General features: G+C 36.5%; 3 protein-coding genes across 5 annotated transcripts in view; 1 reads left to right on the plus strand and 2 right to left on the minus strand.

Annotated features, from left to right (window-relative positions):
* LOC138807413 (ATP-binding cassette sub-family A member 6-like) overlaps positions 1–27,713 on the minus strand; it is a 60,173-nt gene extending 32,460 nt beyond the window's left edge. Inside the window, exons 1-13 of one of the 3 annotated variants that reach the window (XM_069993163.1) lie at positions 27,630–27,713; positions 27,183–27,308; positions 23,547–23,647; positions 22,236–22,440; positions 20,252–20,407; positions 18,663–18,766; positions 15,672–15,898; positions 10,994–11,135; positions 10,206–10,391; positions 8,351–8,498; positions 3,866–4,034; positions 3,261–3,319; positions 624–734 (exon numbers count right to left, since the gene is read on the minus strand). In XM_069993163.1, coding sequence (XP_069849264.1) covers positions 624–734; positions 3,261–3,319; positions 3,866–4,034; positions 8,351–8,498; positions 10,206–10,391; positions 10,994–11,135; positions 15,672–15,898; positions 18,663–18,766; positions 20,252–20,407; positions 22,236–22,440; positions 23,547–23,642 — 1,603 coding nt within the window. In that variant the 5' untranslated portion in view covers positions 23,643–23,647; positions 27,183–27,308; positions 27,630–27,713. Of the gene's footprint in view, positions 1–623; positions 735–3,260; positions 3,320–3,865; positions 4,035–8,350; positions 8,499–10,205; positions 10,392–10,993; positions 11,136–15,671; positions 15,899–18,662; positions 18,767–20,251; positions 20,408–22,235; positions 22,441–23,546; positions 23,648–24,163; positions 24,203–24,634; positions 24,803–27,182; positions 27,309–27,629 lie in introns of those variants that run through there. The other 2 variants (XM_069993162.1, XM_069993164.1) reach the window with 2 other exon arrangements.
* Positions 27,714–33,891: 6,178 nt separating this feature from the next.
* On the minus strand, positions 33,892–121,295 carry Abca5 (ATP binding cassette subfamily A member 5). The gene is made up of 39 exons (XM_069993165.1): positions 121,202–121,295; positions 107,081–107,200; positions 105,467–105,671; positions 103,123–103,284; positions 100,810–100,898; positions 99,670–99,899; positions 97,916–98,057; positions 96,454–96,642; positions 94,428–94,575; positions 93,092–93,260; positions 91,570–91,628; positions 85,480–85,590; positions 83,655–83,830; positions 82,987–83,106; positions 80,892–81,030; positions 78,718–78,808; positions 78,393–78,532; positions 68,580–68,699; positions 66,240–66,441; positions 62,902–63,071; positions 60,247–60,374; positions 59,779–59,916; positions 56,300–56,413; positions 51,082–51,252; positions 49,583–49,696; positions 49,065–49,199; positions 48,043–48,117; positions 47,314–47,405; positions 46,700–46,826; positions 46,032–46,149; positions 45,846–45,937; positions 44,901–45,076; positions 44,068–44,143; positions 43,850–43,944; positions 42,580–42,699; positions 41,365–41,514; positions 40,723–40,802; positions 38,905–38,960; positions 33,892–38,191 (listed from the first exon to the last, which is right to left on the minus strand). Exons 2-39 carry the CDS (start codon positions 107,180–107,182, stop codon positions 38,084–38,086), a joined length of 4,929 nt encoding a protein of 1,642 aa, XP_069849266.1. The 5' UTR covers positions 107,183–107,200; positions 121,202–121,295; the 3' UTR covers positions 33,892–38,083.
* On the plus strand, positions 120,295–120,978 carry LOC138807269 (proline-rich protein 2-like). The gene has a single exon (XM_069992829.1). It carries the CDS (start codon positions 120,295–120,297, stop codon positions 120,976–120,978), a length of 684 nt encoding a protein of 227 aa, XP_069848930.1.
* Positions 121,296–143,943: the final 22,648 nt, after the last annotated feature.

Genomic DNA, 143,943 nt, shown 5'->3' on the forward strand with positions numbered 1-143,943 from the left:
ATTCACTTAAAAATCTAAAATGAAGTGGTAGAGTGCTAGCCTTGAGCACAAAGAGACTCAGGGACAGCATTCAGGCCCTGAGTTCAAGCCCCAGGCCTGGCAAAAACAACAACAAAATTAACAACAAACCTATAGGTCTGGGAAGGTGGCTCAGTGGTAGAGTGCTTGCCTTGCTTTCATGAGGCCTGGGTTCGATTCCTCAGCACCACATAAGCAGAAAAGGCTGGAAGTGGCGCTGTGGCTCAAGTGGTAGAGCACTAGCCTTGAGCTGAAGAGCTGAGGGACAGAACCCAGGCCCAGAATTCAGGCCCCACAACCAACAAAAAAAAATCTAAAATGATGATTTCATGATTTGTTAGCAGTTATTAATCATTATTAGCACAAATACGTGTTTATAGTGAAGCACATTTTCTCTGAAATATCACACAATAAAATCAAAGTGATTTTCATGGGAACTGAAGAAATTGGCAATATATTCAAAGTTATTTAGTTCTGGGCAACAAGTTTAGGGAAACCAATGTCTTTCAAGCTATCAGATTAAAAAAATTTTAATGGCAAGTGTATATATGTATATATAAGCTCATTCTTTATCAGGTTGCTTTGAGAGATAACTTTAAACTTACCTTCTGTTGGAACAGATAGTCCAGTAAAGATGTTTAGTAGTGAAGATTTGCCAGCTCCATTGTGACCCAGAATTGCTGTGATTTGGCTTTCATATATATCAAAGAGCAAACCTATTTTTGATACAAGATATTCTAAATAGGAGGGCATTTCACAAGATGGGTCTTAAGCATTGAACAAGACAAATAGGTTTCACAGTGTGCTTATCAAGCATGTCAGTACTTTACATCTTTTCCAACTGCCAAGATAAAATGTAACTAATTTAATAACTAAAATGACGCTAGTGACAGTGAAATGCATTTAATAATTAAAATGATACTGATGCAATGTGGCATGATTAACAGAAGTCTAAAATTGACCAAAATAAATATAAAAATTAGTAAAATGAACTTAAAATTCATCAAAAAGGATGAATTAATATTAACAACTTTTATGTTTGTTATTAAATATAATACACAGTGTTTTCATGGGCTAGAGGGAACTGACAATATCACTACAAAACTGAAATATGTGACTCAATTTCCACATCTACAAAGTGATGGAAATATTATATGATTTTCAAAAACCAAATGAGAGAAAAAAATCCATGAAAATTACTTAGCATAGTTCCCAATACATACTTACACCTCAAAAAATTTTGTGTATTTATAGCTATTATCTTGTCATAATTTTAATTATGTATTGCTTATTAATATGGATTTAATATTCATGGAGGAAAATTAAATATGAACTAAGAACCTTAAAAATATCATCCCTAATAATTCAATTTCCAAAAATTTATCTTTATGAAATAAGGTCTTCAAAAAGATTGCACAAGAAGATTCATTCTAGGGGCTGGGAAGGTGGCTCCGTGGTAGAGTGCTTGTCTTGCATGCATGAGGCCCTGGGTTCCATTCCTCAGCACCACATAAGCAGAAAAAGCTAGAAGTGGCACTGTGACTCAAGTGGTAAAGCGCTAGCCTTAAGCTGAAGAGCTGAGGGACAGCACACAGGCCCAGAGTTCAGGCCCCATGACTGGCAAAAAAAAAAAAAAAGGAAGATTCATTCTAATTCTAGTGGAGTTTTTATGGCAGTAAAAACTTAGAAATAAACTGAAAATCATGCATCATATGTTAGTTGAATGAATCATGCCAGTCATACAAGACAATGGATGTACTCACTTTAGGCTAATGATAAAGGATTTCAAAAGTGTGCTTTTAAAGGTATCCTAGAGTTGGCAGAGACTAGCTGCAGGAGCAGAAAGCCAAGAGAGTACAATTCTAATTCTATCCTTTCCCCCAAGGAGGAACTCTAGCTCTCTCTGATTTCATTTTCCATATATTGTGTTTAGTTCTCAAGACTACTCTATTTTTATTTGTTTATTTATTTATTAATTTTTCTGGTCCTTGGGCTTGAATTCAGGGCCTGGGCTCTGTCCCTGAGCCTTAAGTAGTAGGCTAGCACTCTACTACTTGAGCCACAGCATCACTTCTGGCCTTTTCTGTTTATTTGGTATTGAGGAATTGACCCACTAAGCCACATTCCCAGCCAAGGCTACTGTATTTTTCGGAAAGCATTTCTTTTCCTTCTGAAAGTCATTAGGATTAAAAGCAACAGGACCTCTGTGAAATGTAGACGCTAACTGTAATGTTTTCTTTAAAATTCATTGTAGAAACTGTATCCTTATTTCAGCATTTTCTTATTTCCCTTCTCCTCCCCAAATTAGAAAAATGTATATACAAGATGCAGGACACTGAATCAGATACAGTGAAAACAGGGGTTATACCATGGGGGAAGAACATACAAAAGAATTTTAAAAAATCACATAGTACATTATATATATATATATATACATTAAAAACAACAGCAAAAAAGATAAAACATCTTGGGTAAAATTAAATGTACAAGACACTATGTTGAAAATGAACTTTACAACTTTGTAGGGGGGAAGGAGAGGAGTTAGGAAGGTGTAGAGGGAAGGGGAAAAACAAAGGGTAGGGGAAAAACAAAGGAGGAGGTAACAATGCTCAATAGGAAATGTACTCATTATCTTACTCATATAACTGTAACCCTTCTGTACAGTATCTTTACAATAAAAATATATACAAAAAAGTTAAAAAATAAAATTCATTGTAGAAAACTATACTTTCTAGAACAGTGTTAAAATGTTTGTTTCATTCCAAGTTACAAACTATTCTGTCACAGGAAATTGTGCATTTAATTCACTCACTGTCAATGGTTCTACTGAGACACCTTTTAACTACTATACCAGTATTTTTTAGCCTTATATCCCTTAAACATTATTGGACTATAAGTGTAGATACTCCTTCTTCACAGTAGAAATGTATCATTATGTTTTTATCCTAGTCATACTAAAACACAGAGAATTTTCTTGTTTCATTGTACCGGCCAATTTTGCAAAATAGATCCATTAAATATTGGAAAAGATTTTACAATTTTATTCCCAAAATTTTATTAGCATAAATTAATTTATAATAAATTCTTAATAATTAATAATATCCAGTGGAAGATTAAGATTACTTGCATTCATTTTCATTTCTTTTTTTTTTTTTTTTGGTATATTTTCAACTATCACATGTTGAGCTTTTCTCCTGTTTTGGTAATAAAGTCAATGACAGAATTAAGTCTTTTTCCTTTACCTTTCAATGCTTCCACTTTTCCAGATTTTCCTTTATATTCCTTTTTAACATTTCTGATTCTGAAATGATAAAGATGTTAATTTAGCTGCAACAGAGATAAAGACAGCACAGATAATGTGTTCAGTTTGAGTGATACAAGCAATTGGTCACTTCATGTAAAACGGATGATGTTATAAGCATGTCATGCAGAAAACTTCCTAAACTATCAGCATAAGGTAGATTACACTATGGAGAAAGGGGTTCAGGAAATGAAAACAGCAAATATAAAATAGAAGGGGTGGCACAAGAAGCAAAGCAGACACAAGGTGCCACAAGGTGACAGTGAATGGTGGTAATCAAAACCAGAGAGACTTTTCTTTCAAGTAGCATTTAGGAGAGCTTGCTGGTGAGGGAAGTAGAACTGCTCAAAGGGATGTAGATAAAGGAAGTGGTGCTATGGCTCAAGTGGTAGAGTGCTCGAGTGCAGGGACACTGCCCAAGCCCAGAGTTCAAGCCCCACAAAAGTTGTTTGGCAGGGATGTAGAAAAAGATAAATTCTTCCCCCTTCAATAGTTTTCCCTATTCTCACTCAATCTCTTGCATCTGTGTGGTTCTCGTGTGATTACCTGATGGCTTCTTTTCCCTGTAACTCAGGAGCTACAGGCTCAAAGTAATCATCAGAGGGCTGTTCAGGACTTAGGTTTTCCTCAAGAACATTATTTTTAGTCCTCCAATGTTGGAAACAAAATGATGAATTCAGGAAAAACAATGGAGAATGATGGAGTTCACTTCCATCTAATTAATCAAGAGACAATAAAGTATCCAATCAGTAATGGTATAATGAGAAAATAAGACTCAAAATAATATGGAATGTATTGGTTTTTGTTTGCTTGTTGGCACCCTTGTGCTTTCTATCATGTACTATGTCTTTGAGTGACACTTTTTACTTTAGTTTTTTTTAAATATAGTCTTGCATTTATGCCCTGTCCTGCTAGACTATGACCCTCCTATTATTCACATAACTGAGATGATAAGCATGTATCCTTGCTTCCAACTATTGGTTGAGATGGGATTTTGTGAACTTTTTACCTTGGTCTCATACTATAATTCTCCCAGTCTCCATCTCCAAGTAGCTAGATTACAGGCATGAGACACCACACTCAGCTTGGAATGTTGTGAACTTTTACAATAACACAGGAAAAAAATTCTCCTTCAAAGTGGCTATGAATTCAGAATAAAACAAATGCTACACCATTTTTTAAAAAAAACAGGAACAATTTTAAAGTATGTTCATATTTATCCTAAACACTATTTCTCCACATACTTTTCAATTGCATATCTAAATACAAATATACAGCTTTTAGTATTACCTTTAACTCTACTGGTATGATCTAATATTTACATCTACACACATAACTCTAATTATTTTTATTTGTTATACTAATGCTTGGTGCTTTCACAACTTATTTTCTCAGCTTGGTGTTTATTTTATCCAGTTGAAATCATTTTATTCAAATTTTTATTTATATTTTTTGAAAAGTTCCATTATATTAACTTTTACAATATTATTTCTTTTGAATTTTCATTGTTTACTTCCTTGTCATAAATGTTGTTTCATAACTGAACACATGCTTCATTCCACAGCTGAATTCTGATATCTTTAAAGCACAACTAACACCAATATTCATCAAACTCTTCACTGAAGTAGAAAGGGAGGCATCATTTACCACACATCTTCTATGAACAAAGCCAACTAAAAAAGAGAACTACAAACCTATCTTTTTGATGAACATAGATGAAAAACTTCTCAAAAGAATACTAGACAATTGAATAAACAACTAATCCAAAAAAACATACACTACAATCAAATAGAATCCATCTTCGGAATGCAAGGCTGGTTCAATATATGTAAATCAATAAATATAATGCAGTGCATCAACAGAAGTAAAGACAGGAATCACATTATAATTTTAATAAATGCAGAAAAAATCTGGCAGATCCAACATTCTTTTATGTTAATAGCTCTGGAGAAGCTAGTAATACATGAAATATTCCTTAACATAATAAAGGCAGCTCATTACAAACCTACAGCAGGCATTATACTCAGTAATGAAAAACTAAAACCATTTTCTCTAAAATCAAGATCAAAACAAGGATAACCACTTTCTCCACACCCCTTTAATATAGTACTGGAATTTCTAGCAAGAGTAAAAAGGCAGGAAAAGACAAAAAGGGGATACAAATATGGAAAGAACTAAAAGTCACCCTATTTGCAGTTGACATGATCCTATATTTAAAGGACCCAAGAGATTCCACCCCCAATCTCCTAGAGCTGATAAAAAAACTTTGGCAAAGTAGCAGAATATAAAATATGCCCATAATGGGGGGAGGCTGGGAAGGGATGTGAAGGGTAAACAAAGGAGGAGGCTGCAATGCTTGGTAAGAAATGTATGCATTATCCTGCCCATGTAATTGTAACTCCTCTGTACAGTATGTTCACAAATAAAATAAAATTAAATTAAAAAAAATATGCCCATAATGAGAAGATTGAGACTGAGATCAGGGTAGCAACTCCATATGCAATAGTTCCCCCAAAACAAAATACCTAGAAATCAACTTAAATATGGATGTGAAGGACTTCTACAATGAAAACTATAAATTTTTAAAGATGGAAATCAAAGAAGACTTAAGCAAATGAAAAGAGCTTCTGTGCTCCTAGATTGGAAGAATTAATGTCCTGAAAATACAACTCAAAGCATTCTACAAATTCAATACAATACACAGCAAAATCCCAACATCAGTCCAAAAAAATCAAAGGTCCCCAAATCTCACAAGCAATCCTGCACAGAAAAAAATAATGCTAGAAGTATAACAATTCCAAACACCGAACTATATATAGTGATATAGTAATGAAAGTAGCTTTGTACTGGCACAAAAACAGGTCTGATGACCTATGGAACAGAATAAAAGACCCAGAAATAAATCCACAGACTGACAGCCATCTAATATTTAATAAGGGTGTCAAAAACATAAGCTAAAAGGAAGATAGTCTTTTCAACAAACAGAGCTAGGAAAACTGGATTAACCTCATAAAGAAAACTGAAACTGGCTCACTAATATCAGTTCAAAATGGATCAAAGACCTCAAGGAAAGACTTGACATGAAGCGACTACTACTACTTGGCATAGGGAAGAGTTTTCTAATACAGATCTAAGAGTACAGCAAGTCAAAGAATGAATGGCAAAGTAGGACTGTATCAACTAAAAGTTTCTGCATGGCGGGAGATATAGTTAACAAGCTAAAATTCCTACAGAATGGGAGAGGATCTTTGTTAGCTATATATCAGATAGAGGGCTAATATCTACCATATACAGAGAGCTTCAAAAGCTAAGCCCTCAACAACCCTCTTCATAAATGGACAAAAAAGCTAACTAGAGACTTTTCAGAAGTAAAAACACCCAAAAGATAAATGTAAAAATGGGAGGGAATGTGGCTCAGTGGTAGAGTGCTTGGCTAGCCTGCATGAAGCCCTGGGTTTGATTCCTAAGGACCATATACAGAAAAAACCAGAAGTGTTGCTGTGACTCAAGTGGTAGAGTGCTAGCCTTGAGCAAAAGAAGCTCAGGGACAGTTCCCAGACCCCTTAGTTCAAGATCCAGGACTGGCAAAAAATAAAATAAAATAAATGTAAAAATGCTCAACATATCAGACCATAAAGGAAAAACAACAATGAGATTCCATCTAACAGCCATAATCAAGAATACAAATAATGTGGCCAAAAAAGAATCCTAATACACTGTTGATGGAAACGTATACTAGTATAACCAACTCTTGAAAGCAGTATGGAGGCTCCCAAAACATTAAACATAGAATTGTGCTATGATCCAGCAATTCCACCCCTGGATGTTTAAAAGATTCCAAACTAGGATACAGTAGAGCAACTAGCACAATCACATTCTTTGTAGCATTATCACCATAGCCAAAGTATGGAATTAGCCAGATGTCTCTCAGGGGATGAGTGGGTCAAGAAAATTATATTTATATTGGAATATTACTCAACTATTAGAGAGAATGATATTGGGGAAAAGATCATATTAAGTGAAGTAAGTGAAGCCCAGAGAGACAGAGGATGATGTTTTCTCTCATATGTGCAAGCTAGAATTAATCTATAAATATATAAATATACACTTTAGGGTGGTATCCAAGTGAAAACAACAATGTAATCCTTAGAAAGGCTAACTCATAATCAAACAAAATAAACATCAGGAATGAGGTATTCAAAAATGGGGGGACTGGACCAACAAAAGGGGAGTTTAGGGGGGGTAGTCATAACACCCAAATGCATGTAAGAAAATTGAGGGAAAGGGTGGGGTTGGGAATGATAGAACAAAGTGATGAAAGGGGCGACATTGATCAAGATCCATTATATCCAAATACTACTTTGTTGAAAGATAAAAATTATGTTTTTAAAAAGAATCTCAGATATAAACCCAGAGTCAATGAAATGTACAACTAAGTACAAATTACAGGAATGTATACAGTTAATTCAAAGGAACATATAAGACAACATTAACTGTAGGCAAAATGGCAGGAGTACAAAAAGTAAGAAGTAAGATTGCATGGGAAGAAAAGCATTCTAGTTCTAATCTGGGTGAAAGAATTCTGTGCTTATGTGAAAAATTTGGTTGTATCCAAGAAAAAAATCTAATAATCATAATCAACAAAATTTGTTAATATGACCAATATGTGAAAGAATATTGGCAAGAACTATACTAATCAAACCTGGCAGGGGGAATCTTTCATTTTATCTTGTTCTGATGCAAGTATCCCTTTCAGAGATACTTTAAAATATATCATTATTTATTACATTTTTAAATTAGTATTGTAATATGATTATACTTTTATTATATTGAAATCCTAATAACACTGTTTCTACACCAAAACTTATTTAAGAACATTAAAACTTTAAGTAGAAATACATAATTCACTTGGTCTGAGAAAAGGAATATTTATTCCTTATATATAAAAATACATATTTATATAGCTTTAAGAAAAGCCCATCAATATAATTGGTCACTAAAAAAGTTAGAAAAACATTCACTTTTACTTACATGGTAAGAGTTTGTCAAAGTATAATGCCAATAGCAAGTAAACTACACCATCGAAAACCAGAATAGAGCATTTTGCTATCATTACATAGGACTCTCCTGAAGGGTCAAAAAAATTGACACCATTGAAGTTGTAATCCTGATGAATAATCTAAAATTAAACAAAAATAATAACAGAATTTTAAATTCATAAAGGGTTTAGCAGAATGGCAATAATTAAGCTACTAACCTCCTGTCTCACAAAGCCCTTATTAGCTGTCAGTCTAATACATAAGTAAACAAACCTGTTAAAATATTTCTATTTTATTGTGACAAAGGAATCTTAGTACAAAATGTTGAATTTTTAAAGTACAATGTTCTAAATCTAGAAATTTAAATTCAAATGTTTTCATCAAGTTATTGCAACTAGTGAGTAATTATTTGCTACAACATATGATGTGCAAATGCAAGAAATTATTTGAGTCACTGAAGCACTTAATTAAGAGTTACTACTGAAAATAGATATTTATATTTACAATAATATTTATTTTGTTCTGGAGCCTCTTATACTATCCTCCTTAATCTCCAGCAAAACCCTCTATTGTGAGCTTTGTTACATTTATCTGATTTGTTCAGAGTATGAAATTAAGGTATGGTAAAGTTGAGTGACTAAACTAGACAAAGACAAATCACATAGTGAGGAGAGGCTAAGCTGTGGTCAGAACTTAAAAAACCTAGCAACCTAAGTTAGGTGCCAATGGCTCACAGCTGTAATCCTAACTACTCAGGGGATTGAGTTCTGAGGGTCATGGCTCAAAGCCAAATCAGGAAGGAAAGTCCATGAGACTTTTATCTCCAATTAACCTCTAAGATGGTTAAAATGAAGCTGTGGCTTGAGTGGTAGAGCACTAGCCTTGAGCACAAAAGCTCAAGGACAGGACCCAGGGCCCTGAGTTCAAGCTCAGGCACAAAGGATCCACCTCTACAAGCAATTTTTTAAAAAGAAAAAGGTAAAAAATTCTTGAAGCATCTAGAAAGGTATTCAATTTCATCAGGAGTCGGGAAAGTACAAATTACCAGGACATACATCATTACATATTCATTAGAATGAATAAAATTTGAACAACCAACCAACAATATCATCAAAATTGTCAAAAACTGGAAACGTCATTTATCAATAAGAAAACTGATAGCATATTTATACAGGATAATACTGTGTAGCACTGTATTATAACTTATACAAAACCTTGAAGGACACTTAAAAACACAATTTCGAATGAAAACAGCCAAATTTTCAAAAATACATTTGAATTTTTATATTATTCATATAAATTGAAAAACAGGAAACTAAAAAATCTCATTATTTAGAATCGCAAACTTAGCTGAAAATGAAAAGCAAGGATATAACTATCATAAACCCTTACCTTTTGAAGGATATGTCCTAAAGTTGCTTCAGAGTTAGTGCAATGTCCTTCTTTTTAATCAAGTTCATAAGCTTGGTCTGACTTTATAAAGTATTTGTTAAACTATATATTTATGTTTTAAAAGCTCTTCATATTTGAGTCATAGTTCATCAAGTAAAATGACTTAAAATAAGTTTAAACAACAATTTTAAGAACTAGCAGTGTGCTGCACTGTCTAAAATGAAAATACTAAAATATTTGTATGCAGAAAAACACCTCAAGAAAAATAGATCTCAGAAGTAAAAATATGTAAGTTTTCTTACGAGAAAACAATTATTCCTGCACTGTAATAATAATTTTATATTTAGCAGAAAAATTGCTTAACGCAAATTCTCTTGGTGAGATGGGTTAACTACAAAGTGTCATGAAGTGTTAGTTCTTTTGAAAGTTTATCAATGAGTGAACTAAGCTTTTACCTGACTCATTCCAGAAGTAAAGGCAAAAGGGCTACAAATACTCAGAATCCACTCCAGAGATGAAGGAAGTTGTTTGTACAATGCAGTGAATCCCACACAGCCCCAAAAGAGAGTAATAAGAAACATCATAAAATTGGTAAGGGCAGCTTTCTGCAACAAAACACTCATCAGGAATGATAAGGCTATCTGAAAGAGAAGACATTTAAGCTGTTATATGTATTGAATTCATTGGGAATTTATGGGAGCACAATAAAATGAGGCTGTATATCACAAAAGATATTTATCCATGAGAAAGTGATAGGAACATTAAAAATACCATGATCTCTTCTGCTCTCAAATCTTACCCCTCCTTTTTTATAAAGAAGGATTATTTTTAAAATATGCTGAGTGTTGCTGAGAAAGAGGTGGGGGAAATCTGGGAAAAAATATGAGAGTAGGGTGCAAATGCAAAGTTTGAAAAATTGAAGGAAGCTAAATTAATGTATTAAGGGTGCTTATAATCACTACAGAAAACATCTTAGAAGGTAGAGAAAACGAAAGCCATGTTCAGAGAAGGACAAAAGCAATGAATTAGAGGGAGAAGAGATATTCTGCAGAATAATTCATTCAACATTATAGGATGCACTAGCAAAAGCACACACACATATTCTCTCAAAAACTTCCACTCACAAACATTTACCCACACACGACAGACATGAAGAGATCTACTAGCCTATTGTTTCATTTATATTTGCTGCACATAGTTAATATCTAAAGTGGAACAAATGGTGACAAATGTGTAAACTTACCAAAGATAGGCCATATAAGAAAAAAAGTGTAAATATGACGATGAAGCCAGTCATAACTATAGTTTGGGTGGTTGTTATGATAACTGTAATGAATATGGAAAAAATGAAGACAAAGCCAGCATAAAGTAAGCCCCAGGAGAGCCTAAATAAACAAAAAAGTTATTTTCATTATTTAACTTTGCTAAAAATTATTTTAGACACACAAAACATCTAAAGAATATCATTATCCATGTATCTTAATGACTATGGTATTGTTAGAACAGCAGAAGCCCTCTCTATACCCTTTTCCTGATCACGATTCACTGTTTTTCTCCCATTAAAGTAACTATTTTTCTAACTGTGATGGTTTTAATTCTTATGCATTTTGACTTCCTTTGAACACAGCGATATGGTTAAATACTAAATACTGGTAGAGTCACCAATCAATGGGAAAGGACATCAGAACCAGTTAAGTTATAAACAGCATCCTAGCCTTGCTGGCACCTAAAGATTATGCATCAGCTCTGTATGCATGAACAATACAATTAGTCTAAAAGTGGTAAGTTGTATAATACTGTACATATTCTTCTGTAACTTGCCTTTATCAGTCAACTTTCATAATGATATGTAATAACATAAAATATTTCACTGTCTGGTATACCCTAGTGTTTTCTTGTCCATAGATATTTAGGTTTCTTCAAAGCTATTTATTTTTATTATAATATTTATCAAGAAGATTACTGCATTTTGTTTTGGGGGTGGGAGATGCACAAGAATGTGTCTAAGGTGGAAATGGTGACTGAAACTTTGTATTCTCAGCATTCTCAGACATTAATAAATGGTACTAATTGTAGAACTGGAAGGAAATTGTTATAAAGTTTCTGTCAAGTCAACCAAGTAGTTACAGCAGAGATGATAATTTAACTATTGTTGACTATTTTTGGAGACAATATCTCTACTCTCTGTATGAGAAGAAAATTGAAGTTTTATAATCCCATTCCATTTTTCTACTCCTGTTCATGATTCTTCACTTAAAATGATCATAATGTGTATATACACACATTGTGGGACTCCTTTATATCTTCACACTGTCTTGCTTTATATGTGCTATATGTTTATTTAAGAAACTGTATTCAGTCTAGCAAAATTATAGGGTACACAAGTCCATGAATTAGAAAGCCACAATCTCTCTTATAGTTCATAGGCCTATCCAAGGTCACAGAATAATTAATAAGGATAAAGCTAGAGAGGGTGATTATCTATCTATCTATCTCTCCCCCTTCATTCTCTCTTCTACTTAAAACTGTATTATTCAATAAGGGTTCAACAGGGGAAGAATACAACAAGTGTTAACACCAGGAAGAGGCATCAATATAAATTGTGATAGAACATGTTTTACTATAGCTATTGCTGATTTGACTTTTTTTAAAGGTGCATGTCATTATAATGACTCAGACTAGCATTAGAAACAACAGCATTTTTAAAAAGCATATTCTGCAAAACTCATTTCCTGAGTACAGAGGGGCACTATATTAGGCAGGAATTGAAAACCAATACTAAAGAAAACTTAGGAGTTAAAGAGAATAAACTATTACATAGAAAAGGGAACCAGTCACAGGGTGGAGGTGGAAAGGAAATGTTAGTACAGTGCTTATTTAGGGGAGAAAAAAAACAACCACCTCTTGGTAGTCAGCTGTTAGTTGCTAACACCTGTAATCAGAGCTACTTGGAAGGTTGAAATGCAGAAGATAATGGTTCCAGGCCATCCCAGACAAAAAAGTTTTTTTGTTTTTTGTTTTTTTGTCGGTCGTGGATCTTGAACTCTGAAGAGGTGTCCCTCAGCTCTTCAGCTCAAGGCTAGCGCTCTACCACTTGAGTCACAGAGCCACTTCTGGCTTTCTGGTGGTTCATTGGAGATAAGAATCTCACGGACTTTCTTGCCCAGGCTGGCTTTGAAGGGCGGTCCTCAGATTTCAGCCTCCTGAGTAGCTAGGATTACAGGCGTGAGCCACCGGCACCCGGCCTCACAAAAGGTTTTTGAGATGCCATCTAAACCAAAAGCTGGATAGAGAGGTGTATGTCGTCATCCCCACTATGCAGGAGGCTGAAACGAGAAGGTCATGGTTCCAGGCCCTCCTAGACAAAGGTTCCCAAGACCCCATCTCAACACAAAAAGCTGGATGCGGTGACACATGACTGTCAGCCAGCTACAGTGGCAAACGTAAACAGAAGAGCTGCAATTCAAGCTAGCCTAGGGAAAAGGCAGGCCCCTGTCTCAGAAGTAACCAGAACAAAAGGTCTGAAGTTATGGTTCAAGCAGAATGCTTGTCCAGCAGGCATGAGACAATGAGTCCAAACCCCAGTACTATAAGAACAAAAAACAAAACACAAAACCCAAAATAAAACTAACCAATCCTTTCAGGATAAAAACAATGTAGGCATCACATTAAAGAATATTGTTACAATTCACATTTATATTAGCTCTTTTTTTTTTCCTGCAGGTTGTGGGGCTTGAACTCTGGGCTTGAGCTTTTCAGCTCAAGGTGAGCACTCTACCACTTGAGCCACAGCACCACTTCCAGTTTTTTGGTGGTTAATTGGAGATAAGAGTCTCACAGACTTTCAGGCCTGGGCTGGCTTTGAACTGCCATCCTCAGATCTCAGCCTCCTGAGTAGCTAGGGTTACAGGCATGAGCCACCAGAGCCCAGCTTACATTAGCACTTGAAAAACAAAAAAGCCTTATATCTCCAATAGACTCCTGGCACCTAATAGTAGTGTTTGAGACTCTTCCCTTCTTAGCTTTATTGATTCATATATAAATTAATTTTGCTAAGTTTTAGATTACATACATGCAAAGATTCATCCCCAAAATAAATGTTGATCCAAAGGTATGAAACCTTTCTGACTTTAACATGAGATTGACTGATACAGCGCCTGTCTCTGGTGGGCAAATTGTAGGCAGTGGGTCTTACAGGTCTTACAGGTCTTGTCCTGGACTGAGATCACTTCTAATGGACTTCATGGGGAGATTTAAATCTCTTCCTTTGTATTTACAAATGATCCACTTCAAAAGCTCTTCTTCCTCTTTCTTTGACAGTTTCCTCTTTGTGTATCTCACAAATCATGTAGAATATTAGTCTTAAATTATAGGGTAGTAAAATACATTTATGAGAAAAGTAAAGATGTCCTAATGATCCACTTCAAAAGCTCTTCTTCCTCTTTCTTTGACAGTTTCCTCTTTGTGTATCTCACAAATCATGTAGAATATTAGTCTTAAATTATAGGGTAGTAAAATACATTTTTGAGAAAAGTAAAGATGTCCTCAATCATAATTCTATCTCAGGGAACCTGTAGTTGGCAAAAGATTACTGAATAAATAATTATTCATCCATTCCATGTCCATTCATTTCATGAACACAGATGGATTTTTGTTTGTTTGATACTAAGACTCTATGTAGTACGGGCTGGCCTTTAAACACATTTTTCTGCCTCTGCCACCCTTCTGTTGAGATTATAGGCATAGACTACCAAACCAGCTAATGTGAGGAGTATATAAATTTCACTCATAATTCAATGTCAATAAAGGACTTGTTTTAGAGGTAAAGTAAGCAGGTTATTTTCCATTTTCATAGCTGGTATAAATTTTCTCTAATAGTCTTATGAAATTTTCTGTTTAGTTTCTTGGGAATTTGAAGCTTATACGATTGACATTTGTGTCTAATAACATCAACTCTTTATTATTTTGCTAGGTCCTTGTTTCTATGCAATTATTTGCTCTTATTATGATATGAAGGCATAAATAAATAGACGTACATATACTTATACAATGTGTTTATATAAATATGTATATATGCACTTTAAAGCACCTTAAATTATTTATAGAATGGGACAAGATATAAATAATACACTAATCAAATACTCGTTAAACCCTTCCTATGTGCCAGTCATTGTGTTATATACCCTAGGCACATGACTTCAATCTATGGTATTTTGTTCTTCCATAAAAACATGCCTTAGCCGGGCGCTGGTGGCTCACGCCTGTAATCCTAGCTACTCAGGAGGCTGAGATCTGAGGATCGCGGTTCAAAGCCAGCCCGGGCAGGAAAGACCGTGAGACTCCTATCTCCAATAAACCACCAGAAAACCGGAAGTGGCGCTGTAGCTCAAGTGGTAGAGCGCTCGCCTTGAGCTGAAGAGCTGAGGGACAGCGCCCAGGCCCAGAATTCAAGCCCCACAACCGACAAAAAAAAAAAAAAAAAAAAAACATGCCTGATAGCTAAGTACTTGAACAGAACTTGGCCTTCAAAGAGCTATTCTTTCTTCAACATGAGGAAGGTTTGAGATATCATCATGTAACTGTGGATGGGCCAGCATTGGAGATGCTCTCAGAGCTAAGGTTCCAACTGTCACAACCATTATCTACTGACACCAGATGGCCCTTATTCTCTTCTACCTTCACTATTTACAATATAGTCTCCAGAGCCTCTATCTCAAGGTCAGCATAGAAAAAAGTCACACAAACAGTTCAGTAAATGATAATTACTATTTTCCATAGCAAAAAATTAAAGACTAAATCAAAAAGTGAGAAGAAACATGTCAAGTGTAAACCATGGTATTCTGAAAGAAAAAACAAACAAATATGTTTTCAGATTCCTAATTTCCATGTATTAATTTGTACTACTTGGATGAGTCACTTACCAGAATGCTGAGTCATATAGTCCCATGATTTTCATCATATCCTTGTACTTTTTTCTCTCTCTTGTAACATTAAGTGATAGAAAATATATAATTGATATGAAGTAAAATAAACAGAACAAAATAAACACTTCATTTTGAAAGCTGTGTTTGGAAATAGAAGGCAATGCCCTCATGTTTATAGCTGTAACAGACATCAGCTCCTCCATCACAGAGTGGTTTGTTGTCATCTAAAGGATTGAAGCCAACAGAAGCCATTATGTATAGGATCTCAATGGTGACATCTGAGAAAGTGCTGTAGATTGTACTGGTGTTAGTATTTTACTGTAGGCCCAGAGGATGTTACCATTAGGGGGATAACTGGATATATTGTTTATGTAGCTTTGTATGAAAAATTCAAAGTTAAAAGTACAAAATTAATCAAGGTATTTATTTAAATGCCTGCTTCATCATGTAAATACAGGAAATCCTCAGTAAATATCAGTATATTGTGTTCCCTCTAAAAGTCATGTTAAAACTCCATCCCTATTATAGTGATATTAGAAGCCTGGCTTTTGGGGAAGTAACTGAATCATGAGGGTATCACTCTTGTAAATGGATTGCTGCCTTAGAAAAGCTGGAGGGAATTGGCAAAGACACTTTGTCCTCACATCCTTCAGCCAGGTTAAGGTGGTGATATCTATTAAGAATGGGCCTTCACCAGATGAGTAACAAATAACTTGCTGTTGTTCTTTATAAATTACTCAGTCTTACCAACAATGAGAAAAGTGTGGCTGAAATTAGGAAAGCAACTCCATTTGTAATAGCCCCACAAAAAATAAAATACCTAGGAATTAACTTAACCAAAGAAGTGAAGGACCTCTATGATGAAAACTTTAAAATCTTGAAAAAGGAAATCAACACAGAACTTAAAAAATGGCAAAACCTCCCATGCTCCTGGATTGGCAAGATTAACATCGTGAAAATGGCAATACTTCCCAAGGCTATCTACAAATTCAACGCGATACCTATCAAAATTCCACCCTCATTCTTCAAGGAAATAGAGGAGGCAATCCAAAAATTCATATGGAACAATAAAAGACCCCGAATAGCAAAAACGCTCCTCAACGGAAAGAACACTGCTGGAGGAATATCAATACCAAATTTCAAACTCTACTATAAAGCCATAGTAATCAAAACAGCTTGGTATTGGCATAAGAACAGACCTCAGGACCAATGGAATAGAATTGAAAACCCAGAAATGAACCTACAGACCTATAGCCACCTAATCTTCGATAAGGAAGCTAAAACAATAGAATGGAAGAAAGACAGCCTCTTCAGTAAATGGTGCTGGCAAAATTGGTTAACTACATGTAGAAAACTTAAGCTAGATCCTTATATATCACTCTGCACCAGAATCAACTCAAATGGATCAAAGACCTTGAACTCAAAGCAGACACTCTGAAAACATTACAGGATGGAATAGGAGAAACCCTAGGTCTCCTTGGCTCAGGTCGAAATTTTCTGAATAGAGACCCGGAAGCACAACAAATCAAAGAAAGGTTGGACAAATGGGATTGCATAAGATTGCAGAGCTTCTGCAGGGCAAATGACATAGCTGGCAAGATCAATAGAAAACCCACCGATTGGGAGAAGATCTTTACTAGCCATACAACGGACAAGGGTCTCATATCTAAAATATACATGGAACTCAAAAAATTAAACCACCCAACAACAAATCCTCAAAGAAACAACTGCCCAATAAATAAGTGGGCGAAAGACTTAAAGAGAAGCTTCTCTGAAGAAGAAAGAAGGATGGCCAATAGACACATGAAGAAATGTTCAACATCCCTAGCCATAAAAGAAATGCAAATCAAAACAACATTGAGATATCACCTCACTCCAGTTAGAACAGCAAAAATCAAGAACTCTAATAACAACAGATGCTGGAGGGGATGTGGACAGAAAGGAACCCTACTTCATTGTTGGTGGGAATGTAAACTTGTTCAACCACTTTGGAAAGCAGTATGGAGGTTCCTCAAAAGACTTCACATAGATCTCCCCTATGATCCAGCAATCCCACTTTTGGGCATTTACCCAAATGTTTACAAACAAGACCACACTAAAGCTACCAGCACAACTATGTTTATTGCAGCATTATTTACCATAGCTAAGATATGGAACCAACCCAGATGCCCCTCAGTAGATGAATGGATCAAGAAAATGTGGTATATATACACAATGGAATTCTATGCCTCCATCAGAAAGAATGACATTTCCCCATTTGTTAGGAAATGGAAAGGTTTGGAAAAAATTATATTAAGTGAAGTAAGCCAGGCCCAAAGAAGCATAGGTCCCATGGTTTCCCTTATTTGCAATATCTAGTATAGGTATGAGTCAAGCGGAAAAGGTCAGATAATGTGATGTTAGGAAAATGAACCCTTAAATATGTATTTTAATGTTTTTGTTTCTTTCATGCATGTATTTCTAATGCATTTATAAGATTATTTCTTTGTTGCTTTGTATGTCCCTCCCCCACAGTGTAACCCCCGTTTTCACTATATTTGATGTCAGTATAACATGTGGAGTAGATGGGGACAAACAAGTCGTTTAAGGATTCAGGTGGACCTGTTGCAACAATGAGAAGTACAAAATGTCATGTCAAAACCAGCTTTACAATGCCAGTGTGGGGGGGGAGGGGGGTATAATTGGGTGGGGGGAGGGGGGTAAAATTGGGTGGGGGGAGGGGGGAGGCGGGGAAGGGAAGTGAAGGGTAAACAAAGGAGGAGGCTGCAATGCTTGGTAAGAAATGTATGCATTATCCTGCCCATGTAATTGTAGCCCCTTTGTACAGTATGTTCTCAAATAAAATACAATTTAAAAAAAAAAATTACTCAGTCTTAGATCTTTACTGATAGCAGAACTAATGGACTAAGGCAAATATTTTTCATCAAAGTCTTGGTGTTTCTGGAATTAGTACAATTAAGAATTGGAAGTTTTTGACTGATCACTTACTTCTATAATAACAGCATTAATGAGAGTTTGTAAAGCCACAAAACCTCCTTTCCAATATAGGGATGATTCACATAAAGAATCATCATACGATTCAAAGCAATAACCTATAAATACAAAAAAGCACAATTTTGAGATGAGAGAAGTGGAAGAATAAGAAATGAAAATCTAAAAGAAACTCCACCCATTAGAACTTTTAATAACACAGACAAAAGAAGCAAATAAAATGTTTTAAATAAGGAACATTTTTCAATGCTTGGTAAGCAATGTACGCATTATCCTGCCCATGTAATTGTAACCCCTCTGTACTATATGTTCACAAATAAAATTAAATTAAATTAAAAAAAATAAGGAACATTTTTTACTCCCATATTAAGTGGCTTGGCAAATTCTTCTACTGCAGATCACAAGGAACCACCCATCTATAACAATTTTATTCATAAAAACCACAAAAGAAAATCTTAGCAAATAAAAATGAGTGAATTCTACTGCTCCAGCCATAGTAGATTCCATGTTATGTCTCAAAATGCCAAACATTTCATCCTTTGCTTTGCATGTAAAGGTTCTCCTTCCAGAAATATACATGGTTCACTCATTCCCAATATCCACATCCCTTTTCATCATAGAGGGTTTTTCTGCTACTATAAGTAAAATATAGAAACCAGCTTGAAATTCAGTCTTATAGCTTTGCAATTTTCTTTATATTATGTTGGTTGCTCTATCAGTTTCTTCCATCTTTTGGCCATTACTAGAATTATCACTGCAAATAGGCTCTGTGTTTTCTTTTTACCACAAACAGTGATATATGGTACAAACTCAGTAAATGAATAGTAAGAACTGATCCTACTACTCACATCAAGTCTATTTGCTAAATTGTCTAATCCATTGGTCTATTTCATAAGCTCACTAGAGAGTTTTATTGCAATTTCTTAGAACTCTTTGCACTCATTCCCTGAGCTATATCATTAATGCTCTGTTAATCTCAGAAACCTATTCGCATTTTTACATCATTGGCTATCCAATGGTTTAGGTTTTCAAAATATCACAGGAAATAGCCCTTAAGTATCTTCAGTTACATTTTCCCATTCGATTCCATTCCTTTTATGTTCATCTTCCAAATCTACTAACAAGATATTCTTTCTCAACTTAGTACCTTAACATTTGCCTCTTTTGCAACAAACAAACATTATCTCAACTTTCTCAAACTTGCTGTTATTCTTGTCTTAGTTTAAACATAACTTCCCTAATCTGACAGTTTACTAGGAATCCTTGGTAAGTCCCTACAAGTAGCTTCCCCTATACTTGTCATTAACTGTTCAATAACTGTCTTACTTAACTGGAACCACCTGACATTGGAATCCATCAGACTTGATTACTCCTATCTTCTTTAAAACATACACCTAAAAGTTCAATACATATATGATGAATCATTCTACAATATTTTCAGAGTTAATCTCTCAAGGGAATACTCTTGACCTAAAAATACGCTCAACAATAAAATTCTATTCTCTCTGGTTTTCCATATGCCACAGAAAATATTTGCTACCCATTCATTCCCCTATCCCATAATGCTATTTCATATAAAAATTTACCTGATAAACTTTTTTCAACCATTGGAACTGAATAGTCTTCAACTTTTAGGTTGTAAGAAAAAATGTCATTAAAGATGATTCCCAATGAATATGGAAGATGCTTCTGAAATATATCATCCATATAGGTATAATTTGGTGTCCCAATGATATTTGCGTCTGTATACCAAAGGCAAAAGTAAACATAGAAAATTTTTAGAGGGCTCCACCAAAACAAAACATGCTATTTGACTATCATATATTGTCATTAGATAGAAATTAAAATTTGCTTTCCATTTAAATGAAGCTTGAACTGAAAGGTAAGAAGACAATTTTAATGTTGTAGATTCCAGAATCAGAAGACAGATGTGTATTAAATGCTGTTTTTCAATGATGACAGGTATCAGGGAAAGTTTCAGATACATAGAAATACTATCCTGAAGTAAGCAAGCATGAGAGGATAAGGAAATGATTATGGTACTTACTATACAGCTGAGAATTCCAGATTTCATATTTACTGAAGCCATGACTATTTCTATGATCTCCTCCTTATGAAGGGACCAAGATAACAAATCAACACTATTTTTATTGTTTGTTTTTTTCAGGTTTTTGTTTGTTTTTTTTTAAAAACTGTATTTTTTTTTTGTCTTTTCTTTTTTGGTACTGGGGATCGAACCCAGGATGTTGCACTTGCTAGGCAAGCGCTTTGCCACTGAGCTACATCCCAGCCCATTTTTCAGGTTTTTGTTTGTTTGTTTGTTTATGTTGGTCGTGGGGCTTGAACTCTGGGCCTGGGCACTGTCTCTGTCCCTGAGCTCTTTGTGCTCAAGGCTAGCATTCTACCACTTGAGCCACAGCACCATTTCTGGTTTTCTGGTGGTTAATTGGAGATAATAGTCTCATGGACTTTCCTACCCGGGCTGGCTTTGAATCATGATCCTTAGATCTCAGCCTCCTGAGTAGCTAGGATTACAGGCATGAACCACTGGCACCTGACTTATGAAATTGAATTAAAAGAGACAATATTCAGCTTGCCCTTAAATGAAATACACCTTGTGTTCTTCTTATTATATGATGATCTAAGTTAAAATAAAGGCCTTTAAAGATGTGTAATATTACATTATATGCAGGACAGTTTTCAAATTGTTCATCCTTACTTCATAACTATGAAGTTACAAAATTATTGTTTAATAACCATAGTCTAATCTTTCTTATCTTTGCTGTTCCTGGGGCTTGAACTTAGGGCCTGAGCACTGTCCCTCAGTTTTTTTTTTTTTTTTTCTCTCAAGACTAGTGCTCTAGCGCTTGAGCCAACTCCACTACTCCACTTCTGACTTTTTTGGTAGTTAATTGGAGGTAAGAGTCTCACAGGCTTTCTAGTAGCAGCCTACTGAGTTTCTGTGATTACAAAGGTGAACCACTGGTGCCCAGCTAATGTCCTAATGTTTTATTTAGATATTATTTAAATATTATTTATTTTGTATTTTTATGTTAAAAACATAGTGGCTCTATATTTTCTAGTCACTATTTTGTAAATCTGAAATTGTGCAATATGTTGTTTTGTTTATATTCTAATAGAAATATGGGCCTCTCATACAAAAACTCAAGTTTAAAATATTTAAAAAGCTAACTGTTGTGACTTAATAAAAGCCTAATAAAAAATTTTTTTGGGGGGGTCCGGTCATGGGGCCTGAACTCTGGGCCTAGGCACTGTCCCTCAGCTCTTCAGCTCAAGGCTAGCGCTCTACCACTTGAGCCACAGCGCCACTTCCGGCTTTTTTTTCTTTTTGCTTATGTGGTGCTGAGGAATCGAACCCAGGGCCTTGGGCATGCAAGGCAAGCACTCTACCACTGAGCCACCTCCCCAGCCCCCTAATAAAATTTTTTATCCTGATATTTAAACTTTTTAGCAAAATGCATCATTGTAATTTCAAACTGGTATATGAAACTCTTATCAAAAATATATGTACTACTAAGAGTAATTCTTTCTTACCCTGAGTACACTTACCTTCCATAAAAGGAGAAAGTGCTATTCTACTCATTATCTCCTGGGTTGTATTAGAGATTGGCATATATACAACTGTCATAGAAGAGCTATTAAATTGATCTATCCTTCCCAGGTTCTCAGGAGGCTTTCCAGAAAAATGTGTATTGTATGTAAAATGTGCAATTGTACTCATATATACTCCTAGAAGTACTGGGATGCCACATTCCTATGACACATTAAAAATAAGAGTGAAAATAAATAAATAAATAAATAAATAAATAAATAAATAAATAAAAATAAAAATAAGAGTGAGTTTTGATCATTTTCCGGTCAAGTCAGTCAATATCAAAGAACTGTGGCAGATGATTACCCATTTAGTTTCTACTCTTTGGAACAAGAACCTCCTAATGAAAGATAAATTCTTAGGACATACACTTATCACTTTTGGATGCTAATACTAAACTTTTGCACTAGCTCAGGAGCTAATTTAGAAGTCATTGAGAACCTAAGGAGATACAGCATAGTGTCACAATCTCTATACAACTGGACAGCTGATTCTAGAGGTTATAAGACATGCAGTATTCCAGATAGGGTCCAGGGTAGCAAATCATAATTCTTAGAAATGATATTACATCAAAAATAATAGACTTAATAACACAAAACTAAAATTTTGCAATATATGCTAGGCAAATTTTTTATTATTTCTTGGATCTAAATATATATGTGGCAGCTTTAACATTTGCTAAAATTGACCATATAAAAAAATCTATAAGTAAACACATTGGGTGGTATGCAAGGGGTTACAAATGAATTAACTGAAGTATAGTAGACTTTTAGGAGAGCTCAAATCATGTAGCTTTTTAGAAAGGTAAAGTCAAAGCCCAACAAAATAAGCACTAGTAAATGGGTACATTGTAAGAGGAGGGATAGGAACAAGGTGAGAGAGGTAGAAAAATAAAGGGGGAAAGAGGAGGAGAATGCAGTTGAGAATTCATTGTACATATCACAAAATTAAGTAAAGGAAGGGGTGGTTGAAGAGGGGTGACACTGATCAAGATTCATTGTACTGATAAACTGCTTTGGTAAGTGGTGCCTCCTTTGTACAACTACTTAAAGATAGTAAATATTAAAATTTTACCACATATATTTTATGTAATTTCTTTTTTTAAGTATGAGCAACACTTTTAGTATTGATTGTTATGTCTCTCAATTAAACATACACAACTAGCGACAACTTCAAAATCAATTTCCTGTTTAAAATATAACATTTGAAATTACTAGGCAATGATAGAAGAATGCTAACTGTGGAAAAAGGCAAACTTTCAGACATACCAACAAGCTATTTATTTTCATTCTCCATTTCATAAGAAGATTCTTGTGCAGAAGCACTCGAGTTTGCTGATACAGACTTCTCTGCTTTATACCCATTTTACCTGCTCGGCAAATGAACAAGGATAAGTAAACCACAAATATCAGGATAAGAACCTTGATTTTATTTTTGAGAAACATATTTACTACTTTTGAGAACTAGTTTTAAAAACTATCAAACATCAGTACAATAAGTCATGACTAAACTCAACTATATTCACTTGAAGCTATATGGAGGAGTGGTAATAGTAGGAAGTAGTGATTGTCATTATGCTTTTCCATTGTAATACACACATATTACATACACTATTGTAATACATACAGTATTACAATGGAAAAATTCTTGCTAAAGTTCAGTTATCTAATAGAAGATAATTGCACATTTTTTACCTTTTATAAACTGAATTCAATAATGTAAATAGAATAAAATGCATCTCATTCTATTAATACTTATTTCTTGTTTCTTACATTTTAATACAAATATCAGAGCCAATCAAAATCCTGATTCGTTAAATTCATCTGAATCATAAGCTATATTCCTTAATTACAACCCCAACAAAATGTTTTCTTATAAAACTTACCTTCACATTGAAGTAAATGACTTTTAAAAAAGAACGAGGCTGTGGATTATAATACAAACTCAAATTACTTGAAAATTGATTCTAAGGCACAGGAAAAATAAAACATTTCTCTGAAATTTCTGAATTCTGAAGTCTCTGAATAACTCAGGAAACAAAATTAAGTTTATATAAGAGAGAAAACAGAAGTTACATAGGAAAGTAATTTTTCCCAAATACTTCCAAATAAACAGAAAGTATTTTTTCTAGTTTTTAGAATCACTAAGTTTAAATACTATGTCAAATTTGTATATCAAAATATCCCAATAATTCTCCTTCAGTTGAGATAAAGTAAATTTTTACTACTTTCCTATATTCTAATGCTATATCCACACAAGAAAAAGAAAAACAGTAAAAGTCTTCAATCTAAACATAAATACTGGAAGCATCAATATTGTACGAAAAATAGATTGATTTTTAACCATGTCTACTCACTTTATTTACTGTCAGAAAAGTCAGAAAAAAAGTACTCTGGAAATATGGTTCTCTTTTTGTCTAGTACAAGAACTAAACTTTTTTTCCCTATGTAGGTACTACTTCTTGTTTATACTCAGACCAGTTTCTGAAAAAGGATATAGTCAGCCCAGCTGCACACGATTAATTTGTTTATTTTTTTTGTTCTGTGCTCTTTTTATCCCCTAAGCCAAGTATTTTGTAGAGAAATGACTGCCGCATGATTGGTTGAGAAAAAAAAAACAACACCCATGTTTGTTCATTTGGCCTTTCAACTGCAGGAATTGGGGAGGAAATGGCAAACAAAGAAAAATGAAACTGGTCCATCAGACACCATGGCAACAAGAAGGAAAAAAAGGCAAGAAAAGCAAAAATAATCACACAAAACACTTAACTTTCAATGAGAAATAAGCTATGTTTCTTCACTACTTATGGCTAAATACAACTGTCAATTATAGACTTGGCAACTTCACACTATGTGGGCAGAACATGCTAGAGCTGAATTTCTTTTCTTTCCTAAAAAAGCTAAACAATCCATAGTGTGTCTTAGAAAAATTTCTTGGATGAACAAATGAATTATGAACAAATTTCTACCTTTTACTCTATTCATAATAGATACAGGATTTTATAAGATATGTAAACAAAATAAAGTATAGTGAATTGCCAATGCTCAAAAAACATTACAAATATTCAAGAGGGCTTTTTTTGCAGGAATACTAGAAAAAAGAAGTTTATCTCTCTGAAAAGAATTGTCAACTTTTCTTGCCTTGTCAGAGTAAATGGCAAAACAGGAAATCAAAGTCCAAAAGGTCATGAATTGCAAAATCTCAAATATTTGACATGCTCCCAATCCACAATCATAGGCTGAAAAATATCCTAGAGAAAGTAGGATAATTTTAAAACAAGTACAGTCAAAGCCATTGCATTATATATCTATGACTATACATGCATGCATTCATACATGCATTTACATACTACATACATCCTTGGCAAATATATAATGGATGTAGATGCAGCTTTCACAAAGAATGAAATTGTGTTGTTTGCAGGGTAATGGATGAATCTAAAAAAAAAAAAATCAGCTATGTGAGCTAGACCCAGAAAGACAAAAAGACTGCTTTCTCCTCTAACTATTCTACAAAGTACAAAGAGGAGTGACAATCCAAAACTATTCTATGGATCATTATTATCCTGATATCAAAACCAGATAAAGGTAACCCCCCCCAAAAAGAACTCTAAGACAATTTCCTTAATGAATGTGGATGCAAACATCCTCAATAAAATATCCAAATTCAATAATATATTTAAAAGGATCATGTACACTGATCAAGTTGATGTCATTCCAGGGATTCAAGGATGGTTCAATGTATACAAAAAGTAAATGTAATATAACATATAAACAAAAGCAAAACAGAAACACAAAATCTCCTCAATAGAGGCAGAAAAATACTTTCCTTTCATCCCTTTACAATAATGTCCCTATAGAAAATAGAAACAGAAAGCTCAAACATCAACATAATAAAGACTTTTATCAGTGTAGTTGTTTCCTAGAAATAATATTTTTGTCTTGTTATTAAGTTGTATTCTGAACTATAGGCCTTTTTAAAGGAAATAGTTCTGTTCTCAGATTCAATTATAATAAGTATACTGAAAAGCAAGATTTTGGAGTCTTCCTCTGTAACAGGTCAATTTGTTTCAAGGCCCTGAACAATTTCTTAGCCTACATTTGTTTTTGGTATAAAAAAGAAAATTACACTTCTTTAGGAAGTTAACTTCATTTTTTATTTCACATTTCCTTTCTCTGTTATTTCATATATGTTACATAATGTAAGCCATTTCAATATTGGTCTTTTTAAAAGTACTGCTTTAGTTATAATTATTAAGACTATTATCTTGAGGTCAATGATTTTTACTTTTATCATTATTACTTCCTTTACTTTTCTTCACTATCAAATACCTCTCACATATGAAAAATGTTGATATAATACAATGTATGCATCCCAATATATTTGATATATATGCTCCCCAAACATTAAGACTTAACATTTTGCTACATTTTCTTTAATTTTTTTAAATTGCATGTATATTTAATTATCTTTTGTAACTTTTCCAAAATCTTAAGTATTTTTTTCTCCACTGAAGGCATCTTCCCTCTTATTGGTTGGTTAGAACTCAGGGAATTAGCACCTCTAATAAAGTACACTGCCCCTTATGTCAGGTCTCCAGTCCCTTTTTTTTTTTGGGGGGGGGGGTCCAGTCATGGGGCCTGAACTCTGGGCCTGGGTGCTATCCCTCAGTTCTTCAGCTCAAGGCTAGCGCTCTACCACTTGAGCCACAGCGCCACTTCCTGATTTTTTTCTTTTTTGCTCATGTGGTGCTGAGGAATCGAACCCACGGCCTCATGCATGCAAGGCAAGCGCTCTACCACTGAGCCACCTTCCCAGCCTGAAAGGCACATTTTTCTTCTCCAAAGATTTTCTTTTTCTGGCTGCTATTTTATTTTGGATTTAAATTTGGTTTTTCTATTTACCTGTGTTACTGATGATCAACAGACTGGTGCAGAGATCCTGAGGAACTCGTCCAGGAGACAGGAAATACAATTCTGTCTTAAATTCCCAGTTCTGGTTATTTTGCAGAGAAAGCTCAGCAGTACTGTCTGTGCAATGAAAGAGTAAAAGAATGGGCTCTGAAGGGCAGGCTTGCAATGTCCGGCAATATGTAAATCTAGTCACGTGGGAAGCAGAGATGGGAGAATCATAACTCGGGGCCCGTTTGGCACAAAAACACAAATGTTAGCAAAATACCTCCAGTAAAACAAGGTGAGCATGGTGTTTCATGTCTGCAATCCCACCTACATGGAAAGTGGGACTTTACCTGGAAAAATCAAGTGAAAGGGGAGCCACACAGTAAAGTGCTTGCCTAGCCAGCACAAACCCCAGTAATGAAAAACAAAAATCTAGACTAATAGTCACATTACCTGGGTTCAAATCCTACTTGCACCATTTAGGAACTCATTGTCACTGTGTGTATCATTTAACCTTGCTGGTCTCCGATTCTTCAGCTATAAGGTAAAAGATGAAAAGAATGTTGTAAAGACTAAACGTAGTCTTCAGCACCAGTGGGTCTCAGTTTCCAACATCCATGATAATCACCTGGAGGACCTGTTAAAATGCAGATGGATGGACACCATCTTCGGGGCTTGTGGTTTGATAGATCTGGAAAGCCCTGGTTAGTCCACCCTTAAGCCTATAAAACAGTGCACACGGCTGTGGAAAGATGATCTCCACAGCAGCAATTATCACTGAGTTCAGTGATTGCTGTTTCTAAAGTTTATTTCTTACATACAAAGTCCCTTCTGTGGGAATTGCTTCACTTCTCAAATATTCCAATGAAATGATGCTTTTGTTTGACTCAGCTTGACTCATTCTCCCAGTGGGAACTACCAATGAAATCCTTAATAATGATTTATGTGGGGGAAATAAACTAAACTATCTGAAGTATGTGAACACTACTGGTTTCATTATTTGAGTCAAAAGAACTAAGAGAACTGAAAAAAAATCAGATTGGGGGATTACAGTCAGGTCTTTATTAACAAAAACCTTTTCTGAAGCTTTTCTTTCACTATCTTGGCTCAAGCTTCTTCCAGTTATTAACAAAACTTGCTTTGGGGATGAAGAAATGGTAACAGCTTTTCTATCATTTGGAGATCTGAAAAGTTTCAGAAAACTCCTTATCAAAGGAAGCCAGGTGCTGGTGGCTCATGTCTATAATCCTTGCTACTCAGGAGGCTGAGATCTAAAGTTCATGGTTACAAGTCAGTCCAGACAGGCAAGTCCATGAGACTCTTCATCTCCAATAAACTGCTCAAAAAAAAAAAACCTGAAAGTGGCACTGTGGCTCAAATGGTAGAGTGCTAGCCTTAAGGAAAAAAAAAAGCTAGGGACAGTGCCCAGGCCCTGAGTTCAAGCCCTGGGACAGGCAAACCATTTCTGTCCTTCAGAACTTCTGGCTGTTTGCCTTCTTAAGTTTCACAAGTAGTTGACAAGTAGTTGGAGCTATCTTCTGGCCCACTCTGCATTGTGTGTCTTTCATTTTGATCCCATGGACTCTGATACGAAATGGCAAATGATTTCCCAAGTGAACTAGTAATTGAGCGACCATTTCATTCAGTAGAGTTCAGCCTTTGGCTTCCCAGAGGCTACCTTGCTGGTTCTGCCAGTTTCAGCCGCCCCACAGTCCTTTCTGGGACAGACAGTCCTCTGCTGACATCTTGTGGTCAGAGCATTTCAACCATTTCTTACCCCAGCCTCTGCCAAGGCCTGGAGCTTGTACTAAGTAGGCTTCCCCTTGACAGGATTAGAAACATTTCCATGGCCTCTGAGCCTTTTTCTTAAAAGACAGACTTTATTTGTAAAGTCTTTGTAAATAACCTTGTCACAGACAATGGTAATGACATTCATTTTCCCCTAGCACAGGGCTCTAAATTCAAATTGGAAATTATCATGGTAAATCCTTTTGATTTTCAATCAAACAAAAAGGCCAAAAAACTGAAAAAGGTTTTCTACATGATTTAGTTCACCTTTTTGTCAGTAGTCTGCTGAATGTGTTTTGTTTACTCAGCAACATGAGAATATCCATGAAGACCAAAGTAGTACTGGGGTGTGTATCTTACAAAAATATATATGATTATTTTAATGGCCAAAAGTCAATCAGATAGTACCAATGTTTGTTGGTGATGGGTTTAAATTCTTAGCCTCTAGCTTACCAGGTAAACACTCTTACTACAGACATTTGCTAATTATTTTTTAAAGTCTTGCTTCCTGCCCAGGCTTGTACCTGGGCACATTTGAGATAGATGCAGACTCCTTGAAAGACATTTAGGGAAGTACAATTGACATGGTACTGCCTCTTCCTTTTAGAAACCTATTTCTTTCTCTGAAATAGAATGTAGATACAAGAATTAACTCAGATCCAGAAACTAGGTCAGTGACCATGACAATTTATTGAGGCAATTGCTTTTAATCTACTGGCCATCCACTCTTACATTTATAAAAGAAAGAACCACTCCTGCTGACCTACTCATTTGATACCCCTCCCCAAGGTTAGTGTTCATCCATTATCTCTGTAACTGTACAGGTCCTACTTTCTACTTCCCACAACCTACCTGTTGTCAAGGGAAGTATGGCCTCATATTAAAGCAGATAATACAATTTGATTTGGTAAATACCAATAGTATAAGAAAGAAGAGAGTTCCTTTCCAACCTGTACAGAGGTGATTTAGATGTTAAGGGGAGAGAGGTTCAGCAGTTGAAGAAGTAGAGAAGAATAAAGAGGTGCTCAGTGTGTGTGTTTGATTAGGCCACCTGTGTTTGGCAGCTGGCAATTACTAAAATTAGGATATCCTCCCAGAGCCTGGGAGGCAGAAGCTTTGTCTTCTTTAGTATTTATATTTAAAAGAAATGGTTCTCAGGTCTGTGAGAAGCATCAGAGTTGCTAGCAATGTACTTTCTAGGAAAGTATTGAGCTTTCTCTTGTTATGGAAGGCTGGAGTCATCCTACAAGTATGTGGTTTTGTTGCTAGAAGCCATACTAGTTTACCAAGTACAAAACTGTTGTCCATCACTGTTCATTACAATAATTGTATCCATGTGGTTTGGGGTTGTTAAGCACTGCCAGCTAGCCAGAATTAGTCAAAACTATCATTGCCTTTATTGTGAGTCCAATACCATGCCACCACTGAATTCAGCGATGCTAGTGTATTCCCAGTGCATTCATTGTTGCCTGGCATTTTTAGTCATCTTTGTTTTCCAGCCTTATGTAGCATACCCACTTGTCAAGCATGCCCAGTTTTCCAAGTTTATTCATCCTTTTTCCTCTACTGCATGCCATTTTTATGTGGCATTGTGTGGGCCATGGCCTCTTGTGCTTTTAGCCATGTTCACTCCATCTCCTAGGTTCTGGCCAAGAAAAATCCTGCATACCACAATAGCACTTCCTAGTAACTTAGTCCCTTCAACTTTATTTTCTGAATTACCTGATCAAGCACCCTCAGATCCGGTCCCAAGCACGTTCTCCAAGGAGTTGGTCAGGACCACATTGCATCTTTTGCTCTATTGTTCAGTTACCTGTTAACTCAGTTATGAGTTTGGAGACACTAGGTCTTCAGCTCTGGTATGATAGTCCCTTTCCCTCGGCAAGACTAGTAGAATTTTTACCAATATCTATGACTTATCCCTTATTGTTGGCCTAATGGCCAGGAAGGGAAGTGGGAGTAGTTTCTGGAAGAGAGCTTGGATTCCTAAAGGTGCCCTAGGGAGTTGAAAGCTGAAATCTTGTTTGCTGGGAGTGCTCTCAGAAGCTGGAGGGAAAAAAAAGTTTCTTTATTTCTGAAAGGGAATGAAGATGGCTCATTCTAGCATCCATTACCACTAACAATAGTGGGCCTTTCTCTGGACCATATGACAGAAAATAGAGTTTAGAGTGACTAACTCAATGTCCCAACTATAGCACTCTTCAGTTGGTACAGTGAAATGCAATTTCTTTTGTAAACAACAGCATATGGGGAAATTTTTCATGGTCTGTTGTCTGTGATGTTTTTGTAGAACTCTGGCTACCTAATTTGTGTTACCATGGATGGCTTTCCTTCCAAAGTTGTCTTTCTAGTCCACACAAGGACCTCAGAAAAATCATCTGGGCTAGTGCACATTACGATTTCTTTCCTTTCAACTCCTTAATAGCTAACATTTTTGTTCAGTTTCTCAGATCAGTTCTTAGGAGTTGCTGACGGACTCTTGCTTTCTTGACAGTTTCCCTCAGCTGATGTTATCTCCCTCACTTATTGTCAGGGCCACAATACACACTTTGCTTTACTGTTCAGTTACCTATTTACTCAGTTATGAGTGGACTCCAAAGCTAACAGTGTCTGCTGTTTATTTCCTTTGTCCACTGGACATCTCTACTTGGATAAGCATCTCAAACTTAATAAATCCCAAACTGAACTCCTGATCTTGCATTCACATCCTAAAACCAACTTCCTCATCTTCATCTACTTGATGATACTGGTAGAAGATGGAGTTAGACAAAAAAACAATTGATGATAATTCTACCCTGTTAGTAGTTGAGACAAAAACAAAGCAGAGTCAATGAATATTTTCCCTCACCCCATCTTCCTCCAAAACATTCAGAATCTGACCGCTTCCTACTACTTTACTGGTTTAATTCATCATCTCTTCAAATCTAACAGATCTTCCTTACAACACCCCTACACTCTTCCTGGCAGATGATATCACACTCCTCAGAACCCTCCAATCACTTCTGTTTTGATTCACATTTCATAAAATTTCCATGAGCACCCCTCTGTTGTCTTCCTACCTTATCTTCTACTAGTATCTATCCTTGATCAGTTCACTCAAGTCTCACTAGTCTAAAATGAACAAAAAAACAGTAATGGTAACAACAGAGTTTAGTGTTATCAATTTAAGCTTGACTAAAATTAATTTTAATCCTATTCAGTTACAAACTTGATTTCACATATAATAATGTTTGAGGATCCAAAGAGAGTCGATAAAACTATACAGTAATTACAAGTGGGCTGGAGGTATAGCTCAATGATTAAGTGCTTCTTTAGCATAAAGCCTAGGTTCAATACCCTGCACAATATAAACAATAATAGACTATGTAGTAATTATATAAAATATCAGACCATAACTGGGCCCAAGAAATTACTAGTGAACAAATAACTAGTACTCAGGATATTTTCCTTTATGTGACTCATATATGTATATTAATAACAAATAGATAAGGGAACCTCAAACAATAATGGCATCATTCTATCAAGAAAATAAACCAGGGGTGGGAAGGTGGCTCAGTGGTAGAGCGCTTGCCTTATATGCATGAGGCCCTGGGTTCGATTCCTCAGCACCACATAAGCAAAAAGAAAAAAGCCGGAAGTGGCGCTGTGGCTCAAGTGGTAGAGCACTAGCCTTGAGCTGAAGAGCTGAGGGACAGTGCCCAGGCCCAGAGGTCAGGCCCTACCACCGGACCCAAAAAAGAAAAAAAAAAAAAAAAAAAAAGAAAATAAACCATAGCATTATGGTTCATGACAGTTATAAGAATTAAAAGAGGTCCAGGGGACCTCTTTTAGTGGTACAGTGTATTTTCGTATGCACAAAGCCCCAGTTTAACTTCCTAGAACCAAGAAAAAAAAGAATTGCAGTACACAGCAGAATTATTATATTATGTTCCATAAATCAGCAGTTACTATGTATTAAAAATAATTTTAAGCAAAATTCTAAAAGTAAAACTGTAACCTCAAGTAAGGAATTCACTTAGCTATTCTTTAAAATTATGCTACAGCAAGAACACAGAACTTGAAAAATTCTATTTAATAAAGCTAATTGATATCTTGTCTGTAGGTAAAAAAATGAGCTGCAAAAACCTGAAACTGAGATTGCATCCATCACAGTTGCAAGCATAAATACGCAAGTCTGAACAAACAGGAAAGGCTAGCCCAACAACTGACAACTGAGAGCCAGGTTTCTGAAGGTAGATCCAGTTTATGTTTATCCTACTATTTACTTCACAGATAGCTGAATTTGACCCAATGATTAACTAAGCAACTTCATTAGGACCTATTTTTTGCTCTCAAGTATCGAAGAAGTAGATTTTGCTGTTTAACAGATCACCTTTCATTATCAAAAGTCTAACATGGGAAAGCATATGATAGATATAGGTGAAAAAAACTATTATTCTGATATACTGGCACTGTGATAATGCAAAAATCCTCTATCTTGATAGTAAATCTTATCATTGGTTAGTTTGTGTATATTGTCTAGTTGTACATGCTTGAAATTCTTGAGAACTTGATTTGCTTAATTTTAAAAAGCAATTGCTATGATTCACTAAAGTTGTTTATGTGCTTGTAGAGCATGTGGTCACTAAATTAAAAATATTGCCTAAATGTTTGAAAAAATAGATTTTAAAATTCTAAGGAAAGAGTAAGCAGTGCTAAATAAATGGAAATAATTGTTAAATGTAATAAAGTATAAGGGAATAACGTACAAAAGGGAATATTTGTACAAAAAGGGAATATTTGTACAAAAAGTGAAATCTATAACTTATAAAAAGATCTGTAAGATAGTTTATAGTATGAAAATGAATTAAAACTTACTTATTGTCAATGTTCTAATACTTCAAAAGTCTCCCCAATACTTAAAAAAAAAACTACTAACAAATTTCATGCCAGGGTTTTGCTTCAATTTTAATATGAGCCACTCTCCCAAATATCAATGCTAAATAACAAAGAATCTGTTTCAGTATACAAAATGAAGAGTTTGTCTTAATTTTCAGGTCTTAAGAGATTATTAACAGTATAAGCATATTCATTTTTCTTAAAGGACAGCATTGTGAATTGCACATAACACATTGTGAATAAAAATAAGTAATTTTTAAAATAGCTGATATAAAAATAATTCACCTGAGAATAAATTCATTCATTGTAATATACATTTTCAGAAAAGAAAATGTAAAACCAATGGGAACAATATTAAAAACATATAAGAAATAAGTAGTTATAAAGCTTATCTAGTTACAGAAAAATATAGATGTTATTTTAACCAACTCAAAACACAAAATATTGATCGACCAACAGAATCACAATAAAAACAAAGGCAATGCTTACCATAGATGGAATAATTGTACCTCTACAAAACACTATTAGTACTACTTGCAAAGCATTCATCACAGTATAGCTAGTTAAATGAGAATCTATCTTCCGTCTGCTGGATTTTAAGATCTTACAGGGCCAAACTGAAGAACCTATTGCTGGAAATACAATCTCTCAAATGTTTGCTGAATTAGAAAAGCTACTCCAAAAATGTTTTAATGAATCAAAAACACTGACTTAAGATAATGTTTTGCTAATTTAAAAGGAAAAAATGCTTTTCAAGAAAATTATAGCCTTGAGCTGGGAAGGTGGCTCAGTGGTAGAGCGCTTGCCTTGCATGCATGAGGCCCTGGGTTTGATTCCTCAGCACCACATAAGCAAAAAGAAAAAAGCCGGAAGTGGCACTGTGGCTCAAGTGGTAGAGTGCTAGCTTTGAGCTGAAGAGCTGAGGGATAGCGCCCAAGCCCAGAGTTCAGGCCCTACAACCGGACCCTCCCCCCCACCCAAAAAAAAAAACAAAAAAAATAACTATAGCCTTTTACAGAGAATAAACTAGAAAAACAATAAAAGGTACACTCAAAATGTTTTTCAGTGTTACCGAGTGGTTCTAAATGCAGCAGAGCCTTATTAATGATCAGCCATTCAGCAAAGCCCAGTCTTTACTCCACCTTTACAATCTGATTGTGACTGGACAATACAGAGTAGATAAGTAATGCTGGGTTTTTTTTTTCCATCTCTTGCCTAAAATATGTATTCATTTATTTACTTTCACTTATAAGAACATTACTAAGGTTAGTAAGTTAACCCATTTTAAAATAAAGACATGGAACAATACATATTGAATACAATAAATAATAAGCTTCTATTTGACTTTTTGTCTTTTCCCCTCAGCTCACTTACCCATGCTTTCTTAAGAATTATGTAAGTTACACCTGAGTTAGAACGACATTGTCACATTACAAAGAGGAACTGAACATCCCTACAAATATCTTAATTCATGACCAAAATACATTCCCTCTGAACATATAAACCTAAAAAAATAATTTAAATGTCTTATGTAAAATGCTTACAAGAGTATGTATTCATATACAAAACAGTAAAAGAACTGAGCCCAAGCATTAAGAACATGATTAGTCAGCATAATTGACTTTCATTTTGTAGGAAAATAATTTACTTTGTACTGGTCACAGATTCACAAAATGTTAATAGTTTCCAAGTCTACATGAAAGCAAAAAAATGTTCTATGTTAGTCATGCTGCTCTATTTTATAAACACATTGTAAGCCAGGCACAGAGGCTCAATCCTAGCTACTTGGGAGGCAGAGATCAGGGAAAGCTATTTGAGACCAGCCTGCAAATGAAAATTCAAGAGACTATCTCACTCAGTGGCTAGGTAAAGTGCATCTATTCTCCCAGCTTATTAAATAAACACTATGGCTTGGCTCAGTGGTACACATCTGTTATCCTCAGTGACATGGGGAAGTCCAAGTAGGAGGATCAAAGCTCAGACTCATCTAGGTATAAATCAAGACTTTATCTTGAAAATAACCAAGGCAAAAAGGGACTGTGGGCATGGATCGGGTGTCAGAGCACCTGCCTAACATGTCTGAGGCCCTGAGTTCAATTCCCAGTACCTCTAAAAAATAAAGTGAGTAAAATAACATTTCATTTTTTTTTAGAAGAGCCAGGTACTTGGGGGAAAATATTTTCCAGTGACTGCTCTAGCAAACAATGAGTATACACTTTTGTTTCATATACTGAGTATACATGCTCAAGGTTATATATAATCACAAAATCACACCCAAAGGAAGGCCCCTAGGTGCTTATGTAAGTACTGAATATTAAAGGCTATCTCTTTAGATTTATGGCACCATTTAGCAATGACTTGCTTAGAAAATATAATGTGCTATTTATTAATTTATCCACCAAGGTAAAGTTTCTCTAGTAAATGTGTCTTGATTGTGTTCTTCATGCAGTAGTATTAACTAGATGTAAAAGTAAGATTCTCGGGTAAAGAATCCAAAATTACAGTTTGGGTTCATGAAGCAAGTGCCTGCCAACTAAATCTTGTAAGGTGAAAACTTAGCTATAGGCTGTAAAATCCAAGTAGAGACTTGTAAGATGGTTCATTTAGATGAGAGTACCTTTGTAACAGTAAGTATCTTTAGGAATTGCTAAAGCAATTGTGAGAAATATGAGTTGTGTGCTTTGTGCTGAGATAAAAGCACTATTTTAAATCAGTTGCTATAGTCTGAAATCATGGATATTGTATTATACATTAGAGACAAAGAATTAATAACTTCACTGAAGAGGCTATTTAAAGAAAGTAAGTTCCACATCTTTCTGTTGTCAATATTGTTTTCTAATGCACTATTCACACTCCCTATATACTTTTTGAAAAGATAGTACTTTTATACACCTGGTTAGAATATAATACCAATAAAATTATTCATGTTATAGCAATGGTACATAAATTGGCTATGTAAGTAAATATTTCTAAGACTATATGACCCATATCTTATTTCAACTCTTATCACAGAGTGAATTTCTGGTTCTTATTAAATAAAATTATATATATTCTAGTTCCAACTTTTTTATCATGAGATATTAAATAAATCTACAGGTTGATTAAGTTTAAAACTATAGAAGAGAAATTTGAATAATAAAATTTACCAAGATAAATGGTGATACAATAAATTATCCAAAAATAAATTTAGATGTACCCTTTGTGAAGAAGAGAATAAAAAACTTCTATCTTCCATGAAGGGTTGGGGAGAAAGTCTTCAACCTCAATCATTGCAGCAGAGAATCATACTGCTGCATAATAACTGAAACATCTATTAATTTTACTATAAGCAAAAGAAATATAACTTCTAAAACCTAATGTCTAAAATCACCTTCTGGACCAACATTTCACCTAATGCATTGTGACTGATGACTGCCACCTAGTGGGTGTAACTTCTCTCAGCTTGCTACATTGAGAGTTTTATGGCTTACAAATTAGGATTTGGTGGGGACAGGGAGGGGAAGGGGCAGGAGAGTTGGTCAGGGGGCTTGAACCCAGGGACTGGACGTTGTCCCTGAGCTCTTTTGCTCAATGCTAGTGCTCTACCACTTCGAGCTCCACTTCTGGTTTTCTGGTGGTTAATTGGAGATAAGGTTTCATGGACTTTTCTGCCTGGGCTGGCTTTGAACTGCAATCCTCAGATCTCAGCCTTCTGAGTAGCAAGGGTTACAGGCATTAGCCACCAACACCTGGCTACACATTAGGTTTTAAAGGGTGAGAACTTCCACTAAAAGTTCCTTTCCAAATTTAAAAGTGGAAAATTAAAAACTTTCTCAATACCTTAGTTATTCTCTCTATGTATTAGTTATGTACTTATTTTTATTTAGACTGGGATGTTACATAGTTATGTAAAAAAGGGTACAGACTTTCAAAGATACCTATATAATGTGAAATTACTCTATTACTATTTCTTTAAATCATAAATTCAGAAACACTATTTTTCCAAAAGTGTAAAGGATGTTATACAGACTACATTCAATATACTCCAAGATATAAACATGCAGGTTGCCTTAATTATATATCAGTTTTATTTAGAGAAAAGTAAAATACACAACCACAAAATATCAATGAAAGAACTTAGGAAAATCCCAAATACTTTCATGTTTCTCTAGTTATTATTCAAATAATAAACTTTTAAATCAAAGTTAAAATAAAGTGAAAAAATAAGTTCAGTATCATTAATCAAAGTGAGCAACACAAACTCAAAATACTACTCTGTCTTCCTGTGTTCTTTCCCACCAAAGTGTGCTATTTAAAGTGCCACAACTATTGTCTTCTTCCTCTTGCTCTTTGGTGAGTTCAACAAAAACCTAGATGAAAGGAAATAAATGAATAAAGCATTACATATCTCAAAGAACTTTTAACTAAATTAGAAATGGTATAAGGGCATTTCTAATTATACTAACAAGTACTTTTAATACTATTCAAACAAAGTAAGTTTCTTCCTTAACTACATATGTGTGAAGATGAGTGGTTCTTTAGAAGACTAACAGATTATTACCCTAGTTAATATGTCATGTATGATTTGCATAAAAAATAATACATTTAGATAATTTAAGATGTTTTAATATGAAATACCATCATCATGAATTATTTTCTTTAACAAGCTGCAAGCTCAGCTATTCTTAGTAAGCAAATGAAAAGTAACTTCAATTATTCAATATTATATAAATTGTCCACTGCACCCCATAAATATATAGATATGATTTTCCAATTTAAAGTATTTTCAAAAATACCCAGAAAAAAAGAACAAAATAAGCAAAAAGAGAACCTAAATTATTCAAGTGAGGTGTGGTGGCTAAGTCTGTAATCCCAGCTACTGGGGACATGGAGACCGTTTGAAGCCACCTAGGGTAACGCACAAGACCCTATCTGAAAACTAAATGAAAAGCAAAAAGGACTAAGGGTGTGGTTCAAGTTACAGGCTCTGAATTCAATCTCTAATACAGCTCCCCCAAAAGATTATTCTACATAAATTCTTTAATATGAAACAAAATATTTTTTGTAATTAATGATGTGGTACCTGTTCCAATGTTGCTTGAGAAAAACTGTATTCTTCAATGGCAAAAGTATGTTTAGCTATTAAAACATAAAAACAGTATTACTTATCAATATTTTTAATGAATAAAATGGTAGTAACTACTAGGGTAGCAAACAGTGTTTTAAAAGCCTCTGTAAATGACTCATTTAAACTAGAAGTGGCCAAAGCAGTGCTCAGTCCTACTCTTCTTTCTTCCCCATGTTGGCTACTCCTCTGGAGCCCAGAGCACTTTTAAGTAAAACTTAATTGTCCTACTTCATCTATTTTCACTATGTCTAAGATTTTTCCTCCTTTTGTCCTTTTCCCTCATCCCTGTTACTTTCTTTCATTTTTTTTCTTTGTCTCTTTCTCTTTTTTTATCCGAGACCAAGACTCAAACATGGTATCTGATGCTTTGACTCATTAGCTGGTGCTCTAACACCTGAGACATACTTCTGACCCAGCATATCTTCTTTTACTTTCTGCTCCCTACCTCCCATTCCACAACTTCAGTAGCCTGTTCTTGGTTCTTGAATGAAATTCTTAATATTAGATCCACTTTTCTATATTACAGATCTTTCTGCGATCTAATAACATATGTTATTAAAATTATTGCCTTCATCTTAAGTAGCTCACCTGTTTTTTTAATCATAAAATCCCCAGGAAAGCAGGTACTTTACATAACTATGCAATTGCATAGTCAGGTCCAAAAGTAATTAATTGGTGCTCTTAGGCTGAAAGATATTATGCTAAAAGACATAGCTATTATGGGGATTTGTGGGATATAGGGAAATATTTTTGTATTCAGCACTTGAAAAAGTAATAATCAAAGAAGCTTTATATTTATGATACAGGTAGATATAGGTTGGTTCTCTACTTAAAAATGTTATAAAATAACCTGTATATGAAACTAGCACAGGCCAGAAACTTACCCCTTTCAACTGCTACCTGCATATATTTATTGTATCTACCATTTGGGGAGTGGTTTTGTTGTTTTTGATTTTTGTGTTGGTCCTGGGGCATAAACTCAGAGCCTGTGCACTGTCCCTGAGTGTTTTTACTCAAGGCTAGTGTTCTACCACTTGAGCCACAGCTCCACTTCTGGCTTTTTGCTGATTAATTCGAGATAAGAGTCTCAAAGTCCTGTGTAACTTGTCTTTTTATTTTTTTTTTCTTTTGTCGGTTGTGGGGCCTGAACTCTGGGCCTGGGCGTTGTCCCTCAGCTCTTCAGCTCAAGTCTAGCACACTACCACTTGAGCCACAGCACCACTTCCAGCTTTTTTCTTTTTGCTTATGTGGTGCTCAGGAATTGAACCCAGGGCCTCAGGCATGCAAGGCAAGCACTCTACCACTGAGCCACCTTCCCAGCCCCACTATCACTTGTTTTTTAATGCTAAATTTCAACACACTTCTTTAAAAACTTAGTGCCTACTTCCTGCACTATGAATTCTTTCCTCTGTCCTACTACCACTAGAGGCTTGATACTACTGCTACTTAAATGGCCCAGTAGGAATCAAGGATTCAGTAACATAATGCTCCTGGCTACTGTAATGAAATGCTCTGAGACTAGCTAATCCTTTCTGTGGGCTCTAGTTGTGATCAGCTGTAGCACTGTCCACTAAACATTCCAGGTTTAGATCAGAATATAGGAGTTTTATGAAGTCACTGACATTTGTTATCTCTGTCTTAGTCAAACAAAAGTTTATTTCTTAGATGTCACAGTTTCAATAATAAGAATGATTATCCAGTTTTAAACTTTCTAAACAAAAGATTTTATTAAGTTAAGAGCTATCTCTTACAATATTGCCAAATACTACTTACCTTCTTCTAGTTTAGAAAAACATTGTGAAAGAGACTGAACATCTTCCTTAGGAATTTTATAAGCCAGAATAGAAGAAAAACTGAAAATGAAGATAAAAAAGAGGAAAATTCAACAGCTATTACTATATTCCAGGCTAGTTCAATTTTCTTAATTCAAAATGAAACTCTACTAATCTCTTTGTATTTATTTAAATAAAGTGTGAAATGAAAGAATAAATCCATGGATAGTAAAATAATTATCATTCCTATTAAATAAAAACTAAATAAGAACTATCAGAGATAGTACTTAAGCTTTTTGACTAACTCTAAATACAAAACTTTATTTATTAGATTTCACTAGTCCTATATTAGATAGATGACAGATATGGTGGAAGTGGAGCTGTGGGTTAAGGTGGTGGAGCACTAGCCGTTAGTAGAAAACTCAAGGACAGCATCTAGGCCCTGAGTTCAAATCACAGGATCAACAGAAACACAAACAAATAAAAAGATAGATATGTTCATCATGTAAGACATATAGAGATATAGATACAACCTGTGACTGAAAAGACCTTTTTCCCGATCCTTAATATAACCTTTTATGATTACAGCTGTATAAAGGAAAATAAGCACATTTTAAAAGTTGTGTGTGTGTGTGTTTTTTACCTTTCCTGACGGCTTGCATTTGGGAAAATATATTGAATTTCTCTTTGAAGACGATCTATTTCTATGTTTTCTATCCAGTCTTTTAATTTAATTTCCAAAAAGTAGCCTTTTCCAAATTTACTCTTTAGATGTTGTACTGTCCCAATGCATCTAAAGTAATTTTTAAAAGAAAGATTAGATATAATATGGGTTGACAGTTTCAAAGCATGATTTCTCTTTTTTTAAGATACAACTATGTTGGGAAACTTTACACTTCTAGGAAAGTTGCAAAAGTAATCCAGCATCCCATATGCCTTATCAAGTTTTAGTTTCTCTACTATTTTCATTTTATATCCCTACTGTATACTTGCTAGTATCAAGAAACCAATAATATTATATGAGCATGAACTAAACTTGAGGCTATGTTTTCCTCTAGCATTCTTGCTTCAATTCTAGGATTCTGTTTCACATTGTACTTAGTTATGTTTCTTAGTTTTCAATAGTCAGTGATAATTTCTTACTCATTTCTTTGTCTTAACTGCATACTTCTGAGAAGTACTAGTGTGATGCTCTTTTGCAATGTTCTTCATTTTGAGTTTGCCTAATAGTTTTCTCCAGATTAGAATAGTTGTGAATTTTGGACATGATACTACACCACCATGTACCTACACTTCTTATCCAATAATATCATATTAAGGAGAACATGATATATATTCAATGTTGCTTAGTTAAGGCATTTGTCAGGTTTCTCAACTGTTAAGTTGGCATACTTCCTTTTCCCTATTAGAAACCTCTAATTGCAGCACAAACATGGAATTGGGGAAGATTAAACTTTCCCTTTTTGAGTGGCCAGTATCTACATATATATTTAGAATCATTCTGGAAGGCAAACTGCCTCTTGCCTCTACTAATCATTGACTGATTCATTCATTCAAGCACTGTGTATGTAAAAACTCTGATAAATCCAAAACGCCTACTTTTAAAAATAACAAGTATTAAACCTTAAAATGACATTCTAAGTTATTGCCAGTTACAAATGACGTAACCAGCCGTATTTTTGAAAAATTAATATATTTCTAACAAATTCTAAAGGAAATTAACTAGTTCAAAAATCTTTAAATAACCCTCTTTTTAACATTGAAATAGTAAATTTTTTTTTAAATGCTACTGAAAGGACCACATTCAAAATGAACCTCCACTCTCTTTCCCTGAAGGATGTGCTGTTTAGACATCTACCTTAACTGCCCGGACACCATAATAGCCACTCGGTCACAGACAGCCTCTGCTTCTTCCATATAATGTGTGGTCAGAATAGCAGCCCGTTTTTTGTTTTTAAAAGCAGTTCGAATTGCTCGCCTACAAAAGAGAAATAAAACCAAAAGAAGAGGAGCACAATATACGTTAATGAAAATAATGCTTTGAGTTTTTTTATTTTTCTCTCAGTCCTAGGACTTGAACTCAAAAGCCTAAGCTCTGTCTATGACCTTCTTTATTTTTTTGCCAGTCCTGGGGCTTGGACTCAGAGCCTGGGCAATGTCCCTGAGCTTCTTTTTGCTCAAGGCTAGCACTCTACCACTTGAGCCACAGCACCACTTGTGGCTTTTTCTGTTTATGTGGTACTGAAGAATCAAACCCAAGGGCTTCATGTATGCTAGGCAAGCACTCTACTACTAAGCCACATTCCCAGCCTCCTGAGCTAGTTTTGTTCAAAGCTAATGGTCTACCACTTGAACCCCAGTCTACTGCCAGCTTTTTTGGAAGGTTAGTAGAAATAAAAGTTTCATGTACTTTTCTGCTCAAGATGGCTTTTAACAGTGATCATCTCAGCCTCTTGAGTAGCTAGGATTACTGGTGTGAGCCACCAGCATTCAGCAAATCATGCTTTTATTTAAAACCAGTTATTTCACTAAAACTTACAAACATTAGTTGCTACAGTTATTATCATATATTAATTATATGTTATATAGCATACTACATATTCTATAATATATATTATATTATACATTATATATTATTTAATTTTTCCATTCTAATTTATTTTTTGTACATTTGAATAGCTGACAAATATCTCATGATTTCAAATGTTTATATGAGTTAAAAGTATAGTAAGTGGGCTGAAGTACAACTCAGAGGTAGATCACTTGCCTACCATGTGCAAGGCCCTGGTTTCAATGCCTAGCACCACAAAATAAACAAACAATAACCAGTATTTTTCAGAGAGAAGAACTACATATTTTAATAATTATCCATATACTAGTTTCTTCTCTGGAATATATAAAATACCATGAACACTTCAATGAAAATAGGATAAAATTTAAAAGGTTAAGGAAATAATTTTATAAATCTAAATTTTTAATTTTAATTTTGTCAGTTATATAGAATTTTAAATCAAGATGTACACTTAACTAATGTACAACTACTAGATAAACTAAAAGACACTATTCTCTTCCTCTACAGGGTAACAAAAGACAATATTTTTGTCAAGTGTTTATAATACTATACTCACCACATGTGTTGTTTGGCTTTAGGGTCCATGCCTGTAGATGGTTCATCTAACAGAGTAACTGAAGGATTCCCAAGCATGCTTAGAGCAAAGCATAACTAGATGGGAAGGAAAAAGAGAGAGATGTATGGGTAAGGATTCACTGTAACAAGTCTTATCAACTATTAGTTACAGGCACTAAAGTATCAATATAATTGATACATTACTAGTTTAAGAAGTACCTTTCGCTTAATTCCTGAAGGTAGTTTCTTTATGGTTTTCTGAAGATGTTCTTTTATATCAAGAGCATTTGTTATTCTGCAAAGTGAGTAATAAAAAATAAATTCACCATAATATATCTATATATATAAATTAAATACAAATTAAATGATCATTGGTATTTTTTCTACAAGTTACTTAGATGAAGCTTAGTTAATTACATTTTAAAAATCTTCAGTTTGTATCATTTAAATGAATTAATGATTCACAAACAAATGATTCACTTTAAAATATGGTTCACAGACAAGCATAGTGTACATATCTGAAATTACAGCTACTCAGAAGAATGGTGAGTAAATGCAGTTGACTTAAGGGTAGAGAAGGGAGGAAGTAAATGGAGAACAATTGAAGGAGAAAGTTGATCAAGATTCATTGTACTCATAACCTAACATACAGAATGTTAATCTCATTCTACAATTACTTATATTTTTTCAGGCAGAGGCAGGAGGATTGCACTTTGAGAATAGCTTCAGAAAAAGAGCAGGAAGAAGTCGTCTGCAAAAGTAAAATAATAACTATACTGGGGAAGAAGCTCAAGTGGTAGAGTGCTTGCTTAGGCTACTATGCAAGTACTGGGATTCAGTCTCTAGTAACAGAAAATAAAATCATAAAAATTTACTGACATGTTCATTTTATAATTGAAAGTAGAAAAAGTGCCTTTTCATTACCATCACAGTTTTGTAAAGAATATAGTAAAAAGTATGTTTAATGAAAATGATTCAGAAATGTCAGAAGTTAGAAAATTGTGGTGTAAACCTTCCCAAGTACAAAAGGAATCTAATGAAAATTACTTTACCGACTTATTACTTCTTTCATGTCACTGGCACTCATTCCTTTCACAGCTCCATAAACTTCAAAATGTTCCTGCAATGTAATATCTGGCCACAATGGGTTTATTTGAGGACAGTAACCCATACACTTAATGTAATTATCATCTTCAGTTGTGTCTGGAGTATAATCTCCCAGAAACACCTACAGAAATACAAACCAATTTCTAGTGAACATTTCTGCTTAGTTTCTATTGTGAAAGAAATAGGAAGTAGAGAAACTAGAGTATTATCAGGTCAGATTTCCACTGCTTTCTGATGATGGAAGATAAGCTGCAGTTCAGTGACATGGATGGAAACAGTGATTATACTGCAATTCTATGTAGGAAAGCAAGCCACCCTTGTAACTAGGAAGATCAGACGTCCTCAGCATCATATATCTGAGCCACGGAGTTAAGGGCATTTAGTTATTTAAATTTCTTAGGAATGAGATATATATATAGGAAACAACCAAGGTCAAATCCAAAAGAAAATAGCATGCCTGTTATTGTCCAGGAAATTAAAAGGGAAAGAGATGAGAAATAGGACCAGGATAGTTTTGTGAAAATTTTACCTAATGGTAAGTGACTGTCTTATAAGTAGGGACTAACAGATGGGTCAAGGCTAGTTTCCCTTATTTCCTAAAATATAATTGCTTCTCCCATTAAATAAGTAAATAAATTACTCATATGTAGTAATTACAGAAGCAAAAATGTCAATATATGTGTATGTTTGCACTGTGGGAGTAAAAACTTCACTGTATGTATTTTCACAGAGCAAAAAGATTAATATTTATCAAGCTACACTAAAAATGGTAAAAATACAAAGCTTGAACATCAAAACCTTAGTCTGCCATGAATTAATTTATCTTAATTAAGCCTATAAATCATATTAAACAAACCTTACACATATATACATAGATGCATATGTCATACCTGGCCTGAAGTTGGCTCGACATCACCAACTAGAATATTAATAATTGTGCTTTTTCCTGCACCATTTGGACCTAACAGTCCCAAGATCTCTCCTATAGGAATTGATAGAAAAAAGTTAATATTCAGATCAAACTAAAAATTGAAATTACTCTTCTGAAAGTTATTTCAAGAAAAAGAAATGCCAACCTTTTTTCACACAGAAAGAGATGTATCTAGTTGCCACTTTCTTTACTTTCCTTGAATGTAGGAAATCTTTCTTGTCATCATATTCTTTATGCAAATTGCTAACCATGATGGCTGGCTTCTAACAAAGGAGAGAATTTTAAGAGACATAAAATAGGTACACATCATTTCATGACACTGTTCATACCTCATGTCTGTATCATAAGAATTATTTCACTTAGAGGTAGTGTACCAAAAATCTTCCACTTAAGACTTAAACCAGCCAGGCACCAGTGGCTCACGCCTATAATCCTAGCTACTCAGGAGACTGAGATCTGAGGATCGAGGTTCAAAGCCAGCCCAGGCAAGAAAGTCCATGAAACTCTTATTTCCAATAAACCACCAGAAAACCAGAAGTGGCACTGTAGCTCAAGTGGTAGAGTGCTAGCCTTGAGCTAAAGAGCTGAGGGACAGCGCTCAGGCCCAGAGTTCAAGCACCAAGACCAACAAAAAAAAAAAAAAAGACTTAAACCATAGCCTATTAAGAAATATGCTCACAAAAGCATTTAGTCCATGAGTGACTGTTTTCAGACTGATTCACATGCAAAGAAAAACATTCTTCAGACAAATTCCTATACACTGACAACTTATTTTCACACTTAATATAAGTTAGGCAAAAATAACTAAATTACCTCTTCACAACATTGGCAACTCATCAGTTCTTTGACCTTCAGTCTTTCAGCTCTAACATCTTCATCTTCATCCTCATTATTTGGAGGATCTGGAAACTTTTTGTTTTTGGACTTTCTGGAAAATGTCCTAAATACATAAAAATAGTATATCTTGAAATAAAATAGTAAGTTTAAAAGCATTACATAGAGAAAAGATTTTTTAAAGTACATCAACATGAAAGCTGGAGATATTGCTGAAAGTTGAAATTAAAAGAGACACTTTTCGCGGATTTTGGCAGTTTAATTATATGATATAAATCTATTCAATAGTCATCATTAAATGCTCTGAATAACTGATACCTCCCAGAGACATATGACAAAATATATGCTCAGACAGTATAGATTATATAATTCCAGTTGCATGAAATGTTTTTAGAATAGGAAATCTCAAAGAAAGATAAGATAGATTTGCTGGTTACTAAAGGCAAGAGCATGAGGAGACAGAGAAGTGACTGTTAATGGGTACAATTTTGTTTAGGAGTGCTAGAATTTTTTTTTTAATTATGTTATGCTGATAGTTGCACAACTGTGGAGATATTAAAGAAAAAAACATTAAGGGAAAAAAACCACCTGACCTGAAAAAGGGATCCTGCCTTATTGATCTGCCTCCATGTTTTTTCTCATAATATTGCAGGAGGAAAATCCACAGAATACACTGAAGGTAAGGCTAAAAGAAAAGCATGTAACAGTTCATGACTGAATGTGACTAAAGCGCATTTTAATTTCCCCAACAGTGCCAGCAGTATTTAGAAAATATACATTAGGTTCCTTACCATCACCAAGGTAAATTTTTAATAAGAATTATGTTATGTTTACCATGACTAATTATAATTAAAGATATTCTGAGATGGGGTTTTGTTTTGTTTTGGTGCTTTGTATTAAACCCAAAAACCTCATATATGTAAGCACATTCTCTACCACTGAATTATATCCAGTCCTAAATTTTAATACAAATTAAATTTAGTTTTAATAAAATTATCCTTCACATATTTTCTACCTCTGTAATGTTCATGTGCTATCAGTTTCATAAAATATAATCAAACACAAAAGCCTTGCTTTTGCCTTTATGAATGATAGAATTGTAATTAAACAGAATTTATATTATGAAAATTCTAGGTATATAAAAGTGAACAGAGTAAATGAAAGATATTATCAGTGAAATGCAGATTAGGTAGCAATAATATATTTCTTAGGTACCTTGTTTTTCATGCAATAGATAAAGACAAACGTAACTAAAACCAGACAAACTAGTCATTCTTAAGGTTGCATGTTAATATACAAAACCATTGATTTTTTTTTCTTACCATTATAACTGCTACTAAAAGCCTATCCCATGGATTGAAAGTCTTCTCATGTTTTGGTATTGTCTTCCAAGAAACCTAAAACAAAAGGTTTAAGTGTATATACTATATATGTAGAAATATTTGGATTAAAGTAAAATTTTTTTCAGCAAATCAGTACTCTCCAAAAGTTATATGCATAGTAATAAGCTTTATTTTGAATCTAAATTAAATTTTCCTTGCCATAATATATGATGGCAGGTATAAATTAAAGATATCATACTGAAGAAAAACAATAACAAAATGGAGTTGAGCAATAAATAGTAATAAATAATCCTAAATTAAGAATTTGAGTAGACACCAGTGGTTCACACCTATAATCCTAGCTACTCGGGAGCCTGACAGCTAAAGATTGCAGTTCAAAACTAGTCCAGGCAGGAAAGTCTGTGAGACTCTTATCTCCATTTAACTACCAGAAAACTGGAAGTGGCGCTATCGTTCAAAATGGCAGAGTGCTAGCATTGAGTGAAAAAGCTTAGGGACAGCATCTAGGCCCTGCAGTCAAGCCTCATGACTGACCAAAAAAAAAAACAAAACAAAACAAAACAAAACCGGAATCAGTAACTTTTTTCCCCTAATCACATGTAAATTTCTTTCAATTACCCAGTTTTACTAAAATTAATTTTTTTTGTTTTCTTGAGAAAAAAATCTATCTTACTCTTTATTTTTTCACATCCCTTTATAGTATTACACATTATTTGATGCTGCAAAAACTTTTACAAACACTGGGAGACATCAGATCCTATTTATATTTATCTGCATCATTCTGAGCATCAAAGAATGCATATGAACAAAATCCTTCTCTTTTGACAATCTGTATCTAGACATATTTGAAAAGATCCACAATTACTTTAAATTGCTAAATTATAACTATTCAGGTACTAAGAGTTAAGTTGACTCATTTTACTTCTTTAGTATAAGTACTAAGATCTCAAAGATCATACAATATGTACTTATACTTTTATAATAAAATATGTAAAACTTACCTTTATAAAAGAAATGAGGCAACCCAGAAGTGGATAGATTGGAATGGCTATACAAAAAGTGTAATGAAAAACAGCTGTAACTGTATATCCCATGAAGAAGGTTATTTCAGTGATTACAATACAAGTCAATGCTGTCTGAAGAAAAGCAATGAGAAAACAAGTAAGAAAGGTTTAAAAACTACATACACATTTACTTGTAAACTGCTGATTCGGCATTTACTGTTTCAATCTAATGAAACATAAAGCCAAGAATCCTTAACCAGGAAGCATCAGCTGGCTAGGCCCAATAGTTTGTAGCCACTTTTTTTTTTAGTTAAGTCCTAGTTAAGGACTTTTGGTAACCCCTCTCCCCACCCCTCCCCCCCCAGTTTCTGGAACGGATTATGTGAGAGATAAACACACAAGATGTCACCAGTTCACTCTAAATTCTGCACTTACACACTGAGTATGATCATGAGAGTTCATGCCTCTTAAATAAGATGCAATAAGAAACTGAAATAATATGAAATGTCACTTACCACAGAATAGATAAATGACCAAAACTCTTTGGTATTTAAAATTTTCTTAAAGGTAAAAGAAGCAATGTAAGTGAATAGAATAACTGATGGAACATAACCAATAAGACAAAAAACCTGCAAAATAGAAATGTGTACATTTCTGTAAAAATATCAATTGCTAGTAACATATAGCATATATTAGCTAATAACTAATCTTCACATTTTATTCCTCCACAAATCATGATAACACCTAGAAACTGGTTACTTGAAGAGTTATTACATTTTACTCAGTCAGTAAAAACCATGCTATTAATATGAAAATAATACAACATTGAAATTATAATTTAAGATAAATACTATTTTCACTTTGAGAAAGTCTTTTTGGCAGTACTGGGGATCACACGCATGGCCAAGTCTACCTGAGATTATACATTATACAAGCCAATCCTACTTTTGCTTCTTATACCAAGTAAAATGCTATCTTTTCATTGTTTCATTAGGAAAAGAAAGTGTGGCTGGTTACAATTGTGTCTCTCAAGTATTAGCTATTTTAATGTAACAAACTCCATGTATTAGCATGACTTCTGCTTGGTTGTTTTTGCTGGTAGATCTCACACTCGCTTGGCTTGCTCAACTGGCATTCTATCAATTGAGCTACACTTCCAGGACATCTTTTTGCTGGTTATTTTGGAGATGGAGTCTTCTGGATTTTTCTGCCCAGGCTGACTTTGAACCATATATTCCAGATCTCGGCATCCTGAGTAGTTAAGAGTACAGGCACAAGCTGCTGGTGCTAACCTTCTTAGTATAGCTTTATATATGGCAGAAACTAATATATCAGGGAAAAAGTGATAAGCATTCTTTCAGTAATAACATCACTTAGCCATTCTGTCTAGAGCAAAAAAGCTCTGGGACAGAACCCAAACCCAGGACTGGCACAAAAAGAAAAAGAAAGAATCAATGTATAAGAAAGACCACTATTTTCAAGGAATTATTTTTAAATATTGTTACCGTTTTAAAAAACATTATTAGGCTGTAGGTTTGACTTAGCTAATGCCTGCCTAACAAGCACAAGACAGAGTTCAATCCCCAATCTGCCAAAAAATAATCACTGTTAGCAATAGCAATTGAACTGACTTAAAGTATTGCATACAGCTGGGCATTGTTGGCTCATGCCTATAATCCTAGCTACTCAGGAGGCTGAGATTGGAGGATCGTAGCTCAAAGAAAGCTCTAGAAGGAAAGTCCTTGAGACTCATCCAATTACACAGAGCTGTGGCTCAAGTGGTGGAGTGCTTGACTTCAGCTGAAGAGCGCCCAGCCCAGAGTTCAAGCCCCATGACCACTACCAACAACAACAACAAAAAGTATCACATACAAATAAACAGTGCAGTGGCTCCTATTTTCTTAAAAAAAAAAAAAAAAAAAAAAAGAATGTCCATATTACTTAACCAGACAGCTCTCATATAACTAGTTTTCTAAAAATGATCCCTATAAATTGCATGCATACAACAACTTACCACAGCAAGAAATTTTACAGCATAAAAATATAGTCCATGATGGAATGCAAATAAGCTTCCTAGCATCAAAATGAGAACAACAAAAAATAAAGGGATATCAACAATTGCTTGTCCAATCCAATATGCAGATGGCAAAAGACCTGAAAGTTTAAGTTGCGTATACGCTTTGATCTAAAAGAAAAAAAAGGAGAAAAGTATCACAACTTTAAACTCTTATCAAAGAAGAGTTAGAAAATTCAATAAATTATTGTAGAGCTTTTAATTATATATCAACAAAACAAAAAAGTCACAATTCAGGTGCATAGATAGTGGAAGTACTCCTGACACTATACATTCTACACTATTCATTCTACATTGAAACCAGGCATGATGACACACATCTATATTCTCAGCAGTAGGGAGGCAGAAGGAAGAGGATGATTTGAGGAAGCCTAAGCTATGTAGTGAGATCAAGGTCAACTTGGGCTCTAAAAACAGACTATCTCACAAAAACAACAACAAAAAAGAAAATTGTGGACAACAGATGGAAAAATGTATTTTAACAAGAAAATATTTCTCATTTTAAAAAATAAACCTGTAACTAAAATATTAATAAATTACCATATACCCTCTGGATTTGCATAAGACTTCAATGTGAAAGTTTGTGTAGAGGTGATATATTTGGAAGCCTTTTGCCTAAGGTGGTATAGTACATCGTGTAACGCATTCTCACTACTGCAGTAAACAGCATTTCCACATTAACATGGAGCTCATTTAAGAGATCTCATGAGAGATTGCCAATCTCTTGCTTTTAAATTTTAAATCATTCACAAGTCTGAATACCTAACAATCTTGAGTTTACTTCTGTCATTCATAAAAATTTCTATTTCTGATTATTATAAGTGTTATATAAATGAGCAGGCAAAGGAAACTAAGAAATAAAGGTTCTGAAGGAACCTACAAATAAAGAGGCTAAGAAAAGGGGAAATGTACATATTTATTGCCCAATGAATGAATTACAGGAACATCAGACATGTCTAATATCCAATATGAGCATGAAAACATAAACCAAGTCAATACAATTATTTTGGTTTTGTTCATTCACACATTGCTGGTATAGAAATATAAAAGTATTTCAGAAATAATTTGACAATTTCTTATATTTATTTATTTATTATATTTTTGGTCAGTCGTGGTGCCTGAACTCTGGGCCTGGGCACTTTCCCTCAGCTCTTCAGCTCAAGGCAAGCGCTCTGCCACAGCACCACTTCTGGTTTTCTAGTGGTTTATTGGAGATAAAGAGTATCACGGACTTTCCTGCCCAGGCGGGCTTTGAACCATGGCTCAGATCTCAGCCTCCTAAGTAGCTAGGATTACAGGCATGAGCCACCAGCACCTGGCTGGCAATTTCTTATAAAACTAAATATGAAACCATTGTTTAGCCTTTTCTGAACATTTATCCTAGAGAAATGAAAATTCATGTTCACCCTAACACCTTTGTGCAAATGTTCATAGCAACTTTATTTATAACAGTAAAAATGTCAAATATCCCAGATATTTCTAAACAAATGTCTAAACAAACTATGACATATCTATACCCTTGAACAATACCTCTGCAATAAAAAAGGGCTATTAATACATACAATTTTCAAAGGCATTAGGATTATAAGGGGAAAAGCCAATCTCAAAGAACTATAATGGAATTTTATATTTATACATAATAGAAATATGAAAGTTATTTCAAGGGAGACCAGATCATCACCAGACCTCACTTAGAGGTCAGTTAGAAGACTGTAGTGAAGTTATGTGACTACGAAAGAGCAACAGTAGCAATCTCTGTACTCAACTGTGTCAGTATTAGTACTTGTGACACCACATTAGAATTTAACAAGATTATCATTGGGTTAAAAAGAGTAAAAAGTACTTGGATCTCAGTGTACCTGTACTCACAATGAAAATAAATATCTACAAAAGAGTTTCCAAATTGGAAGAAAAAAACATAGAAACACCAGAAGAATGGCAAGTCAAAGAAGCTTAATTCTCACAGAAAATAACTAGGCAGTAGAGCAGATAATGAAGGACCTAAAAGATAGTTCTCAAGTGTTTTAAAAACACTACTGTCAGGTGCCAGTGGCTCACCCCTGTAATCCTAGCTACTCAGGAGGCTGAGATCTGAGGATCACGGTTCAAAGCCAGAAAAGTCCGTGAGACTCTTATCTACAATAAACCACTAGAAAACCGGAAGTGGCACTGTGGCTCAAGCGGTAGAGCACTGGCTTTGAGCTGAAGAGTAGAGCAGAGGGGCAGTGCCCAAGCCCAGAGTTCAAGCCCCACGACCGACAAAGAGAGAGAGAGAGAGAAGCCATCAAAAATGATGAATTAGAAGGCAGAGAAATAAAAAAACAAAACAAAGTCTTGATGATAGATGATATAGAAGATGGTTTCATGAACCGAGGACAGATTAGATTTAATAGAGACAATTATCCAGAACCAATCCAAGAAACAAGAGAAAGCTTGCAAGAACCTAAGGAATAAATCAGAAAACATAATTTAAGAATGGTAAGTTTTGAGGAATAAGAAGAGAAGGCAAATAAAGTGATAGGACACACATTTAACAGAATTCTAACAGAGAACTTCATGAACATCTAAAACAGTGAGGCTGTTCACATACAAAAACCATTAGAACTCCAAACAGACCAGAAAAGAGCATCACAATGACACATTGTAATCCACACAGGATCAACAGAGACCAATGAAAGGATACTTAAAGATGTCCGTGAAAAAGACTGATTATACTTTGTCATATTTCAGCTAAGACTATAAAAGCAAGGAAAGCCTAGAATGGCAAGTACCAAGCCCTAAAGGGAAACAACTACCACCCAAGAACACTATACCTAGCAAAGATCTCCTCATAACCCAAGGACAAATAAAAACTTTCCATAACAAAGAAAAGTTGAAACAATTTATCTCCACCAAACCAGCATTACAGAAGATACTTAAAGAACGTCCTCCATATAAAACCAACAGGAACACAATATTGGCAGAGAAAATGCCCCTTAACTAGAGAACCAGATAAATGCCATCAAAGAAATACTACTTAACCTAAAAACACACATAGATCCAAACACATTGATTGTTGGTGACTTCAACATATCACTGTCTCCCCAGGATAGATCATCCTGGCAAAAACTCAACAGAGAAACCTCAGATCTAAATAACTGCTTTGACCAACTAGACTTAACAGATATTTACAGAATATTTCACACAGAAGCATCAGACATTCTTTCCAGCAGCAAATGGAACATTCTCTAAAACAGGTAACATTTTATGTCACAAAGCAAGCCTGGGCATGTTTTTTTTTAAAAACTGCAACGATTCCCTGCATCCTGTAAGACCAAGGGAATCAAATTAGAGCTCAACACCAAAAGACATCACAGAAAATTCTCTAACTCACGGACACCAAACAACACATTGTTGAATGATCAGTGGATCACTGAAGAGATCAGAACCCAAATTCAAATGTTCACAGAATTTAACAAAAATGAACACAAAATACCAGATACTTTTGGACACAGCCAAGACAGTACTCAGAGGAAAATTCATAGCTCTGGCACCTACCATCAAGAGAAGAGAAATCTCAAATCAACACTTTAATGATGCACGCACCTCAAGTTCCTTGAGAAACAGAAACAAGCCAAACCCCAAACCAGTAGATGGAAACAAATAATTAAAATTGAATCCAAAATAAATGAACTAGAGACTAAAAACAACACAGAATCAACAAAACAAGAATCAGTTCTTGACATTTTCACAAAATTGATAGATGCTTAGCAAACCTGACCAAAAAAAGAAGACAATATACTCCAAAATCAGAAATTAAAGACAAAAATGGGGACATTGTGACAGAAGCAAGATTCAGAACATTATAAGGGAACACCTTCCAAACTTCTATGCCCCATTCATAAGGAAATGGAAAGATTTGGAAAAGTTATATGAAGCAAAGTAAATAAGACCCAAAGAAAAAAGAAACTACATAGTTTTCCTCATTTGTAATCATTAGAATCTGTTTTGAAGAGGATAAAGGGGAGCACAGAAATGGTGGACAAAAGGTGAACTAATGCAAAAGTGATACTCATGAGACACTATGTTGAAAATTATCTATACAACTTGCAGGGAAAGGGGGTTAGGAGGGGGTAAATGGGAGAAAATGAGAGAAGAAATGACACGGTTCCAAAAGAAATATATTCATTATTGATTTATGTAAATATAACCCCTCTGTATATTACATTTACAAAAAAACTCTAGTAATTTCAAAGCTTAATTTACGAACATTTAAATTAAAATAAACGTAAGTTTTAGCATTATGTCGTGGGTGATGGGTTTTTATTACCATCTTTATATTTTTTGATATTTTCTATATCTCTAAAATAAATGTATACACTAGATTTCTTTTTCTTAAATCCGAGACACATATATTACTTCTATGCTAAACAAATTTTCAGTAAAAATCAAATTAGATTAGAATTATTGAAATGAATTACTGAAATAAATTATGACCTATTTTTATTAAAATTTTACCAAATTTTTCAAAAAACTTTATTCTTATTTTATAAGCTAATTTAGATAAATTTGCTTCTGGATATCTTTCATAAAAAAACTAGAATTTTAATTAAAGGAGTTAAATACAATTTCAGTACAGGGAAGAGTAGAAGATGAGAAGGGTTAAATATAGAAAGATAAGGAATACCAGAGAAACTCTGCACAAGTTGCAATCACTCCTGGATAGAGTGATGGCAATTATTTTCTATTGATTTGTTTTTATGAATATGAATGAAGTGTTCTGTACATTCATTTACTAACTTTACTAAAGGTTAATGGGGAGAGTCAGGTTAGTGTGCCAGTTAAGAACATATATACTATATATAGTCAGCTCCCAGAAAAACTATTTAAGCAGTTGAAGTCAAACATTTCATTCATCATTTCCTTAACTATTAAGTAGATGAATGAAACTTACCTTACAATGTTATAAGTGTAGAGAACACAATTTTTAAGGCATTCGGCAAGTGCTCAAGTAACCATTGTCAGGACGATTATAATAGTGAATATATTTATACTCCATTTACTTAATCCTGACATAATAATGAAACTTAAGATAGGCAACCATGTATATGTTGCAACCATACATATGTTATTTTTGTATATTTCATATGGTACACCATACCATTTTTTCAGGTATTACCTTATGATTCTCTGCATTTTCCATTGCAAAGTAAGGAGGCATTGCAGTAACAATGATTCCAAGCAAAGCTGCTTGAAAGTACAGCTCAATTTTAAACACTATGTCAGTAATTTCCTGAAAGACAATCACAGAAAGAGAAATGGAACTGAGAATCACTTTATATTACCTTAGTATGTCCTAAGAGTACCAAAGACTCTGAAGGATATTGCCCCCAGGCACAGTCTATATGGAAGAACAGGGTCAGGTTTATTCATAGGTAGTAGTTGATTAAATCAGCTCTGCTACTAATTAAATAACTATGTGATCCTAAAAAAAAAGTCATTGTATGCTTTTTTATTAGCTGAAAAAATAACATGGAACAATTTGGCATATAAGTTAAACTTCATTATTTAATAAGAACAATAGAATGTATTATAGGCAATTAGCTGCCTACCCATGGACCTACACAGTAAATAATAAGATTATTATTACCTATTTATTAGTTGTTTAGACTATGCAAGCTGGATTCATGAGCCTTTCTTCTCTCCCTGGGAAAAGCTGTATCTGAGCTCAGGTTCTTATGAAACCAGGAGCTTCTCCCAGATAGTCAAGACTTTAACTCCCACATGTCAACCAAGAATCAGTCAGCTAACTTCCCCAGACAATGTAGCAACTAGCTGGCATTCCAAATACCCATTACCTGAAAGCAAGGTTACTATTTTACCCAATACCACCATCAATGCCATTTTCCTATCCTGACTCTATAGAAACACAGATTCATGGTGAAAGGAAGGCACTCTGCACTAGAACCCAATTCCATGTCTAGCAGACACCTTGGTCTACCACATCTCTCCATAGAATCCTATGGTAATAGTGTCACCTAGTCTCCTGAAATTTGCTGTTTGAAAGCAAGGCCAATTTCTTGATTCATGACAAATAATTTTGCAGACGTTTACAATTTAAAACTGACTAGAGGCTGGGAAGGTGGCTCAGTGGTAGAGCGCTTGCCTTGCAATGCATGAGGCCCTGGGTTCGATTCCTCAGCACCACATAAGCAAAAAAAGAAAAAAGCTGGAAGTGGCGATGTGGCTCAAGTGGTAGAACGCTAGCCTTGAGCTGAAGAGCTGAGGGACAGCGCCCAGGCCCAGAGTTCAGGCCTCACAACCGGACCCAAAAAAAATTTTTTTTTATTTTTTTTTTATTTTATTTGAGCCAAAAAAAATTTTTTTTAAAATAAAATAAAACTGACCAGAAATAATCTATAATTTTGGTAATTTCAACATCATCTATGTAGTGGTCACTTAAAACTACTTATTTCTTGTCCACAAACTTCTCTAGATTCAAAATGCTTACTAAAGCCTACCAAGAAAATGCCACAGGATCGTCAATAGGTTAAAACTGAAATGACTGTTTCCATTCCAACAAAACAAAAATCTCTACGTTTTTTAGAATGTACCATATCACATAAAACTCAAAGAAATCCAAGGTTTTTTCCTTTCAACTCTTGTTATTTTTAGAATCCCCACAGCACTCTTGCTTCTCAAAATACTGATTATCCCTTCTGATATATTTATTATTACTATATTGCAATGCTTGGAATCAAGCTAAGTGCCTTGCACATGTTAACCAAGCACTCTATCACTGACCTATTCTCGGTCTTTGTCTCACTACATAGTTTAGACTAGTATAGAGCTTGCTAAGTAGTCCAGGCTGGTCTTGACTTCATGATTTTCCTACCTCAGCTTTCTGTGTTTTAGGATTATAGGGTGTAACACCATACTTGGCTGGCAACTAGATTTCCATAGCCAAAAGAATTATAGTATGATCATATATCACAACTGAAGTCCTAACTTCTAACGAAAATGTAGGAATAAGCTCTTTTTTTTTTAAAAGTTGGCATATTTCTTGCTATGATACCCAAAGTGCAAACAATAAAAGAAAAAAATAAAATTTCATCAAAATTGAACAACTGTACTTCAAAGGGACCTGAAGACAGGAAGAATGTATCTGATGAGGGTCATGTACTCATAAAAAGATAAATAATGCAGTTTAAAATATGTAAGTATCTGAACATTTTTCAAAGAACATATAAGCAAATGAAGTGACTCTCAAACATGTCAGCCATTAGGAAAATAAAATAAAAATGAAAGTAAGACACTTCTTTATACACACTAATAGTGGGAATGGAAAATGCCATAACTACTTTGGAAAACAGTCTGATATTTCCACAAAGTGTTAAGAGTTACTACATATCTAGCAATTCTACCCAAAATATACCATCAAGAAAAGTAAAAACATACTTTTCTACAAAAACTTATATTTGAAATATCATAGCATTATTCATAAGCCAAAAAGTAGTAACAATGCAAATATCTAACCAAGAATAATGGATAAACAGAATGGTTCCATGTACACTTCATATAGTCTGTACAATGGAATAGTGCTAGGTTGTAAAACAAAGCCAAGTACTAATACATGCTGCACATGTAAGACACTAGAAGGCAGGTAAAAACATGCATACTATATGACTCTATTAGATAAAATGATTAGAATAAATCAGTCCACAGAGACAGAAAATAGATTAATGGTTGCCAAGGGTTAGGACTAGGTATGGGACGAAGGAGCATTTACTAATAAGAGGAGGAGCTTGGAGAAGAGTAATAAAATTCCTAAAATTGTAGCAATGGTTATAAAGTTCCATGAACACAATAAAAGTAACAAGTGTATACATTATATAAGTCAATAAAAATTTATTTCAAGAAGACTGTTAAAAACTATGGAAAAAATTATGGCACTAGGAAATCTTAAAAATGTCATTATAAATATTTGTCCTCAGGCTAGGAATGTGGTTTAGTGGTAGTGTCCTTGCCTAGCATGCATGAAGACCTGGGTTCGATTCCTCAGTACCACATAACCAGAAAATGCTAGAAGTGGCACTGTGGCTCAAGTGGTAGAGTGCTAGCCTTGAGCAAAAGAAGCTCAGGGACAGTACCAAGGCCTTGAGTTCAAGTCCCAAGACTGGCAAAACAAAAAAATCCAAAAAAAAAAATAAATATGTCCATTTATTTTTCAGTATACTGTATAAAAAATCCAAGGACTAAGTTTAGGGAAACAATGTTAAGTATTTTTTGAAGTTGATCTGTTGTTATTAACCATTCATTCAACTGTCCTACCTAGAATGAATTCTCAATGTTTTTTTCCCATACTCCTCAATATCCAGATTTGAAATAAAAATATTTTTAAATGCTCTTATATTTTCTCCTATTATGAATACAAAAAATAATTAGTTTAACACACACACACACACACACACACACACACACACACACACACACACACACACACACACACACACACACACACACAGTGCATTGCTAAATCCTGAAGCAAATCAATCCTGGAGATTCCTAAACGTTGATATAAACCATCTATCTCCCACTCAAGTTTTAAGCTTAGGAGATACTGAAAGATGAATTGTACCTATGTATATGTTTGCTTACCTGAAAGAATGGGGTATTCCAAACCTGGATAGTTTCAGTCACATTTAAATGATAAAGGTAGTAGTTACTGATAATATTCATCAATACTGGTAAAGAATAAACCATAGTACTGTTGAAAACAGCTGTGAAAACATAGTCCTATAATAGAAAAGTTATTACACATTTGAAATAAATGGAAGTGGTTATGTCCTTGTCATGTATTAAACTTTTCTTGTCTATTAACCTAATCCTCATTAATTATACAGAAAAGTTACTTCAACAAATCATTGAACTATACCAATGGTAGTTAAAGATAACTGACTTGCAATGTAGAGATATCTGATAAATAAAAATATAAAAGATAATACACCATAAAACCAGCTAGTTATATCTAAAAGTAAATTCTAATTTCCAACTAATGAAATCAGTTCAGATATCTTAATCTTTACAACTCTTAAGGGGATATTCATTTTTATGCAACACTCTTACCTTTTCTGAACCGACCACATTTAAAGCTGCACTATGGGGAGCAGCAGATACATAGTCACTGTCGTTAAACATTGTCACCATTATGTCTTGGTATGTGAAAAAGTTAATAACATCACTGATATCTGAGTCTAGTATTAGAAAATAAAGAAATAATAAAGAATCAGTTTAAATAGGAAATACAGACTTTTGAAAACACTGTAAGGACTACTCTCTACAGAAATATTTTTTCTTCAACAGCCAATAATTAAGAACATGTGTTCTCAAGCCAATCAGCTTGGATCTGGATCCAAATTATATTATTTACACTATTTGTCTACTGCTCTTGACTTCTTTTGTAAAGCACAGACAATAAATATATTTACCTTATCTATATGGTAGTCATAAGAATTCATGACTGAATATATAAACAGTAATGGATATATTCATGAAAAATACAGGCATATAATGAAAATTTCATCTGCTACCACATTATTAGTACTGTTGATATTTGGTCTAAAAAGCAAAAATAAAAGGCTACTTTGCAATTTTAGGTAACAAGATAATCTGCTGAAGTGACAAAGGTAGTGACTAAGGTATAAAAGTATTACTTCCTAGAGAAATTCTGTATGCTTTGAGAAGACGAATTTTATAAAATGTCAATTGCAGTAAATAAGTCAAAATATTCACTTAATGAAGACAATATGCATAGTCTCTAAAAGGCCTTAAGCCTAAGAAGAGATTCTGAATACTGTCTGAGGTTTAAATCTATACAAACATGCCTGATGAAGACAGTAACTTCCTATCATCACAAAAATGAAGGTCCAAGAAGGACAAATATGACTGAGAGAAATCAAATCCTAAGAAGAAAAATATATTAACCTCTTTTTTTAAGCATCACAGGGTGGACTACTCATATCACTAAATTTGAATATCATAAATGTGGTACTTTTAGGTACACAATGAAATTACATTTAATCCTAAACTAGTTCCTTAATTCATCTTTTATCTCAAGTGTGCCAAAATGGCAATGTAGTCCAAGGACAGAGTTTACTACAACTGAAGTAACTATAGTGCTTAGGCACTGCAAGAAGGCTAAGAAATCTTCCAATATAAACACACAGAGAACACAGTAATTAATAAAGAAAAAGTGGTTTCCTTTGGATCAGTAATAGAGCCTAGGAAAATATAGCACACATAATCAAGAAAGTTTAAGAAAAAACACCAAAGAGTAAGGGGAAAAAAAAACAAACCTTGAAAACACCAGAAATTCTACAAATGAGAATGAACTCAAAGCAGAAAGAATGGAGATACACATGCAATTTCCCAGATACACTTTGAAAACTTCAAAAGATGGGATTCTATAAACAATTATATTTTAATTCATAAAATGTATATTAAAACTAAAGTCAAAATTCTAAATGTTCCACTCCTGGGCATTTATTCAAAAGATCACAAACCAGGTTTACAGTTAAGCCACCAGCACAACTATGTTCATTAAAGCACTAGACACCATAGCCAAGATATGAAATCAGCCCAGATGCCCTTCATGGATGAATGTATCAAGAAAATATAGTATATACACACATGGAATTTTAATCATCCATTAAGAATATTTTATCACTTGTAAAGAAATGTAAAAGTTTGGAAAATATTATATTAAATGAAGTGAGTTGAGCCCAGACAAAGAATGTACGGTTTCTTCATATGTGGAAACTAAAATTAGTCTATAAACCTATAAGTAAACATGTTGAGGAGCATGCAAGTAGATACAAATGTATTAAATAAAATATGGTAGATTGAAGGGAGAACTCTAATAGTATAATTCATTAGAAAGGCAAAGTCCAAGCCCAATAAAATAAGTAGCAGGATATGGGTACTTGCAAGATGTGTATGTATGAGTGTGTATATATATGTGCGTATATATATATGCACATATATATGTGAATTCATATGTGTATACATATATACATATACATATATGTTATATATGTGCATATATGCATCTATGTGTGCATACATGTATACATATTTGCAGCATTGATACATACATAACATATATAGCATATATGCACATGTATATATTTACAGCTATGTACAGTTATGTATATATACACTTACATATAAATATATTATATACATATATATTCTAAATGAAAGAATAAAATTCAAAATATCCTATATTTTATGTTCATAAATAATATCTGCCTTATGTGCCTCTTCCCAAGAGAAAAAATGAAGGTCATGTAATATATTTATCACCAAAATTTAACAGTAATGATTTTAAAAAGAATATATCATCTTTTTAAGATGATTAAAATATATGTAAATATGTAAGTGCATATATATTGTATATAGTAACGCTAAAGAAAAATTTATGTCTCAATTTTGCTCATCATCAACTGATAAAAAACAAGAAAGCTGTTACTTTTTTAAAGAACTTAATGATCACAGACAGTATAAACTATGATTTTTTTTAATATCAAGTATATGTTAGCCAAAATTTCATTTCTAATATATCATGTTCAAAATAGGTAATATAAACATGTACTTCTTTTTAAGTTAATTGATCATGTCTTTACCTTAAATATATTTCTAATTCCAAATCTCTGAATTGTATCTACCCCTCCACCCTGTGCTCCAACCAACACACATTCACAGACCTTCACACACTCTCACCAGTAGAATTTTGAAGAAGCAGGCTTGTTTTGTACTTATGGTGTTTCTCTCCAGGCTTTAGTAAATATAAGTCTGGAACAAGTTTGATGGGAACCACAGCATTTTTAAAAGAGTGATGTACCAAAAACATAAAAATCTGAACTGCAAAAAATATTAAAAGCAGAAGCAACCTGAAAAAAATAATATAGAGATTGAGGTACATTAACATACAACTGTAATCTTCCTTGGCCATTGGTGTAGATTTAAACCTGAAACAGGTTAAAAGTAATTATTGAACAAAACAACTCTCAAAAAGAAAAAACAGAAAAAAATTAGTTAAAAATTCTACTCCCTAGGGCTGGGAAGGTGGCTCAGTGGTAGAGTGCTTGCCTTGCATGCATGAGGCCCTGGGTTTGATTCCTCAGCACCACATAAGCAAAAAGAAAAAATCCAGAAGTGGTGCTGTGGCTCAAGTGGTAGAGAGCTAGCCTGGAGCTGAAGAGCTGAGTGACAGTGCCCAGGCCCAGAGTTCAGGCCCACGACCGGATCCAAAAAAAAAAAAAAAAAAAATTCTACTCCCTAGAATGACATTGCCCCATTTGTTAGGAAATGGAAAGGCTTGGAAAAAATTATATTAAGAGAAGTAAGCCAGGCCCAAAGAAACACAGGTTTCTTTGGTTTCCCTTATTTGCAATATCTAGTATATGTCTGAGTCAAGCAGAAAAGGTCAGATAAGGTGATGTTAGGGAAATTAACCCTAAGATATGTATTTCAAATGTTTTTCTTCTTTCATGCGATTGTTTCTAACACATTTATAAGATTATTTCTTTGTTGCTTTGTATGTCCCTCCCCCACAGTATAACCCCTGCTTTCACTGTATTTGATGTCGGTATAATTTGTGGAGGGGAAGGGGAAAAACAAATTATTTAAATAGGGATACAGGTAAACCCATTGCAACAATGAAATGTACAAGTCATTATGTTGAAAAACGAACTTTACAACTTTGGTGTGGGGAGGGGAGGGGAGTGGGGGTGGAAAAGAGGATTGGGGGAGCAGGGGGAGGATGGGAAGGGATGGGAAGGGGAAACAAAGGAGGAGGCTACAATGCTTGATAAGAAATGTACTCATTATCTTTTTTTTTGGGGGGGGGGGGTCCAGTGGGGCCTGAACTCTGGGCCTGGGTGCTGTCCCTCAGCTCTTCAGCTCAAGGCTAGCAATCTACCACTTGAGCCACAGCGCCACTTCTGGCTTTTTTTTGTTTGTTTGTTTATGTGGTGCTGAGGAATCAAACCCAGGGCCTCATGCATTGCAAGGCAAGCATTCTACACTGAGCCACCTTCCCAGTCCCTGTACTCATTATCTTGTCCATGTAATTGTAACCCCTCTGTACAGTATTTTCACAATAAAAAAATAAATAAATAAAAAGAAATGTACTCATTATCTTGCCCATGTAATTGTAACCCCTCTGTACAATATTTTCACAATAAAAAAAAAATTCTTCTCCCCAGAACTGACTTTAGGACATCACTGGAAAGAAAGCCAATACTGAATGACAAAATTAAAAACTTGTAAAAGTCAAGAAAAGGAGGAGAAAAAATGTTATAAAAGTATATTTCAAATCAGAGTCACCCTTAAATTACTTTAGGGTATATAAACATGTATTTATCATTATTAAAACCCTAGACATACTTACAAATATTAATTTCTATGCTCTTGAAGGAACTTTTTCCTGCTCAGTCTCTATTGTAAACATTATTTTCTATATACTGATAAAAATACTTAACAGTGAAGAAAATAAAAGTACAGTGAAATTTTGAATCTTTTAGATTGCAACCTAATGACAATTTAATTATGTAAACTTCCACTGCTCCCCTCATGTACTATAACCCCTAATGTCCTTCATTATATACAACTAAGCATCACAAATACTGTAGAGCTTGTGATGGAATGAGTGCCCTTATGAAAGAGATAGCAAGAATGCACAAGTCACATGGGAACACAGTGAACTGTACTCTTCTGCTAGGCAAGAAGACAGTTTTCACATTCTGGCTCTAAACTCAGACTTGCAGCTTCTAAACTCATAGTTAAAAAGAAAAGAAAACATGTACTAGTTAGAAACAGTCAGATAAGTTGATGTTAGGCAAAATGAACCCTAAGATAAGGACTCAAATGTTTTTCTTTCTTGATTGTTTCTAACATACTTATAAGATGATTTCTTTGTTGCTATGTATGTCCCTGGCCCACGATATAACCCATTTTCACTGAGTTTGATGTTGGTATAATTTGTGGAGGGGAAGGGAAAAAACAAAATGTTTAAATAGGGATACAGGTGGACCCATTGCAACAATGAGATGTACAAAATGTTATGTCTTAAAACGAACTTTACAACTTTGGCGCGGGGGAGAGGGGGTTGCTGAGCAGGGGGCTGGGTGGGGGGGGAGATGGGAAGGGATGAGAAGGGGAAACAAAGGAGGAGGCAACAATGCTTGATAAGAAATGTACTCATGGGCTGGGAAGGTGGCTCAGTGGTAGAGCGCTTGCCTTGCATGCCTGAGGCCCTGGGTTCAATTCCTCAGCACCACATAAGAAAAAAGCCAGAAGTGGCGCTGTGGCTCAAGTGGTAGAGCGCAAGCCTTGAGCTGAAGAGCTGAGGGACAGCGCCCAGGCCCAGAGTTCAGGTCCCACGACCGGACCAAAAAAAAAAAGAAATGTACTCATTACCTTGCCCATGTAATTGTGACCCCTCTGTACAGTATTTTCACAATAAAAAAAAAAGAAATCTCTGTTGTTTAAGCTACCTAGTCTGTATCAAATTGCTATACCAATCTGTGTTGTTTTCCAGAGAGTAGTTTATCGGAATGGTATTCAAATAACCTGAACAAACATTTTTCTTCAGTAACACTGACAGAAATAACTGATTTACTTTTGATGCTACTTTTGAGTCAAAAAAAGCAAATAGAGTCAATCTAATACAAGTATATAGCAATACTCATTCTTGATTGTTTTTTTCCTACGACCATTTTGTGTTTATTATTGTAAGTATATAGTAAATGAAAGTAGGAATATTATTTCCAATAAATCAATTAGAACCCTAAGAAGATAGGGTGATGACAGAAGTTAAACTCAGAGAATATCTATTTTAATGCCAGATCAATTAGTTATATAGTCTTCTTTTAAATTTTAATATCTTCATTTGATACATAGAGATAAAACCTTTACTGCTACTTACAAAAGGCTGTTCTAAAAATTAACTAATGTACACAAAAATTAATGAGTTCAATCCCCACAAAGAATAAAAGAGGGGAGAATGAAAGGGAGGAGATCAATTTCTTAGGCAGAAGAATGATAATTATACTTACACTGATCTCACTGATTTACTTTCACGTTTCAAGTTAAGGAAATGAAACTTTGCTATTGTAGACACCTGCTGTTTCCAAAGACTCATGGTATTCACTAGAGAAGCTTTGGTTTCAGAAAGAATAAGTAAGCTCTGTTCCACTTCATCAAAAGATTTTGAATCCATTTCTTCCTCTGGTGGCTGCTGTGTAAATACACTGTAATCTATTTGCCAAAACAAAACAAGAAGGATACTGTGGTAAATTCCTTAACAAAGATAACAAACACCCTTTTAAAATATGTCAATTTTAAAGAAATACACATGTGGCAGTGATGTTGAACAAACAGAATGCATATATAAGTTTGTACTATCTATTAAAGCTGAACATATGCATAATTAGTGATACAGGAAACCTATCTCAACAGAGATATAGGGCTCACCAAAACACATGTACAATAATGATCATAGTAGAGCTCTATTCAAAATTTTCACTAACTAGAAAGAATCATCTGTCAACAGGTGAATAATAGTTATAAAATATGCCTGTAATCAATGATATGAAAGAAAAAAATGACTGTTTAGCTACACATAATGAACAAATGATGGTTTAGCTACACATAACGATAGGGTCTAAGTATCACACACAATGCTGAGTGAAAGAAGCCAGAAGCAAAGAAAACTGTATGATTTCACCATCAAAAAAAAAAAAAAAGACTGGATGCAAACTCACAATAAAGATTTTGTTTTTCCCACAACTATATATTATGGGTTTGGGGGGTTTGTTTTTGTTGTTGTTGTTGTTGTTTTGTCGGTCATGGGGCCTGAACTCTGGGCCTGCGCGCTATCCCTCAGCTCTTCAACTCAAGGCTAGCACTCTACCACTTGAGCTACAGTGCCACTTCTGGCTTTCTCTGCTTATGTGGTGCTGAGGAATTGAACCAGGGCCTCATGGATGCAAGGCAAGCATTCTACCATTGAGCCACCTTCCCAGCCCTAGATATTAGTTTTTATGTGAACTTTTCCTCTCTGATTACAAGTAAATATCAAATTCTCAACAAACACTTGGGATCTTGCTTTTTTCCTTAACCATCCTTTCCTGCTTTACAGGATTTGTCAAGTTTACCACTATTTTTGACACTTCCAAATTCATGTCTTACAATGTTTCAAAAGCTTGATGTTCTGCCTTCATTTTTCACCAACAAAGAACTTTCCACATCCTCTTCTAAAACATTCATTCCCTTTTGTACCTCCATTCTTTCTTTCATGAATAAAGAGAAAATAATCATTATTCCTTCTCAGCCTGTTTGGATTCCTTTTCCACAACTCACCACCAAGGTCTGCCCCTTGACTCTTATTCATATTCTCTCCTTAAATGACTTTACCAGTTCTACAGCACATGACTATGTAACTTGAACCCCAACATCTTCACTTAGTTCCAGATACATCTCAAACAATACAACCAAAATTCCTGTCTGCTTCCTCATGGTCACAAACCTATTCTCCTATTCTCTGGACATGGTAACCCCATTCTCAGGTCTCAAACAAAAAGCTTAGGACTAATTCCTGATTTCTTTCTTTCCTGAACCCCAAAAAATTGTCAGCTAATCAGCATCACTACAGCTTATTAGCTTATTAGATTTTATTAAATCCCCAGATTTCATTACCATCCCAGTTTAAGACTAAAATTAATACTGTACTTTCTGCATCTGCTTTTCTTTAAAAATACTCTCAACATTACTGAAACTGGAAAGGAAAAAAATTATGTTACTCTTTTCCTTTAAAACTTTCTGACAGCTTAATGTGACAGCATGAGAACAAATCAAACTCTTCCAGATATTCAAAGACAAACAGATCGAGCATTTTACAGACCCTCTGCTAAGCTGGTACTCTAGACTGGAAGTACTCTACCACTGAGCCCTGACACTGAGCAACACCTACTTGTTTTACACACCGTTTGACTGGACTGTGTTACCTCTCATGACACCAGCATCAGAGGCCTTTTTTTTTTTTTTTTGTCCCTTAAAGATATCAAACTATTTTCTCAATTAGCATTATCTGTAGTAGCAGTTTTTTCCTGGAAAGTTTAGTCCTAAAATCTTGGCATGTCTGAACTTTTCTTACAGCAAATTTCTTCCCAAAAAATTTTTCTGATAACACAATCTATAGTCACTTCCTTCATTCCAAGAACATTTATTATTTCCTTCACTACCTCAAGAGTAAACACCTCATTTACTTACTTACCTGTTTACTTCTGCCCTTCATTCCGTGGAATCATTTAAAGTTCACATGATTATAAAATTACAGGACTTGTTAACCACCTGTCTATTCATTGCTTAAAATGTTTTGTTATTTCTCACTTTACCTGCTTGGTCAATCTCTGCTTCAACTTCCAGTTTTAAGAATACATCTTCTAAAGTCGTCATGGAAACACCGTAAGAAATAACACCCAAATTTGAATGAATGTCTAGAGCAGAAAATAAACCTAGTAGGCCAAAAAAGAACAGTATATAATTAAGCGAACTATGATAAATTAGTCTAAAATATTTAAAAGCAGGATCTAAGTACAGTGGTTCTCAAACATCTGTCTCAAGACATTTAACATTCTTATAAATTGCTAAAGACCCAAAGGAAATTTTGTCTATGTGGATATATTCATCACTTATTTATCACATTATCAATTAAAACTAAGAGATATTTCACTGTGCTTGAAATTAAAATTGAGGGTGTTACTGGAACAGAATTATATTAGAAAACATAAAAAAATCAAATTATTCTTTTTAAAATAACAAAAATAAACCTATTACGTTAACATTTTATTTGTAAGAAACACTGTTTTCCAGGACAACAAAATTTAATGATGATACGCGCGCGCATGTGTGTGCGTGTGTGTGTGTGTGTGTGTGTGTGTGTGTGTGTGTGCGCGCGCGCGCACGCGCGCATGCTCCTGCACTGGTCTTGGGGCTTGAGCTTGAACTCAGAGCCTGGTGCTGTCCCTGAGCTCTTTTACTCAAGACTAGTGTTCTGCCATTTGAGCTACAGCTCTGTTTCTGGCTTTCTTTGGTGGAGTCTCAAGGACTTCCTTGCCTGGACTGGCTTTGAACCACAATACTCAGGTCTTAGCCTCCAGAGTAGTTAGGATTATAGACATGAACCACCAGCACCCAGCTAGGAAGATTTTTTTTTTGCCAGTCCTGGGACTTGAACTCAGGACCTGCCCAATGTCCCTGAGCTTCTTTTGCTCAAGGCTAGCACTCTACCACTTGAGCCACAGCACCACTTCTGGCTTTTTCTCTTTAAATGGTACTGAGGAATAGAATGAACCCAGGGCCTCATGCATACGTGGCAAGCATGCTACCACTGAGCCAACTTCCCAGCCAGACAGAAGTCTTAACCTCATGAATTCCTTCAAGAAGCCTTAAGGTAATTGCCCTAGAGATCTTAAACACCTTTGAAATACAGTGAAACGTTGTGACAATTTGTCAAATCAAGAAAGGAGATAACAAGGGCTGGGAAGGTGGCTCAGTGGCAGAATGCTTGCCTTGCATGCATGAGGCCCTGGGTTCGATTCCTCAGCACCACATAGGCAGAAGAAGCTGGAAGTAGCACTGTGTCTCAAGTGGTAGAGTGCTAACCTTGAGCTGAAGAGCTGAGAGACAGTGCCCAGGCCCAGAATTCAGGCCCCACAACCAACCTAAAAAAAACAAAACAAACATCAAGGAAGGAGATACCAAGGTAAAGAACATGACTTCTTCATTTCCCACTTATTAGTTCTGGTGAGTTCTTTAAATCTATCTATACTCCATTTCCTTGTTTAGAAATAAAAGCAGTAATAGTATTTATCTGATGTACATTTTTAAATATTGTGAAGAGTAAATTAAATAAAAAATCATGAAAAGCACAAGACAAAATCTAGCACAAAATAAACACTACACATAAGTTTTGCAACAGTAAGAGAAGGAAGGGTATAAGAGGACAGAACAATAAGCAAGCTGCATAAAACTAATACATGTATATCAATATGGTTTATCAGTAATTTCTTAAAAAAAAAAATCAGGGAGGGGGGACCAAGATGGCGACGGGGCAGTAGGGAAACGCCACAGCTCTCTCCAACCAAAAAGAGAGTTCGAGTTCCAACGCTTAATCTCCCCAAGAGACCGACAACAACAAAAAGACGAACACTCAGAGAAAAACCAGAGGCGGAGAATAACAAAAAAGAAAGAGGAAAAGAATTTCAAAACAGAGAAAAGCGAAGACCCCTCCCCCAACCTTTACTGGCCGCGCGGCAGTGCGCCAAGCCGCCGGCCAGCCGGCCCGGCGGGGGCTGTGGGAGCCCCAGAGAAACAGCAGAGACACAGGGGGCCACTTTCAGAACATCTGGTACTGGTTTGCAGAACAGCAGATCGCCAGGAACAGAGAAACCTACCAGCCGGGAGTCTCCACGAGGATCCCACCCCCACCCCTCACTCTCCACCCGAGCAGAAAGGCTCCATCCCGCCAAAGCCGCTCGGCATCAGCAGAGTGACAGAAGGACCTGCGGCAGACCACCCAGCCCGCCTGATCGCGATCGCAACGATCCAGCACTCTCCACCCGAGCAGAGAGGTTCCATCCCGCCAAAGCCGCTCAGCGCGACAAAGGGTCCTGTCTGCAGACCACCCGCCCGCCCGATCACGATCGCAACAACCCGGCGGGGTCACTTGGGCCCCAGAGGTACCGAGAAGAAGCTGCCTGAGCGTGGACACTCTTGACCCAACAGCTTCGACAGAGGCAGAGACAGAAAAGAATCACACAGAGCCACCACCGCCCAACCCAGCCCGGATTGCAACAACAACTGACGACCTACACCACACAGAAACAACCAGCTCCAGGGTGAGTACCCCACAGGGGAAGTGTATCCCTCAAGGGAGACCAGAGCTGGAGGGAATCCCCAGACCCTGACCTAGACTCCCTACCCCAGCACCCGGACCACAGGACCCACTAAAACTGGGAACTGTTTGAGAGCTCCACCAGCCCATGGAGCACGCTCAGCTGGCCAGGCTAGAGCAAGAGCACCCCTGGAAGGGAGCTTAAATGCCCAAGCCAGGAACAGCGCCCCTGGGTCAAGACTACCAACAGTAGAAGAAATTTGAACTGTGTCCGCCAGGCTGTATAACCTAGGGGGTATACACATCAGCACAGGCCTAACAAGCGCGCTCCAGGCTGGGGCCGGAACCAGGCCCGGGGATCCGGCGCCTGAACAACACAACCAACTCCTCCCAATTGAAGTAAAAAGCTGAGCATACGCCTCAACAGAGGGGAGAAAACCAGGAAACAACACTCCCCCGGGAAGCACGCCTGTGACAACAAAAGACCTGGAGGCCCAGGACAAGAGAAGCCCAAACCCCACCAAAACTCCACCCATATACCCTAGACCGGGAATTGGGCAACACAGGCTGCCAGCACCTGATAGTAAGCAGGAGCTCAGACTGTTAAGGCGGCTCAGCAATAGAGTGATAGTCTTGGATGTATGAGGCCCTGCATCTGATTCCTCAGCATCACAAAAGCAAAAAGGGTCAGAAGTGGTGCTGTGGCTCAAACGGTAGGGTGCCAGCCTTGAGCTGAAAAGCTGAGGGACAGCACCCAAACCTAGAGTTCAAGCCCACAACCAGCCCAAAACAAATAAACAAAAACACATCAGGAGCCCATAGCAGACTCCAGTATTTGGGAGAGTGCATCCAGAGCATCTGTTCTTCACAAGAGCACCCGTAGGAGCAAACACAAGCAGTCTAGGCTGCTCAACCCTTCCAAAGGCGGGAACTGCCAGCAATCTACAGCAGAGAGCTGAGAATCCTAAGTAAGTCAGAATAGCAGCTGGAAATAGGCTCCCAACAGAACCCAGATCAGGCACAGACTCTCTCTACCAATACAGAATCAGCAACCAAGCAAAGACAGACACACCAAAACAAAATTGAAGAGCAGTCTCCTGAACCTCCATGCGAAAATCACAGAGAAAAATCACAAGGTTTACTACCACCCAGGACAGCAAGCTCACCTCAAAAGCCAGCAGCCACACAGGGGAGAGCCCCAGTGGGAGCAAAGCAGGAATGGAAGACAAAGGCTACTTCCAAGGGTTGCTGGAGGCAATGACTCAAGAAATAAAGCGAGAAATTTATCAGAAATTGAAAGAGCACAAGGATGAACTATCCAAAGAGATACAGGGTATCAAACAAGAGATGCATGCAAAAATAGAAGCTGCACAAACCTCAGTAAGAAGTGAGATAAACGCCAAATTAGAGGTAATGCATACCTCATTGAGAGGTGAGATCAGTACTCTGAGAACCAACATTGAATCCATAAAGGGATCCATTTCCTCCATGCAAACCACAATAGAAGCCACTGTCAACAGAGTGAATGAAATGGAAGGTCGAGTGTCAGATACAGAAGACAGAATACACCAACTGGACCAAAAAGTGACAGATATGGAAAAATTACTCAAATTAAACCAAAGGGATATTCAAGAGCAAGCAGATAATGCTAAAAAATTTAACCTTCGCATAATTGGAGTGGACGAAGGTGAGGAATTCCAGAGCAAGGGAATGCAACACCTATTTAATAAGATAATCAATGAAAATTTTCCCCACCTCAAAAACGACCATCTTAACTACATCACAAAAGCTTATCGAACACCCAACAAGCAAGACCCCAGGAAAAACACTTCTAGACACATTATAGTAAAAATGATAGATCTGAATAATAAGGAAACAATCCTGCATGCAGCAAAAATGAAGAAGGAGCTATACTACAATGGGAAAAAAATAAGAATTACTGCAGATCTCTCCACACAAACAATGAATGCAAGAAAAGCCTGGGAAAGCACCATACGAGCCCTGAGAGCCAATAACTGCCAACCCAGACTGATCTACCCGGCAAAGCTAGCATTCACATTTGATGGAGAACTGAAAACTTTTAATAGCAAAGAAAAACTAAATGAATACATAAACATTAAGCCAGCATTACAAAGAATTCTAAGAGGGGGGACACAACCTGAAGAAAGCAGCCAGGAACTGGGGCCTGCCCCAAACAGGCGTTACTCAAAGTCTAACTGAGCAAGCACAGGAGGAAAGGAAAAAAGAAAAACTTAGGAAAACGGAATGGCAGGGACAACAATGCATCTCTCTATACTTTCTCTTAATATAAATGGGCTGAATTCGCCAATTAAAAGAAAACGAACTGAGGACTGGATAAGAAAACAAGACCCATCCATCTGTTGCCTTCAGGAGACCCACCTCTCAGCCAAACATACAAACAAACTCAGAGTGAAGGGGTGGAAAAGGATCTACCAATCAAACGCCCCCAGTAAGAAAGCAGGTGTAGCTATCCTGATATCTGACAAAATAAACTTTTCATTAAAATCAGTACAGAAAGACAAGGACGGACACTACATATTAATAAAGGGAACAATCCAAGAGGAGGATATAACCATCATCAACTTATATGCCCCAAATATTGGTGCACCCAGATATGTCAAACAAATGCTCTCAAACTTACAGAATAAAATAGATCCCAATACGATAATACTAGGAGACTTTAACACACCACTCTCACCAAAGGACAGGTCTACCAACCAGAGGATTGGCAAAGAAGCTACCGAATTAAGAGAGGCCATACTGCAAGCGGAATTAACTGACATCTACCGAGTATTTCACCCTAAAACAACACAGTACACATTCTTCTCAGCAGCTCATGGAACTTTCTCCAAAATAGACCATATCATAGTTCATGCAAGGAACTTAAGCAAATACAAAGGGATCGACATAATCCCCTGTATCCTATCTGACCACAGTGGAATCAAGCTAGCTCTCAATAACAAAGCATACCGCAGAAATTTCTCCAATACATGGAAATTGAACAGCACACTCCTTAACAATGCCTGGATAACAGAAGAGATCAGAGAAGAAATAAAGCATTTCCTACAACTCAATGAAAATGAAAACACCTCACAAAGAAACTTGTGGGACACAGCAAAAGCAGTCCTGAGGGGCAAATTTATTGCCCTCAGTGCCCACATCAAGAGAATGGAGACAGACCAAGTAAATAATCTCATGTTGCAATTAAAACAGCTAGAAAAACAGGAAAAAATGGAACCTAAAGCTACTAGAAGAAGCCAGATAACCAAATTAAAAGCAGAGATTAACCAATTAGAAAATCAGAAAACCATAACCAAAATAAACCAAACAAAAAGCTGGTTCTTTGAAAAAATAAACAAAATTGATGGCCCATTGGCTAGATTAATTAAAAAAAGAAGAGAGGAAACCCATATTAATAGGATTAGGGATGCCACGGGAAACATCACCACACGTACCCAAGATATCCAAACAATTCTAACAGACTACTTTCAAAAGCTATACTCTCTAAAGGAAGAAAATCGGGCAGAAATGGATGCATTTTTAGAGAAATACAAGTTGCCCAAACTGAGCAAAGAAGAAGTTAACCAATTAAATAAGCCAATATCCTATAATGAGATACAGGAAGCTATCAAAAGTCTTCCAACAAAAAAAAGCCCAGGACCAGATGGATTCACAGCAGAATTCTATAAGACCTTTAAACAAGAACTAATACCCATACTCCTCAAGCTCTTCAGAGAAACAGAGAAGGAAGGAGCTATCCCAAACTCATTCTACGAAGCCAATATCACACTCATCCCCAAACCAGGCAAAGACCCAACCAAAAAGGAGAATTACAGGCCAATCTCCTTGATGAACACAGATGCAAAGATCCTTAACAAGATTCTAGCTAACAGAATCCAGAAACACATAAAAAAAATAATTCACTATGACCAGGTAGGCTTCATCCCAGAGACACAGGGATGGTTTAACATACGTAAGTCAATAAATGTAATCCAACATATCAACAGAGCCAAGGTCAAGAATCACATGATTATCGCTACAGATGCAGAAAAGGCCTTTGACAAAATTCAACATTCATTCATGCTAAAAGCTCTGGAGAAAATAGGAATAGAAGGAACATTTCTAAAAACAATAAAAGCCATTTATGACAGACCAATAGCCAATATTATACTTAATGGGGAAAAGCTACAACCAATTCTCCTAAAATCAGGAACAAGGCAAGGATGCCCACTGTCTCCACTCCTCTTCAATATAGTCCTAGAACCCTTAGCCAGGGCAATAAGGCAAGAAAAAGACATTAAAGGGATCCTCATAGGAAAAGAAGAAGTTAAACTATCCCTTTTTGCAGACGACATGATACTATACCTCCACGATCCCAAAAACTCCATCCCCAAACTCTTAGAAATCATAAATCACTTTGGCAAAATAGCAGGATACAAAATAAACCCACAAAAATCAGTTGCCTTCCTATACACTGATAATGTACAGGAAGAGAGGGAAATAAAGGGAGCAACCCCATTCACAATAACCTCCCGAAAAATAAAATATTTAGGAATTAACCTAACCAAAGATGTAAAAGAACTATTTAATGAGAACTATAAAAAGTTAAAGAAAGAAATTGCAGAAGACACTAGGAAATGGAAAGACCTCCCATGCTCCTGGATAGGCCGACTTAATATAGTAAAGATGGTAATACTTCCAAAACTAATATACAAATTCAACGCAATTCCTATTAAAATCCCAATGACGTACATCACTGAAATACAGAAAACAGTCCAAAAATTCATATGGAACAACAAAAGACCTAGAATAGCCAAAACAATTCTAGGGGATAAAGACAATATGGGAGGGCTATCCATGCCGAACTTCAAACTCTACTACAGAGCTATAATAACAAAGACAGCATGGTACTGGCACAAAAACAGACCCGAAGACCAATGGAACAGAATAGAAGATCCAGAAATAAATCCACAGGCCTACAGCCAGCTGATATTTGACAAAGGAGCCAAAGACATACAATGGAAGAAACACAGCCTCTTCAACCGCTGGTGCTGGGAAAACTGGGCAGCCACATGCAGAAAACTAAAAGTGGACCCCAGCCTATCACCATGCACCAACATCAACTCAAAATGGATTAAAGACCTTAACATTAAACCTGAATCTCTGAAACTACTGCAGGACAGAGTAGGAGAGACACTTGAACTAATAGGCACAGGAAGGAACTTCCTGAACAGAGTCCCAGGGTCACAACAAATTGGAGAGAGACTCGACAAATGGGACTATCTTAAAATAAAAAGCTTCTGCACAGATAAAGCTATCGCAACCAAGCTAGAAAGACAACCAACTAATTGGGAAAAAATATTTACCAGCAATATATCAGACAAGGGGTTAATATCCTGTATATACAGGGAACTCAAGAAACTAATCCCTCCCAAACCCAACACACCAATTACTACATGGGCAAGGGAACTAAAGAGGGACTTCTCAAATGAAGAAATAAAAATGGCAAAGAAACACATGAGGAAATGTTCATCATCCCTGGTGGTGAAGGAAATGCAAATAAAGACAACCCTGAGATACCACCTTACCCCAGTCAGAATGTCCCACATCCACAAATCAGCCAACGACAAATGCTGGAGGGGATGTGGAGAACGAGGAACGCTATTACACTGCTGGTGGGAATGTACACTCATACAACCACTTTGGAAAGCAGTCTGGAGGGTCCTTAGAAAGCTAAAGATTGACCTCCCTTACGACCCAGTCATACCACTTCTAGGCATCTACCCTGAACAACAGGAACCAATATACAAGGACACGTGCACCTCCATGTTTATTGCAGCACTGTTTGCAATAGCTAGGATATGGAAACAACCTAGATGCCCCACCACAGATGAATGGATCCAAAAATTGTGGTATCTATACACAATGGAATATTATGCAGCCATTAGAAATGACAAAATAATGGCATTTGCAGGGAAATGGATGGAGCTAGAAGGAATCATGTTGAGCGAGGTAAGCCAAGAACGAAGAGACAAACAGTACATGGTCTCCCTGATAAGTGGATGATGAATCCAAAATGTTAGGTGATATGACAAAACTAACAGGACTTAAGAAACAAAGAACTCCCACTCATCTGGTTGAACCACTACTAAATATCCCCATGCTGCTGATCACATATATGGTATATAACATATGAGCACCGTTATATATTACAGACTGTGATAGACAATTTGCTCCAGGAAAGTTAGAATGAACTTGTGACTTTAAATGAGCATCATTATTCCACAATACTGTGAATTTCCGGAAATTAAGTAATCACTTAATCACGATCAAAAAAAAAAAAAAAAAAAAGAACCTTGGGGAAGGGAGGGAGGGAGGGGATGGTAGGGGGAAAACAATGGAGGGGGTAACAATGTTCAAGAGGAAGTGGAAGTGTACTCATTACCTCACTCATGTAACTGTAACCCTCTGTATAGTATCTCTACAATAAAAAAAATTAAAAAAAAAAAAATCAGGGAAGAGGTGTTGTGGCTCAAGTGGTAGAGTGCTTGCCTTGAGCTGAAGAGCTCAGGGACAGTGCCTAGGCCCAGAGTTCAAGCCCAACAACTGAACAACAACAACAAAAAAAAACAGTTAAATTGCTATAGAAAATATCAGTTTCTACTTATAAGATAAAAGCTATCAGAATTCTTTATAACATATCTGTACTAATAATACCCTTAGCCTATTAGATGACTCTTTAAACACAGAGACTGAATGTAAGTTCCTCATCATTTAAAACAAACAGTTTACTTTTGATTGTTTGTTGAATTACCATTAAAGTATGATTTTTGGTTTTTTTTTAATTTTATTTTATTTTATTTGAGAACATACTGTACAGAGGGGCTACAATTACATGGGCAGGATAATGCACACATTTCTTACCAAGCATTGCAGCCTCCTCCTTTGTTTACCCTTCACCTCCCTTCCCCGCCTCCCCCCTCCCCCTACATGCCTTATTGTTATAAACTTGGTACAATTTCTTCTTTCTATACAACAAAGCAAAGGTGATTTTAAGTATTAAGTCAAAATTTTAAGATTATTAGTCTCATGGATACTGTTTTTAAAAAATAAACGTATAGTAACTGAGTTACCTACAGGTTTTCAAAAACAAAATAAAGTAGCAGAAATAGAACATTAACCCTAACCTCCTGAGAACTTTGAAATATTACATATACAAATATAAAAAAGAAAAATTAAAACCTATTTGCAATGAAAAATTCTTATTTAACCAAAAAGTTGAAAATAATACCTGAAAATTTGTCCATGTCTTTGAAAGGCAAGCTATACACAAGCTGTTGGTCATTCTGCTGTAATAAAGTAGCTCCAGGTATGTGTTGTCTGACCAATGAAGAAAGAGATTCAGTGGCACAGTATCTGTCTATGTACATGCTAGGGAAAACCAAAAATCATACTTTAATGGTAATTCAACAAACAACCAAAAGTAAACTGTTTGTTTTAAATTAAATTTAGCATCATAAAAATGGTCATGATACACAGTATGACAAATCCTAAAGATATTAAAAGCAGATCAAGGGTAAATATGAAGAATCAAGTCAATAAGGAATGAATGATACCTGAGGCGATAGCCGATCCCCCATTTACTTTTGAGGAAAATTGAAGAGCCAACACATTTCAACATGCCTTGTGATATGACAGCTTTCCTATCTGTAAATAGATTTAAATTCCAATGTCTTAGTACCAGCATTAATATTGGGCATTTATGTTATGGATTATCACAATAATCCCATGTGTTATCTTCCTAATCACAACAACCCTCTGTACTAGATGATCTTCACCTGAGAAGACTGAAGCAATAAGAATATAGACTGATTACAGTTTCACACAATTACTGTGAAACAAGCCAGTAACTGTGCCCAGGCAAGTTTACTCTTCAGGCAGTTTTCTTTTTTTTTGGATCCAGTCGTGGGGCCTGAACTCTGGGCCTGGGCGCTGTCCCTCAGCTCTTCAGCTCAAGGCTAGCGCTCTACCTCTTGAGCCACAGTGCCACTTCCAGCTTTTTTCTTTTTGCTTATGTGGTGCTGAGGAATTGAACCCAGGGCCTCATGCATGCAAGGCAAGCACTCTACCACTGAGCCACCTTCCCAGCCCCCAGGCCGTTTTCTTTAATACTACTCCAAATAGCTCAGATGTGTCTTAAAACCATTGCTAATGCAGCGGCTTCCACTGATTTCCTTTACAACCAAATGTACCAAAAAAAAAAAATCAGACCAAACAATAAATATTAGTTCATTGGTAGTCTTTTAACAAAGAGACTACTAATGAGATAAATGATTTATCCAGTTTATTGTACTAAAAGCTTGAAAAGAATCTCCAGAATTTCAAATTCCTGAATTTATCACAGGTATTAAATATCATGTGTTAACATAAATCTGAATTCTTTGTGTACAAAATTGTGCAAAAGCCCCACTAACACAGCAAGCCTTAAAATGCTACCTTTAAAATGGCTTATTTACATGAATGGCCTTTGGCCTGTATTTAGAAACATCTTTGTGAGGAGGGATCCCATTATTCTCAAAACAAACTGTACAAAAAACTCCTAAACTGTACAAACAATGTGGGTCATATTGAACACCTGCTTTTCTTCCAAAAGGCTGAAATTTTGGCTCAAGCTAGTCAGAGAAGACCCATGTGATCAGCACCCTGTAAGAATCCAGGACACTGAATCTCCAAGGAGCTTCCCTAGAAGACAGTGTTTCACATAGGGGAGATGCTATCCAAAAAGAAATAAACTCTTCACCTGACATGTATATAATTGTAAGCCCTCTGCACTTCACCTTTATAATAACAAGAGTGAACAAATGCAGCAGTGGTACTCATAGATACTATGTTGAAAATGAAGTATATAAAATGTGGGTAAAGATGAGAAGGAAAAATGGGAGAGAGCAAGGGAAGGGGTAACACTATCAAGAAAGAAATGTACTCTTTATCTGACTTATAAAACTATAATCCCTTTGTACATCAGCTCTATAAAAACAATTTAAAAATTAAATTTAAAAAATTTAATTAATAGCATGACATCCTGAGTGACATCATTGGGAGTGGGTTCTAGGTAGACTACTCCTGCTTTCCTCCAGACTTTGCCCAATACAACTTATGCCTTGCTAATTTTGCTTTCTATCCTTTTGCTGAATCAGATTCATGAACAATGCTGTGAGTTCTTCTAGGAAACCACTGAACCTCGGGGTGGTCTGGGAAACATCCAACACAAAAATATAGAAGTTTCAATGTTTCCAAAGCATTCTGCACAGACAGGCGCTAGTAGCTCATACTTGCAACCCTAGTTTCTAGTCTAGAGGTATGGCTCCAAGTGGTACAGCACCAGCCAAGAAACTTAACTAAGTATAAAACTTTGAATTCAAACTTTAATACCAGGGCTGGGAATGTGGCTTAGTAGGAGAGTGCTTGCCTTGCATGCATGAAGCCCTGGATCCCATTCATCAGTACCACATACACAGAAAAAGCCAGAAGTGGTGCTGTGGCTCAACTGGTAGAGTGCTAGCCTTGAGCAAAAGAAACTCAGGGAGAGTGCCCAGGCCCTGAGTGCAAGCCCTAGAAATGGCAAAAAAAAAAATCTTCAATATCTGTGAAGGAAAAAACAAAACAACAACAATAAAAACTATTAGATAATAGTTTTTCTAATCACACCTTAGGATTTAGCTGTTTAAAAAAAAAAAACCTATGTCCCTCCTGGGTCCATGGCCTTATCTTTAAAATGAAGCATTCTCACCAGCAAGAATGTCAGCTTCATCCATGAAGTGAGTACTGAGCACAGTCACTCGGCTGGCTTTTCTGTACTTTAAAAGATTCCAAACAATATGGCGAGAACAGGGGTCCATTCCAGCTGTTGGCTCATCTAGCAGCAATATCTGTGGGAAAAGATTAATGTATTACTTAAATTTTATGTGGACTCTGAAAAGCTTCTCCATTTAAAATTATAATTTTCTTTTTTCTTTTTAATTATTCTTTATTTTTCTTTTTGGTCAATTGTGGGGATTGAACTCAAGGCATAGGTGCTGTCCCTGAGTTTTGTGTTTTTGTTTTTTGTTTTGCTCAAGACTATTGCTCAACTACTAGAGCCACAGATCCACTTCTGGTGTTTTGGTGGTTAATTGGAGTAAGAGTCTCAAACTTTTCTGCCCAAGTGGGCTTCAAATCACAATCGTCAGACTTCAGCTTCCTGAGTAGCTAGGATTACACATGTGAAATATGGAAGATCAATAAATTGAAAAGCAAAATATTAAATATATTGTTGTTCTTAGTTAAACTTAAAAACCTAACAATTGCTTTTTTTTTTTTTTTTTTTTTGGTCCGGTTATGGGGCCTGAACTCTGGGCCTGGGTACTGTCCCTCAGCTCTTCAGCTCAAGGCTAGTGCTCTACCACTTGAGCCACAGCACCACTTCCGGCTTTTTTCTTTTTGCTTATATGGTGCTGAGGAATCGAACCCAGGGCCTCAGGCTTGCAAGGCAAGCGCTCTACCACTGAGCCACCTTCCCAGCCCCCTAACAATTGCTTTTTACAAAATGATCTACATTACTATTAGGTAACAATTTCTTCCAATACTATTTTTAAATTTTTTTTTTGTTGTTGGTCGTGGGGCTTGAACTCTGGACCTGGGCGCTGTCCCTCAGCTCTTCAGCTCAAGGTGAGCGCTCTACCACTTGAGCTACAGCGCCACTTTCAGTTTTCTGGTGGTTTATTGGAGATAGGAGTCTCATGGTCTCTCCTGCCCGGGCTGGCTTTGAACTGCGATCCTCAGATCTCAGCCTCCTGAGTAGCTAGGATTACAGGCGTGAGCCGCCAGCGCCCGGCTATTTTTAAATTTTGTAAAAGTGGTATTGGAGTTTGAACTCAGATCACGATCTTCCTACCCATGTTTTAGGTGTAACTAATCTGCATTAGTCTTAGGATAACAATTTCTTTCAATACTATTTTTAAGTTCTGTAAAAGTGGTATTGGAATTTGAACTCAGGCCACGATCTTCCTACCTATACTTCCCAAGTAGCTGGAATTACACCCATACCCACCATACCCATCTTGTTGGTTGAGATCAAGTCTTATTGACTTTTTGCCCAGGATTCCCTCAAACTGCAATCCTCCTAATTTTAGCTTCCCAGGTAGCTGAGATTATAATGTGTACCATCCAAAAGAAATATAATGATGGGAGCTAGAAGGAAGATGAATTCAGTCAACTCAAGTTACAGTAGAAAGTATTACAGCAGGATAGAAAACATCAATGAGGATCCTAACTGCAGACATATAATTTAGGTATTCTAGCATTCTGCAATGAAGAAGATCAGCTGCGTATGTTTCTATGGGCTGGCAAACAGAACAAAGCAAACACATGCAAAAATAAAGCAGCAAGGCAGTGACAAACTGAACTATGACAAATATATAAAAAAGTATAGAAAATAATAGACAAGGATTATAACCACCATTCAAATATGTCGTTTTTGCCATTTTTTCTTCATATTTTTTTTCTTTTTTGAAGTCTCACTGTGAAGTCCATACTGGTCTTGAACTTGTGGGCTTAAGAATCTACTTGCCTCAGCCTGGAACTTCAGTCATATGTCACAGTACACAGTCAGATTTAACTGGAACTGCAGTCATATGTCATATGAAATGAAATGAAACACTGCAGACTGTAACTGAATTCCATTCTCTCCATTTTCTAGTATCACAATATTAGTATTTTGGATATACCCATAATACAGATTATCTTGTGTATATTTAAACTTTAAAACATGTATTATGTATTTTTCACAACTGGATTTTATATTCAATTAAAAATGATCTTACCCATGAAAATACTGTTTTATTTACCTTTGGATTCCCAAGAACAGCAATTCCTAAAGACAGTTTTCTTTTTTGACCACCACTTAATTTTTTGGCTTGGTTATCTTTGATGGCCTGCATGTCTAAATCTAATAAAACCTTTTGTACCTGTCAAAATAAAAGCATTATTTTTAATATCACATCAATTACCAATATTCAGCTAAATATTTTAAGTTCTGAATTATTATTTATTATAACTTAGTGCTTTAACTATTTTTAATATTAACTTTTAAAAATCTTTAATTTCATATGGAACTTAATGTTTAAAGATATTCATATACAATTCTGAAAGATGACAAGTACCAAGATTCTTGAAAGCAAGTCTGTTTTATTTTTGTGTCTTTCTGAGAAGTGGAGAAGGAAACAGATAGAATAAGCAAACAGGTGTATTGGGGGTGGGGGGAGTGAGAGGAAAGTGAGGAAGGGGAAACAGAGCAGAGGGAGAGGGAAGAGGGGAGAAGCAAGTATCTTCCAGATGAAACAAGGAGTATTTATGCATGCTAAAATATTTATTCTGAATTCTAAGTCTTTGTAATAATTTTCTGTTAATGGCTCAGAACAGGTTTTATATATAGATTTTCAAGCATATTTTATTGTACAAGTTATTACCAAAGCTTATAGAACATATAGTGACAGTTTCTATATTAGTAACATACTTCTTGTATTATATTGTTAGCTGGTATTCCTTTGATTGAAGCCAAGATTGATAAATTCTCTTCTACTGTCAAAACATCAAAGTGTATATCTAATTGTGGACAAATGCCAATCATTTTTCTTGCTTCAAACATCTCATCTATTTCTGAGACTCTGTATCCATATATAGATGCAAACCCTAAAAGCAAAATATTTAAAGTAAAAGTAATTTTAAAATGCATATGATTTAATACATCATAATAACTTAATGATGTGGTTGCAATAGATAAAGTAGGAATACAAATTTGGAAGACAGAATAGCCCTCACTTCCATATTATTGTGATATGCTTCCACTTAAGATTTCAATCTCAGGGGCTAGGAAGGTGGCTCAGTGGTAGAGCGCTTGCCTTGCATGCCTGAGGCCCTGGGTTTGATTCCTCAGCACCACATAAGCAAAATGAAAAAAGCCGGAAGTGGCGCTGTGGCTCAAGTGATAGAGCGCTAGCCTTGAGCTGAAGAGCTGAGGGACAGCACCCAGGCCCAGAGTTCAGGCCCCACGACTGGACCAAAAAAAAAAAAAAAAAGATTTCAGTCTCATTTTCCTTCACTGCAAACTGTATTACATAGTGGAGAGATTAAGGAGCTACAGACTTAACACTAAATATAAACAACATTCGATACATTATGTACACTTACATTCCAGTAATGATTTTCCTTTACTTCTGGATATGATGCAACAATATAGATATAATAGAACTACAAGTTTTATCCTAGTTAGCTGTGTGAACAAATCATCTCTGAAATCCACCTTTTCCTTATATAAACTGAATGTTATTCATTATGTTTACATATTTTTATTATATATTATTTTATTATATTTAATATATTCCACTGAAGAATTGTTAAACTAATGAAATAATGTGTGAAGAACTTTAACATCAGATACACTTAAGGGAAGATGTTATCATTAATATCAAAGAATGGCAACAAGTAGGGAGAAAGAACAAATTCTAACTTTAAAAGTTAATCCAAGCTGGGCACCAGTGGCTCATGCCTATAATCCTAGCTATTTAGGAGGCTGAGATCTGATTATCATGGTTCAGAGCCAGCCCTGGCAAAAAAGTCCTTGAGACTCTTATCTCCAATTAACAACCAGAAAACCAGAAGTGGAGCTGTGGCGTAAGTGGTAGAGTGCTCGTCTTGAGCTGAAGAGCACAAGGACAATGCCCAGGCCCAGAGTTCCAGACCCATGACTGACCCCCCCCCCAAAAAAAGTTAATCCACGTTTAAAGCGTTAAAATGCAGATTCAATACAGCTTGATCCTTTCATAAGGTAAAACATTTTCTTTCCACACTATTCAGGTAATATAGAAACATAGGCATCCTTAGTGAATTTTCACTGATCAAAATTATACCATTGAGGTACTGGTCTTCAACTCTTATTTTAGGAGATGGTGCTGATATTTTGCATTCTTTCCTCTTGAACTAGGATTGTATACTTAGAAATCTGAATTTATTTTCTCAATCTGAAATAACCTATGCTCAATTTAATTTCCCATTAGTTACTGATTTATTCCCTCCTTAAAATAAAGAATAAAACCAAATTAGATTATTTTTACATTACTAAACATGGTGGGCTCATTTTTATTTCCTCTGAGAAATAACCAAATATGTACAGTTAAAAAAAAAAGTAAATACCTTTGCAGAACCAAAGATTGATCCCAACTCATGAGCAAAGTCACTCAGAATACATTTAAAGGTAAAATACTTGCCATACATTATGACATTTTGGTTAATAACAATAATACAATAATGTAAGACTCTTTTTTAAGTTAGAGAAGTCTCACCATCAGAAGGCGGGCATAGTCCACAAAGAATATTCATCAATGTACTCTTTCCTGTTCCACTATGGCCAAGTAATGCAGTGATCTGACCTTCGTAGATGTCAAATGACAAATCTAGTTCAGGAAAAAAGAAGACTCAAGTGTGATTTTTATTCTATTCAGTTGTACAAGGTAATTCATAATACTGAAACAACTTTTAAGTAAGACAATAAATTTCAAGAAAGATGTTAATGTATTTTAGAGGTTAAATCACTTCTTTGTTATAGACAACGGAATAGAGATTAACAATAAAAAATAAATTTTCATAGAATACTTTCATACATTAACATATAGTATACACATAAAGTATGTGATAGTCTCAAGAATAAAGAAGAAACAGACATTGGGAGGGAGAAAGAGTACTGTAATATAAAATGAGGAGAAAGCCTTACATGGTCAATCAGTAATCCAAGTCAAAAGAAAAGGAAATGGCAAAGAGAAATAGGATGCAGGAAGATACTGAAGACCTTGAATTATTACCTCATGAGAGGTAATAATAATTAATAATAATAATGATGACACACTAATACACTGTGCCCACACACATATTCATTTGAATGAAAATAGTTCAGTGAAGTATCCTCTTGAGGTTTAATTGCTTTACAGAACAAAGTATATGAATAAGCTGAAATAAATTCTATAACCCAAGAAAAAAATAAGATTCATTTTCTGACACCTCTGTATAAGAGGAAAAATAATAAATGAATATTTATTGTCCATATTCTTGATATTCATATTGTCATTCTCATTCAAGAATGAGATGGAATCTCAATAAAGTTTCAATTTCTTTTATGGCCAAAGATGGTGAGCATTCTTCATGTATTTGTTAGCCATTTGTACTTGTAAAAAGTATGTTTAGCTCCTTTTATATTCTAGTAATTAGACTGTCAGAAGTATAGTTAGCAAAGATCTTCTACCATTTCACTGTGCATAAGCTATTTATTTAACTTGATGAAATTCCACTTTTCCATTTACTTTCCTATCTGCTGAGCCTCTGGAATTCCAGTCAGAAGGTACTGAATATGTCAATAAGTTCCAGTATTTTCTCTACTCTTTCCTACAGTAGTTTCAAGGTTTTAAGTCTTACATTGAGATCCTTGATCTAAATACTTTAAACTATTATTAGGACACCTTAGCACACAATAGAAGATCCAATTTCAGTCTTTCCTACATATATGTTGTTTCCCTACCAAGGTACTTTGAATAGGCCATCTTTTTTCCAACATACATAGTTAGCATTTTTGGCTTCATTTCTGTGTCTTCTAATCTGTTCCACTGGTTTTCAGGTTGTTTTTGTGCCACCATCAAGCTGTTTTTGTTACGATGGCTCTGTAGTAAAACTTAAAGTCTTGAATTGTGATCCTTCCAACATTTTTTTCCCTCAGAATTGCTTTGGCTATTCAAGACCTTTTGGATTGATTTTTCTATCTATGAAGAATGATGGGATTTTGATAGCTTTCGTTGTAGAAACTGTACATTGCCTTTTGCAAAACAGCCTTTTTGTGTTGAGTGCCCATCCTGAGGCTTGAGTTTTGCTCAAGACTAGCACTCTACAACTTGAGCCACACACAGCTCCACTTCTAGCTTTTAGGGTTTAATTGGAGATAAAAATCTTACAGACTTTTTTGCCTAGACTGACTTTAAGCCAAAATCCTCAGATCTCAGCCTCTCAAGTAGCTAGGATTATAGGCGTGAGCCATAGCACCAGTCAATACAGTTATTTTTACAATATTAATTCTACAATCCACGAACACCGAACTTTTCCTTCTCTTGCTGTCCTCTTCAATGTTTCTTCAAAGATTTCACTGTGTAAGTCCTTTACATGTTGGAGCAGATTTATTCCTTAGCATTTTTATGCTACTGTGAAAGGGAACTTTCTCCTAATTTTCTTATCTACCAACATTGGTTGGTATACAAAAAAGCTACTAATTTTTGTGTGATATTATATTATGCTATTGTACCAAAAGTTTTTAGTAGGAGTTTTGGGTGGAGTCTTCAGGATCCTTTAGATAAAGAATAATATCATCTGAAAATAGGGATAGTTTGACTTCTTTCCCTAGTTAGATCCCTGTTATTTGTCTTATTGCTCTGGCTAGGAATTCCACTACAGTATTTAAAAAGGTGGAGAGAGTAGACATTGTCTTGTTTCTGATTTTAGAGGAAATAGTTCCAGTTTTTCTCCATTTGGTATGATGAAGGCTGTAGGTAAATCTTCCTTACATTGCAGTATCATCCTTTTATTCCTAACTTCTCAAAGATTTTATCATAAAAGAATGCTGGATTTTGCCAGAGGCCTTTTCTACATCTATTGTGAGGATCATGTGGTTCTTGTCCTTGATTTTATGTGATATATTACGTTTATTGATTCACAAATGTTGAACTAGCCTTGCATGTACCTGCGATGAAACCCACTTGATCATGATGGATTTTTTTTTTTTTTTGGGGGGGGGGTCCGGTCATGGGGCCTGAACTCTGGGCCTGGGCACTGTCCCTCAGCTCTTCAGCTCAAGACTAGTGCTCTACCACTTGAGCCACAGCGCCACTTCCGGCTTTTTTTCTTTTTACTTAGGTGGCTGAGGAATTGAACCCAGGGCCTCATGCATACAAGGCAAGCGTTCTACCACTGAGCTACCTTCCCAGCCCCATGATGGATATTTTTATCAGTTCCAATCTGGTTTGCAAATGTTTTATTGAAGAGTTCTGCACCTATGTTCACCAGAGAGATTCGTCTATACTTCTCCTTTCATGTTTTGTACTTGTCTAGTTTTAGGTTAAGTATAATGTTGGCTTTGCTTCCCTGAATGAGTTTAGTAGGTATGTGTGTGGTATGTTTTTTTTGTTGTGGTTTTGTTTTCAGGGGGGTGTTTTATTTTGTTGAGATATGATCTCATTATGTATCCAGGGAGGCCCTAAAATTTGCTATGTATCCTGACCTGAATTTAAACTCAAGATCTTTTGCCTCACCTTACCAAGGGCTGGGATTATATCCATGTGGTATTACTCAGTTTCCTTCACATAACATGTTTTTGAGATTCACCTATGCTGTAGCATATATTAATGGTCCATTCCTTTTAATTGCTCAATAGTATTTCACTGTATTTATGTATTATATTTCTTTTATCCATTCATCTGCAAGGCATTTGGTCAATAATCTATTTTTGTCTTGAACTCAGAGCCTTGGGCTCTTGGCTTGGCTTGCTTGGCAGTCACTCTATCACTTGAGCCACATACCTCCAAGACTGATCATTTTTCCTCCCTGAAAAAAATTCTGTTTAAATATTTTGTCCATTTACAAACTGAGTTGGTTTCTTATTGAGACCTTTATAATTGTAAATACAAGTCCTCTGTTAGTTATATGATATACAAATATTTCCTTTAAGTCTGTTTTTTTTAATTCACTTAATATTTACCAAGGGCAGAAAACTTTATTTTTAAAAAGCCCAATTTGGGGACTGGGAAGTTGGCTCAGTGGTAGAGTGATTGCCTTGCATGCCTGAGTCCCTGGGTTCGATTCCTCAGCACCATATAAGCAAAAAGAAAAAAGCCGGAAGTGGCGCTGTGGCTCAAGTGGTAGGGCACTAGCCTTGAGTTGAAGGACAGCACTCAGGTCCAGAGTTCAGGCCCCACGACCGGACCAAAAAAAACAAAAAACTACCAAATAAAAAGCCCAATTTGTCAATTAGTTATATATGATTTGGTTTTCGGTACTATATTTTAGAAACATTTGTCTAATCCAAAATCTTAAAGGAGTTCTCCTATTTTGTTGTTTAAGTTTCATAGGCTTAGATTTTACATTTAGGCATAAGACCCATTTTTCTGTTACTTTTTGTATATAATGGACCACAACTCACTTTTTTTTTCAAGTTTTTGTTTTTTTTTTTACATGTCCATGTGATTGTTTCAACATTTTCTAAACAGTCTATTAAATTATTTGCACATTTGTTACATGGGTACTGTATATTCTCCATTACAGTGACTTTATTATTGTAGCATTTCTCTGAAGGCATTTCTCTGAAGGCAATTCAGTATTCTAACTCTGTTTTGCCTCTTTTTCAAAGTTGTTTTGGTGCTTCTAGTTCCTCTGCATTTACATATAAATTTGAGGATTTGTTTGTCAAAATTAGCATAATAAATAAGTCAGTAACTCTTAGTAGGATTTTGCCTGAGACTGAATCTACTACAATTTGAGGAGATCACATTCATTCATTCGTTTATTTAGCAGCAGTGAGGTTTGAACTAAGAATCTTGCATTTGCTAAGCAAGCCCTGCACCCTAGTCATACCCAAGACATACCCTAGTCTTTTCTGCTTCTACTTATTTTTCAAATAAAGTGTCAGATTTTTTGCCAAGGGCCAGCCTTAGTGGTCTTCCTGCTGAGGTGAGATTACAAATGTGTATAATCATGCCCAGACTATTTTATGACATAAGGTTTTTACTAACTTTTCTGCCCAAACTAGCCTCCAACCAAGATCCTCCGATCTCCACCTCCCCCTTCATTGTGATTACCGGCATGTCTACCACACCCAGTCTTAGAGATCATATCTGAACATCTATTGCAGTTTAGGTAGAACTCACATCTAAACACTGAGTCTTCTAACCCATGAACATGGTATTTCGTCTACTTCCTCTTTAACTTCTCTCAGCAATGTTTTGTACTTTTCAAGATGCAAGTCTTCTATATCTTTTGTCTGATTTATCTGTAAGTATATAATATTTTTGATGCTATAATAAATGCTTTTGAAATTTTTACTTCTGTTGGTAATAAATATATTATTGATTTTTCTGTATCTTGTCATCTTTCTAAACTCACTCTTAACTACACTATCTTTAATGTAGAGATCTAATGAATTTTTTAAAATAAATGATCATGTCAACAGTTTCACTGCTTCATTTCCAATCTGGATGCCTTCTCTTTCTCTTTCCTCTTTGTATTGGCAGTAATTTCCTGTTGAATATCCACACTGGAAACTATATATAAACCTCCAATTTTAAATAAAACAAGACTTAAGCCACTGTAATCTAGTAAGTTGGACTTCATCAAGAACTTGTGCTCATCAAAAGACATTACCAACAGAATGAAAAGGCAAGCTTCAAATTGGGATATTTGAATACATTTATCTAACAAAAGTCCTGAATCCAAAATGTACAAACCTCTTAAAAATAGGTAGCTTCCAATGCTTGGTAAGAAATGTATGCATTATCCTGCCCATGTAATTGTAACCCCTCTGTACAGTATGTTCTCAAATAAAATAAAATTTATTAAAAAAAAAAATAGGTAGCTTCAAGAAAAAGAATATCCACATGCCAATAATCATATAAAAAGTTGATCAATAGCATTATTAGGCAAATGCAAATTAAAATCAAATTAATACATCACTCTACACTATACAACAGAATAAAGTTGAAAGGACTAATGCTGTTATTGGGTGAAGTGTATTTTATTGGTTCTAAAAGACCCTACCTAATGCTAAAATCACTACAATTCTCATGATGATTCCTCACTACAAAAAATTTTTCAAGCCTAAAGCATCAGTAGTGATGAAGCTGAGACTCCCTATGTTAAGCCCAAAAGCATTTTTAAAAAATAAAATAAAAAAGAGGAAATTAGGGCTGGGAAGGTGGCTCAGTGGTAGAGCGCTTGCCTTGCATGCCTGAGGCTCTGGGTTCTATTCCTCAGCACCACATAAGCATAAAGAAAAAAGCCAGAAGTGGCACTGTGGCTCAAGTGGTAGCACGCTAGCCTTGAGCTGAAGAGCTGAGGGACAGCGCCCAGGCCCAGAGTTCAGGCCCCATGACCGGACTCCCCCCCCAAAAAAAAGAAGAGGAAACTAACATGTATACAAATGCATGGTAATAAAACAAAAAAGGACACAAACTTGTTCCAACTGTTGGGTATTTTGTTTATCTTAAGCAATGCTACCTTTTGTGGATTTTTTCAAATTGTAAGTTTTATTATGAATCCTAATCACAAAAACAGATGGATGAGAGAAATTATGGCAAAGAAGTTTAAGTTTCCCAACAACTATGCAAACTCTAATACTATAGACTACTTACTTCTCAAGGCCTCAACATTTTCACTTTTCCTTCGGTATGTCTTCTGAATACCACTTATTCTGAAAAACATAGTTTTCTACTGAAAACATTTAATGAAATTTATAAGTATGTGCTTATATGCATATTTCTATAAAAGCTAATTTTTTATTTTAAAATGTATTTTATAACATTTGAAATGGATATATTCCTTAACAACAGGAGGTATGATTTCCTGCACTATTAAGGGAAAAGTTGTATATACCCCTGTTGGGATAGAATAGGTTACTTAAATTTTGTAAAAAAATTATTTTTGGTGTAGAATATATTCTGTGATAAGAATAAACTGGCATTTTATGCCCAAACATAAAAAGGAAAAAAACAACAAAAGAATACTGTCATAATAATAGAAATAATGAAAGTACCTTTCTACTAAAATAATGAACCAAAGAAAATTGATAATAATTATAAAATTTTAAACTATAAAAATATAACATTCTGTTTTACATGTCATTTTTTCATTTTTCACACAGCACAAACTTCTAAAATTAAGTAATTAGCTCAAGCAATTCCCTCTGCTTAGTTATATATGTGCTATATTAGTTAAAAGAGATAAATCAGATGTCATTTCATATCAACATACATATGTAGCTCCTGGTAAGTGTGAAATGATTGTTTTATTCCATTTTAAACTTATATACATCATTTCTTAATGAAATAATGATGTGATATGTTAATCAGTTCAAAGTTCATCTTTGAAATGGCAGGTACTGTCCCACTAATTATTTCTAAAGTATTTTGATGCTTACTTATTCACTTATACATTCTCCTTAAATTAAAAACCACATTATACATCATTTTCCCCAATGTGTCTATTATTTCCTTTCTTTCTACTTTTTATAAAGTTTAATGGTGACAGTAGTGAATGATATAACAAGAAACAATAATGAATCTCTTTGATTCTTAAAAAGTTATATTCTTTCTTTTTTTTTTTGGTTGGTCATGGGGGCTTGAACTCTGGGCCTGAAAAGTTACATTCTAATAATATCAGAAACACTAAAAGTCTACAAAATTAACAGAAGACACTTTGTTATATATGACACTGTTGCATAAATCCAATTGTTGAACTGGTTTTTATTTCACTTCAGGCAACCAATAAAAACTTTAAGCAGCCTAATTACATAAATACTGGGTCTTATTTCTCTTAAAATTTTCACCAAATTACAGTATTTCAAAATTACCAAGAAACAAATGTAAAAAGCTAAATCTGGTATAATTCATTACACCCACAATAAGAGTAACCAAAATGGGTCTTTTCAGAGCATCCAGACCCAACTTTACCCTAAATGGTTTCAAAGAAAGCAATTTAAAAGAAAAGTAGGATAGGAAGTTTGATTTAAGAAGTTGAGCACTAGCTGAGCAAGTAGGCCAAGCAAGTTCAAACAGGTATCTCAATTATCTACTAAATCTAAGATAACATACATACTTAAAAACACAGCACTTTCATCAGTTGTTTTTAATATATACATTAAATACTGAATCATACCTTATGGCTTCTTTTCCTACAAATTCTGAAGAAACAGGCTCAACTATTTCACTAAAACTGATATTTCCATTAACATTGCCTTCTGATAACTCTTTATAGTTTCTTTTGCTCTTTGACCAATATGATGGCTTTAGAAAATATAAAGATGATCTCCTTAAGCCAAATTCCCCTGAAAAGTAAAAATGAAAGAATGGATTACAACGAATTAAGTCAGAAATAAAACAAATCATAAATGCAGGAAATGAACTGTAAATTTATTCAGTCTTAATTTTAATATTAAAGGCCACATGGGATTATGAGTTACCATTTGAAATAGGCCTAAGAGCAGGACACCAGTGCCTCCCATTTGTAATCCTAGACACCTAGGAGACTGAGGATCAAAGATGAAAGCCAACTTGGGCAGAAATATCTTCACAACTCTCATCTCCAATTACCCAATGAAAAGCCAGAACTAAAGGATGACTCAAGTGGCAGAATGCTAGCTGTTTTAAGAAACAGAAACAAGCAAAGGTAAGGCCCTAAATTTGAGCCCTAAATACTGACACACACACACACACACACACACACACACACACACACACACACACACACACACACACACACACACACACACACACACACACACACACACACACACACACACACACACACACACACACACACACACACACACACACACACACACACAGTCTAGGATATAGAAAAAAGAAATTAGGAATTTAAAGAAAAAAAAGGAGATGTTAAATATTATACAGGCATAGTAAGAAATGAGGGGAAGCAGTAGAAGTTACTCGAGTACTACACAGTTTTAGACCTGAGAGGGCAAAACAATAAAATACTTCAGTTTAAAAAAATTGACATAAACCAGACACAGGTAGCTCATGCCTGTAATCCTAGATACTCAGGAGGCCGAGATCTGAAGATGCTGGTTCAAAGCCAGCCCTGGCAGGAAAGTCCTTGAGACTCTTATCTCCAATTAACCACCATAAAACCAAAAGTGATGATGTGACTCAAGTGGTAGAATGCTGGCCTTGAGCTGAAGAGCTCAAGGACAGAGCCCAGGCCCAGAGTTCAAGCCTCAGGACCAATCCTCCCCCTCCTCCCAAAAAAAAAAAAAACTGATATAGAGAAACACCGGGTTAAGAAATTCATCTAGGACCTTGAGGTTTTTGAAATAAGATTTTCTACAGTTAGTTATAAGTCTCCTTAAGTTCACTAGTGGCTAAGATTTAAGGTATAAAATATAAATATTTAAAATTAAATAAAGTTCACTATTTGGGGAAAAAAGTCCCTAACACTCTTTAAAATAAAATCCAATTAATAACCTACTGCATACCTGGAATGACTTGATCAAGATAGACAGCCAGAAGAACATAGAAAATGCTATTAAGTGCTAGCATGATCATAGTAATAATTAGGGGATATGGGCCTTCAGTCAAATTAGAAAATAAAGCACCTTCATTAAAGTCTTCTAAATGCATGACCTGAGAAACAGAAACAGCAACTTTATTACATAAAGATAATTAAAACAAGCAAAAGCTAATAGTACTTAGTATAACTCATTGTATCATAACCAGAGTGATAGCAACTAAACTGTGCCTTTTGACAGATTAGCAATATGAATTTATTAAAAAATAATAGATTACATCAAATTGAAGTTTATCATAACAACTCCTTTCAAGCATTATTTTCATTCTCTTAAAATTATATACATCAATGTCTGGGAATTTAATTCTAATTCAATGACTAATATGAAATAAAAGTATGATGTTAGCATTACTGCTTACTTATGTAAGGAAAAGGGTTGTAGCCACATAGGAATCAAGTAAATTGAGTATTAGAGGATAAAATTATGGTTAGCATCACCCCAGATTTGAAAAAAGAAAGGTCATATGCTTAACTATCCCCTTCAACACTGTAATTACTGACATGTTCATTATAAATATATGTGAAGTAGAAAGAAATGTTATGGAGTTAAGGCCTCAATTAGGTCCTTGCTCTGCTATATGTGAATTTTAATTACACCACCCTAAATGTTAATCTTTCCACCTAACAAATGGAGATGGTATTAATGATACTGATAGGCCCTCTTAAGGAAAAGCTACGACTCTAAAACCAACTTTTCCAAGAAAGAGGGCATTTCTGGGCTGGGAAGGTGGCTCAGTGGTAGAGCGCTTGCCTTGCATGCTCAAGGCCCTGGGTTCGATTCCTCAGCACCACATAAGCAAAAAGAAAAAAGCCGGAAGTGGCTCTGTGGCTCAAGTGGTAGAGCGCTAGCCTTGAGCTGAAGAGCTGAGGGACAGCGCCCAGGCCGAGTTCAGGCCCCACGACCAGACAAAAAAAAAAAAAAAAAAGAAAGGGGGTATTTCTTTCAAAATGGGTGACAATAACTTTTAGTCTTCAAATAATTAAGAATATTTGATAGTCTATCTTAAATTAATCTCACATTGCTTTTTGGTGTTTTGGCCAAGATCAAGTATTAATTTTGTCTTACAAACCAAAATATTCTATCAAACCAACCAGCATAAATAAATCTCAGAAACTGTAGCCAGGCACCAATGGCTAACACCTGTAATCTTAGCTACTCAGTAGGCTGATATCTGAGGATCATGGTTTAAAGCCACTCTGGGGAAGAAAGTCCAAAAGACTGTTAACTCTAATTAACCACCAAAAAGCTGGAAGTGGAGCTGTGGCTCATGTGGTTAAGTGTTAGCCCCCGAAAAAACACAAAAAAACATAAGTGCTCAGGCACTGCACTAAAACTCAGTGCTCAGGTTCAAGCACCAGAAGCAGCACAAAAAAGTAAATGAATAAAAACCGTATTTTCTTCTTCGTATGTTAGCCAAATTTAAGTTGTACTATATAAAAGTTTCTCATGTGATTTTTTTTTTACTTAGAAGCTAACTGAACCTGCTAGGAGAAATAAATATCAGATTATAAATCTATTATTTAGATGAATGACAATTCTATGAGGCTTAGACCAATAAATACACCAGGCCTTGATATTTCACTAGTATACTTGCAACAAATTTGCTCTGCTCCATACAGGCATCATCCTGAGAAAAATGTATAAATGGTAGCAATGGAGCAATCTTAAGTGAATGGCTTCTAACAGACCAAGTAATTACACTACAATCGGTTACTAAAATGCAGTAAATAGTTAACTTACAAATAAAACATTTGAGAATCTAAAATTGGAGAAATTATAAATAAAATCTGATATAAAATGCACTCTACTACATTTCATTCTTGTGTTGAATTTTAATTTACTTTTTGCAAATCAAAGGCAATATTCATGATAGTATGTTACATCAAACTGAAAGAAAATAGTTGGTAAATACGTGATCAATGTTAATACCTACCTGTGCAATACCAATCAAAAAAGTACACTGACAGAATGGACTTAAAAGCCAAACTAACGACTTTGGAAAACTTTCCATCAGGACTATCAAAAGCCCAATAAATCCAAAAGCCACAGTGACAAAAAATTCAACTATTCCCACATGTTTTGATTTTTTAAAAAGTGGCGTCAGCATTAAAGCAAAAAATACCTGTAAAACATAAACATTAAAGTTAATGCATGTTCATATACACTGATATGAAAACAAAACTAAATTTTGCTCATGAAATAAGTTATTTTTATTAAAATATATGTCACATACATGTCTAGGGAACAGAGAAAAAATGATTTATTCTGATTAAAAATAATATATGCATATCTGAAATACTATGGTAAAGTCCCTTGGTGCACCTAATACACACTCACATGCAATAAATAAAAATGACAGGAAAGTAAAACAAGGCTCTATAGGTGGGCAGCTATCAGCGAAAGAGGGAAGGATAAAAGGAGAGGGGAATGAGTATAAATGTGGTCAAAATATTTTATATGAAAACAGAACAATAATAACTGTTGAAATTGCTTTCAAGGGGAAAAGCAGGGGAAGAGGGAGAGTGATAGATGAGGTGAGTTTGATTAGTATGCATGGTGTCCATGTATGGAGATGTCACAGTGAAATCCTCACTTGTACAACTAATATATGTAAGATTTTATTTTCATGTAAGTAATGATATCACTTATTTTTTGTAAACTAACAAATATTAAAGATAGCAAGTATGACTAGACCTATACTGTAGAAACCATAACAAGCCATGTGATTCTGCAGTTAAATACGTGACAACAATAAATAAGCTTTTAAAGACAAGATCCATTTTTAAACTCAACATAAATAATTATATTAAAGGTACCTGAAGGGTTTTTTTATAATTTATCATTTTAAAGAGCAGTGGTAATAGTCAAAACAATCACCAACTTTCACAACAGGCACATAAACAAACTAAACCCAAGGAGAGAGGAATGTACTGACAACACACAGGTTAGTCATTTATTCAGCCTATGCAAATCAATGTTAAGACTAAGTGCTACATTTACAAAAACATCTTTAGTCGCTCTATACCACAACCTAACTGGAAACAGAATTGCACAAAGACAAAAAAGTAAAAAGGTCCAATAGTGTTAGACAATCTTAAACAAGTAATTATGTAATAACAGTCTTATGTAACATAAACACAAGTTAAATTTAAACTTGAGACTACTTTATTTATAACTTTTCTAAAACTATGGAAGTACAATGATGTTATACCATCTATTATTATTTATCAACAACTTAGTAACAATATATCTTTGGTGGGAAATTGATAGTCTGCAAAAAAAAAAACTTGGCTATATTGCCAAGTATTTAACATTCAATTCCTTCACTGCCATTACAAGTCAAAATATTTACAGAGGCTGTGTAACTAATGTAAAAATACTGAAAAAACACTTACAGAGGATAATCCATATAAGAAAAAGAGTAGAAATATTACAAAGCTGCTACTTTGAGGAAATAATGAAGAAGCTGTTGCAATGACTGACATTAGAAGGGACATAAGGAAAATCAAGCTTGTATACAGAAGCACCCAGGAAAGCCTAAAACGAGAATGCAAACACCATTTATAAACAAATGTACAGGCATTAATAGTTTAAAAAAATCATTCCAAATGAAACTTCAAATTTTAACCATCTTATTAATAAAATCAAGTATATTTCTGTTTTATATATTGAAAAATAATACTTCTAATTAATTACAAATGTAGTTTATATAAAATTTTTATATAAAAAACTAATCAATTCAGAGTAACATCATATCTTTCAGAACCAAAATAATTTTTAAAACTTAGTAGAAATTCATGATTAAGTTATATCTTCTCAAAAATCCAATAGTGGTTATCTCTGATTTGCTTAATATGCAGTTTTAATGAGTCAGTGTAATGACATTTCTTAAGGGATATGCTCTAATTAAACTTCTGATGCCTTTTTCTATTGTAATCAATACAAGCTCTTTGCAAATCATAATTACTATTTTTACACAATGTTCGTAAGGGTATGATCAACAAGCACAACAACAGAGACATTATTTTATCCCAAGATTCCTCTTAAAATCAGAAATCAATGGAATTGCTACAGCATTTAATGTAATTTTATCTTTTGCATTATGGTTGAATGTACAATATCATAAAGTCAATTAGAGTTAAAAAAACAAGCAAATTAACAAAATTGAATATATTTTACAGAGGCAAAATTTGGGTGTTTGACAGACTGATTTGCCTAAATTCATCCAGCTATTTCCCCATAATGTAATAATGTAATGCATCTTAACATCAATCACTTCCAAAATTAAGAAAAGAAAGCTGCCCCAAAAGCAAAGAAAATGTATTATACACAGTATCTCATTATATAAAGTGCTATTATTATTAGATTAGGCCGAGTACAATTGTTTTCAAATAATTTAAAACAATACCATACATATATTAACCTTCCCTTCAAATGAGCTTAAAATAATTTTTTGGTGTTTTTTTTTTCTTTTTCCCATTTGGATACAGGCTGACCTGAAACACTCAGTCCTCATGCCTTAGTGCTGGGCTTACAGGTGTAAATCACCATACCTAGCTTAAAACAAATTTCCTTATTATGTAGCCTGAAAAAATAAGGAATCTATACTTAGAAATATTTATAAATGTGTCTATAAAATTGTCATTGTACAAAAACAATGTTAAAGCTTACAAACTTGTTTCACATGTCTGCTCTACAAATTACTTATATAATCTTTATCTTCATTTATCAAAAAGAGCCTCTGGAGAAATGTCCAGAAATTATTTATGATTTTTGAAGTATATAATTGCCCAGTATCATGAATACACTACTTATCAGGGAAGGAGATAATCAGCCAATCTCTAGCTTTCTCTAATCTCCTACCTTCAGAGCAATGAAACAATAAAATATACAGAACATGTTCCATAAGTTCAAACAAAAATATAAAACAAAATTTAAAGGTACTGTTAAATGCTCCACATTCTTTTCTGTATTAAAACAAACCAACTGGGAGCTAAAGGTTATTGACTAATCTCAAATTTCAACATAAAGGCAATCACTAAGAAAACAGCACCTCATCAATAGACTGATAAAAGTAAAACTCTGAAGATCTATAAGGTATTTAATATAATTATAAATTATAGTGAATAATAAGCCTTTGATAACATACCAAAAGGCAGTGTCATGAAGTCCCATTATCTTTAAAAATTCCTTTAACTTTTTTTCTTTTTCTGCTACAATATGAATTGCCAAGAAGTAACCAAAAGGTGAAAATGCAATAACCAGGTATATTAAAATGACTCCTCGGGGAAAGGTGTCTATTTCTATAACAGCAGTTTCCCCCATAATAATAGCTTTAGTGGACTCCAGCTCTTTCCAAATAGAAACATTAGTCTTCAACTGTAATGAGAAAATATAAAAACAATCACTTCATTCTGACAGCAGCCTCTAATAAAATGCAACAATTATACTTTTAAATTTAGCAAATAACTTGTACAAATAAAATCCTCAAAAAGTATTTATTTGAAATAAAGTGATTAGTAGAATATCATGAATCAAAGTAGAATACTGCTTTTAATTCATTTTAGAAATATATGATAAAGTCTAAAGTTGGTGAATATATAAAATTCTAATTAAATAATTTGCCAAGGAAAATAAAACTCGCATTATTTTATCTTAGACAATTATCAGCATCCCAAGTAATCCAGACAATGTTTTTAAAAAAAAAGGCTTAAAAAAGAATGCTTTCCTGTTCCTTTAAAATCCATGCAAACAGCACATACATATAGAGAGAATCATACAAACTACTTATGCTGCATGAACTTCTAACATTCAAGTGAAAGCCTCAATTGAAATTTGTATTGCCTATTCATCCAATGCAGGGCTGGGATGTAGCTCCATGGCAAAGCACTTGCCTAGCAAGTGCAACATCCTAGGTTCAATCCCCAGTACCAAAAAAGAAAAGACACACAAAAAAAGCCCAATGTAGTCTGAGTTTAAATACTAGTCTTGGGCCAACACACTCTTAAGTGCTACAATACCATCAATGTAAAACAATTAGTAGTATTCATTATCTCTACTTTGAACTTCTGTACTATGGACACATATCCCTGTATTATAGGGTTGTAAGATATTAAGTGGGTTAATAAACAAGCATAACTTAGAACTAATGTTTAGTAAGTGACAAATACTTAATAAATTAGAATTAAGATAATAAAAAACACTCATATTCATTAAGTGATATGTATTCAAGGAGAAAAGTCTATAATTACTAGCATATGGTTTGTTTTTCTTCCTTTGCCACTTTTACCTGTATGATGGCAGCATCAATGGATGCCTGTAAAACTGTAAACCCGGAGGACCAGTACTGAGCAGCTTCACACGATTTTGAACAGCCAGCTACAGGGAGAAAAATGTAAGACATAGATTTGGTTCTAACATTGTTGAGAGCTACCAAAGCAATATAATCAATAAATCTCCATAGGATTAACAAAAACACACTGTTCCCCTTAAAAGGCAAATTGTGTCTCTAATATTCCCAATTTCTTATTTAAAATGCTGAAATAAAATTACATTTTAGAAAAGTATGTACTATTTAATATCCTTTTCCCAGTATACAGCTGGGTATGACGGCTCAAGTCTATATTCTTAGCTATTTGAGAGGCAGAGTAGAGGGGATTACAATCTGAGGCCAGCCCAGGAATAAAGTGATACCTCTGAAAATTAACCAGTGTAAAAAGGGTTGACAAGAGTGGCTCAAGTGCCAGGCCCACCAAGCAAAAAAAAAAAAAAAAAAAAACAATTGAAGGATAGTAAACTAAATAATGACTCCCAAAAATACCAAGTTCTGATCTCTAGTCTCAAAAACACTGCTTTATATGGAAAAAGGATCTGTGCAGATGTAATCAAAATAAGAATTCTGACCTGAGGAAAACATCCTACATTATCTATATAGACCCTAAAAATAAGTCACTAGTGTCTGAACAACAGAGAGGGAAACTTGACATCCACAGAAGAAGAGAAGACAATGTATACAGCAGGGCAGAAGACTGGAGTGTTGCTGCCACAAGCCAAGAAATGCTGGCAGCCACCAGCAGTTGGGAGACACAAAGAAGGTATCATCCCCTGAGCCTCCAAATGGAACATGGCTCGGTCACATCTGTATTTCCCTCAGTGACACTGATTCTGCCTTTTGGGTTCTAGACTATGAGAAAATCAGTTTCTGTTGTTTTAAGCCACTAATTTGTTAAGAAGAGAAAACAAATGTAATTATTTTTGTTGACTCTGCTTGCTAGAAAGATCCTCCTCAATTTAGGTTATGTCCTGATAAGCTCAGTATAGGTTGAAAATAGGAAGAAGCACGGCTCACACCTGTAATTCTAGCTATAGAAGGCTGAGCTCTAAGGATTGTGATTCAAAGCTATCCTGAAGAGGGAGATTATATGTCCAATTAACCATCAAAAAACTCAAAGTCAAGCTGTGGCTCCATTGGTAGAGAGCCAGCCTTGAGCAAAAAAACTAAGGACAGGAACCAGTTCCTAAGTTCAAGCACACACACACACACACACACACACACACACACACACACACACACACACACACACACACACACACACACACACACACACACACACACACACACACACACACACACACACACACACACACACACACACACACACACACACACACACACACACACACACACACACACACACGGTTAAGTAAAAATGCACGTTAATGACATTATCCAAAAAGAAGTGTACTCTTTACCTGACTTATGCAACTGTAACCACTCTGTACATCACCATTATAATAACAATACATTTTAATGCAAAAAATATATATTTTAGAATACGACTGAATGGTAAATGAATAAATATATAAATTTAGCTATTTAAATAATTACTTGAAATATATCACTTTCTGTTTTAAGATGTCATTTCATAAAGACTTTGTTTCAATGTTCACCATATTCCATACTTAGCACAATGACTTTAGTGTTAATTTAATAAACCTCTTCATAGGTTTAAAATTGAAGATTATTTTTCATGTTCCAAATGTAAAATTAAATAAAGTTCACTGGTGGGAGACCCTGAGGTTTTAAACACCTGTACATACCATAAAGGAAAAGACTTACATAGAAGAAAAAAAATAAAGTCATACACATTTTATATGTTATTAGAAATAACATTTTACATTAAAATAAAATAATTTTACATGACATCTTTGTGTATGCATGTTTTTGTTTTTGGTTTTTTTTTGTCGGTCATGAGGATTGAACTCTGGGCCTGGATGCTGTCCCTCAGCTCTTCAGCTCAAGGTTAGAGCTCTACCACTTGAGCCACAGAGCGACTTCTGGTTTTCTGAGAGGTTTACTGGAGATAAGAGTCATGGACTTTTCCTGCCTGGACTGGCTTTGAACCAGGATCCCCAGATCTTAGCCTCCTGAGTAGCTAGGATTACAGGTGTGAGCCACCGGCACCAGGCTTGCATAAATGTTTTTGTACTAGAAAGGTTTTCTATCTGAACATATGAAGATATCAAAGTTGGATCCTACTCAATTTTGCACATAAACTGAGCAGCAAAAACAAGCACTTAATTAACTTCAATAATTAGTTACCTCTTGAATCCATATAAATGGAAGATACCGGAATCATATCAGGAAAGAAACGAAGCTCATAGGACATTGAGTCTTTAAAAACCACACCTACAAAGTTGCTGGATTTAAAATGACTCGATGCCACCATTTCTTTCTCATTTTCATACTCCTCAGTGATTATGACTATAAAATAAAACAATGCAGTTAACTCATGTTTTCTATGATAGGGTATATTTATTTTATAATTATAGTAAAAGGATTATTTTGTAAGCACTTTGCTATATTCTTTTCCTTAGAAGATAATTCTTCTAAGAAAATATTTGTAACTTTAAAAATGCAATTTTACAGACACTAAGTTCTCATTTTATACTAATAAATTACATATCAGCATAAGTATTAAGAATATAAGGCATAGTGTAAAATACTCATGATCTATTTTATCAAGAGCTTGCTATTTCTTGAATCTTAACGGCTTGTAACAAACTTTACTGTGGAGTAGTTCTGATACCATGTCCACTGTTTACATCCCTGACAGCATGTTTACATGTTTACATGTCTGACAGCAATCACAGTCAGACAAGCTTAAATTTAAGATTTGCAGCAGTAATGAAATGCTTTTGTTTTTCTTTTTGTCAGTCATGGGGCTTGAACTCAGTGACTGGGCATTGTCCCTGAGCCCTTTTGCTCAAGGCTAGCACTCTACTACTTTGAGCCACAGATCTATGCCCATTTTTCTTGTGGCTAATTGGAGATAAGGGTCTCAAGGACTTTCTTGCCCAGGCTGGCTTTGCACTAAGATCCTCAGATTTCAGTCCTGGTGAGTAGTTAGGAGGCATGAGACACCAGTACCCAGCAGAAATAATTTTTTTACTCTCTCTCATCTCCACCCATGAGTTGTGTTGTTCACTTTCTTCCAAGTCCAGTGAGCTCCACTGCTACATTTACCACCCTTTTCCCTTTGTGTTCTGTACCCTACTCACTACTCTCCCAAAGATAAACACTTGAATACATCAAACATAAAGATGACAGAATAAAGATATGAAATTCTTAAAATGACAACTTATCTACCTCAAAGTAAAATTTACAACTTCTTGATATTTTTTAAATATTCCTTCTTATAAAGAAAAAACTTTAATCCTACTCAGAAACTACTTATTTTGTCAACTATACCTTCTTTGAATAAAAATGATCACTTAAGTCCAAATATTCTTTATTCCATTTTAGAAGATAAATTGAGAAAATTCTACACAATCACTCACATTGAGATATTTTTCTATGTGTCTGCTGGTCCTGAGATTCTGTCCTAAAGCTTTTTTCACCCAAGGCTAGCCCTCTACTACTTGAGTTACAGTTCCTCTTCAGGCTTTTTGGTAGGTAGCTCAGCCTCCTGAGTAGCTAGAATTACAGTAGTGAACCACCACCAAAATAGGACATTTTAAAATATTTTCTTGCAGTTTTGTTTATAAACAAGTCATGTTTACTCAGGAAATTCCAGAATATGAGGTCTAATGGAAATAACATAAGACTGGTTCTTTGTGTTGACATACAGTAGTGATTTAAATCATTGTCTTAAAAAAAAAAAAAAAGCACATGGAGAAAGACAGTTCTAGGTAGGAAAGCCATAGTCCTAGCCGCCAAAGTTCAATTTTTCTTCAGATTATACCATATGGTCCATAAATAAGCAGAGCAATCTGAAAAGAATACTGTGGTAGGTAGTCTTTACCATAGCTTGTTAATTATTATGAGTTAGAATCAAAAGAAATACTATAGCTTTTTATTTTATACATATGTACTTAATGTTTAAATATCCAAGAAATATAACATATAAAAATATAAGATATGTATCACCAAGAACATAAATTAGTGCTTCACAAAAACATCAGGGAGCAGAACTAAATGTTTTAAAATTTTTTGTGAAGCTAGATTTTGGCAAGAGAACATATCTCTCAGGGCCAAGAATATAGTTACAACCAGGCAAAGGTGGCTAACACCTGTAATCCTAGCAACTCAGAAGGCTAAGATCTAAGGATCATGGTTCAAAGCCAGCCAGGGCAAGAAAGTTCATGAGACTCTTATTCCAATTAAAAAACAGAAAGCCAGAAGTGGTGCTATGGCTCAAAGTGGTAGAGTGCTAGCCTTGAGCACAAAAGCTCAGGAACAGTGCCTAAGCCCTGGGTTCAAGCCCACTGACTAACCAAAAGGAAAAAAAAATATGTGTGTATGTGTGTGTGTGTGTGTGTGTGTGTGTGTGTGTGTGTGTGTGTGTATAACTTACTCATAAAGCAAGACAATCATTATTTGAAGAGTTCATGTTATAGATATACACATATTATATATAAGAAATACATATATAAGATAGAAATACCATCTTGAAGGTGATCTGTAGACACTCTCTGCATGATGTCACTTGTAATATTTGTTACTGGAGTGTATCCAAGAATAAGATTAGAAAGGATAGACTTGTCCATGGGATTAAGTTCTGTATCAGGCACTTCTCCATATTTCTTATTTGGATGCATCATGCTAATTAATATTAACCAAAATAAAAAAAACAGTGGAAAAAGAATTTCCTATAATAAAAGAAAGAAAGCAATTACAAAGTATAGTTATAAAAGCAAATCAAGATCTGCAAATAATATAGTACTAAGAAAAAAATCATGAAGATTTTGGTTGTCTTCTATTATATACAAAAGATAAAAGCAATTCTACCCCAAAAGAATTATTATATTGAGCATATCACCAAACTCAATAAGGATATTGCATGAAATTTGCTCTATATTCACTTCTGCTAAGATATTTTAAGATTCAAGTACTCAATAAGGTGACATAAAATGTAATATTTAATTATCTTAAATTAATAAAAAAATACAGTAATTCATATTCTGTTAAGAGTAACTTGTAACAACTCTATGGATACCACAAAAACATTTTTATTCAATTCTGAATTAGAAATCATACTTTAGTAATATAATCTGTTGAAATAAAACAAGCAAACTTGTTGGGGTACTAAAAATCTTGGAAGGGTATAAAGAGAGTGGCACTGAGGGTAAAATTGAGTGCAATACAATATAAACATGTGAAGATAAAACAATGAAATCCCCTCTCCTGCCCCATGTAATTGATGTAAGCCAACAAAATGCTTTTTAAACAACAAACAATAATACCTAAATTTGTACTACTGAAACTATATTCAATTAAGCTCTATGGTCACTTTTGGTAGGGATGAACTACCATTTACCTCATTATTTAATTGTTCTGCTGATTTCAGGGAAGACAAACAATATATTTCTGACCTTTGACATTATTACAAGCTGGTTTACTAGAGTTCTTACTTTGTTTTACCCAAAGCAATCCATGCTGGGGTACAGATTTGTCATGCCATTTTAGTATTCTTAAACAACTCAATCCAGAAACCATAAAAGGTACAATGCATTGTGGAATGAAGCCAGGTGCTGGTGGCTCACACTGATAATCCTAGCTACTCAGGAGGCTGAGATTTGAGGAACACGGTTCAAAGCCATCCTGGACAGAAAAGTCTATGAGACTGTTATGACAACAAACTACTCAGAAAAAGCTGGAAGTGATACTGTGGTTCAAATGGTAGAGCACTAGCTTTGAGAAAAAGAAACTTGGACAGTGCCCAGGCTCTGAGTTCAAGCCCAGGGACTGGCAAAAAAAAAAAAAAAAAAGCAGGGGGAGGGGAGGGAATGAGACAAAGGTATGTGAATGCTGAGAAATATATCTAGGATTCAAAATTAAGTACTGATAAAAGAAATTAAATTTAGTAACCATTAATAAAAATGTTAACATTGGAAAATGGGTAATTCAATGACTTTTCCCACATTAGTATAATGAACACAATTAGCTTTACTTTACAAGCAAATTAAACAAAGCAAAGGAATTAATTTGTAATAAACAATTTAGACAGCAAAACTGATAAACTACAAGTAGGCATAAAAAAAATAGTATTCTGACTTACCTGAACACTACTTTTTTTAGTCCTACATTTAATTAGATAGTTCTTCAGTAGAAGTGTTCTGGTCTGTCTCCAAACTCCAACCTCCCTAATTGCAGTGGCCATGTTTTCTGGATCAACTTACTAAAAAACAAACAAACAAACAAAAAAAAAACAGCTTTAAGACATATAGTAAATCACATATTCTTTTTAATGGCAATAATACACAAATGCTCCGGTCCCAAATAAGATGAAGTTAAGCATATTGTAAGCTCCCTCTCTTCCCTGGACAGGTGCATTGAACAGCTATTTAACAACTATCAAAAGAAAATAACTGTGTGAAAAAAAAAAAAAAAAAGGAAAGCCAGGCACTGTTGGCTCACACTGAAATACTAACTACTCAGGAGACTCAGATCTGAGGATCGTGGTTCAAAGCCAGCCCAGGCAGAACAGTCTTGAGACTCTTATGTCCAATTCATCACCAGAGTGTCACTGTGGCTCCAACTCGTAGAATAGCACAGGGACAGCGTCCTGGCCCTAATTCAAGCCCACAACATCATCATCATCAACAACAACAGAAAGAAAGAGAGAGAGAGAGAGAGAGAGAGAGAGAGAGAGAGAGAGAGAGAGAGAGAGAGAGAGAGAGAGAGAGAGAGAGAAAGACCAGAACTGAAATTCCACCATATCAGCAGTGAGCTTACAGACTATTTGTCTTTGGTAACTCTAAAACTAAACATATAAGTGGACACCAGAACAGAGATAAATTCTATGTCTAGGATGAGGATTGAGAAAAGTTTGTCTTAATACTCAATGAGAATTCAGAAATATCAAATCATTTTTTCATTGTTTTTTTCCTGTGTCTGTATCACTAAGCAATCTTGATGGCGGTATCGGACTACAGTAACTGAAAGCCCAATTAATGCAGACTAAATTCTGAGGCAAGAGCACCTTCTCTCTCCATTTGGTGGAGCTATGGCTCCAAGAGCTGGGCTAATTTCCATTCTTTTCTCAACTACCATTCTTTTTTCTCTACCTCCTGCCATTGGGCCCCGAGTATGATAGTTGTAGATATATACAGTCGTATGTGGCACAATGGGACTTTGTGGCTGGAGAAAAGAAACAACAACTATAGGGAAAGACAGTTCAAGGGAGATCAAGAGAAAAGATGAGCTCAGGAATGCACCAGAAAAAAAGTTAAGCCAGGCTTACTCTTGTAATCCTAGCTACTCAGGAGGCTGAGGATGGAGGTAGCCCGCCAGGGCAGAAAAGTCCATGAGACTCTTATCTCCAAAAACCACCAGGAAGTGGCCCTGTGGTAGAGCGCTCACCTTGAGCTGAATTGCTGAGGGATAGCACCCAGGCCCAGAGTCCATGCCTCACAACTGACCAAAAAAAAAAAAAAGGTTATTATCTTCTAAATTAACACCAAGGGCTGTGAAGGTGGCTCAGTGGTAGAGTGCTTGTCTTGCATGCATGAGACCCTGGGTTCGATTCCTCAGCACCACATAAGCAGAAAAAGCTGGAAGTAGCGCTGTGGTTCAAGTGGTAGAATGCTAGCCTTGAGCTGAAGAGCTGAGGGACAGCGCCTAGGCCCAGAGTTCAGACCCCACAGCCAAAAAATAAAATAAAATAGAATAAAAATAAAAATAAATTAACACCAAAACTGGACATACATAGATTGCATCCTGTTTGTGCTAATAAAGAAACTGAACTAAGAGACAGTGATAGAATCCAGTCTGGGCCCTGTGTGGTACCCACAAGACAGATCCAAACAAACTAAATGGCAAAAGCTTTAGAAAACTAAACCGAAATTACAAACACAATTCAAAGAATGTGAGGGAAATTTACAACCAGAACCTAACCAGGTTGACAGTCTACTAAAAGATACCAACATTCCTCATAAGATTAAACAAAGCCTAAAGTCTCAAGCAACTCAAAATTACTTGGCATATGACACATGCAGAAAATAGTACTCTACTAAACAAAAGAAAATCAATGGATACCACAATCAGCATGATAGATTTTGGAAAACTGACAAAAAGTTTAAAAGTAGCTGTTTAAAAAAGTATTTCATTTTATGTGGTAGATGTATATATATATATATATATATATACACACACACATGCATACAAAATGGAATTCTATGCCCCCATCAGAAAGAATGACACAGCCTCATTTGTTAGGAAATGGAAAGACCTGGAAAAAACTATATTAAGTGAAGTAAGCCAGGCCCAAAGAAACATAGGTTCCATGGTTTCCCTTATTTGCAGTAACTAGTATATGTCTAGGACAAGCAGAAAAGTTTGAAAGCTATGTACATATGACCATATAAGATGATGCTAAGTGAAATGAACCCCAAGATAGAGACACAAGTGTTTTTTTCTTGCTGTTGTTGTTAATGTATTATAATATGCCATGTGATTTTTTTGTTTCTTTTATATGTTCTTCCCCATGGTATAACCCCTGTTTTCACTGTATTTCATTCTGGTGCCCTGAATCTTGTATATAAATTTTTCTAATTTGGGGAGGGGAAGGGAAATAACAAAATGCTGAAATAAGGTTACAGGATGACCCACTGTAACAACAAAATGTACAAGACACTATGTTGAAAATGAACTTTACAACTTTGGGGTGGGTGGGGAGGGAAGAGATGGTAGGGGAAAAACAAAAGAGGAGGTAACAAGGAAATGTACTCATTACCTTACTCATGTAACTGTAACCCATCTTTACAGTATTTTTACTATAAAAAATACATACAAAAATATTTCATTTTAGCAAGCAATAGTAAGCATTCTAGAAAATAACAAAAAAGAAGAAAAGAAAATGCCAGCAAAGAAAAACAAAGTGAACAAAATGGAAATTACAAAACAGAAAACACTGTGAGAGATAAACAAAATTCCTGGAGTGAGTTCAAATGCAGAATGGCATCAATAAAAAGCCAAACACTAAACTTGAAGGCCTACCAATTGAAATCATCCAATCTTAAGATAGAAAAAAGATTTTTTTAATTAAAGCTTTGGAGAAATGTGAAACATTATCAGAATGCCTAAGTTTCATATTATCTGAGTTTACAGGAGAGAAGAAAAAGTGCCAATGATGAAAATTAATTAACTTTGGCTGAATATATCCCAAATTTGACAAGAGATCTGAACTTATAGGTTTCAAGAAGCTTACTAAGTCCCCAAAAAGATGAAATGAAGGAATCTATGTGCATACAAATCACAATCAAACTGCCTCAAATTAAACACAATGAAGAATCATGGAAGAAGTCAAAGAATGATAATATACACATACAGAAGAATAAAGACTCATAAAAAAAGAATGAAATGCTGGTATCTACTGTAATGCTGATGAGACTCCAAAATATCATGTTAGGCATAAGAGGTCAGGCACAAAAGATCAACTATTATATGATGACACTGATATATGGGATTTCCAGAATAGATAATCCAAGGACAGAATATAGATCCATGAGCCGGGCACCAGTGGCTCACGCCTGTAATCCTAGCTACTCAGGAGGCTGAGATCTTAGGATAGCAGTTCAAAGGCAGCCTGGTCAGGAAAGTCTGTGAGACTCTTATCTCCAATAAACCACTGAAAAACTGGAAGTGGCACTATGGCTCAAGCGGTAGAGCACTTGCCTTGAGCTGAAAAGCGCAGGGACAGCGCCCAAGCCCAGAGTTCAAGCCCCATGACTGACCACCCCCCCCCAAAAAAAAGAATATAGATCCATGGTTACCACCCAAGACAGTAGATAATGGATAAGGGTAATAGAAACGAATTTCACCTCAATAAATTATCTTTTAAAATAAAACTGTGTTTTTTGAATCACTGTAGCTATCATAGGTGCAGTATACCTGTTCAGTGTATGTACTCTTAAGACCACTGAAAATTCTCCTGCCCACAGACTTCATTTGAGCTAGCTCAGTTCTTCAGAGATCTTAACTTATAGTCTCAGAAGTCTCTATATAAATTTCCCTACCCCATACCTTAGCATCTCTACACAACAATAGGTTTGGAAAGAATAGCTTAGGGGACATATACAAAGAGTCCTGTTAAAGCTTCCTTTAGAGGAATTAGTGCTAACTTGTTTTATACAAACCTACCTAAGTAATACGGCCCTTGATAACTCTTCCTCTTTTAAAACAAGGACAAGGTATTCCAATGTTATTGACCCTCTGCACACAGATAAACATACAAATTTTTAGAGACAGTTTGGGTTATCCAAGAAACTAAATATAATTAAACTTTGAAAGATCATTTTTCTTTTTTCTTTTTCTTTCTTTTTTTTTTTTTGTCAGTTGTGGGGCCTGAACTCTGGGCCTGGGTGCTGTCCCTCAGCTCTTCAGCTGTAGACTAGCACTCTACCACTTGAGCCTCAGCCCCACTTCCAGCTTTTTTTTTTTTTTTTTTTTTTGTTTATGTGGTGCTGAGGAATCGAACCGAGGGCCTCATGCATACAAGGCAAGCACTCTACCACTGAGCCACAGTCCCAGCCCCTGATCATTCTCTTTATACACACAAAAAAATAAAATACTAGAAGACTAGAAAGGTAATGGGATTACAAGCACTTTTACTCTTCATGTTTTTCTAGATTTTACTTTTATAAATATTAATAGACTGTAAAAATATTGTAATGTGTTATGAAAATATTAAGTGAATAAATTTTAACTAGCAAAACAAAAACAATTTAGAATGCATTGATAATCATCTCTAGGGCAAAAGAGAAAGGGAAGAAGAAATACCTCACTCATCCAAACATGATTTGCTACCAAACAAACACAGAAACACTAGCATGATCTTTCTCAGGTTACCTGCCAAAACACAATGATTTAGTAGATACCACTAAATTATTCATTCAAATTGAATGCTGAATGTTTGATTTTTAGCAACCAGGTCTGTCCCTTGAAGAGTATCTGACAGATTCACAATATTTGTTCTTCCTTGAGACTCAGATTAGAATCTCTAATGGCTTTGTCTGAAGCTTATAAACCTACCCACTTAACCTCTAGTTGGTGTCTTTTCAATAAAACCAAACTAAATTCTATTTCCCATACACTACCTGACACACAAATTATCACTGCCATCATCACCACTTCTCTGGATTTATATTGGTTAAAGTTCTCCTTAGCAGTATGGAATTTTTAATTAAGAAACTCAAGCTGGGCACTGGTGGCTCATGCTTGTAATCCTAGCTACTAAGGAGGCTGAGATCTTAAGATCACGGCTCAAAGACAGCAATTCAAAGCCAGCCAAGGCAGGAAAGTCTGTCATACTCTTATCTCCAATAAACCACCAAAAAACAGAAGTGGCACTGTGGGTCAAGTGGTAAAGGGCTCACCTTGAGCTGAAGAGCTCAGGGACAGCACCCAGGCCCAGAGTTCAAGCCCCACAACCAACAAAAACAAACAAACAACAACAACAAAAAGAAAAAACCTCGCAAAACTGGAATCCATAGAAACAGTTTCATTAAAGAAAGTACATTCATTTTTCTCTAATCTTTTCTAGTTAATACTTAAGTGTGCTCAAAACTTGATTTTTCTTCCTTAAGGTAAGTTAAATGCCCTGTTACCATTACACTGTATTTTTATTTTTATGAAGGTAACTAAAATCAGATTTTACTTTTCACAGCTAAAAGCACCTTACCAAACTTAACAAAGTTATACAAAAGCAACAAAGACAGGAATTACCAATTCCTGAAGTGGATATAGAGTAGCTAAGAATATGACCTCTCCAACAAAAGTAAATAAATCTGACACTAAGTAGTAGCTGTGGAATCTTGAATATATTATTTCACTCTTCTGTTCCTTGGTTTGTCATCTGCAAAATAAGAATAATAATTGTACCTACTTTTTTGGGTTGTTAAAATGACTAAAAAAATTAACACATATAACAATGAAATGGTATCTGGTAAATGGCCGTATACAGGTTAGTCACTACTGTATATAAAATTTGTAATAGTGACAAAGGAATAATAGTGTACATCATATTTATGGGGGAAGAAAAGATGAGAAAAAGGCAATTAGTAAGCTTGAAAATAAAATAACAGACTAACTAGAATAAAACCGCATAAATGAGGTGAATAGCCTCTAAAGCCAAACTTGTGACATAGAATGAAACTGCATGAAGAGAATTCCCCAGAACTGATGGCAAAAAAAAGAAAAAAAATGATGAAGTATGAATTCCATCATACATGTGGGTGAATCCATATTATGAGTGATTTCAACAACTTATGCTTTTATTCAAAAGTATGTCTAATTGTGTGAAAATGTTAACTTTCAAAAACCTTGAGCTATTGATGTTACTTAAAACAAAAACAGTAAGTTCAAATAAAAAAAACTCTTTCGTGGGGGGGGGGGGATTGGGTGGGGGGATGGGGAGAGGAGGGAAGGGATGGGAAGGGGAAACAAAGGAGGAGGCTACAATGCTTGATAAGAAATGTACTCATTATCTTGCCCATGTAATTGTAACTCCTCTGTACAGTATTTTCACACACACAAAAAAAAAACTCTTAAAGAAGAAACCTCATTTGTTCACTGGTTTTCTTCCTAGCAAGAAATGACAAGTACGAATATCTGATTGAAAAAGAATGAAATGTTCTTAATACTGATTCTTCATAAACCTTTAAAGTTTAATATCCACCACACAACAAATGAAAAGCTCTCATCAGGTCTCTAAAGATGACTCAACAATTTTCAACTGTTCTCCTTTAATTGCCTGCCCTCTTCAACCACAACACTCCCACCACAGTCTACAGGGTTTCAGCAGACATGACTTGGAAAGAACTATGGGGAATAAATCAAACAAGGGCTGCTCTGCATACTAATGTGAAGTGCTAACTTTACTATCAAGATTCTCTGCCAATTACGTTTGGGAAAATTGTTTGTTCTTCAACAGTTAGTACTACAATGTCACTGAGAATTAATGTTTGCCATCTGGGAAGAAGACAGAGGAAGACAAGGAAAAAAAAGAAAAAGAAAAAAAAAAAAAAACATGCCTGCAATGCCAACACTGGTAGGGTAATCACAAAAATCCTCTCCTAGCCTAACCAAATACCTATGGTCCCAGCTAGTCAGGAGGCTAAGTCAGGAGGATCATTTTAGCCTAGGAGTTCTGGGCCAGCCAGAGCTATTTGGTCTCAAAAGTAATTTATTTTGATTTTTTTCCCCCTCACCTTCCCCTCTCTGTCTATCTTGAGGGAAAGTTAGGGGAAGGGATAAACAGTGCTCTTCAATATTGAAGACCCCACCCAAAGGGTAAATGTATAGTGTCCTTGAGGTGAAACCATCTCCTAAGGATAGTGATATTAGGTTTCCCTTAAGGAAAAATGGAACTTCACAGCAGGGGAAGAGGCATGCTAGTGTTGCTTTTGATAACTATACATCTGAAAACAGACATCAATGTCAGAATAATATAGGGCCATAACAAAGACATCCATGAAGGGCAGATTAACTTCTCAGGCACAGTTTTCTGGATCCCACCAAAAAAAAAACCACACACACAAAAAAACATATTTAGCACAGGACTATAAATTTCTTCTTCCTAGATTATAATTCCCAAACTTTAGAATCTATGTGTCAATGTCTGAAACAATTTAAAGGAAAGGCAGTGAAACGTTTCTTAGCCTACTCCAGGCGTAATACTAATTACAAGTGGAAATAGAATTCTACAGACAGACATGTAGGAATTCATTCTCTAATGTCACAGTTAATACAGATCACAGCATACAGTTCCAGTTCAAAGTCCTGCCAATGCAATATTGTAAAAACTCACAAAGCCAATTCTTAACTGCAATGGCACAGACACCAACAAGGGTACACATTTATAAAAACTACTTCAAAGTTATTTTTCCAATTGTTTCACATGGGGACATATTAACAGGCTGTTGTAGGGCTTTAAATAATTAGATAAGATTTTAACACTTAATATAGCTAAAGGCTTAATTAAAGTTTTAGCTTTCTAAATTCCCTAGATAAAAAAATTCACACTAGCCAGGTACTGGTGGCTCACACCTGTAATCCTAGTTACTCAGAGGCTGAGATCTGAGAATCACAGTTCAAAGCCAGCCAGGGTAGGAAAGTACATGAGATTCTTATTTCCACTAAAACTACCAAGAAAAGTCAGAAATGGAGCTGTGGCTCAAGTGGTAGAGCACTAGCCTTAAGCACAAAAGCACAAGGATAGCAACCAGGCCCAGAGTTCAAGCCCCAAGACTGGCACACACACAAAAAAATTACACTGAATCTAATAAATTAGAGAGGGGGGTGGGGTAGGAAGGGGGAGGGGGAGAGAGAGAGAGAGAATGAGAAATGCAAGTCTACTCATCTTCCTTTTCCAGTGCATTTCACTCCACTTAATATGAAATATTACATAATTCAAACTATCAAAACATATTTGTTTATTAAATATTGACTATTATCTTTCATATGCTATAAAGTATGTTCAAACAGAATGGCTATAATTTTGAAAATCCAGATAAACTTTAAAAAATATTGAATATAAGAAATTTTAAAGCTGCATTTTTAAAATCTAAGACATTCCTGTCACAACAGTAAGTGCTTTTGTTAAAAGCAGTGCTTTTCTTGTTTTCTTTCATTTGGGTTTGTTTGTTTTTTTTGGTCCATCGTGGAGCTTGAACTCTGGGCCTGGAAGCTGCTGTCCCTCAGCTCTTCAGCTCAAGGCGAGCACTCTATAACTTAAGCCACAGAACCACTTCCAGTTTTCTGGTGGTTTGTTGGAGATAAGAGTCTCATAGACTTTCCTTCCAGGGCTGGCTTTGAACTGCAATCCTTGGATCTCAGCCTCCTGAGTAGCTAGGATGACAGGCCAGAGCTAGTGGTGTCCCCCAAAGCAGTACTTTTCTTTTTGTTTTGTTTTGTTTTGTTTTTTTAGGTCCGGTCATGGGGCCTGAACTCTGGGCCTGGGCACTGTCCCTCAGCTCTTCAGCTCAAGGCTAGCACTCTACCACTTGAGCCACAGCGCCAGTTCCGGCTTTTTTCTTATGTGGTGCTGAGAAATCGAACCCAGGGCTTCAAGCATGCAAGGCCAAGTGCTCTACCACTGAGCCACCTTCCCAGCCCAGCAGTACTTTTCTTAAAGTGAACCTCTACATTTAAAAAAGAATTTATCACTTGCCAAATAGTACCATTACCTGTCAAGCATTTTCAGTTAGTAAAACAATACACAGTACTGAAAATACACTAACATATGTGGGATAAACAATTTCACTGTATTATGAACCACACTAAAGAAATCTAGAAAATTAATATTGGTTTTACATATACAGACCTAACAAAAACAAATTCTTGTTTACTTGTGTGAGGAATAAATTAATTCTATCCTATAAAGTGAGCTATCTTGATACTCAGTTATCCTGGTACGAAATGTTGTCAGTAACCTTGCATACTTGAAAGATTCCTGAAATGCTCTTAGTTGAAAATCTATTTCCGGGGCTGGTAAGGTGGCTCAGTGGTAGAGTGCTTGCCTTGCATGCATGAGGCCCGGGGTTCGCTCCCTCAGCACCACATAAACAGAAAAGGCTGGAAGCAGCGCTGTGGCTCAAGTGGTAGAGCGCTACCCTTGAGCCGAAGAGCTCAGGGACAGCACCCAGGCCTAGAGTTCAAGCCTCACAACTAACCAAAAAAAAAAAAAAAAAAGCAAAGAAAATCTGTTTTCTACCTCTAGAAGACTGTTAGAGATCATTGCTGGCCAATTCAAGCAGAGCTAATCACCACTCTTTTGTTTTACCTCTGTTCTCAGTAAACTGTAACTGTAATACTCATGACTATTATTTCTTTATATTCTTTACCTTGAACTTAGCCATCAGCTACATGATGAAAAAAATAACTAATTTAAATTTGCTTCTCTACCACTAAAGGCAGTATTTTAACCAATATTATCTTACTGCAAATTTCTTAGCAAGCCTTTCTGAAAAGCCTTACAGACCATGAGTATGCCAAATAAAATGGAGAAAATGGGGCTCACAGCCTGTTTTTCAGAGCCCATGAGTAATGGGTTTTCTACATTTTTAATGGTGAGGGAAACATAAAATCAGAAAAAATATCCTGTGACAGGTAAAAACAACATAAAATTTAAGTTTCATTCTCTATAAAGCATTTGAATACAGTCATGCTCATTCATTTATACATTGTTTTACTGTTTTGTACTACAGTTATTGAAACAGACACCATGCCGTCGGCAATATCTAAAATATTTACTATCTCCCTTTACTGTCTGCCGACTCTTGTTACAAATTAATGAAGGCAGGAGGGAAAGTGAGAAAAGTGACATGTTAATTTAACAATTATTGTAAGATGTATGTATCAAATATTGCAAGACAAAAGAGAGAGTATGAAGATAGTGTAACTGATAAAACGAATTACAATGTTATAACTGCATTCGACAGAAAGAGTGTGGAACAGAGTGGAACAGAATTTCCAGGCAGAGATAAATCTTGGAAAAGTTTTGACTCCCCAAAGGGTCTGAAATGTAAATGCCAGGTATATGAAATATGGCAAAGCATTTCATAAATGAAATAGGTCCAGGGGTACTTACTGATGTAGGCCCTAGATGACACCATAAATACTGGGTATGCAAAATTAGGCACCATGTTTTCTGCACCCACAGACAGCACCCTCTATTTTCTTCACAGCACTTTTGTACCTAAGGGTAATTGCTTGGCTCTCTGGTTATAGCACTGCACTAGCTGTTCACTCTCCCAATCCCCAAACCTCTAAATCTCTATCCCTGGCATCGCTGTCAGATTGTACACTTGTACTACTGCACTGAAAAAATGGAAGCAATAGAAATATTGTCCATTTGTCTTTCTATCACCTACCAACTTCAGTGTGTAAAGTGCATTTCGCAATGTACCATTGCAATCTAGATGAAGTCTGTTTTTATCACAACTCTGAACCACAAAACCACAAAATTTGCAGTGAAATCTGATATTAAGTGTACTTTCAAATTAAGATTTTTTTTTAAGGAGGAGTTAAAGCACTTATCTGGGACATGACTTGAAAGAAATCCCTACCAGCTACATTATCAGCTTCTTAATTTATAAAATATGACTTTTAATTCAACAGGAAATAAATTATAAATGCTTTCTTCTGCTTGAATGCTTTAAATTTTACTGTAGGCGGTGCAATTATAAAACAAAACACTAGCTGAGTGCTTGTGGCTCACGCCAGTAATCCCAGCTACTCAGGAAACTGAGATCTGATGACCATGTTTGAAGCCAGCCCAAGCAGAAAAGTCTGAGACTCTTATTTCCAAGTAACCACAAAAAGCCATCTGTGGAGCTGTGGCTCCAGTGATGGAGTGCTAGCCTGTAGTAAAAAAAAAATCTCAGGCACAGCTCCCAGGTAAATTGAAGCCTCAGGACACACACACACACACACACACACACACACACACACACACACACACACACACACACACACACACACACACACACACACACACACACACACACACACACACACACACACACACACACACACACACACACACACACACACACACACCACACACACAATTATACTGTTCATAGAACAACTAAATTTTATGACAGTATTTCTTGCTGAAGGAGAAAAAAAATCTTCAATTGTACCCATATAGTATATATCCATATTATAGCTGGTCAGGTATAATTTTTCTTATATATAATATATTCCTAGAAGCTTGTACTTGAAACTTTTTAATTCAATTGGTACAATAACCACTTTATTATGAGATTCTTTTATATAATTACTCATATTCAATAGACAGTGATTATAAATTTTATTCGTCTTGCACAAAAAATAGTGTCTGGAACATAAAAGACACATGTAATGTATTACTGTGGTCTTATCATGAATGTAGGATTTTTCTATACCTTTGAAGTTTCTTCAGCCCATAACCATAAACAGCATAAACTGATGGGTTAATGCTTATTATGTCTGGTTTTATTCTCTTTTTTTTTGTTGTTGGTCCTGGGGCTTTTTTTTTTTTTTTTTTTTTTTTTGTCAGTCGTGGGGCCTGAACTCTGGGCCTGGGCGCTGTCCCTCAGCTCTTCAACTCAAGGCGAGCGCTCTACCACTTGAGCTACAGTGCCACTTCCGGTTTTCTGGAGATAGGAGTCTCACGGTCTCTCCTGCCCGGGCTGGCTTTGAACCTCGATCCTCAGATCTCAGCCTCCTGAGTAGCTAGGATTACAGGCGTGAGCCACCAGCGCCCGGCTTGGTCCTGGGGCTTTAACTTGGGCCTGGGTGCTGTCCCTCAGCTCTTCAGCTCAAGGAGAGTGTTCTACCACAGTGCCACTTCCGGTCTTTTGGTGGTTAATTGGAGATGAGTCTCACAGACTTTCCTGCCAGGGCTGGCTTGGAACCGTAATCCTCCGGAGTAGCTAGGATGACAGGCGTGAGCCACCACCGGCGCCAGCCGGGCTTATTTTGTCTGTTTTTAATGCAAATCCTCTCAAAGCCTTAACTGTCCTAATATCCTTCTCTCCTGTCAGTCTTCCCTGAAAATACATATCGTAGTGCAAGCACACACAAAAGAACCAGAATTAAGAATCTGACATCCCTGAGTTGGAACCTCAGCAATAACTTTGTTTTTTAAAACTTTTTACTAGCTGGGACCTTGAAATTCTTTAACCTCTCGGACCCACGTCCTCCATCTGTCCAACTAAGGAACATCTCCAACTGCTAAGAGACGCTGTGGGACAGAATTTAATGAGATCCCACAGAGCCCAGCGCATAGCCGCAGTCCAACCATCTTTTGTTTTTCTTTCTCCCTCTGAGAAATGTCTTCAAGAGACAACAACCGTGATCAACTTTATTTCCTTTCATTTCAAAGCAGAAATCAAAGCGGGGGGGGGGGAAGGGAGAGTAAGGAAAGGGAGTGGGGGCTCAATAGAAACATCCCCTTAGCTTATGAGCACCACAAAACGAGATCGATGACGGATGGATGGATGGATGGATGGATGGATGGATGGATGGATGGATGGATGGATGGATGGATGGATGGATGGATGAACAGACGGATGGATGGATGGATGGATGGATGGATGGACGGATGAATGGATGGATGGATGGATGGATGTCTGCAGCCCACTTTGCTCTCTCAGAGCCTGGAATATTCCACACACTAAGGGCTTCACGAATTTGTATAGTTATCACCTCTCGCCCAAACTCCTTTTTAATGCACACGACCCCTTCCGCCGCCGCACCCCCCCCACCTAGGAATAGAGAGGGCTAATGAACGCATCCATTTTTCCTCCGAGGGGGAAACTGAGTCAACCTCGCTTGCACAGCTTGGGGCCTCGGCCCACGTCCAACCCGGGGCCACAGCCGCGGCCGCCCGCTGGTCCCAGGCCCGAGCCGGCCCCCCGGGATCCCCGGGTCCCCGCCCGCCCCAGGCCCGAGCCATCCCCCCGGGATCCCCGGGTCCCCGCCCGCCCCAGGCCCGAGCCATCCCCCCGGGGTCCCCGGGTCCCCGCCCGCCCCAGGCCCGAGCCGGCCCCCCGGGGTCCCCGGGTCCCCGCCCGCCCCAGGCCCGAGCCATCCCCCCCGGGATCCCCGGGTCCCCGCCCGCCCCAGGCCCGAGCCATCCCCCCGGGGTCCCCGGGTCCCCGCCCGCCCCAGGCCCGAGCCGGCCCCCCGGGGTCCCCGGGTCCCCGCCCGCCCCAGGCCCGAGCCATCCCCCCGGGGTCCCCGGGTCCCCGCCCGCCCCAGGCCCGAGCCGGCCCCCCGGGGTCCCCGGGTCCCCGCCCGCCCCAGGCCCGAGCCATCCCCCCGGGGTCCCCGGGTTCCCGCCCGCCCCAGGCCCGAGCCGGTCCCCCGGGATCCCCGCCCGCCCCAGGCCCGAGCCGGCCCCCCGAAGCCCCCGTCCGCGCCGCGGTCCTCGTCTTCTCGCCCGCCCCACACCTCAGCATCTTCTGAGGGACTCCAGCAAGCGAACCCCAACCTCCACCGGGCCTAGGCCTGTGGGTGTCCCTCAGCCCCGCCCGGACGGGTCCGGGGTCCGCGGCACCCCTCACCTCAGAAGCCCCGACTCCTTCACCTCCCTCCCGCCGCGCCTCCGCACCCCGCAAGTCCTCCCCACGAGGGTCGGCGTCTCCCACCGACAGGCCTCAGACGCCGCGGCCCTCAGCGCCCTCCTCACCTTCCTCGGCGTCGCCCGCCGCAGCCGCACAGCCGTTAGGCCCCGACGCGTCGTCTCGGTGGACCGGGCGCGGGTGACGGAGCTCCGAAATGGGTGTGAGGACGCCGCCGCGACTGCGCGCCGCCGCGACTGCGCGCCCCCGCCGCTCCGCCCCGCGCGGCCCCGCGCAGACCGGGCGGGGCGCGCGCCCGCCGGAGCTGCCTGACGCCACCAAAGCCCCGCCCCGCCTCCGGACCGAAAGCACCTGAGGGCGGGGCTTGAGAAGACGGAGTGGGCGGGCGCGCGCACGTCCCCGCCCCGCCCCTCGCCTTTGGCGCTGCGCACCTAGGGGCGGGGCGGGCGTGGGCGTGGTGGGCGGGGATAGGCAGGGGGCGGGACAGCGAGGGGCGGGGACCCAATCCCGGAGCGCCTCAGCAGGCGCGTGCTCGGGACTTCTTGAGCCCAGGTGTCTCCTGCCGAGAGAGCTCGCCACCCTCTCCCCAAGGCACAAACAAACAAATAAACAAACAAAAAACAACAACCAATGTGTTTGAAACCCAGCCTCCGGTTGTAGTGAGAGACCTGCAGCCTCTTGACTGGGTGATCTGGATCTTCTGCCCTGTCCTCTGCTGGTCGGGTCTGCATTTGGGAATCCTTTCCTGGCCTGCGCCCTGGCGGGTCCATTCCGAGACTGTATGTAGGAGTCTCTCTGCAGCCCCATCTCTAGACTCTGGAGACGGCGGCCTTCCTTCACCAGCCTTCTTAATCCCCGCTGGACACCGACCCAAGACATCAGGACAGGTCTGGGAATGTGGCAGACCCTGGGTTTTTCTTCTAAACGCCTTGACTTGTGGCACCTGTCGGAGACTACACCACACTTAATTGTGCTCAATAGTACGATCTGGTGTTTTGAATATCCTTACCTAAAGGGACCCGCGTGGGGGTCAAAAGTTATTGCCGGGGAAACAGAAGTTCACACGGTATAAACTATATATTTCCTGCCCGTATTTACTTGCACAAGTATTTTAAAGACTTCTCCGAATTCTGTAACTCTGCATACGTCGTTGTCTGCTTGTCAAACGGAAACCAAATCTCGTCGAACTTCATTCTGCTTTCAAAAAGAAAAAAAAAAACACTAAAGAGTCAATATTTTATTTTACATGTCTTGCTGAATATGAGTTGAACAGCAAATTCAAAAGATGGTTCGTTGGGATAGATGATTTAAAGATTTGGCAGGGGAATGAAGGAATGGAAGAGAGAATGTCTAAGAAACTGTACCATAAAACCAAAGAAGGGAACTAGGTGCTGGTGGCTCACACCTGTAATGCTAGTTACTCAGGAGGCTGAGAGCAGAAACAGCTCCATTTACAGCCAGTCATGCAAGAAAAGCCAGCAAAAATTACCATGTGAAGACATGGCTCATGTAGTAGAGCACCAGCCTAGCCACCAGGAGGCTTTAAGTTCAAACCCCAGGACCTCAAGGAGAGAGGAGGGGAGGGGAGGAGGGGAGGAAGGAAGGGAGGGAGGAAGGAAGGAAGGAAGGAAGGAAGGAAGGAAGGAAGGAAGGAAGGAAGGAAGAAAGAAAGAAAGAAAGAAATGAAGGAAAGGAGGGAGGGAGGGAGGGAAGGAGGGAGGGAGGGTTGGGGTTTCTTATGGGGCTGGAGTTGAGTTTAGTGGTAGAGCACTTGACTAACATACACTAAGGCCCAGGACCAAAAAAAAAAAAAAGGAAGAAAGTAAATTCCTTACAGCTAATGTGACAGTGATAGAGTAGGAAAATCACTAACATAGGAGCTGGGAAGGTGGCTCAATGGTAGAGCACTTGCAATTCCTCAGCACCACATAAGCAAAAAGAAAAAAGTCAGAAGTGGTGCTGTGGCTCAAGTGGTAGAGTGCTAGCCTTGAGCTGAAGAGCTGAGGGACAGAGCCCAGAGTACAGGCCCCATGACCGGACCCCCCCCCAAAAAAAAAGAAAAGAAAAGAAATAACATAAAAAGAATACTAAACACGACCTTTTAATTAAAATATTACTGCAAAATAATGCTTGGACCATGGTATGAGCTAATGTTTTTTGAGGAAGGCCATTTATCAGATTACTTGTATCTTGTAAACAGCCACAAAATCTCTTGAAATTTCCATGTTACCAGCCATTAACTTCCCAAATAAGTAGCTGGTGAGAAGATGTTCCTTCCTGAGTTTCTGTATCTAGGAAATAGAAACCAGCCATACTGCAAGGTTGTCATGGTGGCAACTCAAATCCCCACATCTCATTAACAGATCATCCAGACAAATCACATGAGAATACACAGAGCACTGAAGTTGTAGCTTGAGATATAACAAGGTATCTAACTACAAAGTTAACAAAGAACCTGAAATTTGGCACTATCTAACTAATGTTGAGAAAGAGAATAACATTGTAACTCTCTCAACTCACTGCCTAAACTCTGGCTAATGAACAAAGGAATAGTCTATGTGTGATACTGTTTTGGCATACCTATTTGAATGGATTTTCTAGGATCATTTGTAGAAAATTATTACGATCGTTGTACAAAATTAAGAGAAACATTGCTACATTATTATAGCAGATTTTGCTAATATCTTTAGCATATTATTTTGCATGATTAAGATATTGAAAATCATAAGCACCATTTAAAGTTCCATTGCTGCTCAACACTATTATTTTTTGTGCTTAAACATTTGCTACTTTTTTATGCTAGTCTTGGGATTTGAACTTGTTCCCTGGGCACTGTCCCTGAACTTTTCTGCTCAAGACTAGTGCTCTACCACTTAAGCCAAAGGTCTACTTAAGGATTTCGGTATTGTATTTGTTTCTGACTTTTCTTCCCAGGCTGGATTTGAATCTTGATCTTCAGATCTCAGTGTCCCAAATAGCTAGAATTACAGATATGAGCCATTAATGATTGGCATGTTTGCCATTTCTATAAACTAAAGAGAGTGCCAAGAAAAGTGATGTGGTTTCTAAATTCAAGTTAATATAATTTTAAAGAATCTCAAAACTGGCACCCTTGTCTAGAATGAGAGAATGAGGCAAGGCAAATAGAAAACATCCACTGCAGTGATAAAGTAGAACAATAATTAAGCATCTCTAATGTTAGGATTCCCTACTGTGGCTGAAATTGTTATTAAACAGCTTATGAAAATGATTACTAATTGTGAAGGCTTAGAGGGGAAACAGAAGGGACCAACTCGTGATGGTAATTTTAGTTTAGTCTTAATGCAATACTAACAGCATTCCCACTGCTTTTTAAAAATATACAACAAAAAGAATTTCAAGAGTATCACCCTTTGTGTTTCTCCAAACAGAAAACTTTGGCAAGGAAATTGATACTTGAGGAATGCAAAACCAAAATTTGTGCTTTAAACTCAACCATCCAACAAATGTTTATCAAGTGTCTGGTATTTTTGCTTAGTAAGAATTTAAAGAACAGGGTGTGGTAACACATGCCTGTAATCCCAGAACTCAAGAGGATCAGGAAGATCAGGAGTTTGAGACCAAGAGCTATGTAGTGAGACTTTGTATCAAACAAACAACACTAAGAACAAATGTTCTGGGTGAACCAAAGTGTGGCACATTCCCATAGTCCCAGAACTCAGGAAGCTGGGGCAGGAGGATCACTTGAGCCGAGGAGTTGAAACCAGCATAGTAGATACCTAGTGAGATTCTCATCTCAAAAACCAGCAAACAATAGGAGGCAATATTTGTTCCACTTAAAGTTATATGATACAAATTGCAGTATGCTATGGAAAACTCAACTAGAACTGAAATTACCTAGTCACTTCAAGAAGAAAAGAGGGTAAGATCAGTTTATTTAGATTGAAGAATATACTTGAAAGGAGAGAGGAATGCATGGGTTTTTACAAACACAAAGCTAGCACTTTACCTAAAAGGATTAGGTGAAAGCTACTAGGTTCCGTTTGTATTTTCTTTCATTCTTTGGGGGAAAAAACCTGGGCTTTAAACTGGAAAAGATGAAACCCTGTAGGAAGGAAGCGATATCTGAGAGAAGGAAGAGAGGAGGTGGTAAGGGGACACCTATCTGTTTCAGATGAGTTCATGTTTCCAGGCACAAATTACATCCCACAGCTGTTCACAGGTAATCTAACACCAGGGTTGGTAAGTACTGAGAAATTGTAAAGAAAAGAATGACCACACATCATTTCTTTTAATACATGATTAAAAAAAAATAACATGGGATTGGGAATGTGGCTTAGTGATAGAGTGCTTGCCTATAGTGCTTGCATGAAGTCCTGGGTTTGATTCCTCAGCACCACACAAACAGAAAAAGCTAGAAGTGGCGCTGTGGCTCAAGTGGTAGAGTGCTAATCTTTAGCAAAAAAGCTCAGGGACAGTGTCCAGGCTCTGAGTTCAATCCCCAGGACTGGACAAAATCAATCAATCAATCAATCAATCAATAACACAGGTACTGAAAACTTTAAAATAAAAAAGCAAAACTCCAGAATACATCATTTAAGAGGTCAGGGATTCCTAGGAACTGGACAAGCAAAAATGAGCCATTCCATATTTCTTTATTCTTTGATATTTAAATTATAGTGGAATTTGATCATAATGATATAAATTAATATCAGCAAAAAAATTTAACCTAATGTTCTGTGGTATTTTTGTAGATAAGACCCTAAAGGAACAAACAGCTTGATATAATTAGGTAGATTCAAAGTTAGTCAGCTGAATATACCAGGTTTTTAGCCTATATTTTTTCATCACCTTCCTAGGTGAAGGCAGAGAAATCACTCTGATCAAATCAGAAGATGAAACAAAAATAATGCAGTATTAAAAATATATGATTGGAGGCAGAAACAGAAAGTGAACTAGTTTTATTTGAACAGTTTAAACTCCAAGATAAAAAAATACCTAAGAGATAAAAATGAACAGAGCCACATAAAAATTTTACATTGGTGTTGAAGAGTTAAACTCCACAAGCACAAATTAGGATAGATGGTAAAAAGTAAAATAACATCGGAGCCCGGTGCTGATGGCTTATGCCTGTAATAATACTACTCAGGAGGCTGAGATCTGAGATTCACCATTTGAAGCCAGCCCAGGCAGGAAAGTCTGAGACTCATCTCTAATAAACTACTGAAAAAAAAATACCAGAAGTGGAGCTGTGGCTCTAGTGTTACAGAACTAGCCTAGAACCAATTAAACAAAACAAACAAACCAAAAGCTCAGGTACAATGTCTAGGGCCTGAGTTCAAGCCCTAGGACCAGAATATACATACATACACACACAGAGTGTGTGTCAAGGTCAAGGTATATTCTAGTTATCCTTCTAATGCTTCTATTGGAAAGCATTTTTTTGTGTTGCCTCTTTTCCTTTACCCCTCCCTGCCACTACTATTTCCTTAGGGTTCACTGTTCTAGAATAAGTTATATAATGATCTACCAGAGATGCCCATATCATATTCCTTGGAATCTAGGAAGATGTTACCTTATGTGGAAAAATGGAATTAGCGTTACAGGTAGAAGTAAGATTGTGACACCAACTGGTTTTTAAATGAAGTGCTTATCCTCAATTATCTTAGTGGAACAATATAAGCAGAAAAGTCCCTAAAAGTGAAAGAAAATGGCAGGAAAAAAATGATGAAATCAATAAAACCAACTCATCAGAGGCTCAAGACCTTAAGAAAAAGAACCTTCCCAAACTGCCCTTTCCAGGTGTTAACGTTTACTCTGGAAGAAGCATCCCGCTGCTGATTCTATGAAGGAGGTTGAAATGCCAATAGCCTCAGGAAGTTGGAAAAGGAAACAGACTTGCCATATTCCCTCCATATTCAGGCATATTACACACTGCATATTGCACTGTGTGTCTCTCATTTAAAGTACTTTCTTTCCTCTCTATAACAACAAAATGAGCTATACACTATTTATGTATGTATATATTTATTTATTTATGTCTGTCTTGGGGCTTGAACTCAGGGCGCTATCCCTGAGCTTTTTATGCTCAAGGCTAGTGCTCTACCAGGGGAGCCACAGCACCATTTCTGGTTTTTAGGGTACTGTATTGGACATGAGTCTCCCAGATGTGCCTGCCCAGATTGGCTTTGAACGGTGATCCTCAGATCTCAGCCTTCTAAGAAGCTAGGATTCCAAGTGTGAGCTAGCAATGCCCAACTTCTCTTTATTTATTTATTTATTTATTTAGCTACCAAGATCCAGTGAAGTTACATGCTCTGAAAACAATAAGCAGCACAAATTACAAATACCCTAACATTGAGAATCAATATATGATGAAGAAAATAATAAACTTTTGAGAAAGGATCTCATGACATAACTGGCCAGTACAACCTCAAAACATTTTTTTCTCCTGCCAATAATTACCTGGAAATGTTTGCTTTCTTTTTTTTTTTTTATAATTTTACTTTACTAATGTTAACTTTCAATATTTGTACCTGGAAGATTTCCATCTCACTTACTTTTTCTATTATTATGAGTCTTTCCATCAATAACTGTTTGTGGGGTACCTATCACATGCGGGCCCTACTGTAATTAGTATTTGGAGGTAGACGGGTGCATGAACAACTATGGTACCTGCTGCTAAGGCAGTGTGGATGGAAACGGTGACCTGACATTGGACTCTGGGAAAAGCTTCACAGGGATGGACATTAGTCATTATCTAATCCAAACATAGGATGTGCACAACATCCAAAGAAACTCCTATCAAAATGGAGATCCACAGACTAAGGAGGAATCAGGCAAAAGACACAACATTCTAGAAGAATACTCCTCTCTTCAGTATTTTACCCTCCACCTCATTCATCTTTGACTTTGCTTACCTCAACTCTCTCTCTCTCTCTCCAAACTCAAAAAGGTCCTGCCTACGTCAGGATTCACTCTCCCATGTTCTTCATGGGGAAATTTCAGATGTTTTATAATTCATAAGATCTTTCTCTATAATTCATTGTCTGGCCTTGAGTCCTTTTTATTAAAAATTTAAATTGTTATTATAAAGGTGATGTACAGAGGGGTAAAGAGTACATTTCTTTAATGTCATCCCTTCCCTGGAGTTCTTTTAATCCAAAAATCAAGCACGTTGCCACATTAGACTGCATCATTACTATATACAATTATGACAAAGTCCTCAGTAATTAATCAAAATATAAATAACCAGTGGAAAATAATGTCAAATTTTTCTTGTGGTTACTACCTTTTGCCACTAGATGGTACTTGTTTGCTTGAGAGATAAAAGTGCTGATTCAGTTGACCTAGCAAATAAAGAAACTAACCAATCAGGGGATTAGACAGTATAGAGCCAGGCTCAGTTGGCTCACACTTGTAATCCTAGCTACTCAGGAGGCTGAGATCTGAGGTTTGTGGGTCAAAGCAAGTCTGGGCAGGAGAGTCCTTGAGACTCTTATCTCCAATTAACACCCCCCCCCAACACACACACCCCATGATAGAAGTATGGACTCAAGAGACAGAGTGTCAATATTGAGAGAAAAAGCTAAGGGACAAAACCTAGTACTGCCACAGGAAAGAAAGAAAGAAAAAAGCTGGGTGCCGGTGGCTCACACCTGTAATCCTAGCTACTCAGGAGGCTGAGATGTGAGGATTGTGGTTCAAAGCCAGCCAGGGCAGGAAAGACTGTGAGACTCTTATCTCCAATAAACCACCAGAAAACTAGAAGTGGCACTGTGGCTCAAGCGGTAGAGCACTCACCTTGAGCTGAAGAGCACAGGGACAGTGCCCAAGCCCAGAGTTCAAGCCCCACGACCGACCAAAAAAGAAAAATAAAAAAAAAAGAAAGAAAGGAAGGAAAGAAGGGAGAAAGAGAAAGAAAGAAAGAAAGAAAGAAAGAAAGAAAGAAAGAAAGAAAGAAAGAAAGAAAGAAAGAAAGAAAGAAAGAAAGAAAGAAAATCAAGGAAGAGGGAAAATTTGACTAAACCAAAGGAACCATTTTAATTTTCCATGTTCACACACACACACACACACACACACACACACACACACACACACACACACACACACACATCCTGTAGTATGTTACTCAGGATAAGCAGCAAGATCAAATAAAGCAACTGATCCAGAAATTCAGTAGTTCAAACACGATGGGTCTTGATTTCTCGCTCATAGCATAACAGTTTAAAAGAATGCCCTCAGACATTGATCAAGGTGCATTGTCCTCAGGATGTAAGTTGACATGTTGAATTGAAACCCCTTTGCACAACTAAAGATAATTTAGAAAACATACAATAAAGAAGGATGCCCATGGCCTAACTAAGCATTTGGAAGATAGGGAGGTTGGGGGACAGCCACCACTTCTGAGTTTGGGGAGCAGTACCATGTGACCGACTCCATGTGTGGGGAGCTGCCAACTGCATAGATGCCTAGGAGCAGAATCTCCCAATTAGGGGAGGAAAACCTCAAACCTTCAAAAACAGCTAGCCACGTTCTTTCTGGAAGATCTTATCTTTCAATGTGTCTGGGTTGATGAGCTGTCTTCCTCGGGCATGTCTGTGGCAGCCACACCATGTAAAATGTCTCCTTTTTCTGCCCTTCACCAAGTCTCTTTTATGTGGCATATGGGAGCAAATGGTTGGGCCTGACATATAGAACTCATAGTTTGGCTTAATGACCTAAAACTCTCGTTCCACTTGGAGTCAGTGGGAATCTGGGAGAGGAATAGGAAAGGGATAAGATAGATAAATGACAGGGAGGAGGTAAATAATTAGACTTGATTTCTGGAGCAATCATTCAATTCTGTTATTGAAGCCAGAAAACAGCCACAGATGATATGTAAACTAACAAATGTGGCTGTGTACCAAACCACTCATGAGCATAAAAATTGACTTTTTTCCTTTTTTTCCCCTAATCACTAAAATATGTAAGCATCATCATAACTAGTGGGCCATTTAAAAACAGGATTTGAGATGGATTTGGCCTGGGGTTGTAATTTTCAATCCTTATAGTAGATGTTCAAAATAAAAAGAATGAATAAAGGAAGTGTTAGAAGGATCTTTGGTCATGGGACTTGAACTCAGGGTGCTATCCTTGAGCTTTTTCACTCAAGGCTATCACAATACCACTTTCAGTTTTCTGGTGGTTAATCGGAGATAAGAGGCTCATGGACTTTCCTGCCTTGGCTGGCTTTGAACTGCCATCCTTAGATCTCGATCTCCTGAGTAGCTAGGATTACAGGCATGAGTCACTAGTGCCCAGACTTTTTGTTGTTGTTATTGGTTGTGGGGCTTGAACTCAGCCTGAATGCTGCCCCCAACTCTTCAACTCAAGGCTAGTGCTCTACCACTTGAGCCACTGCGCCACTTCCGGTTTTCTGAGTGGTTTATTGGAGATAAGAGTCTCACCGGCTTTCTTGCCTGGGCTGGCTTTGAACAGATCTCAGCCTCCTGAGTAGCTAGGATTACAGGCATGAGCCACCAGCTCCTAGCTCCCAGACTTTTTTAAACTGGTAAAACTATGAGTCACATACAAAATAATGTTATAATTTCATTTAGTTCTTTAAATAATGGAATTGGTAGAATGTTACGATTGACTCAAAGGAAAATTCAAGCAATAGATACATGTACAATATGCATATACACAAAATCAAAAATGTAGAAACAAAAGTACTATTGGATATAAAATTGGCCAGTACCATTTCCACAGGGCAATCATCTGTTGTATTCCTCTAGAGAAAGAAATTATTTGAATTTCTAGAGACCAGGGTGTTGTAATCTCAGCACTCAGGATAGTGAGGCAAGAAGGTGGTAAATCTGAGTCCCTATCTCAAAAAACCAACCACAGAAACAACTAAAGAAGTCATCTGCTTATTCCAACCTTTTTTTCAACGTGTGAAGTTGTAACATATCTCAAAGACCATTGGAGGTTCAGCCTTTCCTGCCCACACACAATAGGAAAACTGAGATCAGGTTTCTCAGGAATAAAATCACTCACATTGAAATCTTCAGCATATCCTGATTTCATGCTATCAAGTTGATGCCTTAATACTGCTTTACAAGGAATGAAAATAATGATGTCATAACATTTTCACAATATGATAAACGCAGAAAACATTCTATGTACTTCAAGAACACTTCTCCTTCTCCTCCTCCTCCTCCTTCTCTTCCTTCTCCTCCTTCTCCTCCTCCTCCTCCTTTTCCTCCTCCGCCTCCTCTTCCTTCTTTTCCTACTCCTCCTCCTCTTCCTCCTTCTCCTCCTCCTCTCCCACCCCCCTTCTTGTGCCAATCCTAGGGCTTAAATTCAGGGCTTATGTACTGACCTTGAGCTTTATAGCTCAGGTCTTCTACTTGAGCCTCAGCTACTTGTTTTTTGGTGGTTAATTGGAGATTAGTCTCCTGGGCTTTCCTGCCTGGACTAGACTTCAACTGCGATTCTCAGATCTCAACCTCCTCAGTAGCTAGGATTACAGGCATGAGCCAGAGGCACCTGCCGAAGAATCCTTCCCCAGAGAACCACGCTCAGTGTCACAGCAGCACAGTGACCTTCAAGATCTATACTCAGATCTTGATATAGGCAGATTTCCAGCTATGAAGGCTACAGAGATAAATGAACATTTCAGTGCCCATGTCTTCCTTTATAAAATGTGGCTACTACTACTATAAAGAGTAAATAATTTGTAGACCTATAATGAGAATTAACAACAACAAAACAAAAACAAAAACAAGCAAGTAGCACACAGCTTGCAGTGTGCCACAATGTAATTACATGTTACATTGCTATTGTTATTCTTCTATGTACTATTCTTCAGGGCTTGATAGCCTCTAATTTGTCTCAAATTTGTACCAGCATTCTTTTCATCTTGATAAAGTTCTGAGTGACAACTTTTATGTCCCATTTATGTGTCTTAGAGAACGTTTCCTTGTAGGCGCTGAGAGATAGCAATATATGGTATTGTCTATATCCTGAATGAAGTGGAATTTCCAGGGCTAAGATCTCCTCTGACATAATCTGTCAGAGGGGATACATTTTGGTAACCAGAAAGAGGAGAATCTATCTGATCTGCAAGACATGCAAGCCTTTTGCTCTTAAATGTCTTTATTGAAAATATTCAAAAATGATTTTTCCAGTGTATACTCCATTTGTTAGATATTTATTGTAATATAACATCATTTTTGCTAAGACTAAAAAATGGCATTTTCCACATAACAATGGCCATTGAAAAATAATTAAATCTGAGACTACTTTCATTCCAAATAAATGATAAGCAATTACATCTTCTCTGTTTGGTTTAAAGCACATTTGACATAAAAGAACATTAGAATCTTCTGGGTACTTGTGACTCACACCTATAATCCTAGCTACTAAGAAGGCTAAGATCTAAGGATCATAGGTCAAAGCCAGATGAAGCATTGAGACTCTTACCTCCAATTAACTAGCAAAAAGACAGAAGTGGAGGTGTGGCTCAAGTGTCAGCTTTGAGCAGAAAAGGCTGAGGGAGAGTGCTCTCACTCTGAGATCAAGCCCCAGTAGTAGCTCAAAAAAGAAAAAGAAAAGAAAGGAAGGAAGGAAGGAGGGAAGAAAGGAAGAAACAAAAGAAAAAAAGGAACTGGTATTTGTATATGTGGACTTCTACATTAAACCAAAAAGGCACTGGTTTGGTTTGGTTTTGTTTTCAGATCCAGAAGTATTTTTTTCTCAAATAGGATATTTTCTTTTCTTTTCTTTTCTTTTTGGTGTGTGTGTGTGGCGGGGGGTCTGGTCATGGGGCCTGAACTCAGGGCCTGAACACTGTCCCTCAGCTCTTCAGCTTAAGGCTAATGCTCTACCACTTGAGCCACAGCACCACTTCTGGCTTTTTTCTTTTTGCTTATGTGGTGCTGAGGAATTGAACCCAGGGCCTCATGCATACAAGGCAAGCGCTCTACCACTGAGCCACCTTCCTAGCCCCCAGGATATTTTCTATGGGAAAAAAACTAATATTTTTACTGTATATACTACTCACTCATCAGTGCCCAAATTATTATTCCAGTTCCTCAAACTCAGTGTTTTGTGGTTTTGTTTTGTTTTGTTTTGTTTTGTTTTTTGGTCCAGTTGTGGGGCCTGAACTCTGGGCCTAGGCGCTGTCCCTCAGCTTTTCAGCTCAAGGCTAGCACTCTACCACTTGAGCCACAGTGCCACTTCCAGCTTTTTTCTTTTTGCTTATGTGGTGCTGAGGAATCGAACCCAGGGCCTCATGCATGCAAGGCAAGCGCTCTACCACTGAGCCACCTTCCTAGCCCCCAGGATATTTTCTATGGGAAAAAAACTAATATTTTTACTGTATATACTACTCACTCATCAGTGCCCAAATTATTATTCCAGTTCCTCAAACTCAGTGTTTTGTGGTTTTGTTTTGTTTTGTTTTGTTTTGGTCCAGTTGTGGGGCCTGAACTCTGGGCCTAGGCGCTGTCCCTCAGCTTTTCAGCTCAAGGCTAGCACTCTACCACTTGAGCCACAGTGCCACTTCCAGCTTTTTCTTTTTGCTTATGTGGTGCTGAGGAATCGAACCCAGGGCCTCATGCATGCAAGGCAAGCGCTCTACCACTGAGCCACCTTCCCAGCCCCTATTTTGTGGGGTTTTATCCTGACTTATAGACTTTGAAGCTGGGTGCCAATGACTCACGCCTGTAATCCTAGCTACTCAGGAGACTGAGATCTGAGGATCACAGTCCAAAAGCCAGACTAGGCAGGAAAGTCCTTTAAACTCTTATGTCCAATTAACCACAAAACACTAAAAGTGGAGCTGTGGCTCAAGTGGTAGAGTGCTAGCCTTGAGCAAAAAAGCTCATGGACAGACCTCAGGCCCTGAGTTCAAGCCCAATAACCAGCTCACACACACACACAAGATACAGACTTTGAAATCTCTTTGGACTGACATTGGATGGTTCTTGTTTAGCCACACAGTTGGCACTGGTGAATTCTATTTTCTCTTTCTTTATTATCAACTCTGCAGGTGCCTTGTCCTATGAAACCCATTCAGCTTTCTAAGGATCAGGTAAGAGAGAATGGCTTTTGAAGTGCTAAAATGTGAAAAAAAAAAAAAAACCAGTTTGAGAATGTTACATGGTAAGAAAGACTGATGAACTGACGTGGAAGATATTTTCATCTTAGTGTACTTGGTGCCAAGTCAGGGCAAAGTTAGGAAAACAGTGTGCTGTGTGCTGTAAAATAATACTGAATGGAAAAGTGAGTCACCATTGTGAATTTGTCCTTAGGATCACGAGCACAGAACTCACTGGCAAACTGTTTCTATTTAGTGGTCAATGAGTTTAATGTTACAAATATTTGCATTGTACCAAACAACCTAGTTTTGTACAAAACAAAAGAGAACTTTTGTTCTTCCTTCTAACCCATCTCAAAAGTCATTTGTTTTCAGGATGGCAAATTATTGTTCATGAAATATATAATGTCTTTAAGTACTTAGCCAGAAAAGAGAATTGTCTAGTAACAGCTTCATTAAAAGTCATGATAAAGTTATAAAGGGAGGAGGATGCTTTCTGCTTGTGTTTCAGGGATCCCATATGACCATTTTCAAATGAAAAAATCTTTATGTCCAAATAGGAGAGCTTTAGATGGAAGGCAGCCTATGAGCTGGGGGTGAAACTCAGCCATAAAGCACCTGCTTTGGATATAAGAGGCCCTGGATTCGATTCCCAGCATACACACACACAATCACATACATCGGCCAGGGTCTGGATGATTTGATTTTTTGGTGAGGGTTCCCTTGATGGATGGTTGTCTTCTTACTATGTCTTCACAGGGAGAAGATGGAGAAATCTAGTCTTTGTAAGACTACTGTCCTCTTAATATTGGTTAACCTCTGACCTGATTCCTTAATGACTCCTTTGCAGATGTAGTCACATTGGAGAGGTAGGTCTCCAATATATGGATTTTGGCAACATTATGCAGTTGAAGGCAAAGTTCTTACTCTTGGACATAGTAATACGACTTCCACTAACTTCTCTTTTGTGTGTTATAAGGCCAGGTTGGGAAGAAGTGAAAAGAAGCAACTGGAAAAGTAGGAATGTATCCTAGGTAACAGTTTTATAGAGATTCAACATATTAGGGACTATTCATTTCTCTATGATATATTGAACTCAGAACCTTGTGCATGGACTACTTGAGCCATGCCCCAGTCCTGCCATCTCAAATTCATTATGTCTCAATGCAAACCATTAACTGCCTAGAAACAGAAACAGATATCTTCCTGGAAACTTTACCTGACTCTCTCTCTCTCTCTCTCTCTCTCTCTCTCTCTCTCTCTCTCTCTCTCTCTCTCTCTCTCTCTCTCTCTCTCTCTCTCTCTCTCTCTCTCCAGCATAATCCATCAACTAGTACTTATGGCTAATCCACTGGTATTTAAACCCATAGTAAAGGATGGAACAGGGGCTGGGAAGGTGGCTCAGTGGTAGAGTGCTTGCCTTGCATGAATGAGGCCCTGGGTTCGATTCCTCAGCACCACATAAACAAAAAGAAAAAAGCTGGAAGTGGCGCTGTGGCTCAAGTGGTAGAGTGCTAGCCTTGAGCTGAATTGCTGAGGGACAGCGCCCAGGCCCAGAGTTCAGGCCCCATGACCAGACCCCCCCCCAAAAAAAGGATATATATATATATATATATTAACATATAGATAGATAGATAGAGATATAAAACATTAATATGTTAAGGTGTTTGATTCATAGTAGCTTAATATAATACATGTTATACATTATATATGTAGAATAAAACATATTACTTTCTTATAGCTGCTTACTAGCTAACCCTATGACATCTTAATTTCATATAACAAATATTAAAACTTTTTTTTTTTTTTTTTGGTCATGGACCTGAACTCTGGGCTTGGGTGCTGTCCCTCAGCTCTTCAGTTCAGGGAGATAGTGTTCGACCACTTGAGTCACAGCGCCACTTCTGGCTTTTTCTGCTTATGTGGTGTTGAGGAATCGAACCCAGAGCCTCATGCATGCAAGGTAAGCACTCTACCACTGAGCCACCTTCCCAGCCCACAAATATTAAACTTTTGGAAAAAAAATTTCTCACTGATTAAATCATCTAAATGTTAATGAAGCTCTATTGACTCTTTGCGTGTGCATCTCAGCAACCTAAGTGGCTGAGAGAAATGACTTGCTCTGATAACAATTGGATACCTGAGTCAAAGCTGAGTATGATTTCATCTTTAATTGAAACACTGTAGCATTCAGGTAGTGATCTAGGAGATTCAATGTCAGGCACATCCTTAATTTACTAAATCAGCCTTCAAATCTGTAATTGAAGTTATTTCTTCGATAATGTATCTTCAAGGCAAGGGAATATTTTGACTTAATTAAAAAGAAAATGTCAGTTGATGAGTCTGCCTTCTCAGAAAATGTCTCTTTGGGTATACATTGAATCAAATAATCAGCTCAGTAAAATTTTGCAATTGAAGAACATACTCAATTTTTTAAATGATTATAATTGTGCAATTAAGCACTGTGAATTCATGATACCTTGATGGGAGAGAATCAGTTTACCTAATAGCAAGACAGTGTGGTCTTACTCTGTGCTATGACCTTAGGGAATTTTTCTGATGTTTGCTTCAGTTTATTTTTATCTTACAGGGGTAATTCATTAAAGGTAATAGAGTTCAAGGTGCTTATAATCTATAGGTCTTAATTTTTTTTTTTTTTTAGTCATGGGGCTTGAACTCAGGGCCTGGTCTCTGTCCCTGAGCTTTTTGTTCAAGAATAGCACTCTATCAATTTGAGCCACAGCTCTACTTTTGTTTTTGTTTTTGTTTTTTGTTTTTTGGTCATTAATTGGAGATGAAGAGTCTTACCAACTTTCCTGGCTGAGCTGACTTCACACTGTGATCTTCAGATCTCAGCCTCTTGAGTAGCTATGATTACAGGCATGAGCCACTGGTACCTGACAGTTTTAGTTTTTTATTTGTTTCACTTAATAATAGTCTAGGAAAAAATCTGAAATTTTTTGCTTATTTCTTGACTCTAACAGTAGCCAGTTTTCTGATTTGGAGCAAATTATTTAACCTTGGCTTGTTTCATCTATGAAATATGAAGTTTGATACCTCAGTACTTATTCAAGTTGTAGTATTTTGCAATTATCTAGCTGAGGGTGTAGCTCAGTGGTACAGTGCTTACCTTTGCTGTTCAAAGCCTTTGCTATACAAGGTATTTTACAATACTACATAAAATAAGTAACAATCATCCACAAATTGAAGGTGATACATAAGACATTTTATTATTATATCTAATAGTATATATGACCTATTATGTTTGATATTACATATTATTTATAATTTCATACATACAATTATATATTAGGCAGTATATTATGCATAGTATTATATTATACTTTATGATGTTTATTATAATATATAAAATTATGTATTAATATTTTATCTTGTAATAATTGTACCTATTGACTTTGCAATGAAGGGGCTTTACATCTGGAGATAGTCAAACTGATATGTTTCATTCACTTTTTTTCTTTTTGAATGAAGGATTATTGGGAATGAAGGAAGATAAAATGAAGATATAATGAACAATGAGTCTTACTCCCTCCAATGCACTGTGGAGAAGTGGCAGGAATTTACCTGCACTGTATTAGAGCAAGCACAAGGTCCAGACAGAGCCACTCCAATAAGTTGGTAACTATGAATATGAGAGAAGGTAATGTGAGACAAAGAGCTACTTCCTGGGAAAGCAATAGAGTTCAAGAATAGAAACAATCAATAGAAACAATAATGATAATAGGCTACAAAGTTATGAGAGTCATATACTTAAAAACATTTCAAATTTCTAAACAATGCCATTACAAAATTAAATAAAGAAATTAGAGCCGGCACCAGTGGCTCACACCTGTAATCCTAGCCACTCAAAAGGCCAAGATCTGAGGATATCAGTTCAAAGCTAACCAGGGCAGGAAAGTCTTATCTCCAGTTAATCACCAGAAAGCCAGATGTGGAGCTGTGGCTCAAATGGTAATGTGTTAGCCTTGAACACAAAAGCTCAGGGACAGGGCATCCAGGCCCTGAGCAGAATAGCCATTGTTGAGAATGGAATCATTAATATAGTGGAAATGCTCTAGACAAGCAGCCTGCACATAACACATAACAAGAGAATAAAGAAATAAATAACACTAAGGCATCCACCACACATCAAGAAAATCCAATAAAAATGTTCTCTATGAAGTGAGAGCCCTAACAGATGATATAGAATATGTCTATAAAGATATAATTCAAGAGCAGATCTTATAAATAAAGAAAAAAACTATATTACTTAATTTAAACTCAATCTTCTTTTTTTCAGGGAGGTGTAATAGAAAAATTTCAAATCCAGTGTGATCACTGAATCCCAGGAAACAACCTTCAAGAAACGGGGATCACATTTGCTTTTTTCCTTTCCTTCCTTTCCATTTTAGCTTTTGTTGTGCTGGGGATTGGACTCATGACCTCATGCATCCTAAGCAAGTTAAGCAAGAACTCTACCACTGAATCAAATCCTCAATCCTGTAGATTTCTACCAGCCTTTAGAGTCTGGAGGTTATTAAACAAAGTCCACAAACATGCTCTTTACAGTGGAGTTTTCAGATCTGAGTATTTCTTGGAAGCTTGTTTAGCAGAATCTCAAACCCAATGCCAGACTGAGTGAATCTTTTTTTTAATGTGTCCCCATAATTTCTATTGTAGTCTGTAAATCATTTACAGAAAAGAAGATGTTGCTGGGATCATTGTATTACAGTTGCTCTGTCATTCTGTTGACCGGATCAAATTCTTGAATATGAAATTACTTAGGCACTAGCATCCCAGGGCCCTTCAGAATGCCTGAAAACAAAATTCAGATTTCTCAAAAACAAATCCAGGAACAAAGAAACAAGAAGTAAAAGTATGGTCTCCACTTTGACCCATTAGAACACAGAGCTACACAGCCATGAGTTGCAGCCAAATAATTGCCTGTGTATTTGCCTGTGTGATGTAAAATTAAATAATTTACCCTTGGATAAGAATGGAGAATGAATATTCCAATCTGTTAAAGGACAATCCATTGTGAATACTGTCTAAAATTGAAATGCATCATGCTTTAAAACAATCAGATTCTGTAGCATGTATAGTGTCATAGGTTGGATCTCAAGCATCACAAACAAGCAAAATAAACAACAGGGAAAAAATTACAGTAAAACAGTAGAATGACTCTTGAAAATCTTTTAAAAAAATAAAATAACCTTACAAACGTGGTTCAGAGATTCTTCTGTGGTAAAGGCATGTGAAGGTTAACCATTCTCGCTTTCACTTCCTTTTATTTTTCTTATACTGCATTTAAGAAATTTGAACATTTTAATTATTATTGCTTTGAATCTCTGTGTATTTTTTTTTAATTTTTTTATTGTAGAGATACTATACAGAGGGTTACAGTTACATGAGTGAGGTAATGAGTACACTTCCACTTCCTCTTGAACATTGTTACCCCCTCCATTGTTTTCCCCCTACCATCCCCTCCCTCCCTCCCTTCCCCAAGGTTCTTTTTTTTTTTTTTTTTTTTGATCGTGATTAAGTGATTACTTAATTTCCGGAAATTCACAGTATTGTGGAATAATGATGCTCATTTAAAGTCACAAGTTCATTCTAACTTTCCTGGAGCAAATTGTCTATCACAGTCTGTAATATATAACGGTGCTCATATGTTATATACCATATATGTGATCAGCAGCATGGGGATATTTAGTAGTGGTTCAACCAGATGAGTGGGAGTTCTTTGTTTCTTAAGTCCTGTTAGTTTTGTCATATCACCTAACATTTTGGATTCATCATCCACTTATCAGGGAGACCATGTACTGTTTGTCTCTTCGTTCTTGGCTTACCTCGCTCAACATGATTCCTTCTAGCTCCATCCATTTCCCTGCAAATGCCATTATTTTGTCATTTCTAATGGCTGCATAATATTCCATTGTGTATAGATACCACAATTTTTGGATCCATTCATCTGTGGTGGGGCATCTAGGTTGTTTCCATATCCTAGCTATTGCGAACAGTGCTGCAATAAACATGGAGGTGCATGTGTCTTTGTATATTGGTTCCTGTTGTTCAGGGTAGATGCCTAGAAGTGGTATGACTGGGTCGTAAGGGAGGTCAATCTTTAGCTTTCTAAGGACCCTCCAGACTGCTTTCCAAAGTGGTTGTATGAGTGTACATTCCCACCAGCAGTGTAATAGCGTTCCTCGTTCTCCACATCCCCTCCAGCATTTGTCGTTGGCTGATTTGTGGATGTGGGACTGAATCTCTGTGTATTTTTATTTAACAATTTTATCAAACTTTATGCTACAATTTTAGACTTTCCTTGTGGCACTAGGTATAAAACCCAAGGGTTTTCGCATGATAGTCATGTACTATATCCCCAGCCTTTGTTTGTTTTTGTTTTGTTGAGACAAAGTCTTGATATGTAACTCAGGCTGGATTTGAACTCATTATTTTCTTGCCTTCACCTCCCAAATGCTGAGACAACAGTGTGGACTTATTTGCTTAAAGCCATTTATTTGTTGTTGTTGTTGTTGTTGTTGTTGTTGTTTGTTTGTTGTGGGGCTTGAATTCTGGGCCTGGGCACTGTCCCTCAGCTCTTCAGCTCAAGGCTAGTGCTTTACCACTTGAGCCACAGCACCACTTCTGGCTTTTTCCACTTATGTGGTGCTAAGGAATCAAACCCAGGGCCTCATGTATGCAAGGTAAGCACTCTACCACTGAGCCACCTTCCCAGCCCAGCTTAAAGCCATATTTGGCCTCAAACATACACATGCTCATTCTTCATGCTGGGTTTCAGTTCCATGGACTTGAGCAGAGTGATGGTTAGGTAGAAATCAGGGACCAAAATGCATCTATAGCACAGTGCCTTCAAAAGATCCTTACCTATCTTATTATCCGAGACTCCTAAAATGTATCCAACATCAAGTCATCTCGCTGACTTGTACAGTGCCTCGTCCTAAGGGTTTCCTTGTCAAGGAAGAGAAAGAAATAGAATGAAGACAAAATTATTCTTCTTGACAAGATAACACCACAGACCAGCAGTTTTACCCTCTGGATAGGCACAGCTCAGAAAGGACAGAGACCATATCAAACCTTGAAGTTGGTATATAATGTCACCAATTTGTTAATGCCCTAAAGTGTTTGAAGACACAAATGCCAAATCTCTCAGGAGGAGGCGACAATCAGCTTAGCCACTGAATAATTCTCACAAAGTTTTTTCAAGGACAGTTTTGAGCTGTCTCATCAATGATCACTGAGACACAAGGCCACAAGACACCAGGAATGAGGACCAATAGCAAGAGTGCCACAAATAACCAGCTACATATCTTAAAGCAAATATCCTCAACAGAATAAGGAATTCATGACAAGGTAAGACATAACAGAAACTTGAAGAATATTTGCAGGATGCAGGAAATGACAACCTTGTAAATTTCAAAGAGCTCCAATCAGAATGTTTCAAAATGAAATACATAATAGCTGAACTAGACAGCTCAGTGGATGTGTTGTAGGAGAGAGATAAACAGAAGAATTAAGGGAAGCTGACAATAAGTTGAATCTCAGCACAGGGAAAAGAAAAGCACAAAGAAGTGCAGAACACAACTTAAAAGATGTGGAGGAGTAAATGATGCAAGTGTGAACAAATGAATAATCAAAAGTAAACACTAGAAAAGTACAGTAGTCGAACTCACTGGACACTGATGGAAGTGAACTATAGAACTTGTGGGTGGAAGCAGAAGGGAGGGACTGGGAAAGAATGAAGGAACAGTACTCATTACCTGACCCAGGTAATTGTAATCCCTCTGTACATCATCTCTATAATAACAATAAAGTAAATTAATTTTTTTAAAAAAGCAAACACTAGAGCCAGGCGCTGGTGGCTCATGCCTGTAACCCTGTGAGATCTAAGGATTGTGGCAGAGAAGTAGATTGGGTAGAGAAGTCCATCAGACTCTAATCCCAACTATAAAGCAAGAATTGGAGCATGACTCAAGTGGTAGAGTGCCAGCTTTTAACGAAAAAGCTCAGGGACAGTGCCCAGGCCAAGAGTTCAAATCCCAGGATTGGCAGTAATAATAATAATAATAATAATAATAATAATAATAATAATAATAAACAATATTACAATTACTAGCAGAACTCAACAGGCTGGCTGCTAAAGCTCTTCAGTACTCCCTCTTTTTTAGTTTTTGGCTGGTGGGGGCTTGAACTCTGGGCCTGGGTGCTGTTCCTCAGCTCTTCAGCTCAAGGTGAACACTCTACCACTTGAGCCATAGTGTTACTTCAAGTTTTCTGGTGGTTAATTGGAGATAAGATTCTCACAGAGGGGCTGGGAAGGTAGCTCAGCGGTAGAGTGCATGCCTTGCAAGCATGAGGCCCTGGGTTTGATTCCTCAGCACCACATAAACAGAAAAAGCCGGAAGTGGCGCTGTGGCTCAAGTGGTAGAGTGCTAGCCTTGACCTGAAGAGCTGAGGAATGGTGCCCAGGCCCAGAGTTCAGGCCTCATGACCGGCAAAAAAAAAGATTCTCACAGACTTTCCTGCCCAGGCTGGCTTCAAACTGTGATCTATGATCCTCAAATCTCAGCCTCCTAAATAGCTAGGATTACAGGTGTGAGCCATCAGCATCCAGCAATACCCTTTTTCTCTTTATCTCTTGGGGAGATCTTGAAATGCTAACAAAGTCTTGTACTACCTAACCTTCAAGTATTCTTCTAGTGATAGTTTAGTTCTCATAGTTTAGAATTTTAATTTTCCCCTCTTGTTTGGCTCCAACTAAATTAAGTTATTGAATGAGATGAGCCTCGTAGTTGTATATGTCTGAAAGAGCACACTAGCCTCTTGGCAGCTTGAATATGAGAGAGGTATGCCAACTATTAGCTACTAAAGAAAATTATTACAAATTTTTAAAACAAGCCAGGGATTGCTGGCTGTAATCCTAGCTGAGAGGCTGAGATCTGAGGATCAGGGTTTGAAGCCAGCCTGGGTAGGAATGTTCATGAAACTCTTCTTTCTGATTACCCAACAAAGGGCTGAAAATGGAGCTGTGGCTCAAGTGGCAGAGCACTAGCACTAAGAATGGCAGAAAAACAAAGCCTTTGGAACAGTCTCAATTTTCCATACTCCAGACTCACAGAGGTTTATCAGCTCCTATGCTTCCTACCTTAATTTCCCTCTATGATTTTATGACATAGTGACAAATAAATATGGTAAAATGAATAAAGGTACTCTTCTACAAGGTTCTTTTTTTTTTTTGCTAGAAATGATAACAAGTCTTAGATTTTGTTCGTTGATTTAACTGGTTTTGGACAAGGTTTTGCTCTGTAGCTCAAGCTGATCTTGAACCTATGCTCCTCAATCTTAGCTTCCCAAGGTCTAGAAATACAGCTGTGCACTACCATACCTGGCTTCATGGCTAAGTGTGGCATTCACCTCTTTCCCCTTCATAGTTCATATGCAGGCACACAAAAGCATTTATAGCAATTACATAACACAGTCCCGGGCAAGGGCAGAGTGTTTCCACAGGCAGAACTCTGCCCTGCAGTGTGGAATGTGCTAGAAACAAGCTTAGGCAGGACGGTGCCCCCCAAACATGGGGTGGGGGGAGGGCAGGCTTCAGTGGAAGTTCATGGAGACAGAATAAGTGTCAATCTCAGCATTGTGTTCATCCCAGTTAGATTCTATGAAAATGAAAGAAAGCTGTGAAGCGGGTGTAGTTCTTGCAACGTGTGCATTTCCACGTTTGAGGATTTGTCAGGCGTGTTCAGCACGCACACATGTTGG

Source organism: Dipodomys merriami, unplaced genomic scaffold (genome assembly GCF_024711535.1).
Source record: "Dipodomys merriami isolate MVZ:Mamm:240054 unplaced genomic scaffold, mDipMer1.0.p SCAF_42, whole genome shotgun sequence".
NCBI lineage: Eukaryota > Metazoa > Chordata > Mammalia > Rodentia > Heteromyidae > Dipodomys > Dipodomys merriami.

Bases quoted from the DNA above. Each gene is read 5' to 3' on its own strand.
- Abca5 (XM_069993165.1), bottom strand. From the start codon at position 107,182: ATGGCCACTGCAATTAGGGAGGTTGGAGTTTGGAGACAGACCAGAACA. The intron at 94,576-96,453 runs GTAGGTATTAAC...TCTGTTTCTCAG, and splicing joins TTTTGATTGGTATTGCACAG to GTCATGCATTTAGAAGACTT. The intron at 93,261-94,427 runs GTATGCAGTAGG...TTTACTTTTCAG, and splicing joins TCTTGATCAAGTCATTCCAG to GGGAATTTGGCTTAAGGAGA.
- LOC138807269 (XM_069992829.1), top strand. From the start codon at position 120,295: ATGAACGCATCCATTTTTCCTCCGAGGGGGAAACTGAGTCAACCTCGC.